The sequence below is a fragment of the Rattus norvegicus genome, chromosome 12 (genome assembly GCF_036323735.1).
Source record: "Rattus norvegicus strain BN/NHsdMcwi chromosome 12, GRCr8, whole genome shotgun sequence".
Taxonomy (NCBI): domain Eukaryota; kingdom Metazoa; phylum Chordata; class Mammalia; order Rodentia; family Muridae; genus Rattus; species Rattus norvegicus.
Genome location: NC_086030.1, coordinates 13,077,745 through 13,215,737, shown reverse-complemented (window position 1 = coordinate 13,215,737; position 137,993 = coordinate 13,077,745). Strand labels below are relative to the sequence as shown.

At 47.2% G+C, this 137,993-nt stretch overlaps 2 protein-coding genes across 5 annotated transcripts; one reads left to right on the top strand and one right to left on the bottom strand.

The window, feature by feature from the left end:
- Nucleotides 1–31,336: 31,336 nt before the first annotated feature.
- Nucleotides 31,337–96,599, bottom strand: Lnx2 (ligand of numb-protein X 2). 4 transcript variants are annotated; one of them, NM_001108329.1, is made up of 10 exons: nt 96,461–96,599; nt 60,436–60,903; nt 51,661–51,902; nt 50,576–50,775; nt 44,914–45,282; nt 43,367–43,501; nt 42,413–42,590; nt 38,531–38,762; nt 34,645–34,803; nt 31,337–33,710 (listed from the first exon to the last, which is right to left on the bottom strand). In NM_001108329.1, exons 2-10 carry the CDS (start codon nt 60,843–60,845, stop codon nt 33,575–33,577), a joined length of 2,061 nt encoding a protein of 686 aa, NP_001101799.1. In that variant the 5' UTR covers nt 60,846–60,903; nt 96,461–96,599; the 3' UTR covers nt 31,337–33,574. The 4 variants fall into 4 exon arrangements, with proteins under 4 accessions (NP_001101799.1, XP_038945475.1, XP_006248897.1 ...); XM_039089547.2 differs by having other exon boundaries at nt 31,964–33,710; nt 60,436–60,899; nt 96,461–96,593; XM_006248835.5 differs by having other exon boundaries at nt 31,964–33,710; nt 96,442–96,579.
- A 1,069-nt stretch (nt 96,600–97,668) lies between these two features.
- Polr1d (RNA polymerase I and III subunit D) lies at nt 97,669–131,233 on the top strand. Its single transcript, NM_001037787.1, has 3 exons — nt 97,669–97,729; nt 120,776–120,850; nt 130,542–131,233. The coding sequence occupies exons 1-3, from the start codon at nt 97,704–97,706 to the stop codon at nt 130,810–130,812; spliced, it is 372 nt and encodes a 123-aa protein (NP_001032876.1). The 5' UTR covers nt 97,669–97,703; the 3' UTR covers nt 130,813–131,233.
- The last annotated feature ends 6,760 nt before the right edge of the window (nt 131,234–137,993 follow it).

The following is a 137,993-nucleotide window of genomic DNA, read 5'->3' as shown; positions in this document are numbered from 1 at the left end:
GAGTGGAGAGGTAGCTAAGCTAAGCCCCAAACAGCAAGAACCGCTCCCGTGATCCACACCTCCCACATTCCACAAGTTTTGATGAGGACAAACCACAGTGAAACCTCTGGCCTTTGGGGTGACTAGTAGGCTAAATGTAGATGATGGGCCAGACATCGATCGCCATGTTAGGACCTGGGCAGCTCTCCCGGCTGCCACCGGCATGTCTTCCAGAGAAGCTCTTCCAACTCATGGTTCTCAACTCATGGCAAGGCAGGAAAATGCCAATCTACACATTCTTTAACTTTGTAGATTTGTTCGTTTTTATTTTATGTCTATATTGTTAACTGTGTGGGTGTAGGTGCACCATGCATGTGCCATGCCCACTGAGGGTAGAATAGGGCATCGGCTCCCCTGGAACTGGAGTTATAGGTGGTTATAAGCCGGCACGTGGGTGATGCTACCTCTGCAAGGACACCCAGTGCTCTTAACCTCTGAGTCGTCCTTCCAGCCCCAAACTGGACACTATTTAATAAATGAGCTAAGAAATGTGTGCTTCATCTCATTCCAAGAGTTGGTTGGGTGTAACCAGGGTTGGGAAAGGCTCTCTCAGAGGCCCATGAGCTAAAGGCTAGGACCAACCCATGGTGACTTGGGGCTGGGGATGGACCTCTAAGAGTAGATTGTAGTTTGGGAAAGTTAGGTTTCTGTTTGCATGTCCATGAAGGGTATATCTGGATATAACCATTCTTGTGTGCAACGTCCCAGAAATCAGAAGAGGTAGTGAATCCCCTGGAACTGAAATTACTAATGGCTGAGAGCCACCATGTGGGTGCTGGAAACCAAACTCGGATCCCCTGTAAGAGCAACAAGTGCTCTTAACCATTGAGCCATCTCTCCAGTCCTTCTGTCTTCCTCTCTTTTCCACTTCCTGGTTCTTTTATGACTATTTTTCCTTCTCCGGGTTCTACCCTGCAATGTGCCTCTTTCCAAAGGCCCCAAACAAAAGGACCTACCAACCACGAATTGTTCACCTTTGAAACTGTGAACCAGAATACAAATTCCCTCCTTATAATACTCGGGCCTTTGTTACAATAGCAGAAACCCCACGAACACAGGAGTTGGACAATCTCAGAAGCACGTATTTAGAAACTTCTGGCTAAGATTTAGAGGAGGCCTTTGAAAAGCCAGGGCTCCATTTGGAGTCTGTCCAGAGGCGTCCACAGGAACTAAATGTGCTCCTTTTACCCTGATAGGAGACAGTAAATCTCGTAGAGAACTGGTCTCAAATGCAGCAAGACCTATTCTGGAAGTTCTGCCGACCACAGGAGATCTGGGAGATCATCTGTGGACCCATCATCAGGACCACACTCAAGAATACCAGGGAAGGGGAGGGATGGCTCTGGTCAAGGCAATGGTTCTCAACTTTCCTGATGCCATGATCCTTTAATGACGGTTCCTCGTGTCATGGGGACCCCCCCAACCATAAAATGATTTTTTTTCTATTCTTTCTTTCGGAGCTGGGGACCGAACCCAGGGCCTTGCGCTTCCTAGTCAAGCACTCTACCACTGAGCTAAATCCCCAACCCCATAAAATGATTTTTATTGCTACTTCGTAACTGTAATTTTGCTACTGTTATGAATCATAATGTAAATATCTATGTTTTCTTTTCTTTTTTTTTTTTCTTCTATTCTTTCTTTCGGAGCTGGGGACCGAACCCAGGGCCTTGAGCTTGCTAGGCAAGCGCTCTACCACTAAGCTAAATCCCCAACCCCAATATCTATGTTTTCTGATGGTCTTAGGAACCCCCTGTGGAAGGATCAGTAATCTCTAAAGGAGCTGTGAGTCATAGGACCACCGTGTTAAGGAAACTTGCTGCTCTTGCAGACGACCTGGGTTCAATTCCTATTACCTGCATAAGCAACTGGCAATTATCTGTGACTCCAGTTCCAGGGGACCTGACCCCCTCTTCTGACTATGCACACATGTGCAGACAAAACATTCATACATAAAAACTTAACCTTTTTAAAAAATACCAGGGAAGAGCCAGGCAGTGGTGACACGCCCTTAATCCCAGCACTCAGGAGGCAGAGGCAAGTGGATCTCTGAGTTCGAGGCCAGCCTGGTCTACACAGTGAGTTCCAGGACAGCCAAGGCTACACAGAGAAAACACGTCTAGAAAAAATAAACAAACAAAAAATCAGGAAAGTTGTCCAAACCCCATTGGTGGCTCTAGGTGAGGTCTGTCAGGGATTTTTACCTGCTCAGCAATCCATTAATCGGTAATCCATTAATCTATTTTGTACACCTATAACTGAATACTCTTTTGTACCAGGAACTCACATTGTAAAGAAAACAATAAAGAAAGTTGATGTTTTTCCTGTCCCCTTGGAGCAGACTACAGTTCAGTGTCAGAAGCCATCTTCCCATTACTTGAATGAGACACCTGCAACAACCAACTTACAAAGAGGAAAGTTTGGGGGCTGGAGAGATAGCTCATCAATTAAGAGAGCTTGCCGCTCAGTCATGAGGACTAGAGTTGGGATCCCAGCACCCACACTGGGCAGCTCGCAACCTAGCATAAAGAGGTTCCCATGACGACGCGCGTGCGCGCGCGCGCGCGCGCACACACACACACACACACACACACACACGCTGAAATAATTGTTTTTAAGAGCAAAGTCTTATTTTAGCCTGTCAAGGACCTTTATCTCCATGGTGAATGTCTTATTCAGTTACAGGATCACTCTTGCTGGGTCTACCAGCATAACAGTGCTCTGTCATGGCGGATCCTGGGCACTCACAGAGCAGCGCAGGGCAGGACAGGGCAGGGCAGGGCAGTCTAGCTAAAGGAAGGATCAGAAGTGATCTAGCTACTGTCTTGTCCTGTCAGCCAAGTATGCGGGTGTGGCAAGCAGGTGACTAAACCCAGGTCTAGTCCCCTCAGTTCCAGTCTGAAACCATGTCTGTTCTACAGGACTCTACATGTCCCCAGGGAATCGATGCCCATGCACAGTGCCCAGCCATGCATGGTGTGTTAATTGCTAGCTTACCAGTTTGTGACTGGAAAGTATTTATTAAAGGCAAAATTGATTCACAAGACTCTAAGCCACAGAGGGCCCGGGTGGAAAGAGGGTAGCAGCATTCCAAAGGGATGAAGGTGATGCAGGTCAGTGGCTTGCGGCCACCAGAGTTGTGGCTCTTGAGCCATGGCCCTGACGGCCGGGTAGACTCGGGTAGACTCTAAGGCCCTGTCTTGCCCTTCTCAAGGCAGGAAGATTACAGAGGGCCAGCATCACAAAGAGATCAATCCCTGCTTGAAGCTATAACCCATTCTTCACCTTTAGGAGGAGCTGGGTGGAGGTCATCATCAACCTGACAGCCCCACTTTAAAGCCTGCTATTCAGAGGCAGGGGAAGGCCAGGACACTCTCTCTCTCTCTCTCTCTCTCTCTCTCTCTCTCTCTCTCTCTCTTTCTCTCTCTCTCAGCTTTCATTTCTCTGGAAACATAAGAAGTGAGGACATCGTCCCTGCGCATGCCCGTGGGAAGGTTTAAGTTCATGGTTAGGTTTTAAAACTGCAATTTGAGCCCATTAGAGAAAGACCGGGCGCCGGCACACTCAGGGAAAACAGTGCATTAGCCTGTTTCCTTCCCGTAAAGATCTGTAAAAGCCTGTGTGATTTTTGCAGAATGAGGTTGTCACAGTCAGTAATCGGCTAGCGAGGCCCTAGAAGCTTCGAAATCAACCAGAGAGGGTCAAAGAGTCTCTGGGAGTGGAAATATTTTGTTTTGACGGTCTTAATGATCGGATGGGGATAACGCTCAACCCCATTTCATGGATGGGGAAGCTGAGGCTCGAGATTTGTAAAACTGGGTCAAGGCGAAGGGCAGGAGGTGATGGGGTCAGGATTCTGCCATCTTCAACTTGCTGGTGGAAAAGCCTCAGTGGGGGAAATGTCCCCGGGGGAGCACAACACTGAGCCTTTCAGGCAGGTGCCCTGAATTCTAACACATCTCTGTGCCTGTTAGCGCCAGTGCCAGGCATGGGCTTGGTTATGGACTTAGGCTTCATTTTCTCTTGTAAGGAAACCTGCCTCACAGGGGAAGCATGAAACACAAAATCCCCTTGTCCCAGTGCCTGCTGTCTGGTCTAACTCAAGACAGCCAAGAGTCTCTCAGCACAGCACACAGCTAGGCAACCATAAGGTTTGCAGAATAGCCTGGGAGACCCAGGCAGGCCTCTGACTCTGAAGGACACAATGGCAGCCGAATGACTGTGGGATGTTTTTGCACAGTGTGGTGAGCTGAATCTTCCACACTGTTCCCTGCACTTTTCACCTCTGGGTCACTTGGCTTCCTTGTGGGGAGGCTGAGACAATAAAGTGGTCCACTCCTTGGGGAAGCTGAGGATAATCGGTTTCATCACTGGGAGAGCTTTGAGCTTTGAGACTAATGATGATCATGAGTGTCTTCATTCAGCTGGTGGGCGCGTCATCACTGTCCTGTCTCGTTGGCTCAGAAACCATGTGTTCAGGAACCACCAGCAACGAGTACAGTTACTAACTGGATGACACCCATTGAAAAGGCACATGGCCAAGAAACTTAGAAACAGGATGGAACCTGGGTTCCGAGTCCCCAAGTTCCCAAGCATCCTACTTGGGGAAGCAAAAGCATTATGTCTTCTGTGGGGACTTCGGCTCTAAGCAGGAAGGAACACAGTGGCTGAGACCTCAGAGTCAAACAGGATCCCTTTGCAAATAGCTCAGGAGCCCTCGCCTTGGCTTCCCTCTCCTAAGCCCTGGCCCCTGACTGTGTGTCACTTACTCTTCAAATCAGAAAGTTAGCACCCTAAACCAGTATGGGGGTTCCCCCAGAAAACTAAAACTAGAGCCAGCATATGATCCCAATAGACTACTCTTAGATCTACACCTGAAGAAATCCAAGTCCAACTATCAGAGACACCCGAGTACCCATATTTATTCACACCAGCCAAGATACGGAGCCAGCCTCGGAACCCATCAACAGGTCACTGTACAAAGGAAATGTGCCATACACATGCAGTGAAGTCTTATTTTGACCATAAAGAAGAATGAAATGTCATCTGCAGGAAAATGGCTGAAACTGGGGGTCAGGGGTGTTAAGCCAGTTAAACTAACAGAAAGACAAAGATGGTTTCTCATGTATGTAAAACATAGATCAAATACAATAAAGACATTCCCCTAGTTAGCTTCAGCTGTCACCTGGACTGGACACAGACCATAGTTATCTGGGGGAGTTCAACTGGGGGACTCCCTCAGTCAGATTGCCCTGTGGGCATACCTGTGGGGGCATTTTCTTAATTGCTAATTGATTTAGGAGGGTCCAGTCCACTGTGGGTGGTGCCATCCCTAGGCAGGAGGGTCTGGGATAGGTAAGAAAGCAGGCTGAGAAAGTCAATAAGCAGAGTTCCTCCCTGGTTTCTGTTTCAGTTCCTGCTTGAGTTCCCGGCCTGCCTTCCCTCGAGGATGGACTGTGACCTGAGAGTGGAATATTTATTTATTTATTTATTTATTTATTTATTTATTTATTTATTTATTTTTGTCAGAGTCACAGAAAGCAAAGTAGGACAGTCATGAAAGTATCCTTGGGAAGAAGAAAGAGATCAGCTAGCGGGAACAATGGCAAGAGTCCTGGGAGTTGGAATATCATCAAAGAATAATGAAAAAAAACCATCGTTTTGTACAGTAAGCTTATGTTAATAGAAGACAAGGAAGAGAAAAACCATATCCCTGACTCCTGAAAGCTACTTAGTTACCCTGCCCCAGTAGGAATGGCTGGAGTTATTCAGGGGCTAGTGTTTAGTGGCTGGCCCTTTAGGGCAGGGGAAAGATCCTGGGGACTGTGATGTGGGCATAAGCAACTGCCTCTTCAGGGTGCCTGTGAGGCAGGGGCATGCTTCTTCTTAGAAGAGCTCTGGTCTTGTAATTCCCGTTGTGAATGGGCCTATTTTTTTTTTTTTTTTTGGTTCTTTTTTTTCAGAGCTGGGGACCGAACCCAGGGCCTTGCGCTTCCTAGGTAAGCGCTCTACCACTGAGCTAAATCCCCAGCCCCAAATGGGCCTATTCTTAATGAGAATCAGCAGGTGTTTGAGCTGGAGTGGTACGTGTAACACCCGTAACACCCACGCAGGCACGCAGGCATGCACGCATGCACGTAGGCACGCACGCATGCACGTATGCCGCACACGCATGCGCCCCTCTACCTCTGTGGAGGAGTCTGGTAAAGGGATTCCTTGGTTCTTGGTTTCTCAGCTATCTACAGATGTGACTTTAGAGCTCATCTCTAAGGTCACCTCTGCTGATGTATTTTAAGCCCCGGGAGATGACATGATACAGTGGCTGCCACTCCAGGGTCTCACCTGATTTGGCTTTCTTTCTTTCTTTCTTTTTTTTTTTCGGAGCTGGGGACCGAACCCAGGGCCTTGCGCTTGCTAGGCAAGCGCTCTACCACTGAGCTAAATCCCCAACCCCTTGATTTGGCTTTCAAGAGTCTCCCATGCATGCTGTGCCCGTTTTTGTTCGCTTGTTTTTCCTCTTATTGGTAGTTCTGTCACGCTAACTCCTTGATCCTCTGGGATCTTTGGGGTTCTTATCTGTATGTTTCCTATGTCCTGAGAGTCACAGACTGAGAGCAAAGGTAGGTGAGATGAGCTCACATAGCCCAGACTGGACGGCACTGTAGCCCTGGCAGCTGCACACCCCTGTGAGAGCGCTGGTGAGTCCCATCCCTTATATCAGAATGGCATCCGCAGCTCCAGGGTGGACTGTGTCGCGACACACATCGGCCACGCATGCCAAAGAACTGTGATCCTGTGACCATCTTTGCCCGACCAACCTCTCACCGGATAGCCAGGGACAATTCTTTCCCACTAAATCTCTGATTTAGTGAAAGTCGACCTGTGCTGCTGACAGTCCCTGAATGACCTCACAGTAATTTGGCCCCAAGGCAATGATTAGAGACTACAGACTGGCACAGCCCTGCTGCAGACCTGGGCTCTCCCTTAGCCAAACCCTAAGTGACTCAGCCTTGTCCCAGCTGGTCCCAGTCAGTCCTACCAGGTCTAACTTTCTTGGTAGGAATTCTTGGCATCTCTGGATGGCCCTGTTCCAGCCCACACTGTGGTGCTGGGTCATCCTGACGTGACAGCTCCCTCCCCGGACTAGGTAGAGCAGGAGAGCTCACTGTGGAGTTTGTGAGCATCCCCAGATCTCGGGGAGAGGGGAGCGGGGGAGGGGGGATGCTGTGCAGGGCCCTTCACCTGTCTGGCTGATTATTCTGTTTGTATCTTTTTAAATGAAGACGACCCCCACCATTGTTCCCCCGCTCTGTTTATTCCCAGCCCCCTTTAGGAGAAGAAAGGTTGGAAACTACATCCTAATGGCCCAATTAGTCCTAATGCTTCTTGGTGTTGACTGTTTAGTCACCGCCATATTGTGTACAGAACTAATTGTGGGGAAAGCAAATGAACGGGCAGGAAACAAACAGACTACTAGAATATAATTATGTGGAGTGTCTGTCTTTAGTACCTGTGCGGTGGGTTTCATTATCGTCAACAGTCCCTAAGTTGCTCCAGAGAGTGGCATTTGTCATTTTCATAGAAACTTGATAATGACATTAATTTATCTTAATGGCCTGTTCTATTGTTATAAATAGTAAAATTAGCTTAAATTGTCTTGCTTTTGCTGGTTTTGGATGGTTGTAGAGGGCCCCACAGCAGCCGACGAGTAGATAATTTGGTGTGCTTGACAGATTTCCAATAATCCGCTATGTGGGAACACGAGTAATGCCAGGACCATTAATGTTCATTTTCCTCTAAATTCATTACTGCCCTTTTCGCTTTTATCTTTTTTAATGTCTGGGCCATTTTTCTATATTTCAAGTGGAGCCACAGAGCTATTCATTTTCAGCCAGCCTATTAACATTCTGCACATAGCGAGCGTCCCGGAGAAAAACAGGTCTTTATGGGGTGAGGAGCCTGCCGCTTCCATCCTCTGGGGAAAAGCAGGCAAAATGGGGGCCTCGGAGTATCGGGGCCCGGGTGTAATTAAGTCAAATGTAATTTTAAAGAAATTTAAATGTTTTCATTTGCGGCAAAGGTAAAACACTCATGGGAGAGCCTAAGACCGTGCAGACATGCTGCTGACAGTCTCCCCTCACGGCAGACTCCTGTCTCCTCGTCCATGGTGTTTGGTCGGGTTATTTAGTGTTCTCCATGAATCCAGGTCTAGTTATTTCTGTAAGTGAACATGCTAGCATAGCGTCTCCAGCTGGCAGGGTTAGTTCTCATTTAAAACAACAACAGCCCTTAGAAAATTAATATTTTCGCTTGGGGCTGCAAGCCTTTAGTTTTGCCACAGGTTCTGTTAGTCCACAAAAACCTTCAGCCTTCCAATGTTGTGTAAGGACATCTGCTCCAGATAAAAAGGCTACCAAGTAATAACGGGGGTGACAAGAGGTTTTTGCTTGGATAATGCACACACCCTTTGGCTTACGACTGTGAAAAAGCACAATATCCGTCACGTGTGGACCGATGCCACACACAGCGAGTTTTTCTTGGCAGCTAGAGCAGGGTGACGTTGGAAGTTCAGGGGCTCAAACGTGCTGGATGCTCCCATCTTCCCCACGCCCACCCCTCCCACTCCCATCCCTGCCGACTCCCACCTCCGGTCTCCCCACCACCCCATTCCCACCCACCCGCACCCGAGTTAAAACATCCATAGGATGAAGGGGAATCGAGACACAAATATTTGGTTTTTAAAAAATAAGGCTTGCATAGCACAAGCTACATCCTATTTAAAAAAAAAAAGGAACTCAGAAAGAAAGATAGAGCTGTGTCTGGTACATGCCTAGGATCTCAACACTGGAGAGGCTGAGGCAGGAGGATTATAAACTCGAGGCCACCCTTGGCTACATAGAGACCCTGTCAGGGGAGATAGAGAATCTTTTAGAAAAATAATGCTCGTTTCTGACAGCGAGCAAGATTCTCCCTCATGGTTTGCAAGCCTCTACTGTGCGCCTTGCTGGGTGGCCCTGTGTGCCAGAAGGAAACACTCAGCGAGCCGATGTCTTTTTCAAAAAAGTAGACTGTAAACGCTGGCCAGACAAAAAAGTCTCTGAAGACCGATTCCACAGTGAAATAACCAAACAGCGTTTAAAGAACTTTTCCTTTGGATGAAACGAAATTATTTTCCCCTAGATTTTAAAAGCAGCGTGTTCAGTAATATCACCCAAATGTCCTCCCGAGTGTGTGCGCGCCGCTCTTCACGGCTCAGGAGGAAAGGATAATGTACTGATAATGTAATGTATCGGAGGGGCAATTCATAAAATATTTATCTTAAAGCAGAAAATGTGTCTGCCTCGTTCATTTATAAAATTATAGTGGAGGAGAATTAGGTGCCAGCCAAGTCCCTCTGTCTATGTGGCTGTTGTCACCCAGAGTGCATTAGTGTAGGCTGTGTACCTGCCGAGGAAGACGCAGCCTGTTGGGGGCACATAATGGACCGCAAAAGATAAATGGAATCAGGCCATGGAATAATTAGAGTGGTGCCCACCGGAGAGGCTCTAAGTAAAAGGCTCAGGGTCTCCATTAGAAACCTCCGCTTCTGTGGCTGGGGCTGGAAAGTTAGTACCAGCTGGGCAGCGGCGCAGGGGAAATCTCTTTGAGGTACCTTGGGAAGCAAGGTGGGCCGCGAAACAGAGGGACTTGAGCCCACCCGAGTCTCCACCCGTCAGGACAGACTCTGAGCACCTCCGGGTATGAGAGATGCCATCAGACTGGAGTTCGGTCTTCAGGGTTGGGGAATTCGGAGATGTCTTGGGAGAGGCTGTGCTGTGTCCCGGAGGCCCAGGGCGCCATTTATGAAACCGCTCTCAGCTACCGTTCGAGTGTCACACCCTCAATATTCAGATGCCAGTCTCCTCTAAAAACATCCTCAAAGACTCTCAGCTCTACCAATTCTTTAGCATTCCTTAATGTAGACAATCTAACTAAAAAAAAAAATCAGTGTTGTCACGTGTCTGGTGATTCCACAGCTCCCATCACTAGACCTCACTCTCTTTACCCTCCATGGATGACTGTGTGTGAGTACACTATCACTTCAGACACACCAGAAGAGGGCATCAGATCCCATTACAGATGGTTGTGGGCCACCATGTGGCTGCTGGGAATTGAACTCAGGACCTCTGGGAGAGCAGTCAGTGGCTCTTAACCACTGAGCCATCTCTCCAGCCCAGATGCTTGTTCTTATTGCCTCCCCTGTTGTACTAAACTTACTTCTGACTAGCCTGCCATGGATATTATGTCTTTCTGTTAGCTTCAGGATACACTAAGTTGGAGGCTGTGGCAATGGGAAGACGGGAGAGATGGCTTAGCTCTTAAGAGCACTTCTCGTTCCTGCAGAGAACAGGGACCAGTTCCCAGTACCCACACTGAGCTGCACAACCGCCTGTTACTCCAGCTTCAGAGGTTCTGGCGCTCTCTTCTGGCCTCTATGGGTACTGCATGCATGTACTGCACATACATACCTGCCGGCAAAACACTCATACGCATAAGAATGAAAATAAATATTGTTTTTTTTTTTTTAAAGTACATGCGGGCTGGAGAGATGGCTCAGCCATTAAAGGCTAGGCTCACAAACAAAAATAAAAAAAATACATGCTTAGTTGGACTGTGTGATGGTTCAGCATATAAAATACTTGCCACTGAGTCTGGCGGGTTCAATCCCCAGCCCGTGTGGCTGGGAGGAGAGAACAGATTCCCACAGTTTGTCCGGTAGCAACATTTCCTCAATTAAATAAATGCAAAACAATATTCTGCCCACATTCACTAGGGCAGGGATGCACTGTGGCTAGACTGTCATGGCCTCCCAGCCTGTCCCCTGCCTGTCTCCAGGGCCTGAGCTGTTCCTCTTCCTCCTTGCTTCCCACTCAGTGTTCCCACAGCATCTCTGTCTACCTCCCTTTTACCCGTTCCTCCTCTCTCCCCAGCCTGTAGAATACATCTGCATCCCAGATACTCTCTGTGGCTTCACGCACAGCGCCACGCCTGCCACCACAGCCTACATACTGACTCTGAAGTTGACGGCGTTGGGCACACAGCTGTACCCTCACTGAGACCCTGCAAGTCTCTCACAGTCCTTGTCCCACGGTCACCTAGGTTGTTGCTAGTTTCTGTTGTTGTTTGGCTACTGTGAATAAAGATGACAGAAATTCTTCTTCTGCGAAGGATATGCACTTACTGTCTTGGGTATATACCTCAGATATACCTGGATCATACCACATGTCTACAGCTTTACCTATCGCCATGTCTAAGTCGCTACATGCGCTCGGTGCAATGTTGGTTTCTTTATTTTATTTATTTTTTTTTATGTCTGTCCTTGTGCTGCTGGGACTAGCCTTTTATTTTTTAAATAATATTTTAAATTTATTTTTTGACAATTTCACATATGTGTACAATGTGTCCTGGTCATACCCACCCTCAAATCTCCCTGCCACTCCCTCCCCCAGAACCCTCAAACACCTCCTCTTGCTTTCATGACCTCTTTTTAAATAACCCGCTGAGTTAGTGCTGCCAAGTGCGCATGCGCATGGGGAGCCACTCTCCGGAGCAGGAGAAGCACCCCCCAGCAGCCACACCCCTCCAGAAAACTTACTCCCCGGCCCTGCCCCGGTATCCATCAGTTGCCAATGGCTCCTCAGCTCTGGAGCTCCTCCCCCATCCATGCAACAGTGTTGATTGGCTCGATCTGGTGTAGGTCTTGTGCACCATAGGTGCAGTGAGCTCACGGGTGTCACAGTCATGTCATGTCCAGGAGACTTCATTCTTTCCGGTCTTCAAGCCCTTGTATTCCTTCTGCCTCCTGATCCTCAGTGTTCCTGGGGCCTTGAGGGGGGTTGAAATACGTGCATCATTTATGGCTCAGTGCAAAATTTTCAACACTTTGAGCACTTGTAAGTCTCCGCATTAACTTCTCTGATCAAAGCTGAGAGCAGCAGGAATCTGTAAATATTTAGAAGGCAGTTTGACAACTCCATTTAGCAAACCGACAGTGGTAAATTTCTCCTCTAGAACCTTTGACCTCTCCAGCTCTGGGCCTTTGATCACATTACAGTACCTGGGATGAATTCCTTCCTGTGGGGCAGACCTCAAATCCAAACAGAGTGTCTGGTTACTCCACCATCCATCATCTTACCATTGCCCCCAGGAAGTAGGCAGAGCTTGCCTGCTAAGCCGGTACTGTAGCACACGGGGCTCACCACTGGGTAAATCCACTGGTGTCTCTCCACGGTCTGCACAGCCTCTTCCAGCACCGTGGAAACGAGCCAGAAGGGAGGGAAATTTCGGGTCACTTCTGGCTTGATTTCTTTAAGTCCTTCAACCGAAGTGTGTCTGACCATCTACCTACAGTGGCAGTCAAAGAACCCAGAGCTTTCATTACCTCCTATTTGTTCCTGAATTATTATTTCTAGCAAAATTTAAAACTGTTAACAGCTTTTCAAATATCCTTTGTAATGCTGGATGTGGCGGTACACACCCCATAGTTCTAGTCACTCAGGAGGCTGAAGGCAGGAAAATCACCTGAGCTCAGGAGTTTGAGCATGGAGACTGTTCCCGAAAATTAGTTTTAATGAATCGTTTGTCACTGATAATTTCTTACTATTATAAAAGCATTTGTATTTAAACAACTAAGCCAGATTCTCTTTTTTTTGTAATTTTAGAAAGTTGTTATTTTATGTATATGATGTTTTGCCTGCGTGCGCGCGAGCGCACACACACGCACGCACGCAGTGCCTCTAGCGGTCAGTAGAGGGCGCTGGATCCCCTGGAACTGAGTTGCCCTGTGGATGTTAGGAATGGAACCCAGGTCCTTCCCGGGAGCAGCATGTGCTCTCAACCACTGAGCCATCACCCAAGCCCACAAATTCTCTTTGTATAGATTAAGAGGATTTTAATCCTTTTAAAGCAGAGGTATGGCCTGGGGATGGTTACCCTGCCTTGTGTGGCTTCTGGCAGGTTCGAACAGGCTTCTGGTGCCTCCTTTTTTTCATGTATAAAACTGGGATGGCAATAGAACAGGCCTCAAAGAGTTGTTATTAGGATGAGATCATTGCTCATAAATAACTCTGTACAGAGTCAACGCTCACTAACACCAGCATCACTGTCATCCAGGCTCTTCAAAGATATCTCAGGGGATGTTAATTCTCCCTGGTGTCTTTTGTTACTGTCACTAGCAGCACTCATACAATTTAGGCATCCATGTGTTTTATCCCATTGGTTATTTTTTGCTGTTCTTGAGCCATTAGCATACATTTTACTTTACTGTGTGTATGGGTGTTTTGCCTTCCTTTGTCTGTGCACCATGGTGTGCAGTGGCCACAGAGGCCATAATAGGGCATCAGATCCCCTGGAGCTGGAGTTGCAGGTGGTTGTGAGCCGATGTAGGTGCTGGGAATTGAACCCAGGTCCTCGGCAAGAGCAGCTGGTTCTCTCGCTGCTGAGCCGTCTCTCCAGTCTGTTGTTCTATAATTGACTGGGAAGTTGAAGTCTTTGGTTCTGTTTTTCCTTTTCTTGACAGAATGATCTCATCCCAGCTTTGTCGTTGCTGTCTTTAGATGGATTTTAAATATACTTCCTGTGGAGATTTTGGGTCTCGATGTCTATGTTACCATTTCAAATCTTCCTGCTCCCCCAAAGAGAGCCTCAAGCTCAGCTTTGAAATAACTCATTTCTCTCATTCCCAGTGGTGATGGTACACGCCTTTAATCCCAACACTTGGAAGGAAGAGGCAGGCAGATCTCTGTGAATTTGAGGCCAGCCTGGTCGACAGAGTGAGTTACAGGACAGCCAGGGCCACATAGACAAACCCTGTCTAGGAAAACCAAAAAATAAATAAAACCAAAAAAAAAAAAGAGGTAACTCATTTCTCTTATTATAACTTTGTTATTTTCCGTGAGCAGATCTCGAAGTTAATATACCACGTTAATTTCTAAATACCTTCCTTTGTGTCCTTGTGAGCAAAAATTTTCTCATTTGCTGAAAGTGATGGCGTTCAGGTGTGTATGTCATAGCATGGAGATTGAGAACCCACAGATTGTCTCCAGTGACTTTCTGTTTGTAACCTGGCGGGATGGCTCAGTGGGTTGGGGCAGACACTCGTGCCAAGCCCCACTGACCTGCGTGTGACCTCCTGGTCTCACGGGACGAACAGGAAGAACTGATACCTGCATGTGGTACTCTGACTTCACATGTGCTGTGCCGTTGTGCTGCACATGCCCGCATACACACACCCCGAAACAAAATACCTCAAAATGAGAGAGAGAGAAAGAGAGAGAGAGAGAGAGAGAGAGAGAGAGAGAGAGAGAGAGAGGTTAATTCTGTTTCACATTTATGAAATCGTTTCTGGTACTTACGGAAAAGGCATTTATCTTGTGTCAGAAAGAGAAGACAAGACTAGAGTCTTACGTCCTCTTTGAAGATACAACCACCATTGTCTGAAGACACCCTGCAAAGGTCCTACCATCTCCCAATAATGCCATGTTGGGAATCAAGCTTCAGATCATCTATGGGACATCCAGAGCCAGACTGGAGCAGTGGGAGACATGGACTCACCCAGCGCAGAGAGGGAAAGGAAGCAGTGTGGAGGTCACAGGAGGAAGGGAGATGAAGACTCATTCTTAGCAAGTATAGAGTGTCTTTTAGGAGAAATACGGTAACAGTGGTTGCACAGCTTGAGACCGGGGCCAGTATTCCTGAACTGTACCTTCCAAATGGTCAAGGAAGTAATTTAATGTTTTATATTTTTATCAGAATTAAACAGAACTGCAATTAAAAAAAAAAAACAAAACCATAAGCTGGAATCAGTGTTCTGGAAACAGGTCCTTAGCTGGCAGAAGTCATTAATACAATAACCAGAAACTGTAAAACAGAAATTGTCACGCTCACTGCTAGAGAGGTGGTTCAGGGGTAAGGGCACTGGCTACCCTTATGGAGGACCCGGGTTCGAGTCCCAGCTCCCACAGCATGGCTTACAGGCTTACAATCACCAGCAACTGCAGTTCCAGGAGGATCTGACTCCCCCCTTCCTGTCTCTTTGCATAGCGCACACATGTTACGTTTATACATACATGCAGGCAAACACATGAAGGGTTGGGGGGAGTGTGTTTCATTTACATGTCCTACAAGATGGGGCCCAGTCCAGTCAGTGATCAAGAGACACATATACGTTGTATTCAGAATGGGCCTCTGGATGTGTGTATGCCAGGGGAAGCAAGCGGATTCCACCCATGAGGACCTCCCTCCTCCACACCCTCACCACAGTACCACATGCCACCGGCAAACTGGCTCCATCCATGAGTTCAAAATAGACAAGGAGGATGACGTGGTGGTGAGCCATCCGCTGCAGCCACGAGGCCACACCTGGGTTTATTGTTTGACAGGCTGTGATCATGGCCGGTTCCCTGGTGTGTCTTCCGTGAGAAGACAGGAGACACAGTGTCACAGGAACAGTTTGGCCAATGGAGCCTGCATAAACTGCTCCCTCCCAACCCCCCAGAGCCAAAGGCTAAGGAAGAAGACTACTTTTTTTTTTTTTTTTTTTTTTTTTTTTTAAGAGAGAGACAGACAGCCAGGGCAGACACAGCCAGCTCCCTGAGGTGACCTGGCAACCCTGGTAGCCTGGAGGTGTCTAGAGCTAAGCAGCTAGCCCCATCCACCTACTCACAGGGACTCCTGTATGCCTTGTAATGGCTTTGGTGTCTGTTCCTTACAGAATTCATATGGTATTTAATCACCATTGTAACAATTTGCAAGGTGGGATGTTTAGCAATGAGATGGCATGGGCAGATGTTACTCCTGAAAGTCAAGTTTGACCCCTTTTGTTCTCTGGCCATTCTGCTCCATTCGGAAGGGGATGGAGTACCCCGCCCTTTTGGAGACAGCATATTCAGTGAGCCACCTTGAATGGAGAATGTCAGGCCTGAGGGTCCTTGGTTTTGGACTCTCCAGCTTTCAGAACTGTTAGCTGATGCTTTGACCTCTGCATTACAGCTTGTAGCACTTTATCACAGGACCACAGAGCAAATGGACACACCCTTGTTCTCTCTTGACTCATGGAGACTTGACAAAAGATACCATTTGTGGCCAGGGAAACTGAGGCCCAGAGTGTAGGGCTGGATCTGGACCCAACTATCTTTCTCGGCTCTGCCTGGTCCCTCTGGACAGTCTCCTCCCGCCTACCCTCAGAGGAGGTGTGACTATTTCCAGGACAAGACAGGGGCAGAGAGAAGGTGTCTGAGAAAGGGGTGGCCACTCTCAGCGAGCATACAACAGTGCGGTATGGACACACACACACACACACACACACACACACACACACACCACACACACATACCACACACATACGACACACACACACCACACATACACACACACATACCACACACACACCACACACACACACCACACACACACCACACACACACACCACACATACACACACACACCACACACACCACACACACACCACACATACACACACCACACACACACACACCACACACACACACACATACCACACACACACCACACACACATACCACACACACACCACACATACACACCACACATATACACACACACCACACACACACCACACACACCACACATACACACACACCACACACACACACACCACACACACACATATACCACACATACACACCACACATACACACACATCACACACACCACACACACACACACACCACACACACACACCACACATACACACACACCACACACACCACACACACACCACACATACACACACCACACACACACACACGCACCACACACACACACACGCACACACATATACCACACACACCACACATACACACACACACCACACACACACACACCACACATACACACACACCACACACACCACACACACACCACACACACACCACACACACACATATACCACACACACACACACCACACATACACACACACATATACCACACACACCACACACACACCACACACACACGCACACACACACACATATACCACACACACACACCACACATACACACACACATATACCACACACACACCACACACACACATATACCACACACACACCACACATACACACACACCACACACACACATCACACACACCACACACACGCCACACACACACCACACACACACATATACCACACACACACAGACCACACATACACACACACATATACCATACACACACCACACACACACCACACACACACCACACACACACGCACACACACATACCACACACACACACCACACATACACACACACATATACCACACACACACCACACACACACCACACACACACCACACACACACATACCACACACACACACCACACATACACACACACATATACCACACACACACCACACACACACCACACATACACACACACCACACACACCCATCACACACACCACACATACACACACACATATACCACACACACACCACACACACACCACACATACACACACACCACACACACCCATCACACACACCACACACACCACACACACGCCACACACACACCACACACACACGCACACACACATATACCACACACACACCACACATACACACACATATACCACACACACCACACACACACATACACACATACCACACACACACACCACACATACACACACACATATACCACACACACACCACACACACACCACACATACACACACACCACACACACCCATCACACACACCACACACATCACACACACACGCACACACACACATATACCACACACACACCACACATACACACACACATATACCACACACACCACACACACACATACACACATACAACACACACAGATATACACACGCATACACACCACACACACATACACACACACACCACACACACATACACACATACAACACACACAGATATACACACACATACACACCACACACACATACACACACACACACCACACACACATACAAACACACACCACACACACACACACACACACACACACACACACACACACACACACCTAGGAAAGAGCTAGTTAGTGACTCTCAAGCTGAGAGAAACGGCCTCCCTAACCTCATAAAGTATGTTATCTGGTCTTTCAGCTTTTCCACCCAACTTTGAGCCGGTTTGAAATCAGAATTCACTCAGGATAACCCAAGAACACAGCTCTGCCCCAGGCCATCAAGGTCAGCTGACTGTTCTGTGAATCTAATAATTCCATTCCATACTTTACAAAGTAATTTTTTGAGACAGGTTTTCACTGTGTATCCCTGGCTGTCCCAAAACATGCTATTCAGACCGGGCTGGCCTTGATCTCAGAGATCTGCCTGCTTCTGCCTGCTGAGCGCTGGGATTAAAGGTGTGTGACACCACAATCACTTCCCCCTCCAACCCCGTTTTACTTTATGTGCTTGTATATAAGCAAGTCACATGCATGCAGTGCCCACAGAGACCAGAAGAGGGCATCAGACTCCCTGGAACTGAAGTGACAGGTGGTTGTAAGCCGCCCCATAGGCACTGAGAACAGAACCCAGGCCCTCTGCAAGAGCAGCCAGTGCTCTTGACCACCGAGCTGTCTCTCTAGTCCCCAATTCATCCTTTTCAATCCCTGAAGGATGAGTTTTCAGGTAATTACATGTCCAGCTCAGACAAGCCAAGGTCATCTGTGCTGACAGGTCTGCATTGTATCAAAGGCCACCTGCCCTGTGTTTACCACCTGTCACGAGTTCCTTCGGCCTTTATTATTGTCTGTGGGACGTACCCCTACCCCTCTCAGCTCCTTCCTTCCTTTTATTTTGTCTTTCTTTAGAGATGGTGTCTTAGTTTGGGTTTTCATTGCTGTGAAGAGACACCATGACCAAAGAAACTCTTATAAAGGACCCCATTCAACTGGGGCTGGCTTACAGGTTCAGAGGTTCAGCCTATTATCATCAAGGCGGGAGCATGGCAGCATCCAGGCAGACGTGGGGTTAAAAGTTCTCCATCTTGACCCAAGGGCAGCCAAGAGAAGACTGTCTTCCAGGCAGCCAGGAAGAGGCTCTCTTCCTCAATAGGTGGAGTCTAAGCCTAGGAGGAGACCTCTAAAGCCCACCCCCCAACAGTGACACATTTCCTCCAACAAGGCCACGCCTCCTTTTTTTTTTTCTTTTCTTTTTTTCTTTTTTTCGGAGCTGGGGACGGAACCCAAGGCCTTGCGCTTGCTAGGCAAGCGCCCTACCACTGAGCTAAATCCCCAACCCCAAGGCCACACCTCCTAACAGGACCCCTTCCTATGGGCCAAGCATGTTCAAACCACCATAGACAGCTTCTCACTCTGTAGCTCAGGATGGCAGTACCCGCAGAAGCCAGAAGAGTGTATCAGATCCCCCCGGGGACTGGAGTTACAGAGGTTGCCATGTGGATGTTGGGAACCCACTGTGAGTCTTTGGAAGAGCAGCGAATTCCCTTAACCTGTAAGCCATCTCTCTAGACGCCCCCTCCCTGTCTAGTTTTGCAGGTAAGAGAGCTTGGGGGTTTTGATGTGGAACACACTGATGCTGTAGATCGATTTTGGTGGGGGCACTTAGCCTCGTGGTAGAAGTAGGTTTCCAATCGATGGACACAGCTCTGTTTGTTGATGTCTTTTCCTCGGCCAACAGTGCCCTTTGTAAGTTTCCGTCGTCCACCTTTTGCTTCCTTGGCCTCCGTGGTATTAGACAGCTGTGTTCGTCGTTTATGGTACGCACTGACTGAGGTGTGGTTACTCCTCTGTTAACTAGCTCCTTGTCTGCAGTGGAGGGACACACAGTCCACACGGACACGTGGTGCAGGTTTGCACGAATTATTTTCCCATTCGAAACCCAGACTTTCACTCAGGTGGCTTTTCCAACCCATATTGTGCTGAAGTATCCCATTTGTCCCATTAGCTATTCACAGAGTCAACCGGGGAGACGTTTTATTCATTTCCACGGAGGGCTAAAACGTAATTCTTTCTCTGTAATTGCAGGCCCGTGGTCTAAAGAGCCCGTGAAAGCTTTTAATCTGGGGCTTTATTTAGAGGAGAATGATCAGAATTACATTGGGCATCTTTTGAAGGTGCATAATTATCAGAACCTCAATGACAAAGGCCTTCAGGGAGGCCTCTACCATGGATGCTAAACTCACACACAAGCATCAGGCAAATTGCAGCCGAGATGGAGAAACGGCAGGAGGAAAGGCCAGCGGTGTCTGCGCACCTTGATTCTCTGTTTGATTGCAGATCGGAGGTTCCTTGTACCACACGGGACACAGCCCATGTCTTGGGGTTTGTATCGCTGTGCTAAAGATCACAACCAAAAGCAACTGGGAGAGGAAAGGGTTTATTTGTCTTACTTGTCTCAGACACAGTCATTGCTGGGGGAAGTCAGGGCAGGAACTCAAGCAGGAAGCTGGAGGCAGGAACGGACGCAGAGGCCACAGAGGAGTGCTGCTTACTGACTTGTTCCTCATGCTTTGCTTGCTCAGTCTGCTTTCTTATACCACTTATACTCCTGCCCAGGGGTGGTACCACCCCCAGTAGGGTGGCCCATCCCACACCAGTCAAGAATCAAGCAAACATCCTATAGACTTGCCTGCAGCTCATTCCAATGGGGTCATTTTCTCAGCTGAGATGTTTTTCTTCCCAGGTGACTCCAGCTGTGTCAGGTTGACAAAACAAACAACCGGGACAGCCCATTCCCCTCTACATGAATGCCTTTGTGGCCCCAGAGCTCTCACCCCTGACTCTTCACCTGGATCCTAGAGTTAGGGGTGGTCGTTTGCTCTCCCAGAGGGTACTGGAATGTGGTGGCAGTTAGTGAAGGTGTCCCCAGGTTTGATCTTAGCCACTGGCAATCCCCAGTGAACTCCTGGCTTCTGATCTCAGGGGAGAGGTGTGGGAGGGGAGAAACCAAGCAGCTGCCCTTCTTGCTGTCAGCTCACAGGCTTGAAGCAGACGGCCAAGGCTGTTCCCTTAACTGTCAATTGGGGCCATAGGGGGCATGGGACGTGAATGCTCTGAGACCTGGAACTGGAGGTCCAGGGTCTGTCTTCTCTGTCAGACAGCAGAGGGCCAGAGGTGTTCAGACAGCAAAGCCAGTGCCCGTCTGAAGGAATATAGTCCTTCACTTATCAGAAGGGGCACGGCAATTATGAGCCATGCAGCCGGTGTCCCCAGATTCTCTTATACTCTGTGACAGATGGGGGCTAGTGTCAGGACTCAGAGTCCACCAGCTTGGGTGATGGAGGTCTGGGGGACAGACAGGGCCTGGACAAGTATCCTGGTTTAGGTTTCCCTGGGGAGAGCCTTCTCTGAGGCACTGGAAATCCAGGTTGAAGCAACGTGAAAACCTCACCAATTCTAGAGAAGCTGTGGCAAAGAGACAATTCTGGAAGGTGGTGTTTAAAAACATGTTTCCTAGTCTGAGAGTAAAATACAGACCAAGCAGAAGGAAAGGGGCAGGTGAAGGGGATGGAGGACAGACAGAAGGAGACAGAGAGGAATCTGTGCTGCAGGTCGGTGAGGCAGCCTGGGCGAGCCTTGCTGTGGCCTTGTCATGGCTGTTTCTTGCATACACTGAGGTGGCATGTGTGTGTGTGTGTATATGTATATCTGTGTGTATGTGTGTGTGTGTGTGTGTATGTGTGTGTGTACACCCCGCACAGAACGAAGCCTCCATAGACTAGGTGTGTGTGTGTGTGGTGTGTGTATATGTGTGTGTATGTATGTGTGTGGTGTGTGTGTATGTGTGTGTTGTGTGTGTGTACACCCCGCACAGAACGAAGCCTCCATAGACTATGTGTGTGTGTGTGTGTGTGGTGTGTGTATGTGTGTGTGTATGTATGTGTGTGTTGTGTGTGTATGTGTGTGTTGTGTGTGTATGTGTCTGGTATGTGTGTGTATTGTGTGTGTGTTGTGTGTGTACGTGTATGTGTATGTATGTATGTACGTGGTGTGTGTGTATGTATGTATGTGTGTGTTGTGTGTGTGTGTATGTGTGTGGTGTGTGTATATGTATATCTGTGTGTGTGTGGTGTGTGTGTATGTGTGTGGTGTGTGTGTATGTGTGTGATGTGTGTGTATATCTGTGTGTATGTTGTGTGTGTATGTGTGTGTGCATATATGTGTGTGTTGTGTGTGTGTGTTGTGTGTGTATGTATATGTGTATATGTGTATGTGTTTATGTGTGTATGTATATGTGTGTATGTGTGTATATGTATGTATGTGTGTGGTGTGTGTATGTATGTGTGTGTTGTGTGTGTATGTGTGTGTGTTGTGTGTGTATGTATATGTGTATATGTGTATGTGTTTATGTGTGTATGTATATGTGTGTATATGTGTGTATGTGTGTGGTGTGTGTATGTGTGTATGTATGTGTGTGTTGTGTGTGTATGTGTGTGTTGTGTGTGTATGTATATGTGTATATGTATATGTGTTTATGTGTGTATGTATATGTGTGTATATGTGTGTATGTGTGTGGTGTGTGTATGTGTGTATGTATGTGTGTGTTGTGTGTGTATGTGTGTGTTGTGTGTGTATGTATATGTGTATATGTGTATGTGTTTATGTGTGTATGTATATGTGTGTATATGTGTGTATGTGTTTATGTGTGTATGTATATGTGTGTATATGTGTGTATGTGTGTGGTGTGTGTATGTGTGTATGTATGTGTGTGTTGTGTGTGTATGTGTGTGTTGTGTGTGTATGTGTCTGGTATGTGTGTGTATTGTGTGTGTTGTGTATGTACGTGTATGTGTATGTATGTATGTGCGTGGTGTGTATGTGTATGTATGTATGTGCGTGGTGTGTATGTGTATGTATGTGTGTGTTGTGTGTGTATGTATATGTGTATATGTGTATGTGTTTATGTGTGTATGTATATGTGTGTATATGTGTGTATGTGTTTATGTGTGTATGTATATGTGTGTATATGTGTGTATGTGTGTGGTGTGTGTATGTGTGTATGTATGTGTGTGTTGTGTGTGTATGTGTGTGTTGTGTGTGTATGTGTCTGGTATGTGTGTGTATTGTGTGTGTTGTGTATGTACGTGTATGTGTATGTATGTATGTGCGTGGTGTGTATGTGTATGTATGTATGTGCGTGGTGTGTATGTGTATGTATGTGTGTGTTGTGTGTGTGTGTGTGTGTGTGTGTGTGTGTGTGTGTGTGTATAATCAGATGGCTCAGCAGTTAATCAGTTAAGGCTGCTCTTCCAGAGGACCTGGGTTCAATTCCCAGCACCCACATGGCAGCTCACAACTGTCTGTAACTCCAGTTCCAGGGCATCTGCCATCTTCAAACATACATGCAGGCAACATACCAATACAAATAACATAGAAAAGGAAGAAACAGGAAGGAGCTCCATCTGTAGATCAGGTGGAGAGGAAGGGACATCGAGCCTGTCATTGAGAAGCAGATTACAGCCTGGCACACCAGTTATTCTTTCCAGGGAGGGGCTGCTTCAGCTGCAGGGCCCTCTCTCCAGGGCACCATTTCAACCCTCCCGTAGCTGCCTAGGCAAGTCTAACGGTGACAGATCGTGACAGATAGGGAGGCTGATTGGCAATCGGAAGGTTGGCACTGTGGCAGAATGTGACCAACCGGTTGACGACAGACTCTCTGGCTGGGCCTCCCACAAAGTTGAATAAACGAGGATGCCCTGGAGTGGGGGCCGCAGTAAACCTTGGGTTGGATGTAGCAAAGGGCACAGGGTTTCACAGCGCTGGATGTTACTGGAGCCCAAGCTCTGTAGCACTGCGCTAACTGCCCACTGGCACTTTGGGAGAGCGCAGTGAGGGGCGAGGGGCACCGGCCTGCATGTGATAGTGCTTGATACACACTCAGCTCTCATGCTAAAGAAGCCAAAGGAACCTTGCCCACATCGAACTTAAGCACTCAGAGCAAGCTGATGTATACTCAGGGAGTGCCCATGGATTTGACTACAGCGCTAAGAGCAGCAAGCCAGAGGATGCCTCCAGTGAAGTTCCTATTTAGATTTTTAAAAAATTTTTATATATATATATATATATATATATATATATATATATATACATACATACACACACACATTGTCTTCAAACAAGGACATCAGATCCCATTACAGATGGTTGTGAGTCACCGCGTGCATGGTTGCTGGGAATTGAACTCAGGACCTCTGGAAGAACAGTCAGTGCTCTTAACCACTGAGCCACCTCTTTAGTCCCCATTTAGATTTTAAAATGGGTGCTGGGGAGGTGGCTCAGTGGTTAGGCACATCGGCTGCTCTTGCAGAGGACCACAGTTCAGTTTCCCAGCACACACATGGGAGCTCACAGCTCCCTGTAACTCCAGTTCCAAGGGACTTGGACACCCTTCCTCAGACCTACTCAGGCAACATGCATGCGTGAGCAGACATGCATGGTGGTAAAACACTCATATATAAAAAACAAAATACATCTTTAGAATTAGATAGTAAAATGGAAAAGTTTAAATTAAATAACCTGGGTAAAACGAATGGGTGAGGGTAGAGAGTGGTGATCAAGTCTCTAATCTCAGTACTTGAGAGGCAGGTGAAGTTCTATGAGTTCAAGGGTAACCTGGTCTACATAAGTGAGTCACAGGCCTAGGCTAGGCAGGACACAGTGAAACACTGAAGAAAAGAATAACAGGGGGTTGGGGATTTAGCTCAGTGGTAGAGCGCTCGCCTAGCAAGCGCAAGGCCCTGGGTTCGGTCCCCAGCTCCGGAAAAAAAGAACCAAAAAAAAAAAAAAAAAAAAAAAGAATAACAGCAAAAGGGGTTGGTTTAACACTATGAATCAAGAATGCTAAATTGTTCAACGAAAGAGATGGAATATAGCAAAAAGAGCCACGCATAAACGCTATGTTGTATTCAAAACATTCAGTAGGAAAACTGAGTAGCTCAGGGCCAGCCTGGGCTACACATGTGGCATAGTCTCAAAAAAACAACAACAGCCACAACAACAACAACCACCCCCCCACCCCCCAAGCCCCAAGCCCACACATTAGAACACAGATTAGATTCAGCAAAGCTTACCAACTAGGGACGTTTACTCGACGGAACTCCCACCGAGATCAATAACACGACTTCCTGTGTCTAGGAGTACCACATCCCAGGATTCAACCAACCACGGACAGATAATAGTACAAAGAAAGTGTTTGGAACACACACAGACTCGTTCTTGGCCATGATTTCCTAAACCGTCCAGCACAGCGACTGTCCCCACAGCGCCTGTACCGTGTTGGTTGGTTCTAAGCGGCATGTAGACAGTCCGAGTCTTGTGAGGATGTGTGTAGGTCTAAGGCACATGTTCTGTCACCTCCTGTAAGGGACGTGTGCATCGTGGGTTTCTGTATGCAGGAACGGGGGATTGAAGACACCAACTGACAATGATAAGCACTTTGCTCTCACTTCCCTTAGGGTATGTGGATCAGCAGGGCTCGTCTCCCACCATCTCTCTTGAAGGAAGTTGAAGGCAGCAATGTCCTCCTCACCTCCTCACGGGGAGGGGGATGGAAGAGATGAGGGTAATTACTGCCCCTATTTAGGGTGTGCCCTGTGGTCAGGAGGTGAATGAAAGCAGCGGGAAGGGCAGAGTGGGAGTTCCCCTTGGTAGGCTGGTTTTGTGCAAGCGAGTCACGTGACTGAAATCCCCACGTTCCTTATAGATCAGATGACAACAATCTCTATATGTACCTTTGCCAGGCTACTCTGAGATCAGGTGAGGCATCTGTGGAGAATATCATGCTCCTGGGCATGAAAGTCTTTAGGGTAGTGGCTATCGGTAGCCAAAATCTTGGCATCTCCGGGTTGGTCACGGGCTAACTGCACAAACTTATTTTGAGACAAGGCCTCAGCATGAAGCCTTGGCTGGTCTGAAATTCGCCATCTAGGGTGGTCTTGAATTCAGAGATCTGCCTCTGCCTCCCTCCCCAGGGCTGAAAATAAAGTCACTACTCACTAGGACACCAGCTGCATTTCCAGAATGCGGTAGAAACTTCCTATTTGCCTGGGGATTAGGTGGGGGAATCAGAACTAAGAGCAGTCCTGTGTCTCCCGAGGAATGAAAGGTGTCTCTCTCTGTGCATGCGACACCACCCCCTTTTTTCCCTTATCCGCAAATACTTCTGTTACGATGCCACTGTTGTTTGTCACAGGAAAACGGCAAACCTGTCCCGACCTGTTCCTTTCCTCTCACTTTTCATTCTTTGCTGGAGAGTTTGAAGGCAGGTTCCACACATCACAAGGCTTTTCCCATTAAGGATTACCCCGGTCTGAGTGAGTGGCCTAAACATTTACCCTTTTAACACTTTGTCTCCTTGAGTGGCCCTGCTGTGGATTGTTCCTCAATTCTCACCCCGACTTCCCAGTTCCTGGTACTCTTAAAGTGGGCATCAGGAGTCTCTCTCTCTCTCTCTCTCTCTCTCTCTCTGTGTGTGTGTGTGTGTGTGTGTGTGTGTGTGTGTTTTCCAACACCCAGGCCCTGGACAGCTCTCAGTAGTGCTGCTGACTGTTCAGGGACAAGTTTATACTTCTAGTGTCTCAGCTACTTGGGAGGCTGAGGCAGGAGAGCTTCAAGTTTGAGGTCTGCCTTGGTGTAGCCAGCACCTGAACTGCTTTTAGGCTCAACAGGATTGGACAGGTTAGGGTCAGATGAAGGAATCGGGACAAGGTGCCCCTGGAAGCCTGAGACAGTGTAAGTAGGAGCCTGGTGATGGGAAAGTCCAGGGCGGGGCCCGGGGAATGTGAATCACTGGTGTGATTAAGGCTCACGAGAATCCTGACAATCAGGGTTCTGCTTAGGAACACAGACACACACTATTGAGAGTGAACAAAACATCAAGGCCAGAGGGATCCTGAAAGTGGTTTGAAGATGGGTGTGGTGGCTCAGACCCATAATCCCAGTTTGGAAGTGCTGAAATTGGAAGACTGTTCTGTGTTTGAAGCCAGCATGGGGTTCACACATAGACAAAAAAAGACCGGGTACGATGGCGTGCACCTTTAATACCAGCACTGTAGAGGGAGAGGCAGGCAGAGGTCTGAGTTCAAGACCAGCATGTTCTGGGCCAGTCAGAAACAAAACTATTTCTTTCTTTTCTGATCAGATAGTTCAACAATTATACCTGGAAACTGATGGATTTAAAGGTCCCAGGACAGTGCCTAGTATATAAAGTAGATGGTATTAAGTTATTGAGGGGCTGGAGAGATGGCTCACATATTCTGGTAGAGGATCTAGGTTCAGTTCTCAGTACCACCTCAGGCAATTCAGTTTGTAGCTCCAGGCCCAGGAGATCCAGGCTCTGTGGGCACTTGTATTCATATGCATATATATATGTATATGTATATATATATACACACACATATATATACATAATTTTAACAAAAAGAAAATAGTTTAAAAAAAGATGTTTTGTATCTTATCTTTGCCTAAATGAGACAGTGATCTCCCTACAATTTTATACTCTACCCAGAAAGAGGGGGATGGGGCAGATCATTATGGTAAAGCAATTACTTACAATTAGATATGTCCACCAGTGGGAAAGCCTGGGATAAAAGAGCGAGGTCACAGTCATGAAACACATTCGCTCGGAAGTTAATGAGATTCATGAAGCTCGGTGACCTGAGATTTTGACTAAATAGAGGATTGGATGTCACATCCTTCAGTATGACTTACCCAGTTTTCCTCAAGTCCCACCCACAGGGTCAGTGTGGCTGCTGTGAGCATGCCCACCGGCCACGGTGCCTACTTACCTCCAGGTGGACGTCGTTTAGCTCGCAGCCACCACAAAGTCAGTACAGGACCCTGAGCTCTTGGACTGAAGGTCCCGAAGCCACTCAGGGCTGCCTATCGGGGGCACAAGCCTATTGGGGGCATAAGCCTATCCAGCAACTCTGGTGTCATTTCTCTGGGAAATTAGCTCACAGCAAGCACACATTTTCATGGCCTTACAGCACAATAACAATTTGATGCGATGAGAACTTTTTATTTTAGCCAGGCATGGAGGCATAAGCTCATAAGCTCAGGTAGTCAGGAGTCTGAGAAGTTTAAAGCCTGCCTGGACTATCGAAGTTCAAGACCAGCTTGGACAATTTGAGAAATGAAGAGTAAGCCTCCTTCCAGGGCCCAGGGGTCACGACACAGGAGTGGTCAGTGAGCATGGAGAGGCTGGTGTGGACTGCTGTGAAATCCGTCTTCCAAATAGGACGGGCGGGTTGAATCCATGAACTCACAGTGTTGGGGGCTATCTGTACGACATGGCGCCCACTAATATTCCATCACAAATAGGGGATGGGGAAGCCCCACACCTCCCTGAGAAGTGACACTTGGGTGGCTAGGGTGGAAGTGAGGAGTCATTACTGCTCAGTGTATGGCTGGCTGCAGGTAAGGTGAGCCTGCTCATGTAGACAATTTGCATACCGTCAACTCTAATTAAACGCAATAGGGGACATTCACCCCTAAAAACACGAAAGAGGGGGAAGATAGTTAAGGAATAATGGGGGCGGGATATATAAAGACTAAGAATCGAGTTGGCAGTGTAGTTCGGTAGTAGGGCACTTGTCTAACATGTGGGGTCCCAGTTTAATATTTACAGTAATGTAAAAAAAAAAAAAAAGAACTATTCATAGCCACACCCATTCTCCCAATTTTGCCTTTGGACAATTGTCATTTCTGGTGGCCGGAGCCGAAGCCATCGATGCTTCTAACTTAAGCACTCTTGGTCAGTCTGAGTAGCAGAAAAGAAATGGGTTGTGGTTTGATTCTCTGAGTTAAGTGGCAATGTCTTGACCCAAGTCTGCAAAAAAAAAAAAAAAAACCAAAAAAAAAAAAACAAACAAAAAAACAAAACAACAACCAACCAACCAAACAAACAAACAAAAAAACAGCCTGTGGGAAACCTTGAGGAGGAGCTTTGAGCCGCAGCAGCTTCAGGCTGGAGGGAGCTAGGCTCTGCCACCAGTGTTAGGTCTCCTGGGGCGGACCCTCCCTGCACGTGACTGACAGTTTTGCTTCTCTTTCTCCGGCACTTTGCAGCTATTAGGCAGTGCACAGAGACACACAACTTTACTTCTAAAGAGCTTCTCTGTTGCCATAGAAATTAATTGGTGATGTAGTTAAATGGAACAGATTTAGCTACAAAGTGACAGAAGAGCTTTTAGGTAAGAACTCCCAAGGGCTGAAACCTTTCCTGCAGGCGGGCGGGGGTGGGGTGTAGGGGAGGGAAATGTTCCCCGCGCTGCTGTGGTCTGTACTGCCTGATCACCAAATCTGATCAAATGTGGAAAAAAAGCTGATGTATAAAAATCACTCCCTGGGGGTTGGGGACTTAGCTCAGTGGTAGAGCACTTGCCTAGCAAGCGCAAGGCCCTGGGTTCGGTTCCCAGCTCCGAAAAAAAGAAAAGGGGAAAAAAAAAATTACTCCCTGTGCAGGTCATACAGGGCAGGCCGAGGTAGGAGCTAAATATGCTGTTCGATGACACAAGGCATTGACTGTAGGGAAAGGTAACACGTAAATATTCCACCTTTCTTTTTTTTTTTTTTTTTTTGAGACAGGGTTTCCCTGTCTATCCCTGGCTGTCCTAGAACTTGCCATGTAGACCAGTTTGGCATCAAACTCATAGAGAGCCTCCTGCATCTGCCTCCCATGTGCTGGGATTAAACACGTGTGCCACCACACATGGCCACCTGCAATGTTTTAATATGGATATTGTGGGCTGGAGAGGTGGTTCTATGGTTAAGAGCATTTGTTGATCTTGCAGAGGAGTGAGTTCAATTCCCAGCACCCACGCTGGGCAGTTCGCAGGTGCCTGGGACTCTAACAAGGGGTGAGCTGGGGCGGCGGGTGTCAGACAGCCTCTTCTTGACCCTTTGGGCGTCAGCATGCATTGCATATACACATATAGATACATACACAAAAACAGGGGAAAAAAAAACCCTTAAAAAACAAAATATCCGGGCTGGAGAGATGGCTCAGCGGCTAGGAGCACTGACTGCTCTTCCAGAGGTCCCGAGTTCAAATCCCAGCAACCACATGGTGGCTCACAACCATCTGTAATGAGATCTGATGCCCTCTTCTGGTGTGTCTGAAGACAGCTACAGTGTACTTATTATATAATAAATAAATCTTTAAAAAAAATCCATATTGCTTCAACTCTGAGATTTTCAAACCACAACCCAGATAAATCTAAACGGGACATTACTGACTGTAATGTAGGTACATGGCTTGAGGAAAGGGGACACTCTTGGAGGCTGAGATCCAGGGGTGCGAGCTTTCAAGTTTAACCACCCGTTTATCTGAGGAATTGTAGGGCAGCCTGCTGTAAAATACAAAGGACTAGAAATCAGGTTCTGGTTTCCAGAAGTGGAAAGTAAAGGGTTAACAGCTGGAGCAGAGGGAGGGTTTGGTCATTCATAAGCCAAGTCACACTGCACAGTACTCTAAGAAAATTAAACCCTCTAAATCAACTACTGTAGCTTGGGTAAGTGTCCTCCGAGGCTCATGTGCCCCTAGCTGCTTGGGGCTCCGCTTCTCCTGCTACTGTGAGGTAGCACATCGAGGAGTGGGGCATTGGGGGACCCTGATGCTGGGACTTTGGTCCTGTCCTTTTCCTGCTATCATCCTGATGTGAGGCAAGCAGCACCATGCCAGCATAATACATGCCACCTTAACACAGGTGGCAAAGTGGCAGCCCAACCTACCACAGCCTGAAATCTGGGACTATGGGCCTGGATCACCCATTCCTCTTTGAAGGTGGGTGTCTTGTTTTATGATAACGAAAGGAAGCTGACGGACACCTGCCAATCCCTCCATCCGGTTCCCGGGGTAGCTAACGAATGTGCGTAGCCTGTCAAACTACTTGTTCCTCTGCTGGAGAAGGAAAACTTCTCATCAGTGACCCTCTACTCTCAGAACCTGGGCAACGTGGACAGTCACATTGTGGATCTGTCACTGCAGGAGCTGTAAGAGTCCAGTGGCTTCCAGTGTGACTGAACATTTCAGAGTGTGCATGGCTTCACCAGAAATGGGGAAAGCACAGAATGAAGATGCAGCACAGTTCACTGTGACAGAACAAATGGAGGACAGACAGCACAACACCGTCAGTGTGAGGATGCCTGGCAGTCAGTCACCCTCCCCAGAGCACATGGCTAGCCAGGAGAGGAAACAGAAGCCACGGGTCAGGACTGTCTGACACGGAGAAGGCAGTGCCAAGGAAACACGAGGCGGGCTCCTGATGTAATTACAATTCAATTCTCTAGAACGGTTCTAGGAAGCCACATTGGAAAAGGTAAGAGGGAAATGTCACAATGCATCCTATGGAACCCAGTATAACCCAGTGTATCCCAGACACTGTCAGCTCAGTACACCGCGTGGCCGAGCTTCAAGGATTCAACAGCCGCACACTAGACAGCAAAGGGCCAGAGGCCCTGTGGATGGGGAACACATAGGACAGCGTAGGCTCTATGGTGTACTCTGTCTGCAGGAGCAAGAGCATCACAGGGGCGTGTGGGCGGGGCTCGGGCACAGCAGGCAGTGGCTGTCAGTGTCTCTGGGAATAGGAGCATAGCTCTCAGATGAACGCCTGCATGGCTTCGCATAGGATAGCATTGCCCTCCCTCCCCAAAGGCCATCACAACACTAGTTAAACATATCCGAAAAATTCCGGAACAACGTAAACTGAGGGCTCAGAACAAATCAAAATATTCAACTGCAAGCCCTTCACTGAGTAGGGTGCAAATATCAGATGCAGGGAGAAATTCTATTACGGAGACCCTGAGATGGCTTGCCTGTCCTCTCAGAGATTTTCATGAGAAAATTAATATTGAAAGGAACCCTTTTTTCCCCCCAAAATATTCAGCAGACCACCAGGTTGGACATATTTTTATGTATAACAAAGTGGCAGTTAAGATATCCATTGGATGGCCACTCCCCAAAGAAAAGACAGGTTTTACAAAGTCTTTAAAAAAAGTAGCAAGGTTGGTTACAAAATTGTATCTGGGGGACAAGAGACACTGTTTCACATCAATTGCACTTCAGGATCAAATTGCTTCATAGGCGATTGTCCCCTAGCAGCACTACAGCTGGGGGCGTCCCTCCCTTGGTGGGCTGGCTGCATGGTGACTGTGGGGACTCTGGGGCTGAACAAGCCGGCAGTAACCACCGTTGCCATCTCTCACCTACCACACAGAGCTGTCTTAATATGAGTTTAACTGCAACAACCAGTGATGTGGACACAAAGCCCAGCCACACTGGCTAAGGAAGTGGGCTTGCCCAGCGCCAGTGCGGCGTATGATTATCAATGCGGTTCGTCTCCGAGCTCTGATTCTGAACGAGGTTTCTAACTGAAACTTTTCAAGTATAAATATTAACCAGGTAAAGATTCTCTCCCTCTTATTAACTCTCACTTTATGCCGTCTAAGGGTCGACTGTGTTGAATAAAGGACAAACATAGCTTTCAAAACATTAAAAAAGAAAAAGAAAGAAAAACAAAGTTTAGTGGGCAACAGCTAAAATGACTAACATTTAATATCTACCATTTCAGATTAAAAACAAAACAAAAAAACCCCAAACAAACAGCTGTTTGGTCTCTTGTGGGAAACTAAGGGTTTCTAAAATACACAGGAACAAGAATCAAAGACTCCCTTTCAACTTAGCTGTGGTGCGCGCGCGCGCGCGCGCGTGTGTGTGTGTGTGTGTGTGTGTGTTGTTTTTTATGAAGTAATGCTTTTTAAATCACCTAGTTCAATTGCATAAATCACAAAAACATCTCCAGGCAAGATGGCTGATAGCTATAAACTCCAGAAATGACTTTTAGAAAAAAATCTTGGAACTTGCCCTAAGTAACAGAACTGTCCTTTTGAACAGAATCTTCGTGCTTCTGGGCTGTCCAAGGCAACGCTGCTTTGCCACTTCCAGAATTTACCTCCCAGGCCGCTCTGCTCCATGAAAAGCATTATCCTTGACTCTCTATTTCAACCACAGTACATTATTTAAAAAGAAGTCTCATTAGTGGTGTCAGACTTGTGTCTTCATTTGAGTAGTGAAGATTGCAGTAGAAACAAACCGAAAAGTCACTTTATAAACGGTATAAAAAATCTTGAAATGTTGGCACCAGTGGGAAATGAGGAAAACCTAAGATGCCCCTTCGCAGCCCCTGTTGCCAGGGCAGGAAGCGCTGCGGACACTGCAGGGAGCCGCTGCTGACAGAGGAGCTGCAAATGTAACTCAGTTCATGACGGAGCCTCTGCAGGCGCAGGAGCCACTTTCATCCGGGGGACAGCCTTGCCAGTCACCGAGAGCATCTGAACTGAGTCCCTGGAGCTGGCGGGAGCTGATTTCCAGGCCAAGAGGAAACACAGGGTGATGTCGGTGCTTTGGCCCCGTGGCTGCAGCCCAGCAGAAGCGCCACACCGGAGGGGCTTCCTTCTAGAGCCTGCAGGAGGGATGGAGACTGGAGACCGACCAGTGTCTAGGTTCTATACTAGGCTGCCGGGCCAGCAGACGACCGTCAGAGTGACCTTGTTCCTCTGTTCTTTCAACATGGGGACCAGAGCAGAGTGACTCATGCCCACAGTCGACAGGCCATTTACAGCTACGATCATGTCTCCACACCTGAACGAAACACACACGCAGGAGCAGAATTAGCGCCATTATCACGACGGCGTCACAAACAGTCCTGGGCATCAAGCTCAGCCTGCTCTGGCTTACTGTCACTGGGCAGGGGTATTATCAACTGACAAATGTCTGGAGTCCCTTCTTTACCAATCAAAACTCACCTGAGTCAACCTTACCATAACTGGTGGGGACTTAAGGCCATGAAGAATAAGTTTGCTTGTGGGTACCAAGTCAAGGTTGGGGAGATGGCGCCACCACATGAGCGCTCACTCTTTCAAGGGACCTGGGCCTGGTTCCCCCCAGTTCACAACTGTCTATAATTCCAGCTCCAGGGGCACCTGCGCTCGTGTGCACCCCTCTCCCCCCTTAAATAAACGCATACACAGCTCCCAGTGTGGTGCCTCTCAGCTCCAGGGTGAGGCACATCCTCACCACACATGGGGCACTGCTATGGTTGCCCATTCATGGATCTCACATGAACACAAAGTGGGGCAGACATTGAGCTTTGGGAAAAACAAACTGGGTTCGTCTAGTGGCAGGGTCAGACCCGCACAAGCTGTACGGGGAATACTCAGAGGTCACTGTCATTCTGCAGCACACTCCATTAGATGACTCAGGTTCAGAGCTGGTCTAGACAAACGCAATATAGCTCTAAGGGGTGGCAATGGTAAAAGAAATCGCTTCAGGGTCACTCAGGGATTATCGGTTTTTCCCGTGATTAGGCTCTGTGGTCCACCCCATACACTTTCCAGTGCAGAAGAACTTAGCTTTGGAGTGTAGGTGGACACGTACAGTGAGCGCGGGAATGAGCATGGCCGTGTCGGCATAACACTGTCTACACATCAGATAGTAGGCACGAGAGCTGAACCCGCAGCAGGTCACGCCTAGTATGACACACACGATCTCCATCGTCAGTGAGAGCGAGACTTACTTTAATCTTCCGTCGTAGTAAGCAGGGGTTCCTAAGACGATGGTTTTGATGAAGAAAGGCTGATTGCTGTGGTTCTCTTCATATCCGCCCACGATACTGAAGCCCCAGCTTCCCAAGTAGCTTCTTCGTAAGACTATATCATGACAGCTATGAAGGGCACTGTAGAAACAGCAGAGAGACCCAACATGGAGGAGGCTTCCCGCTCCGTTCATCTTTGTCACGCACTCATGAAAAACAGGTTAGCTTACCTCCCTCTGACCACACGATTAGTGTGTGTGTGTGTGTGTGTGTGTGTGTGTGTGTCTATATGTGTATAGTGTGTGTGTGTGTGTGTGTGTGTCTATATGTGTATATGTATAGGGATCGGACCCAGGGTCCCACATGTGCTAGGCAGGCTGCCCTGTCTGTATTAGTCTGACAAGAAGTCTGCAGCACGGATGTACCCTGAGACAGGCCAGCTTTCTTCAGCTTCCCTTAGGCTTCTCTTGCCAAGTGAAAATGAGAAGGAAAAGGGAGAGGGGACAGAAAGAGACCTGGATGGCAGCCCTTTCTGGAAGCATGCTATAGGGCGGTGCTTTAATTTATAAAAGGGGCTGGTGTTGTCCCTCCCCCCTGCACTCACAAGGACACGCCTTTACGGGAGACTCTAACAGAAGCTCGTCCTGGAGACACCAACAAAGGCATTGTTGTTCTCCAAGAGCACAGAGATGCTACAGGTAAAGCAATGTTTATGGTTTGGAGGATGCTAACCAGGGGGGTGGGGAACAAAATACACTTATATGTGCAGAGGTCTATGAATCTGGGAGTAGGCAGCAAGTAAGAGCTTAAAAATAAACAATAATAAGGACTTTATTGCGAAGTGGAATCACAGATATGCAGTGATTTTTCATCATCAGCTTGGGGGACAGGCCTTGGGGAAGACCCACCCCGAGTGTGGATACCATCATCCCAGGGTCCCACACTGAATAGAAAGGGACAAAGAGAAGGTGTGCTCAGTACCTGCAGACATCTCTGTGGCCTCGGGACGCCAGTGAGCAGCGGCCTAGAGCTCCTCCATCAGAGCCCAGCGCTCCCCTCTCTGTCACAATGGCCACAGCTTCAACGTGAAACAAACCTTCCTACCCCCCTCCTCCTCCCCACCTCCTCTTCTTCCTCATGTTGCTTTGGTCAGATGCTTGTCACAACTGGGACTAATACAAAGGAGGCAAGGCTTTGTGGCTTCTAATCGGCTCCACATGCCCTCCTGACGGAGCTGGGCTTGTAAGGCAGCACGGTGCCAGAGCTCTTAGCTCATGGGCAGGAGCCTCAGGTAAGCACTGAAGCCTCACCACTGGCCCAGGTTCTTAGGAACAGTATGGTCACCACCCTCATAGCTCTGTCCACTTTAGAGCAAGCAGGCCAGCATCTGCTGGAGCAGGGCAGTGTGGGGGAACTCACAACCCACACAACAGCCTTGGGTAAGCTACGACCCGAGTTTAGTTCTTAGAACCCACATTATAAAAGGTGGACGTGAGGCAACCTCCATCTGTAATCGCAGTGCTGGAGCATGGGGGAGGGGCAGCGGAGCCAGGCAGACCCCAAAAGGCCACTGGCTACCAGCCTAGCCAGATGGTGACACACACGCCCACACCCAAACACACAGATACATAATCGCACGCGCGCGCACACACACACACACACACACACACACACACACGCACACACACACAGATACATACACACATACACAGAGATACATACAGACACACACACAGATACACACAGAGACACACACACAGACACACACACAGATACACACACACAGACACACACACAGATACACACACACACACACACGCACACACACACAGATACATACACACATACACAGAGATACATACAGACACACACACAGATACACACAGAGACACACACACACAGATACACACACAGATACACACACACAGACACACACACAGATACACACACACACACACACACACGCACAGATACATACACACATACACAGAGATACATACAGACACACACACAGATACACACAGAGACACACACACACAGATACACACAGAGACACACACACACAGATACACACACAGATACACACACACAGACACACACACAGATACACACACACACACACACACACAAAGATACACACACACACACACACGCACATACGACACACATCCTTTCTTGCGATGCCTGCTGTACCATACAATGCTATGAACAACAGTGAGAACGTGCAGCCCCCAAACCAGGCTGGCACAAGGACAGCTGATGGCAGCAGCAGGGCCTGGGATTTTCCCAGCTCACTCCTCTGACTGATCCGCTGTCAGAGGCAGTGCACCGAGCCCCCATAGTTCAAGCAAATAGCTTCTACCCTCTTTTCTGTTGTTTGTTTTCTGAGACAGGGTCTCACTGTGTAGCCCTGGCCGTCCTGGAACTCATTATGTGGAGCAGGCTGGCCTCAAATTAACAGAGATCCGTCTGCCTCTGCCTCCGGCTTCCATCCTCTACCAACCACCCTGGAATGAATCTGAGTACCCAGTGTCAGCTGAACAAGAGCCCAGACAGTAGCTCTGCAGCAGACAGTGACCATTTACATCTGTTTAAAAGAACCCACGTTTATTCTATGTGCATGGCTGTTTCCTACATGTGTGTGTATGTGCACCATCTATGTACAGTGCCAGTGCAGACTACAAGAGAGTGTTGGATCCTCTGAAACTGCAGACCGTTGTGAGCGGCCACTGGGGTGCTGGGAACCACACCAGGGGCCCTTGCAAGAGCGGCAAGCGCTCTGAACCACCGAGCCGGCTCTCCAGCCTGAGTTCCAGGTCTGATGCACACTGATAAACATGTCCCACAGGATAAGATCACCTTGCTGCCCTCAATCCCAGTCCACAAGGTCCTGCCATGTCTGTGAGGCATCACTGCTAGGCCTTTGGATTGAAAACCAAGAGCTGAAACCAACAACAGCTCATGGGAGGAAGGCAGAGAGCCGGGCTAGGCGCAAACAGACACGGTTCCCATGACCTTTGCTGTTCTTCATTGGTAGCTCCTCAGGCAGCGTACAGTATGCGAATGCTGCCCGAGAATGCTGCCCTACACGGGCAGATGACTCAGAAACTGCTGTGTTTTTCTGGTTTATTTTTATTTAAGAACCAGCAGCTTCATACTTAGCTAATAGTCAAACATGGTTCACAAAGCTTTTTATAGATAATGAGAATCTAAATTACTTTAGACACAAATAAACACAGTGACACACTCTCCCTAGCTCAGCACCAGCACCAACCATCTGGAGAAAGGCAAGCACCCTGGGGTGCCAAGGGAGGTTCCTATGTTTTCCTGGTCCCCAGCAGCCAGCCAGAGAGCACCTTGCTGGTCACTTCTCCTTTGTTCAATACACACTGAGTTCTAATGGCCTTTTTACAAAATGATCCTAAGTTCTTGGCTAGTCTGGACTACAGAATCAGACCCTGCCCCAGAAACCCCAAATCCTGCCTTTCTGAGGAAAGTTGGCTCAGTGGGTAAATGCCTCCTGCACAAGGGTCTGGGTCTGGATCCCCAGAGCTCAAACAGAAAAGCCAGGTGTGGTGTTGTGTGTCTACAATCTCAGCCCGTTCAGTGTACTCTCTGCCCCCCTCAAAAAACAAAACAAAAACAACGAACAAAAACCCCCCTCCTTGATAGGAACTGTTCTTTTTACAAGATAACAAATGTTTTTAGTTTAGTTTTATCAAATCTACCTAAAACTATTTTTTGCTTTTATAATTTGCTGCAGTTAATCTAATTAACACCCTTTCTACGCACTGGGTGAGTTAACTGTGTAACTGATAAAGGTTCAAACAGGATCACTCTGTGAGACAACAAACGGAGCTCTCGGTACCTTGGCAGCCCGAGCCACATGACCCAGGACGGGGACCAGCTGGCGTCGTACTCATTCTCACTGAAAGCACCTGGCTGCTCCTCGGTGGCCTGGGCTGCTTCCTCAGCGATCTGGACTTCCAGGGCTTTGAGGATGACGGCCGGAGACGCAGCGCTGGCTTTGAGCATGGCCACAGCCTCGCTGTGACTTAGATTGGTCAGGTCAATGCCGTTGATGTTCAGCAACACGTCACCTGTGCCGTTGGAAAGGCCAAAGAGTGAGTGACCGAGGTCCACGCACCACGCACTCCCCGAAGCTCTTGCTTACTGATCGACGGGGCAGCTCAAGGGCTTGGATGGGATGGAAATGGGTTATTTGTTTGTATTTTTCTGTATTACCAAGAACAGTTTATGGAAAACATTCTAAAACAGCTCAAAACTCACACAATGTCACACTACAGAGGAACAAACTGGCTTAAAGCACCTTGGGGGGTCCCTAAGCCTAAATCAGTACCCGTGTATAGGGTGAGGATGACCGCGTCTCTCTTGAGCTTCAGAGAGCTCTACAGTTCTTTCTGAACACTGTTTGATCCTTTGCTCTTAAAAATCACTTTTTAACAGATTCTATCTAATACTACACAATTTTATACATAGAAGCAGCCTGACTCAGGGCACACATGCCAGAACATGAGAGTAGTCGCCCTCAGGCCACTTAGTGAAATGAAACACGACTTGGACATCTTCCCATGGTGGAAGGGGAACATGTTTGTTGGTCTCTCAAGTTAAATGAAATGAGATAAAATAAAACAATAAAAGAGACACATGCATTATTAAAGATAAAGAACAGTGGGTTGGTCTGACACTGTTACACATTCAGACATTAATAAATACTGGTTCCCAGGACATGGTGGCCCCAGTGGGCAGATCCTCACGTACACCAAGTGACACTATGCGAACCTCGCTCCCCAATTTGACTGGTCAATAAAAGGCTGTGATTGGGCAGTGGAGCGACGAGAAAGGTGAGACTTGAGGATGAGTGAGGGGTCTGAGGAGAGACCAAAGGGAGGAGGAGAAAGAGCACAAAGGTAGAAGAGGCCACCATGAGAGGAGACAGACGTGAGCACGTGGTCAGGAAAAACAGCAAGTAATGAGGGACATTATGGCTGGGAAACAGGTTAGAACACTCCAAACCTGCCCAGTCTACGCTTATGGCTTCTAAGTGAACTGCCCAGACTGTGTGCCTTTGGTGCAGGCTGGCTGCCATGTTTCTGCCTCTTCCTTAAAGGGGCTAAGACAGGCTAGAGACCTTCTGGCAGTGGCACTTGTGCTCCAATGGCTACGGAAAGCCTCCCCTTTATTCATCATTTAGCTTCCAGACTTCGTTTTGTTTTAGTTTTTCAAGACAGGGTTTCTCTGTGTAACCTTAGATGTCCTAGAACTCACTCTGCAGACCAGGCTAGCCTTGAACTCAAGGATCTGCCTACCTCTGCCTCCTGAGTGCTGAGACTAAAGGCTGAGCACACCATCCCCTGGCTGACCTTTCAAATGGTGAAAGCAACAGATTTTCATTTCTGAAAACTTGGGAGAGGCTACTCTAGCTGCTAAACTCCAGATGGGTGCCTCGCCCAGTTGTCATCACAGAGGCCTCCTCCAGCAGACGAAGGAACAGGGATAGAGACCCACAGCCAAACATTAGGTAGAGAGATAGCCCAAATTGGAGATATCCATCAAGTCTCTGTCTCTTGGAGCCCAGGGAACCGCGAGGGAGAGGAAGAGTTGTACGAGCCAGAGGGGTCGAGGACACCAGGAGAGCAAGGCTCACAGAATCAAGTAAGCGGGGCCCATATGGGCTCACAGAGCCTGCCTGGGTCTGCACCAGGTCCTCTGCACATATGTTATGGTTGTGAAGCTTGGTGGTGTTGTGGGGCTCCTGACAGTGGGAGATGGGGTGTCTCTACTCTTTTACCTGCTCTTGGGACCCTTTTCCTCTGACTGGGTTGCCTCGCCCAGCCCTGATTTGGGGGTTTGTGCCTAGTATTATTGTATCTTCTTATGCTGTGTTTAATTGATTTCCCTGGGAGGCCTGCTCTTTTCTGAAGGGAAACGGAGGAGTGGATCTGAGTGAAGTGGGGAGAGGGACTGGGAAGGATGGAGGAAGGGTTGGGATGCGCTGTATGAGAGAAGAGTAAAAAAATAAATAAATAAATAAATAAATACCTCACGTGTCATTTAAGTTACACATACATTACTATGTCAAGGGGGAAATAGTTACTTTTTTTTTATAGGCTCAGCAAAAAACAAATTCATCATTTTTATGATGTTCAGACAGCTGGACTTCTTCATGGATACAGAGAACACAGAACTTGGAGCTTGTCAAGCCGTGAATCTGGGTTTTTTGCGTCCTTGCACTTGTGACGTGAGTTAGGGATCAGGCATTTGGCTTACTTTTGCTGTTCTGTAGAAGGTTTTGCTCAGTGCCCACTGCAGTTTTGGGCATCGATGTGGGTCCCTGTTAGGCTTCATGGTTTACTCCAGCAGGAAGTTGGGGCAGGGCGCCCGGGTGGGGGGAAGGGGGAGGGAGGAGGAGGCAGAGCTCACAGCTTGACGGTAGAGCCCAGCCAGAGAGAATGTATTGACCACATTAGCCTGACATATGATCCACTGTTTATGAAGGAGTGGCTGTCACAAAAACAACCCTTTTGTGTGTAATCCTTGAGGAAAGGTGGGGTTTGGATTTTTTTGTGTAGGTCAATTTTTGAGAGCATTGCAAAAATAAACAAATGGCTGTGTATTAAAAAAAAAAAAACCACAAAAAAACACTTGGAAGGCACCTCCCACATGCATGCACAACAACAAAACCCACGAAGGAACTAAACTGTCACCAAAGTCTATTACTGGTGAAGTAACTTAAGAAAAAATAGTAGCCTTGTTGAAATACATGCCCAGCTCTGTGGGCTTTAGTCTGCTGGCCACAGAGCCTCACCACTGTGCCCTAGAACGTTTTAGAGAAGTCTGAGGGCATCCGAGCCCTGCCTCTGGCAACCAGTCGCAGCGAGCCCTTTTCCATGCAACTTCCTTCTTGGGAGAAATGACTATTTCTGTCCCTAAATTGAGGAACTTATGATTTTAACTGATTTGGAAAAGTCCTTTACAGTTCCTTGGTAAGTCGTGTACATGTACATAACTGAATGATTTATAAACTTCTCCCTACTCTGTGGGTTCCCTAAGACATTGCTGTCTAATTACAGCTCCCGAGACTGCATGTGGGCTTAACTCATAGTGAGTTAGCTTTTGTGAGGCTCCTGGGAAAACAACTTTTCGGCTTCAACATTCCTCCATTTGACCTCATCAGCAGAGACTGCTGGCAACAGTGCTCAGTTACTTCCTTTGCGCACATTAACAGACGTGAGAGGGAATGGGAAATGTGAAGGAGTTAAGTCTCTGAAACCAGCTCTTCCTCTGACCTCCTCTCGAGTCCTCACACACTCTCCATGATATCTGCATGAGGTCCGAGGATAACTTTCAGACTCCTTGTCTTCGTCATCGAGTTCTGGGGACAGAACTCAGGTCCGGCTCGGACGCTTTTACCTGCACAGCTGTCACACAGGCCTGGGACACTTTATAACCAATGCTGAACTTTAGTGACGCGGCCTTCAGCAGTACCTGCATGGCTGCAGGCACAAGAACCTCAGAGGTTCTACTCCAAGATAAGAATAAGCCATCAGTCTGAGTAACTGCAGTCAGGGTTAATTCCTAACCTTACAGAAAAACACTGTTTTCTGTACAAGGATATGTTAAAAGATTTTTAAAAGTCATGTTTAACATGAAACACGGTAATTACTCCTTAAAATTGTGACTGCACATCTGAGATGGGACCTGGCAGAACTTCCAGACCCCATCTTACCTCTCTTGATCCTGCCGTCTCGAGCCAGGCAGCCGTGGGGTGGCACGCTGGTCACAAAGATGGGCAGCTCACCACTCTTGCTCCCTCTGCCTCCAGCAACAGTCATCCCAAGGGACTCATGCGGCTCCTTCTTTACAGTGATATGCTTCTCCTGACATGTGACACACCGGGTGAGGTCCTAGGTGAGAGGGAAGGGCTGGGGTAATTAATAACACGCAGCTGAGGAAGACAGGCAAACAAGGCGACAGTTCTGGGTGGTTATAAAGGGACTTCACACCTTACCCCTAAGTGAGGACTGAAGCTCTTTGTTTTTGAGATAGAGTCTCACTGTGTAGTCCTGATTTACCTGGAACTCACTCTGGCTGGCCTTGAACTCATAGAGCTCCGCCTACCTCTGTCTCTTGAGTGCTGGGATTGAAGGCGGGTGCCACCACTGCCCAGCCAATAGATGGGGATTTTAATACCATAAAAACACACACCATCCACGTGCCTGTCAGTGTTCACATAGCTAATTGTGTCACTGTGGGCACCATGCCTAACTATTAACCACAGACTTCATCCTGTTTTCATGGCGCATTTTAATCGTAAAACTCATGGTCACATTTGAACAGGCAACCCAGGAGAACTTGCTTACAAATAGCTCTAAGCACATGGATTACCCTGGAGGGTCACTTCTTGTCGATTACGGGACAGATGAAGCCTCCTTGACAAGAAACTACAGTGGCTGATGAGGACCCCCAACACCCATGCTCAGCTTTCCAACAGAAGGATAGCGTGCATTTCAGGCTTAAAACAAAAAAACAGATGAAACCCAAACAAACAAACAAAGCCAAAAGCCCAACTTTATACTGCGTTATGATTGGCAGGCATACAAAAAGGCCCACGCTTACACCCTGTCCGTGTAACAGTGGTCCTTGGAGGGCAGTAGGGATTAGAGGAGAGAACCCCCCTCACCTTGTGTGAGCTTGGTCGGCTGTGAGAGGGCGGCTGAGCATGGTTGCTGCTGTGTGCTCCGGCCTCACGGCTGCCATTGCTGGGCTGGGGCTTCCCTGGTCTGGCAATTGTTAAGTTCACCCTCTCTCCGCTGGCCTGGAGAAGACAATTCATTACTACGGGTCACAGTGATGCTTGTGGCTTACGGATCACTAGTGGAACCTATTTCCTTCCCTCTCATCAAGGCGGTTCTCTCTGAGGAACCCAAGGCTTGAGGCTCCTGCCTCAGGCCTGTGAATGCTGTCATTGGGCAATGCCTGAGGACACTGATTTTCTGTATACTTGTTACCTCCTATGGCAGGAGGGCCACAGACTAGTATTTTCAAACCTTTTACACTGAAACACACGTATCTTTAAGTGTTAAATTCTTTTGTATCAGTTTATAGCAGCAGTCAGACTTAAATTATTTGAAGGCTGGTGGCTATCGTAGAAGCCTGGTGTCTGAGTGAAGGTTCATACATGTATTACATCTATGGTCACACTGTCCTTGCTTTTTAAAGTACACGTGACCTATTCAATGCTTCTTTTCAGTCATCACCATAACCCCCAACTTTACTATTATTCCTATGGAAGATTTGACAGCCTGCTTTAAGGAGCTGTGAGAGGAAGTAGAACCCTTGCCTATGACTAAAATTAACAACATCAAGAAATTCTTTTAAGAGCTGGAAAGGGGGCTCAGCAGGTCAGAGTACTTGCGGCAATGCCTCATGACCTGAGTTCAATCTCTGGGGCCTCCATGGTGGAAGAAGAAAAGCAGCTGTCCTCTGATCTCCATGTGCACACACAGAAGGCACACACAGGCACAGGCGCGCGTGCGCACACACACACAGACACACACATACATACACACACACATACGTGTGCACGCACACCCACACATGCATGCACATACATGCAAAATTAAATTTAATATAAAAATTGTTTAATTTTCTGTTCTTCAATTGGAAAATAAAAGTGATAAGCAGCTTTGATACTGTACCATAAGTCACTCGCCACGTCAGCAGCATCGCCAGGGTCTAAGAGGCAAATGCTGAGGTGACAGAACCCTGCTGTTTACAACCCAGAGCTCCGATTACTAGTCACGCTGTGGGGAGTGTCGAGTGGGTTCTGTCTGGGCTTCCTCACAATACACACTCATCGTGTTAATACCCAGAGCATCGAACCAGCACGCCAACTCCCCTTGGAAACTGCTTTGACGAGCTCATTGGCTGAAGTAAACCCTGGCTCTCTTGAAATGAGGTAAACCTGAGGTATGTACACTGCACAAACTGATGCTCTGACGTACACGGGAGCACAGGTTCCAGGAAAACAGTCAACAGCACCTTAAACAAACAGGAACGAACACCCACAGCTCTGTTCAGGGGCGATATATATGACAGTGTGGGGTTTGCAGACTACTTTTTTAGGTAACCACGTCTGACTTTTCCAGAGACACGGCTGGCCCTGGGTATGCACCACTGAGGCAGACGTGGCTGTGTGGCAACCCTGGCTCTGTACTGGGCACTTACCTGAATAATGTGGGCAGCGAGCTCTGGGGTCCCCTGCTTCAAGTCATGTCCGTTGATGGCTAGCACCCGGTCATTGCTGCTGAGCCTGCCGTCCTGTGCGGCCAACCCCCCTTCCAGGAGGTCAAGAATGAAAACGCCCGGCTCATCTGTCCGTCGGACCAGTTTAATGCCGAGCTGCTCTGCGGAGTCACGTTTGTGGAGCAGCACTTGGAAGACCTCGTCCCGTGGCGCACTGCCGTCGGCGTGGTTGTTTGCACGACTGCCGAAGCGCCGCTCCCGAAGCACTGTCAGGTGCAGGGTGCTGCAGGGCTGGGAAAGGACAGCCCGGGCGTAGTTATGGGACACGTTGCTGATATCACAGTTGTTGACCTGCAGTAAAAGGACCAACAAAACTCCTGTGACCGACGCATTGCAAAATTTTCTTTTCTTAACTTGCAGAAATGTCTAGATGGCATCTCCAAAGGAAACCGATATGGACGAAATGCTACAGAACCTGCAAGGAAAAGGCCTCTAAAGACTTTTACAGTAGAGAATATTAAATGAACTACAGCAGTTAGGGACACAGACGTAGATGACCTTGGGGTGGGGTGTATGGACCGAGGCTCCTCAGGGTCCACTCTCCTTCCCAGGAGCAGCATGAGAGGGAGCAGGTGACAGCCCGGTGGCAGGGCAAGCCCATGTGGAGCACAGCTCTAGTGGCTCGAAGGCTCAAGGTCCTGGATTTCAAAGCTGCTTTGCCTAATGAAACACACTTACTTTAGACAAAATAAATCGTTTTATTTCTTTAAAAGTTGCACATTCGGAGTGACATTTAAAGTATCTAATTACAATTCCACTCTAATTACCAGCATACACATATAACACATATTTAATATGCTGGCTGAGATTCAGTATTCATGCACTCATTAGAATGTAAACCTTGATACAATCCCAGTGACTGATCTTTGAACGTATAACATATCACTTAGGAAAATAGTCCTGCTTCAATTATCCACCTAGGAGAGGAGGATAATTTTCCTATTCATCACAATTAGAGTTCTCTGAATCCATCAGAGGTAAAAACCAATGTTGTCAGAACACCGCTAATGGGAGAGCTCTGGCTTAGGAGTGTGATCAACAGGAAGGCTCCACGCAAAAGGCCTCCCCCTTCTTACCTATCTCGGAGGGACGGTGAGAGAGAGCTCTTTGAATCTGGGCTGTTTGCTTATTTTCTGAGTTTGACAGTTTTGAACAGTACTGCCTTGAATTTTGTTGATTTTGGTGTACAGATACCTTTTAAAATCCAGTCATCAAATCTGCAGGCATCGTACACGAGCTCACTACTCTCCCATGTTTATAATGTGTGTGCAAGCAGCAGCCCAGACTCCGTAACACTGGACTGAGACCGGGACTCAAAGCCATGTTCTGGAAACCCGGGCCGACAGGACTCGTGGGCCCATCGTCAGCTTAGTGGTCGGCTGCGGTATGACACTGCTGTGATCACATGGTCCATCTTCTGACAGTCACAAGGGATCGAATTGCTGGGCTGAAACCCCACTCTGCTCTGTAGCCATGTGCAAGCGGGCCGCCTGCTTTCCCTGTGGAGCAGGCCGGGGATACCCAACTATAAAAGACTCCTCCTCCAAGGATGCACGCATGGCTGTCAGTGAGATTCAGGGAAGACAGGATGAAACAGACGGTTTCTTGATTTAGCACAAAGAGCAGAAACAGTGAGCACTATTGTGCATTCTGACTAAATATGGTCTTTCTTTGTTTTTTGTTTTTGTTTTTTTTTTTCCTTTTTCTTTTTTTCGGAGCTGGGGACCGAACCCAGGGCCTTGCGCTTGCTAGGCAAGCGCTCTACCACTGAGCTAAATCCCCAACCCCTGGTCTTTCTTTGTTAACCAACATGATGTAAGTCACCAATGTTTTCAAACCAAAAATACTTACCTTTAATGTTCTAAAGGCTGTATCTCTTTCAAGAATGTTGACATGATTTATAAAGAGTAGCATTTTCCCTCTAAATTGCTCAAAAGGCCGCATATGAATCTCTGGAGAGGGGCATTAAGCTGTGAGAGCACAGGTTCCCTTTGTAAAGATGCTACTGCATGGGGTTGGGGATTTAGCTCAGTGGTAGAGCACTTGCCTAGGAAGCGCAAGGCCCTGGGTTCGGTCCCCAGCTCCGAAAAAAAAAAAAGATGCTACTGCACTGCATGTGTGTGCATGCATGTGCACATGCCATGTGCACATGCGTGTGCATGAGTGTGCGTATGCCGTGTGTGCTTGCGTGTGGGCACTTAATATGGAATCTCTAGTTACTCCCATTAACCGCATGCTTGCTAAGATAGAACTGCAGTGCAGCCACTAGTCTGTATTGAACCACCTTACTGCACAGAGATTTGCAAATTGGCATACTTTAAGAGACAAAAGTATACACTTAAAAGTATTGCTAAAAAAAAAAAAGTATTGCTAGAAAGGCCAGATTTTGGGGGAGGGGGCTGCAGTAAAGACCAAGGTGTCACGCTGTGTGGGAGGAGTGTACCTGGGAAACAAGGTTTAAGACTGTCTGTAAATATAGGGCAGGAGTTAGGGACCAGGAACACAGGCCAAGTGTCCTCAATGTGGGGCCAGCCTTGTGCAGCCAGAGAACACATTTAACATGACAGAAAAGATACAGGATGTGGAAACGGTAGATCAGAAGCTGAACTCCAAAAGTAATCAGAAGTTCGGTCTGTGTCAGCCACACTAGTGGCTCTGGAAGGGCGTGGGGCTTGAAGACTAAAGAGAAAACAACATGTGGTCCAGTGGACAGACACCCCAGTGCTGCGGATCCCCAGTGAAAACCCCATCCCTGCTGCTCTAGCCTGGCCCTATCTGTTCCAGGTCTACAAATCCCCCCAGAGACAGCCAAATTCCTAGAGGCTGTGGATTTGTTTTGCTACAGGAGACGACTACTCTGAACAGGATGTCACAGCCAAGTTCACACTTCTGTTGCTCTCTGGACCAACAGGATCTCTTCTCTGTCATACTGTGACAAATCTGAGCCACAATCCAGACCACTGGGCACTGCTGCAGCCACTGGAGAAAGACTGCACACAGCTAAACTTCAGGAGAACTTCAGGTTGGTGGATGATGCACAGGAGTGCGGTCGAGAAACCAAGGGAATGGGATCAGGTGGGAAGATCGGCTGTGCAATGTGCAGAGGAGAACATACCTATTGAAGCACAGCGTGAGAGCGTGCAGATGAGAGCACACAGATGAAAGCATACAGATGTGAGCGTACAGATGTGAGCACACAGCGAGAGAGTGTACAGATGTGAGCACACAGCGTGAGAGTGTACAGATGAGAGCACACAGCGTGAGTGTACAGATGTGAGCACACAGCGTGAGAGCGTACAGATGTGAGCACACAGCGTGAGAGCGTGCAGATGAGAGCACACAGATGAAAGCATACAGATGTGAGCGTACAGATGTGAGCACACAGCGTGAGAGCGTACAGATGTGAGCACACAGCGAGAGAGTGTACAGATGAGAGCACACAGCGTGAGAGCGTGCAGATGAGAGCACACAGATGAAAGCATACAGATGTGAGCACACAGCGTGAGAGCGTACAGATGTGAGCACACAGCGTGAGAGCGTACAGATGTGAGCACACAGCGTGAGAGCGTACAGATGTGAGCACACAGCGTGAGAGTGTACAGATGAGAGCACACAGCGTGAGAGCGTACAGATGAGAGTGTACAGATGAGAGCACACAGCGTGAGAGTGTACAGATGAGAGCACACAGCGTGAGAGTGTACAGATGAGAGCACACAGCGTGAGAGTGTACAGATGAGAGCACACAGATGAAAGCATACAGATGTGAGCGTACAGATGTGAGCACACAGCGTGAGAGTGTACAGATGTGAGCACACAGCGTGAGAGCGTACAGATGTGAGCACACAGCGTGAGAGTGTACAGATGAGAGCACACAGATGAAAGCATACAGATGTGAGCGTACAGATGTGAGCACACAGCGTGAGAGTGTACAGATGAGAGCACACAGCGTGAGAGTGTACAGATGAGAGCACACAGCGTGAGAGTGTACAGATGAGAGCACACAGATGAAAGCATACAGATGTGAGCGTACAGATGTGAGCACACAGCGTGAGAGTGTACAGATGTGAGCACACAGCGTGAGAGCGTACAGATGTGAGCACACAGCGTGAGAGTGTACAGATGTGAGCACACAGCGTGAGAGTGTACAGATGTGAGCACACAGCGTGAGAGTGTACAGATGTGAGCACACAGCGTGAGAGCGTACAGATGAGAGTGTACAGATGAGAGCACACAGCGTGAGAGTGTACAGATGAGAGCACACAGATGAGATCACACAGACCAGAGCACAGCCTGAGAGCAGGCTGAGGAGAGAGAGTTGGTTTCCCACAAGAAGGCAGGAAGGCTGGTATGCTCAGCCTTCCATGGGAAGAGAAGTTCTGTGAGGGCAGGACAGACTTTCACTTTTAAAATGTATCCCTAGCAGCTGGGATGGTGCCTGGAGCACTTTAGGGAAGAACTCTGATTAGGAAGCGAGGCTGCAGTCGGGAGGTGGCGCATGCCTTTAATCCCAGCACTATGGAGGCGGAGGCAGGCTAATCTCTGAGCTTGAGTCCAGCCTGGTCTATGAGTGAGTTCCAGGACAGCCAGGGCTACAGGGTTGTCATGAAAACCAGGGTGAGGCTGCATGAGGTGCTTGAACTGTGGCTGCCATTGGCAATGAGGGTCACAGCAGCACCCCCTGGAAGTGAACGACCTGGAGTCCAGGGAGGAGTGCGCACTGAGTCAGGAAGGCAGTGGCAAAGGCCTAGACTGGAGAGGTAGCAGGGAAAGGGAAAGGGGGAGGCGGGAGGGAGGCCTCGGAGGATCCCAGCAAAGGACAGAATGGGGTCAAGGGAGACGGTTCTTGTGCTTGAGCTTTGAGAAGTCAGTCTTCCTTTTGTTCGTGAATATTTTTCTCTTAGAAATTATCCCCCCCCTTTTTTTTATAAATCACAGGGACTCAAATGGCCTGGGCAGTTTCCTATGAAACAGGACACTCGCTGTCCCCGTCCTTTCAATAATGTCTTCTAATAATAGGAAAATATCTGGTCTTACGCTAGTGCTTTGGGGGACAGCTGTGTCTTCCTAAGGGAAGTAAGTGCTCTGGGGACCACGGAGAGCAGCGACTGAACACCCAGAGCTGGATGCTGGCAGGGCATCAGAGAATGAATTTATCCTCCGAGCTTGTTTATCTAGTCATCAAGGAACAGAGGGACCAGTTGGACGTGCAGGGAGGAGATGGACAAAACACTGGGTATGAAATAAAACCAATGGGAAAGAAGAGTCTGGCCTGGTCAACGGTGGCCCTGGACTAAGCCAGAAGTATGGAGGCAGAGTATTGGAGGATCCCCCTTCCAAGTGCCCAGTCACACATAAGACTGGGATTAAAGTGAGAGAAGAAAATAACTGGGTATGGTGGCTCTCACCACTAACCCAGCCTTAGGAGGCAGAGGCAGGTTAACTGAGTTTCAGGATCACACACACACACACACACACACACACACACACACACACACACACACTTAAAAACAGTAAAACCAACTTTTCTATAATTCAGTTTCTACACCACCACAATTGTCTGTCTAAGGTATAGTGGAGCTCTTACCTGAAGAATCTGGTCTCCGGCAAGGAGCCTTCCATCTCTGGCGATGGCCCCGTCCCGGTAGACTTCCTGAATGACGATGTTGATCAGTGGCGTCTCATTGCCGCCAACGATGCTGATTCCTAACTGGATGTACGGGTTAGTGCGGTGGATCTCGATGGTGGTGATCTCTCCTTCTGGTAAACTAAGTGGCTGTTGTACGGCTGCCAAGTCAAGCAAGAGAGCAGTGTTTACCTCAGATTCCCCACACAGGGTCTCAGAGGTTAACAATGACTGTGCTAATAAAACAGGGTGAAAATTAGCCAAGGTTTCTTCTTCCACAGGCGATCAGGAACCATCAGTAGATAACTGCTATGTACTAAGCCAGTAGGGACCACACACTAACAGACGGCCACCATGCTCAAGCACAGATTGCGCAAGACTGTAGGAAAAAAACCAAACCAAAACGCCGTGGTCTGGTGGATAACCCCAGACGGCAGAGAAAAGGCCATAGCTGCACCGACTGGTAAGGGGTGAAAAGTGTCACAGATGTGTCAAGAAACATGAACACAGAGGGCGACTTACGGTCTCTTAGAGAAAATGAGTTCTAGAAGGAAGAGCAGCTCAGGCTCTGTGTGCTCCTAGTGGGTGTGCAGGTAGCAGGGGTGTGGGGTCGGATGCTGTACCCCCAGGCACACAGTAGCCAGCTGTCTGAGCCTTCACCTTTCAGGCTCAGGGCTTTTAACCTGGCTTCGTTTGCTTATTTACTTCTCAATGCTACACGATTTACTGAACTAGCATAGTGTTTAGTGTAGTGACTTTTGAGTTGTTCGTGTTGCATCTGTGGTTTTGCAACCACTGTTCTGATCACGCACTGAGAGTAGCGGGTCTCAGTGGGTAAGGATGGGAGGACCGGCTTCCTCCAGTAAAACTCCTGCTTTATTTCTGGACTGCAGCCAGCTAGAGCTGCAGGGTGCAGCGGGAGTGGTGTGGTATGCAAACTGTACTCCAGTGTAACTGTCTTGGCAGGACACCAGTGCATGCTGGACGGGCAGGGGAGGAAAGGCCAGGGAGACCAGATAAACCAGGAAGAGGTGTGCGGCACGTACAGTCAGCTGCAGCGCTCTCCTCAAAGGCGGGGTTGTCCAGGCCGGGATCCTCGGTCCACACAGGAAGAGGTGCAGGTGTCGAGTTTCTCTCTCCAGGCACAGTACCCAAGCAGTCCGTTTCTGGGGGTGAGGGGCCTGGAGGATCTATTACAGTGGATCCAGTTTCACCCTCAATCTGTGTATGAGCTTGACTAGTTTTCCTTCTCTCTAGATCAACTCTCCGGTGAGAGGCTCCAAGACACCTAGAAAGAGCGGCAGGTGGATTTCAGATGAAGAGGAAAAGTTGGGTAGGGATGAGAGGGTGGGGGGTTAATCAGCAGTGTGTACCTGAACAAACACGTAGCAACCGCTTATGCACAAGGGAGCCTAAAGTACCCACAGTTCAGCACATGGTTCTGATCCTAATCTCTGTCCAAGCCAAGTTCTCCCTACCCTACCTGGCAGGCAATTCAGGAAAGACATGAAGACAACGACAGCCAAAAGCCACTACTCAGGTAGACACTAGTTGCCTGGAAGCATCCCAAGAGCCCTGTCTGCCGGTACTGAGAGAATGGGTGTGAAATCCGGACCAAACAGTGCTTTTCCCAGGCCAGGTGTCTCAGCCAGGGGGCAATCTGCAGGCTTCTTCATGGAATGTGCCACTGGCCTCGCCACACTTGTGGGCAAGTACACGCTGGGAGCTTTACAACTCCCTGCAAGGCTCAGCCAGTCTGCCTTACGCTCAACACATGAGGCAAAATGTGCTTCCTTAGTCTGTCAAACGTGAATCTCGAGATGGGCTACTGAGCTGAGTTGGAACTGCTGCCTCGCTGGTTAAGCAAATGGCAGGTAGAGGTTCGCTTACCTCAATGGCACGCTCAGACCAAAGCTCCCCTTGCCAGAGTGATAGGTCAAAAATCTGACCTATCACTGGCTGGACACAGCAACCAGGAACGTGCAGTGTGAAGGAAGGGCCAGAGCCTCGGCAGGCCACACGCTCAAGGTCACAGACTTGCATTCAACGACAGTATTTTTCTTTTTTTTTTTTTTTTTCTTTTTTTCTTTTTCTTTTTTTTGAAGCTGGGGACCGAACCCAGGGCCTTGCGCTTGCTAGGCAAGCGCTCTACCACTGAGCTAAATCCCCAACCTCAATGACAGTATTAAAAACTTCCAAAATTCTCACCGTCGCAAAGTACAGGACAGATCCAGTCTAGCTTGGGCCATAAAGCAGCACAGCTCCCCACAGAAACCAAGCATACACACGCACACACACACCCCCTCTGCTCCCCAGTTCTGAGAAGGATGACCAAGGAAGTGCCTGCCCCTCCTCTTCTCTCATCATTGCTTCCTGTGAGCTGCGATGGAGGGACAGAGCTGAGTCTCCATTTTGCACTGCTGTGCGATACTTCAGGAACTGTTCCCATGAGTGTCTGGCAAATATTTTTGAAAATGTGATCAAGGAACACAAGGCCTTTAGGAGGAACATTTGAAAGTCACCTTGCGAAAAGGGAAGGAAGTGGAGGCCATGGAGTGATGCGACTGAACACGGTTCAGATGCGAGTTCCACAAACCCAGCAACCTCCAGGGGACGGAATGTCAAGTCTACAGAATGGGGAATTCGCCAAGAACACATCAGCCATCATATTTAGCATACATGAGTAACCACCATAGCTAAAGCACCAAGCTCTCAAATGAAAAGGAAAGACAGTTCTCATAGAGTGAACAGGCGGCCTCTAGTACTCAAAAGTGTTGAGCAGCGTCCTTAGCCGTCTGGGACTCCTCCTCGCCCCAGCAGGCATGGCTGTCTTCCACCGAGAAAGCACACAAGTGGCAACAGGCATTGTAAGGGCGTAGGGAAAGAGGGGACTTGGACTTGCTGCTTCTGACAGTGTAAATGTGTGCAGCCTCAGTTGGGGTCAGTGTTGGGGCTCCTCAAAAATCCAAAACAAGCCTGCAGAAACAAGTGACAGTCAGAGCCCGGCCACGCCTCTCTCGGAACATACCTCTGGCAGACGGGACCGTGTTCACTGCTGCATTATTTACAGTGGCTCTGAGAGAACCGCCCAGACATCCATCAACCACGAATAAAGAAAATGTTTGTATACGCAATGAGACTTTCTTTGGCCAAGAAAACCGAAAACCATGGCACGTGCAGGAGAACAAATGGGTGGAACTGAGATCACACTGCAGAAAGACGACTACTGCACACTCTCTCATCCAATCCCGCCTGAGGACCAGGTCAGGAGAGGAAACAGAGGTACGAGTGGGCGGCCATCTTACGGGAGGGCAGGGAGGAAGGGCATGTATGGAATACGTGTGGTATGAAAGTATGGCTATTGGGTGGGAAGGGGTCCAACAAGATCAGGGTAGGGCAGGGGAGGACAGTCCTACAGGAACATAAATGAGAACAAAATATAATAACACGCCAGTATACTTTGTTGTTTATGTATGCACATGTATGAAAATGCCATGAGAAACCCCTCACTATGCTCACTTAAAACATTTTTCTATTCTATAAGCCAGGTGTGGCGGTGTGTACCGCCACATACCATTAATCACAGCACACAGAGGCAGAGGCAGGAGAACTCTGTCAGTTCAAGGCCAGCCCAGTTTACACAATGAGAAAAACATTTTTTTAAAGGTTTAATTTCCGGAATACACATCCATATTACACATAAGCATCCATGGAACATGGGTAACAGCTAGTTTCAATGCAGTACACACCTTAAATCCCAGTTCTCAGGAGGCAAAGGCCAGCCTGAGCTACAAGAATAGAGTTAGCTGAACTAAGAGCCCTACAACGTATACGACACCTATCCTTCTGCTACCGAATACATACAAGAATGAATTTAAAAATGGAAACTCTAAGCTTGCTAGAAAGGAAGAAGCAAGCTTGCTCACATTCTGGATGGGACATGCAAATCCTTAACAACAGGAAACCACCCACAGAACAGGAAAAGACTAAAATGGCGTCTCGGAAAAAACATGGGGGAAACAGCTTCAGGGGAGGAAGTCTATAGATAGAATGTTTGGGAACACCCGCACTTCAACAGGATGGCCATAGCGCAGTACACCCGGCAGGGCCACTGTGCATGTGAGTGGGAGACAGCAAAGTAATCAAGGCAGAGCAGAGCCCACACAGAAACAGCCAAGAGAGGCAACTGCTACAAGGGACAACAGTGAGACCCAGGGCTGCGGGTGTGGCCTGAGGGCGCCTAGCATGCTGAGGTCCTACTTCACTCCCAGGGACACAATCTTGCAAGGACCACAAAGTGTCAGTCTACATTGAGTGATACCTGGTGTGCTCGCCTATGCTCCAAGTACTCAGAGGACAGGGTTAAGGTAGAGAGATGGGGGCTGAGGCCCAGGCCAGGGCACTGGCATTTCTGTCAACACTTGTGTCCCAGTGGGCTTTCTACTCCTGTGATAAACACTACAGCCAAAGCAGCCCGGGGAGGAGAGGTTTGTCTTAATTTTACACTCACAGTCCACCACTAAGGAAGTCAGGGCAAGTACTTGAGGTAGGCAGGAAACTAGATGCAGGAACTGAAACACAGGCTGCAGAAGACGTCCTCTTCATGGCCTGCTCAGCCTGCCTTTTATACAATCCAGGACCCACCCACCCAGGGGTAACAATGCCCACATCAATCGCTGATCAAGAAAAGGCCCCCAAAGATTGCCTCCAGGGCAACCTGATCGGGTGGTTCCTCAGCTGAGGATCCCTCTTGACACAGAACCTTAGCTTGTGTCAAGCTGATGAAAAGCCAACCAAATACAGAGTTTAAGTGGAAAACCTGGGTGTGTGAGGAGGAGGAGGAGCTGCTAACGGGTTTCAGGCTCCATCCGGTTGTTGGAATGTTCTAGAATCTAGATGATACACAGCACTGGGACCCTGACTTTAAATAGGTGAATTTCACAGGTGAAATGCAGAGCAAAGCTGATGAAAGGCCAAGGATGGAGTAGCTCAGAGTGGGCTCGAACAGGGAAAACTCATGACCACGGCCTATCCAGAGCCATCTCCTTTGCTTGGTACTCTGCTAGTCCCCGTGTGACAACCTTGGTGTGCACAAAGCTCCTGCATCCCCACAACTGTTCTATTAATACACGCAGGACACTTGAAACCGAGCTAAGCCAACATCACAAAGCAATGGAATTGCAGGGGAAGAGTCCAAACATTCTCTGATCAGATTTCAAAGGCTCTTGGCGTTTTCCTCAACAGCAGGACTGAGTTTATTTGTGTGGAATTCTTTTTAAGTCCTAAAAAAACAAATTGAATTGGTTCTATCAACAAGTACTTCAAAACACCACTATGGAGTATCAGGGCTCACCAGACCTAGGTGAGCATTAAAACAAAGGCTGAGGTGGGTGCGGTGCCTGTAGTCCCAGCTTAAGAGGTCCAGGCAGGAGCGTCAGTTCAACGCTAACCTAGCTAACAGAGCTCAAGGCCAGCATGGTTATGGGAGACCTTCTTAACACACACACACACACACACACACACACACACACTCATGCAACAACAAAACCAAACTGGGCATGGTGACACCTTTAGGAAGACGAAAGTGAGTCTCTGAGTCTGGGGCCAGCCTGGCCTATGAAGGGAATTGCAGGCCAGTCAGGGCCATCCGTGTTCTCTGGAGACTGTCTACAAACAAGCAAGCAAGCAAATAAACAAACAAACAAACAAACAAACAAACAAACAAGCCAAACCAATGCTGGAGGAGCTAGCTTTAGAAGATGCTTGCCTTACAAGCAGGAAGCCCTGAGTTAAATCCTAGAACCCATGCTAAAAAACAAAGCCAGGCAGATCCCGGACCCTTGCTGGCCAGTGAGAAGCCCTGCCTCAGACAAAGCAAAGAAAACAAAGACCAGGTGGACAGAGCTTCAGCAACACCACACATGTCCTCTGGCTTTACATGCATGTGTGTACACAGACCAAAACACAGGAACCCCCAACCCTCCAAGATCCAGGCGTGGGAGAGGGTCATCCCAGAGAACAACACACAGCCCAGCTACTCAGAAGTGGAGGCAAGAGGATCGTTTAAGTTAGGGGTCTGAATCTGGCTCAGGTAACACAAACAACAGCAGACCCCCACGGACCTTTGGAAATGAAGCAATCAACAGTAACACAGACTCCAGCTTGTACTGCAGGGGCGTCCTGGTGCGCACAGGAAGCCAGCACAGAGGATTCAGAGCAGCAAGTAAAGCCGACAGACTACAAGTGCACACATGGCCGAGACCACACTGGTCCAAGTGAAGCTCCGAGGCAGCAGAGGTCGGGACAATGCAGCCAGCCACAGGCTGGGAGCTGCAGGGGTCCACACCAACCCCTGATTACAAAGAAATTGAAGGGCTCGAGTAGCAGCAAAGAGCAAAAACACAAAGTTTTCCTTTCCTGCTGGCTTGATCCTGCTCCATGATCCCGGCTCTCTGAAGGAAATCACATGTAAAGTAACCTGTTTTATGCTTCAGGGACATCATTCCCTGCTGCTGGGCGCACAGGAGCCCTAGGAGACATGGTGCAGCAGAAGGCACTGTGCATTAGCAGCAGTACTGGTCGTGCTGGTGGGAGGGCAAAGGGATGCTTGCTAAGCCCCGTGCTAGGAGACTGGAGCAGTAGGAGTGGCTTAGGAGCAAGGAAAATGATAAGGACATATAGCACAAACAGAAATGGATCTGACAGACAGCAAGGCTACCTGACGTCTCCCCTCCATAAAAGCGCCGAGAAGACTGGAGAAATCATCAGAACCAACTGAATCCTGGAAACCAGCAAAAGGTGCCAGCAGTCTAGAAAGAGTGATTCAGCTGGCTCCATGAGTAAAGCACTTAAGTCCTGCAAACCTGAGCTCGGACCCCAGAACCCGCTTAGAAGCCTAACACTGATGTTGACGGAGTACCTGTAATCCTAGACTGGGGGGGCGGGGTTCACCGGAAGTGTGCAAGGCCAGCCAGCCTGGCCTCCACAGCAGGGGCAAAGAGACAGACATGGACGAATAATCACTCTTGTTCTCAAAATTAAAACCAAACCAAACCAAACCCAGCCGGGGATATATAGCTCACTGGTAAGAGTGCTAGCGTAGCAGATCAGGCCCTGGGTTTAATTCACGGGATTTATAAACATAAAATAAAGCTAGACTGGGTAGTCCATGCTTGTAATTCCTGCACTGAGGCAGGACTGGGGGTTCCACACCAGGCTGAGGCATACATACAGGAACCTGCCTCAGAAAGACTGACGTGATGCTCTAATAGACGGAAGGCACCGTATATATGAGTGTTGCTCTCAAGCAACATTTGCAAAACATGCAAACTTCTGTATCTGGAAAAATAAAACCAGGTTCTTGTTTAAAAAAAAAAAAAAAGACTGATGCTCAATGAGCTGACATAGTGCAGCTCATAAACTGCCCAGGGCTGGACATGGGGGAGTGAGGCCCAGGCGCAGGACAAGAAGCTGCAACAGAAACTGACAGAAGGAAGCCCGATACTCGACAATCAGACAGTGGCAAACTTGTAAATTCAAGAACTATGGAAAACCACTTCTCCGTGACTGAAGGCCAATCAGAGAGCACAGCTCACTGGAAACTATAAAGAAGTGCAGTCACAGGGAACCCCAGGAGCACGGTGAGATGGGAAACTCACTGAGCGCCATAGCACAGAGAGGAGTCGGCAGGCTTAAGACGCAGGCTGCTCGAGATTATGGAGGCTGGGAGCTTCTTAGCTTAGCATTCGTGTTATCGCTTGGCTTGAATGTTAGCTGAGGACACAGGCTGGAGAGACGAGCAAGGAGAAGGGCTGTCCACGTGACGTTGTTCGGCAAATACCCAGCACAACTGCTTGCTCAGACATGTTTGGTAAGACACAAAAGAATCCTAACCTAATAATGGTTTTGAGGCACACAAGAAGCCTGGTATGAAGATGTCATGGTAGCACTTTGTGTGCTAATTCAAAAAGAAAATAAAAGATGCATTACAGAGAAAAAAGACAGGAAGGGAGGGAAGGAGGGAGGGAGGGAGGGAGGGAGGGAAGGAGGGAGGGAGGGAGGGATGAGAAAGACAGGCAGGAAGGCAGGGAGGGAGGAAGGAAGGGCCCAAACTATTACTCACACACAATTAGGCCTGACTAAGACTAGTACACTCAAGTCTCTGGAGGGTCCTTGGACTCTCCCCGCAGGTGACAGAGACACTGAATGTAAAGCCACAATCCCTGCTTTTGCAAAGGCACACACCCTACTTTCTCTTAGTCTCTGCTTTAGGCAACATAGCTTGGGCTCAAGCAGTTTCTCTGTGAATCTCCACATTTCAAGTCTTTTCCCCTTCCATGTAGGAAACCAAACCCATGACCTTGTACATGCTAAGCAAGGGCCTTACCCTCAGCTCTGTGTCAACAGAGGATGAGGTTCTCTCTCGGTCCCCAGCTGGGAGCCTCAGTTTCTCAGTTCTCAATTATTTCTAATGAATAAAGTGAGATCCTTTTATAACACTGTGACCTTAGCACTGAACACCCCCACACAGTCACTTGCATATGAGAGGCTGACTGCTCCCTACAGCAGAGCATGCACAGACTCCATAGCGGAGTAACCTGACTGAGGTACACGACAAAGTGTACGGTGTACGGTGACTCGCTCTAAATCCTCATGCACTGTGAGATGACAGGATTAGATTAGTCTGCGTTAGCTCTGGGAGTTTATGTGCTGGTCTACGTTAGACCTATGCTGTATCTGAATCCAGTATGATGTGCAATGTTCTGTTGGCCAGAGGCATCACACAAGTTGCTTCAACTGATGCTTGGAAACAAATACATGTATTTCTGTCACTTTCTGTGAGTCTAAAGATATGAGTTGTTCTGTGAGTGAGTGTTCTGTGAGTGAGTGTATCTGTGTGGGCAAACGCATGAGGGTGCCCATGAGGAGGTCGGAAGACAAGCTCCAGGAGTCAGTTCTCTCCTTCCACCCTGTGGTTTCTAGGGATCGAACTCAGGTTGTCTGACTCAGTGGTAAGTGTCTTTAATCAATGAGCCCTGGGGCCGGTAAAAATACCCCTAAACATTTATGCCTCTAATTCCTAGTTCTTATTCAGTCAGAATCTACAAGAGCCGAGAGTAACTGAAATGAGCCAAGTCATTTCCACCCCTCCTGGCTAACAGAACTGCTGGTCTCAAGACTGTGAATTAGAGTTCTGGGGTATGTTTAACCCTTCACCACTCTTTGTGTTGTTTGTTTTGTTTGAAACCGGTTTTCACTATGAAGACCAGGGTGGCCTGGAACTCACAGATGTCTGCCTCCTAAAGGCCAGTGCAACCCTGAGTGGTTTTCACCATCCTTAGATAATTGGACTGACTCCAGTGTAATTGGACTTCCTCATGAAAATAAACTAGACAAAAGAATATTTGCATTTAGTTTCCTCCTTCCTTCCTTCCTTCCTTCCTTCCTTCCTTCCTTCCTTCCTTCCTCCCTTCCTTCCTTCCTTCCTCTTTCCTTTGACACCAAGCCCCCTTGCAGAAGGAATCTAATGTTATCACCTGTCACCCACCCGAGTTTAGGCTGCATGGTGAAGAGAATATTACTGAGTGGTCCTTGCTTATCGGGGCTCCCGTATTCATGCCTTGGAGGTATACCATTATATATGAGCCAATCCGCCTTATTTATCGCACTCCTTAATTGATAGGTTCATGTATTTACTGTGCTCATCCCCTGCCTTAGCATATCTGTGCTGGGATTACAGGCCCGAGGCACCATTCCTGGCCCATGTGTCACAGTTGCTCTGTGATACGCTTCCTTGGTGCCTCTGTCACCCTTGTGCTTACCTGTTTTTAAGATGCGCCTCCAGGTCACAGCGCTGCATTACATCTTGGCACACGGAAGAAAATGGACACAGAACCAGTAATTTGTCCAGAAGCTTATGGACCAAGATGCTAGATTTCTTACACAACTTGAAATGAAGCCTCTTGCGGTCCAGCGGACAGAAGTCTTTCTCCTGCAGGAAGTTTCTGAGGCACTTGTGGCAGAACGTGTGTCCACAGGGCGTGTCGAGCGGCTGAAGCAGGGGCTGGAGGCAAATGTGGCAGACGAGGTCGTCGTCCACCTCCCCCTGGTAGTTGTACAAGTGGTTCTCTCTCGCCCAGTGCTGCTGGCCACACTCGAAGCACAGGGGATCTAGGGAGGAGGCCGAGGAGGCCTGCTGCACGGGCACCATCTCATCACTGGTTGTTCCCATGGTCAATCGGCTGTTCCCAGAGGCTCATGGGTCCAACACTTGCAGGGTGTGTGTCTGCCTAAGGCCAAGTGCAAACAAAAGTAATCAAGATAGATAAAAAGCCAGACAAGTTTTCAATACGAAAGTATATTAGAAACAAAATAGTAATAAAAATAATAAAAGAAACTTCCCGGTTGAGTGAGAAAGGTTCACTCTGCCGAGGTCCAGACAAAGACTTTGCGAGCCAAAGCAAAGGCACGGTTATGACCAGAGGAACCGCCACACCAGGAAGGGCAGCCCACCTGCTCCACCGACTGGTGTCCCTCTGCACATCCATGTCCACTGGGACTCTCAAGGCTAATCAATCCCCCAGGGCACAGACAGTGTGGCGTTCCTTATCGGCTCGCTTACAGCTCCTCACTCTGCTTGAGCTGAGCCCTCAATAAAGGCGGTGTCTCTTAATGCCGTCAAGGATAATTCTGTTTGTCAATTAAAAGAAGACTTTGCTCCACATTATGGGGTAAATACATTTCAAAACATGTATGGTTTGAAGTCTTTCCCTATACAAAATAAATGGAAAGACATATTCTACTGCACCTTAAAATAACGTCTCTGTAAACTCTGGAAACACTTCTTATGCCGAAGGAAAAAAATGCTACAATTCAATTAAACATATGAAAGAGGTTATAAATTAGTTTGGCCCGTTAGACCCACTTCCACTTACTACTTAGAGCAGCTAGCCATGCATGCCTTCACTAACATGACCTGCAGCTGAGGCCCAGGGGATGCTCGCCTCCTGAAGGCCTTTGTCCTTGCTGCTAAGGCACTAAGGGTTAAGAACTGAACTCCAAAGGCAACAGCTCTCTGCCTCCCTTCCACAGATACTGGCAGAGCCTCCGACGTTTGCTGGAGAGTGACACGGGGCAGGAGAGGCAGAGAGGCCAATTAGAGAGCCCATCATAAAAACTGCATGTGCTGGGCACTCTAAGACGTGAAGCCAAGGGCAGGATATGATAGGAATGCAGGAGAGTGAGAGAGCGAGAAACTGGCATGTGGCTGTGTTTGGCTTTGTGGTTGGGAATATTTTTTAAAAGGGGGAGGGGGGAGCAACGCAAAACAAAAACTATAAAAACTGTACTGCTGAGTTGTGACAGGAAGCATCGGCCAGAGCAGGGATGTGGGTGTGGGATAAGGGCATCTCAGGAGAGAAGCACACCACACAGTCACACAGGCAGAGTGGCCACAGGGCAGAGCCAGGACACGGCAAACAGGCAAAACATCTCAGGTATGAAATGCACTTGGGAAATCTAAAACCGAAAGCCCCTTCCCCAGAACAGAAAGGGCAGTGCCACATGGAGTCCCTGCTTCAACAGTAGGGGTTTCTCCAAACCACGTGCCAGCATTTGCTATTAATTTATCTAGTGTGTGCATGAGTGTGTGTCTGTGTGTCTGTGTGTACATAAAAATCACAGGAGCTTGTGAGAGACTGTTTTCGTTAAGCAAGTAGACTCTGGGGATTGAAGTCGGATTTCCATGCTCAAAGACAGGCACCCTCACCTGCTGAACTATCTTGTTTGCCCCGTGACTGATATTTTATGTCGAGTATTCATTTTAAAAACATAAGAATTGGTCAGAGTGGCGCACGCTCATAATCTCACCACTTGGGAGACTGACTGAGGCAAGTTCAAGCCCAGCCTGGACTACAGAGGAAGACCATGTCTCAAATACACCTACTTAAGCAAATACAAACAGATATCACTCCTAAGGGATTTAGCGAGAATGGCCATGATTGGGTGCAGGATTCCGGCAGGCCAGCTTGACCCAATGTCAGATAAACTGACAACTAGTAAAACAGTAGCACCCGTGACTGCCTCCCCTTAGTATGGACAGCAAATCCTCCCTGTGGTAGCTCCTGGGTCCTGGTCTTCTTCCTTTGAACATGGCAGTTGTTCTGTCAGTGTAGGATGCCCGAGACGAAGCAAAGCGCTAATTCAGAATTCATGCAGCCTCTTGTTTCCCGCCTCGTTTGCAAGAACTCTCATATCCTTTGCTCTCCTTTGATGTGACAGTGTTTATTCTAATTTTTCTTCTCCTCAGGAAAATATCTGGTAATGCTGGCCTCCCACATAATGACTAAGAAAACACTTATCTTAAGGCTATTATGTTTTAGCTGTTCCCCAAGTCTCTATCTTTAGTTCTTTATTTTCATTTTATGACAAAATCTTTTCATAAGGAAAATTAGCATAATAACAACTACATTATCTCCACCCACAAACATGTCTTTGCTGCCATAAAATAAATGCTCATTTGAACTTGCAGCACTAAACTAGGAGCACAGACCCAGAGTGGGCCTGGGGTGGTCAAGTCCTTGCTGGCCACTGACCAGACACAAGCTCTTCTGTGTCTGTCGGCTGGTGACAGTGGGACTGTAGAAAGAACGGTGAGCATCCTACATGCTCCAAAAGCATTAGCTATTAATACAACCAAACTACAGAGCCAGCCTGCCATTGGCTCAACGCTAACAACTTACAATTAGTAAGAGAAGAAAACCGAGTTCTTCCCCACTTCCAAACGGTGAATGGTGAACTAAGTGGTTTCAGCAGGAGAAGGATTTCGTGGTGAGTTCCGTGCAGGAAGGCAGGCCAGGCCCCACTTCCCAACCCCCATTGCTTTCCCGTCGGCCAGGTCTTTCCCTCCTCTTCTGCCAGAGTCCTCTAGGAGCTTTACACACATCTCAGGGTTAAGCCATGTGTCTGAGTGGCCCCTAGTGGCCCTAGCACCAGGAGCTTGGTCCCAGCATGATGGTGCTGGGGAGGTGCCTAACAGAAGTTTTTAAGTCACTGAGGATATACCTGGCAAGAACTGAATGCAAGCAGCTAAGAGCCTTTCTGCTCTTGTCGAGGACCCAGGTTCCATTCCCACCACCCACATGGCTCACAACCATCTGGAACCCCAAGGGCTCAGGTTGCCTCTTTTGGCCTCCGCAGGTACACATGGTGAACGTACTGAGCACTGGCAATGCCTGGTGCTACCAATTATGCCAAGAGGGAAACATCTGCCGTCCCTTTGACTCAACAAGGCCAGATCTGGGCGTGCCCTCCCCTCTCATCTTCCTCAGCACACCATCCTCTGTGGAGTCCCGTCTCTAGAACCCTGCTAACTCTCCTTCCCCATCAGCTCTTAAACCTCTTTACACACCCTCACTTTAACTACTTCTATATGGTGTGTTTGCTTATGTATCTCCCACCCTTTTTGTCTCCCTCTCACCTTGTCCCCATTTCTAATAGTCCCCTTCCCACATTCCTGTCTTTTGGCTTCATTTTGTGACCCACTGAGTTTAACCGGGGTCACCTGTGTTTGGATCTATTCACTGGAGTCCGGGTGGTTCATCAGTGGGCACCAAAGACACTGGCTCCCCCAGAATCACTCAGTAGCCAACAGGCAGTATGACCGACTGCGGACAGGCCCAGTCCTGTGCAGGCTCACTGCAGGAAGTCATGGCTGTCCTGGCTGTGTCCTGCAGGAGACAGCGTTTCACAGCCTCCTCCCCGCTCTTCTGTAATGTCCCTTTGGGACTACCACTCAACCATCACTTATTCTTGGCATCTTGAGCAGCCATGTTTTCTGCGTCCACTGGCTGTCCTTGCCAAGAGAAGCTTCTCCGATTAAGGGTGGGAGCAGCAGTTGTCTATGGCAGTAAACAGAACCATCTAGAAGGAGCCTGGTTTTGCTAAACAACAGCAGTGAGCTCCCCCATTTCCACTTCTTGGCACACACTATGCGCTAATAGCAATTTTCCAAGAGCTTCAAGTATGCGGCAATGTGTAAGCACACGGGAGGAAACTATGCTTGTGCCTCCACAGAGTAATGAGCGCTGGAGCTGACCCTGCAATTTACAAACAAAGAACAAATGCTGTTCCTTTATCTCAAAGGCTAGAAAAAGGCTCTTCGTGATGCCAACACCCAGCTCTCCTTACAGTTCACATGGCCGTCAGCTGGTTGTGAAACTGACCTCAAAATCCCTTCACCCACTCTAGAAGTTCAGCAGTATATGAGAAAACAATGAAAGAAAAAAACTTCCCAACTACCATAGGACACAACGCCTACAGCCTGTGCGTCATCGCGGAGAGGCCAAACATTCTCGCTTTCCACAAATATCTACATGAGAATGTTGAAATGGCTCCGTGCGTGAGGATGGCAGCTGAAGGGACAGACCCCCAGACCCTGCAACAGCTAACCAGCCACACAAGCTGACGCAGTCGCACCATGGAATACTGCTCGGCCATCGAAAGGAGTAGACACGGCCCACTGACTCTCAGAAGGGCCCATCTCTTTTGGAAAGAATAAAAATGGAACAGAGCACCATGTTGGGATGAGCCCTGGCTGCTACAGGTCAGATCTTAGGTGTCTGGACTGGCCCATGTGGTGAAGCTCTGGCCTTCAGCGAGGAACTTATGGAAGATGGCAGGCAGGTCCTTCACAGCGTATGACCCGGAGGTGCCCTGCCCGCCTTCACCACAGAGGGAGCATTCTGTTCAATCTGCCCTGGAGCTTCCACACCTCGCCCAGAGTAACAGGCGGATAGAAGTGGAGCTCCAAAACTGAGTCAAAGTCATGAAGTCATGAAGCAACTGTCTCCGGGATCGGGCAGCAATGATGAATTAAGCAATGACGGGGAGGCCTTGCTGGAACACGGTGCTACCCAGGGCCTCCTCCTGCCTGAAGAAGCACATGGATCCTTGGCTGTGTAAAGGCAGTTAACATGTCATATGGGAGCCTCACATAAATTCTACTCTTAATCAACCATACAATACCAAGAGCTAGGAAAGCATCAAGGCTAAGACTCCGCGGTCCCACGTTTACGGTTTCTCACCTCTGTACTATTTCACTGCATCCAGCTCATCTCCTGTCCCCTCTCAACAATAGCACTTCAAGTACCTGAAAAGTCACTTTAGACTTATTTTTAAGTGGCTTCTTGTCATTAGATGTATCCCTATTTAATAATCTACAAAATCAGTAAGATAGACAAACAAAATGCTAGACACTGTGAAATTACAACCCAGAACTGTATGGCAGCTGGGCCACAAGGTCACTCCATAATGCACTCCTTCATTCGCAACACTCAAACATCCACTGTGTGATACTCTAGATAGCCTACCCTGGTGCCTTGGCTTCCTGTCTTTAACCAGCAGCTGTGCTTTAACTAGTATTGGTCATACATACATACGTACGTACATACATACATACATACACACACACACACTCACTCACTCTACAGCAACTCAAACAATTTTAATTTTATTTACCACCATCATTACTGTGTGTGTGCACAAGCACGTGTGGAAACACACACGCATGCACGCACTGTTCCACAGCACACGTGTGGAGGTCAGGAGCGTTCTGTTCTGGAACCAGTCTTTCCTTCCAGCTTTCGATAGGCACTGAACTCAAGTCATCAGGTTGACATCTGGGAGCCCCTGAGCCATCTTACCTGTCCACTCCACAGCAATTTCATTCAGAAGGGCTTATCGTATTATTTCTTTTAATAAAAGGATTGCATTTACTATTTTATGAATCTGAGTTTTTTGCCTGCATGTATACATGTGGAGCACACATATGCCTGGTGCTCAGAGGCTTTGGATCCCCCTGGAACTGGAGTTATGGATGGCTGTCAGCCACCATGAGTGTGCTGGGAACTGGATCTGCAGAAGTAGCAAGCGCTCTTAGTCACGGGACTATCTTTCCAGCTCAAATTTGAGATCGAAGTTCAAACTCTATAGTCTTCTGTACATTAAAGCCTGTCTTTAAAAAGCAGAAAACACACACACACACACACACACACACACACACACACAGAGATACGCAGATACACACACATACACACACAGACATACACAAATACAGATACACACATACACACAGACATACACACACACGGATACACAGATACACACAGAAATACACAGATACACACATAGACACACAGACATACACATACACAGATACACAACACAGATACACACACAGACACACACACACAGACATACAGATACACACACAGACATATACACACACACAGACATACACAGATACACACACAGACATATACACACACAGATACACACATACACAGATACACACACACAGATACACACACAGACATACACAGATATACACACAGACATATACACCCACAGATACACACACACAAATATACACATACACACAGACATATATAGATACACACACATATACACACAGACATACACACAGATTACATACATACACACACACAGACACACACACAGGCACACACACACACACACACACATACACACGCACGCACACACACAGTCTCTGTGGTGGAAAGAATGCTACTGAGGAGAAGCCCACAGTACATGGCTCCTTCCCAGGGCATGCCTCGCAGCCTGCTGAACAGTGGCATTCCTAACGTCTCAGACAAAGCCGCAGCCTCCCTAGTATCCCGTTATATACAGTGGGGTGGGGGAAGGAACAGTGGTGTCCACTGCCTTGGTTTTACTGCTGTTGTCTGCTGAGGTGATATACAGGTATTTAAATGCCGCTTTATGAGACACTCAAAGGTAAGGGCGCAGATAAAAGCCTCCAAACGCTTAACTCCTAAAAGAAATCCTTTAAAAATTATCTTCAGATAACTGACAAATTATTTAAGGTTTTTCTCAATTTTTACTTCATATAATTTTGACTCAAAATCCCACAAGGTAGGAAAGGTCATCAAAAAAGTGCTGAGTTGAGTTAGGGCCCTAGGTTTCAAAGCTCAGCCCTGCCACACACCAGTCATCGATCCAAAGAGCCACTCAAACACCGGCAAATCTCGGCCCCTGCCTGTGACGCAGACATGGCGGCGTGGCGTGAGATCACCGTGGAGTGATGTTTTACTGCCATAGAGCCTCTCAGGGCTAAGGCAGCACTGATGGCAGAGGGTGACCGAGTTCTGGGCAGCCGTGCTGTCCCACCAGACTGGTGACCAGGAGGCTCACACAGGCCTCTCCAGCCCCATCACACGTCACCTGTAAAGGAGCTGCCAATCTAGAGCTCTGAGTCACTCAGACACAACTCCATGTGTCTAGAAACATGCTTTCGGCACACACTCCTTTCGTTTTGGCCCAAAAAAGAGCACACATTTTTCTTTCCTGTCATCCACTGTCATGTCACTATATAAGTCCCGTCAGTATGACGGATTTGCTTTCTCTCTTGTGCCTTTTCTATGGTCACTAAACATCTGACCTCAAAATTCCCATTTCACAGCTAAGAGCCACATACTAAGGAGTGGCGGGGTACACAACTGAACACTTCAGTATTTCCATCAGGCAGTAAGATGCTACGATGTAAACAAAAATAATTTTCTTGGCCATGCAGGAAAGCCAAGTGGTCTGTGCCTTTACACCAGTACTCGGGAGGTGGAGGCTGGTGGATCTCTTCCTTCTTTTTTTTTTTTTTTTTTTTTTTTTTTTTTTTTTTTTTTTTTTTTGGTTCTTTTTTTCGGAGCTGGGGACCGAACCCAGGGCCTTGCGCTTCCTAGGCAAGCGCTCTACCACTGAGCTAAATCCCCAACCCCGGTGGATCTCTTTTGAGGTCAAGGCCAGCCTGGTCCACAAAATGAGTTCCAGGGCAGCCAAATCTGTATAGTTAAACTCTATCTTGAAGAAAAATTATCACTTAAAAACAGTATTTTTATTTCTCCCTACTTCCCACTTCGGGTGCTTTGTAGGAACCGCAGGCGGCTGCAACTATTTCAAAGGTGTCACAGGTGATCAGTAGCATAAACAGATGGGCTTCCGTGACAGAATTCACCAGCGTCAACCTCCCATTTTCCACATTTTCTGTACCAAAGCTACAGAAGAGCCCACTCGCCCCCAGCACACACACAGTGGGATCGCAGGATGCTGCCTCTCTGCAAGCAGAGCCACACGAGGCAACACGTGAGGTGGAAGCAGCCTGTCAGGATGGGCTCACGGGGTGAGGGGGGGTGGGGGAGGCAGTATCTGTTATTAGAGTTGGGTTAAGACTTCATTACCCCCACTATAGACAGCACAGCGACTCGATGACACTGATACTAAAAGGACAGACATATGCTATTCAGTTTGTCCCCATTACAGCTTACTGTAGATGAGACTCGTCTGACCAAACAGCTTTGGGCCAGACTTCAAAGGCGTGATCGCCATGATCCTCGGGTCAGGACCCTGCAGGCCTAGTGCTTACTCTGAATGACTTGCTTGTGTCACCAGAGGGCCTTCCGGTGAGTAAATGGAGCAGTTAGAGTTGCAGCTCTACAGCTGGGGAAGAGAATTCTCACTCTGTCACAGTTCAGCATCCATGCAGACATGCCACAGACACAACATCCTTTTAAAATACACGACTGATGCTCCATGATTGGAAATAGAATGTTTGCTGTCGGACCAGAAATACAAAGTGGCTGGAAGAAACCCAATCACATTAATTTCCCAATTTTCAGAACCCATTCAAATCTCCAGGTTTTATGCTAGCATTTCACAAATCACCACACCAATTTACTTTTTTGACAGCTCTACTAGGTAACTTTCATAAACAAAATATCTTCAAAGCAAAATATTTGTCTCCACTCCTTCTCTCCTCTCTTCTTCCCACTCAGTTATGATTCCCACAGATTTATGAGGTCTGTTTGTTGTGGCGGTGCACACCAGCTGTGCCAGCATGGAAAGGCGCAGGGGAAGGATTATAAGTTCAAGGCCAGTTAAAGCTGGAAAAGTAAGACCTGCTTCAAATGCCCCCTCTCCCAACAAACCAGCCCAGCCTCTCCCGAGGCTTCTGGCTTAGTAGTGACAAAGGTTTAAGAAGGCATTTACATTTGGGTGAAGCACTGGTGCCGACAATAAACATGTGGTGTCACTTTCTCAATGCCTCATGGCGCTCGCTTCGCAAGGGAGTCGGAATCCTAAAGGGCAAGCAGCTGTGGACACGATAGTCAGAAAGGCACTGGGTTAAAATTCTTTTGACTTTAAAAACAAAACAAAATAAACAAACAAAAAAACAAACAAACAAGAAAACCAAACACCTAGACAGTCGCCCGGGATTATTTTATGTGTGTGTGTGTTTTCCTCATGTGTCTATGGACTACATGCATTTGCTGTGTTGGCTCAGGCCAGAACATGGTAGTGGGTTCCCTGTCACGGAAGTTGGAATGTCTGTGAGTTGCCATGGGAGTGCTGGCATGAACCTGGGTCCTTTGCAAAGGCAGCCAGTGCTTTGAGCTGTCTTTCCAGCTCAAATATTTTTTTTAAAGGTAAAATTCACAGATATCAGTGCAAAAGTAACAGGAATTGGAACATTTTGGAAAAAACGTATTGCTCACAGGAACTGGAATTGTGCTTACTGTCTAGAGCAGTGGCTCTCAACTTTCTCCATGCTGGGATCCTTTAATATAGTGTTTCATGTGGTGGCGGCTCTCAACCGTAAATGTCCGCTGTTGCTTCATAACTGTAATTTTGTTACTGCTGTGAACAGTAATGTAAATATCCCAAAGGAGTTACAAGCACAGGCTGAGAGCTGCTGCTCTAGAGGGTATTTGTGTCACAGAAATTCTGGTTATTTGAGGTGGTTTGTCGTTTGGTTGGTTTTAGTTTTGCCTGTTTTGTTTTTAGTTTGTCCACAGGAAGTAACTGCACGGTGCTCACGAAAGAGTAGTAGGTAACTCAAGAACCAAAACAGTATGGTCTAAGTCAGCGGAGCTGAGGAGGAAAAGCAGGGGAAGGCAGATGTGGGAGACTCTTACATGCAGGCCTAACAGAATAGTGGGGGTGAAATGAAGGTGGGGAGGGTAACCCTTAAGGAAGAATACTTTCACTTTCAAACTTGTCGAGACATAAACTTTCTTTACGTGACCAGTAGAAGAAGCTGAAGAAAGTTGGCTGGGGGATGGGGCATTAACCAGGAGCTGTGCTAGGAGGCCCCTAAGACTATACAGAGACATATGCAATGAGGCTTTGTATGAGGGGACAAGTACAGTTAGCTGCTGTGGTGGTGAGGGCGGCAAAGGAGGTTAGAGGTTGTCACCTCTTATCTCTCATTTCCTCCCAGAGTCTGTGATTTCTACCTACCCCATACGGTGCAGTTTCTCACAGAACTGGCTCCTCTCCTGAGCCTCTCTTGAACTTACTCCAGGAGCTGCTGCTTTCACCATTAAAACTCTGTGTCAAGGTCACTAGTGAGTTCCACGTTGCTAAATCCATTGCTTAATTCCCAGTCCGAATCTTATTTGACTGGCCTCCTCTGCAAGATTTGACACAACTGATTACCTCCTTCTGCATGAAACCCTTGCGTGTGGTCTCTCCAAGGCTCCCACTTTCTCTCCAGTCGCTCTTCCTCGTCACCTCTAAGGACTGCTCACTGGGAAACATCCCAACATGGGACGAAATGTCCTTACCTACTCTCCTGTCAGGAACGTTGCCAGTCTGAACCAGATCCACTTGTTGATAAGCTGTCTGGCCAGCGTCTCACGGTGGTTGTGGGAACTTTAGCTTCCAACCCTGAGCACTGCCCATAAACCTGCTCTTTCAAACTTCTCTGTCTCTGCACTCTACCTTTCCAGCTGTGTAGGCCAAAAATCCTGGAGTCGCCCTCGACTCTTCTCCTGCCGTTGGCAACCCCATCATTCTCATCAGCAAACCGTGATGAAGTTGCCTTCGACGTGTGTTTGAAATCGAGTCGTTTCTCGTTGGTGCAGCTCTGTCCAGCATGGCTCACTGGCCTCATCGCATGCTTCAGGAGCTCTCTCCATTTCTACCTTTACCCTTCACTTTCTATTCCACACAGAGATCTGTTAGCAGTGAAAGCTCAACCCCTTCAAGGTCGCAGTGAGGACTTTCTAGTTCCTGGTTTTTTTTTTTTTTTTGTTTTTTTCGGAGCTGGGGACCGAACCCAGGGCCTTGCGCTTGCTAGGCAAGCGCTCTACCACTGAGCTAAATCCCCAACCCCCTGGTTCTTGTTTTTATCGCATATGAAGAAGATCTGCGGGCTGGAGAGATGGCTCAGTGGTTAAGAGCACTGACTGCTCTTCCAGAGGTCCTGAGTTCAATTCCCAGCAACCACATGGTGGCTCACGACCATCTGTAATGGGATCCGATGCCCTCTTCTGGTGTGTCTGACAGCTACAGTGTACTTATATATAATAAATAAATAAATTTTTAAAAAGAAAAAGATCTGCTTTTCCAACAAAGAGTCATCAAGTGAGGGGAGAAAAGCAGCAGAAAGACCCTGCACGCCTGTCCACAGAAGAAAATGAGGACAGGTCATGAAAACTATTCCTCTGACAACAGCTTAAAAATCCTTTAGCCTCCCTGTGACACAGCAGACATCCACTACCTTAGCTCACTATACAGCAACTCTGGGATGTCCCCTTGAGTGCAGTGTCCCCTTGATGCAAGCTGGTGTAGGCCTCCTGGGGTGCACTACAGTGACCTTTGCCTTACACAATAGTGAAGAACACATCCCATGCAGAGGACGATGAGGAGTGTGACACACAAAGCAGCCTGACCAGGGAGAACGCAGCGCCACCTCTACCTGTGCAGCCACCATGGGACTAGGTCCCTACCCTCCTGGGGAAGTTCTCAAAGGAGCGGACTTGGGGAGGTAACGGTTACTGACTGCTCACTGAGTGGCAGGCCTGATGAGATGAGGTTACGGGTTTAACCCACATGATGACACCAAGTTGGGATCACTGTTGCCTTCTTCCTTACTGTTCAGATGAAGAAACGAAGAAACAGTAGGCAGCTTGCTAAGATCCCAAAGTTGTAGCTGATGAAAATGGGACTCAAATCAGGGAGTCTGATTTCACTGATTGCGAGACTCACGTGTGTGCGCGCAAGCACACACACGTTATACAAATAACACACAGAGATTGCACATGGTATGTTTTATACACACATACGCACCATTGCATATACATACAAGAGTATATATTTTACATAAATAACTGGATGGCAGACCCACAGACAAATTATTTCTTTTATACTGTTAGCATCTGGGTGACAAGTTTTCAGAAGAAATCACATACTCCTATTTATACAAAAGTCACAATGCTAGAAGAAGATTGACATCACGTATTTAAATAATGCACTTTTAAGATGTGCATGCATGCTTTGCCTGCATGTATTTCTGTGTATCATGAGTACACATGGTATTCATTGAAGAGCAGAAAAAGAACACTATACAACACTGAAGTTACAAATTGCTGCGTGCCACCATGTGGGTGCTGGAAATTAAATCTGAGTCTTCCACAAGAGGACAGTGCTCTTAGCCAGTGAGCTATCTCTCTAGCTCCTTTTACAACCACAAAATCCAACAGCTGTTTCTGCATTCAGATAGCAAAATCAAGCTGGATGAACATAAAGTTCGAATTTTGAGCATTTGATCAACTTCTCCAAAATCTTCTTAAAAGCATTCACTTGTATTTGCCTCAAGGTGAGAAGTTTTTCAGATACAAAGGGGTCTGCAAAGCAAGGTTTTAACCAGGCTTAGGGCTTTCTTCCTAGGCTTTGCACAAACAGACCTCAGTGAAGACCATGTTTCCTTATGTAAGACAGAACCATCCTCTTCGGCCACTGAGTTTTAATCACCCAGCATCTGGACTCTCGCCTGGCCTTTTCAGGTTAGTGGCCCCAGGTTATACACATAAATGGTTACAAACCACTACCTGGTCTCTCTTAGCACTCTCAAAGCAATTTGAATTTGCGTTTCTAACAAATGTTCAATTACATAAAGGTCAACTGACAACGTGTTTTTACAGAGTGTTCACTAACAAACAGTGGTAACCAGAGCCCCTTGGATACTGAGAATCGAATGTAAAGAAACTCTCCTCTGTGTCAGTCAGAAACTTTCTTTTTGGGGGGTTACAAAAGGCAATTGACAGGAAAAGAGATCTGCTCACTGCTCAACAGAGATGAATTTACAAACTAGATTGACTGATATCTGCTAGGAACTTTTTATTTATTTATTTTCTAATTGTGAAACCTACCTGGATAAAGATGATAGGACTTCATGGGAAGATAGAAACCTTTAGATGTCACTGTCAAAGTCAAATGGATCAATCAAGCAACTGGTTTTAAAATAAAGCTGGATTTTGGTAAAAAAAAAAAAAAAAAAAAAAAAAAAACAGTGGTAAAAGGAAAAAAGAGAAGCCATAAAGTCATCAAACAGAAGCAGCCAGTGTGCTTGGTTTTGGTGAGCCCGGTGCTTTCCAGCGAGCTATTTAATAGGTGGGTGTCCTCTGCCTCCTGGTCAGCCATGACATGAACAGTCCCAGTCACAGTCTGGGCCTGCCATAGTCTAAACTGCTGTTTCCTGACCATGAAACTGGAGGTTCTACCATAAGCCAAAATGGTTCCTCTCGTAAGCTGTTTCTGTCAAAGCCTCACACCAGGTTGCAGCAGGGCTGGGAGAGTGTCCACCAGCCATGTGGACCCGAAAGGTGAGACGCTGCAGAGCCAAGAAGCAACCTGACCAGCGCGACTTGCAGTTTGGGTCAGAGAAGCTCCAGTGGGTGGCTGTTACTGCAGGGATGGCTAACTGAGCGGTGAACCCACTGACTGGAGACTGAACTCACTGATTGGACAAAGCGTGGTTCTAAACAGGACTTCCGCCCAAGCCTCCATGGCTCGGGGACACTACAGAAAGCAGTAAGAGCTGAGGAAGGGCTGAGTGAAGTGGAACACTATCCAGGCCCGCTACGAGTGCCGCCCTCTTACTTGACAAGCCTCACATAGTTGGGGCTCCCTCGATATTCCAGGAATATCACAAGTCCCTCTCCTCCCCTTTGAGGGCACATGGGCAGTTAGTGGTTGATAGGAGACAGTAAGATACTTTCAGGGCCCCAGATATCAGTGCGGTGTTCATGTCCCTGTAAGTAATCCTGCAGTAGGCTTAGGGACGCACGCAGCCTTCATGAGCCCATTGGTGGCAAATAAGCAGAAGATATGCAAGTAGGAGGAAAACTGACTAGGAAAAGGACCAATCAGTGTGGGTGGGCGGGGACAAAGAAAGGGGCGTGAAGAGTATCAAAATATGTTAAATATACACACAAAACATCATAGCAAAACCAATTACATACAATTAACATAAGCCAATAAATGTAAAACAATGAAAATTATTTTAACAGAAAGTTTTCTCCACAAATTTAAGGGAGAAAGTGAGTATTAACACCTTTTTTTTTTCAAACTAAAGTGCTATAATTTGGACTTCAAACCTAAGAAATATCTATCCAAACATTTTAAACTTTCATGCATTTGGTTAATGGAAGGAAATATCATCTGAAGACTACTACAGAAATCCTGGCAATCTTTTGGGTACTGTTTCCATGGAAACATGAGGATAAAGAACACACAGCACGGAATGTGTTCTTAAACCTGCTTTATCTTGTTTCTCCCTATCAGTTAGCTAGCGCGGTATGTGGCAGGTACAGGAACTAACAACGCCAGAACTTTCACAGCTCACTCAACCAATATTCGTTGATTATATGCTGCAGGCCAGGCACCAGGGAAGAGATAGGGTTACTCTGGCTAAACAATCAGTCCCTGCCCTCACAGCCACTAGTCTGGTACAGAAACTTTAATTAGTCAGTGACACAACAGAGAGATAATGTGAGGCACGTACAATTTAAATTTTTCAGTAGCCACATTAAAGAGAAACAGATGGTAACCACTACAGTATGTAACGATACTTTAATCTAATATATCCAAAAGTATCAGTTACAGTGTAATCACCATGTAAAAAGAATACTGAACTATCTTAATAATTTCTTCATGATAGGATTCTGAAATCCAATATTTATTTTAAATTTTTATGGATTTGTTTATTTGTTTGTTTAAGACAGGGTTTCACTGTGTAGTCCTGGCTGTCCTGGAACTCACTCCGTAGACCAGGCTGGCCTCAAACTCACAGAGATCTGCCTGCCTCTGTCTCATATGGGATTAAAGGTGTGTGCCACCAGCACCTGGCTAGATTTATTAATTTTTTTCTTATGCGTATTAATGTTTTCCCTGCATGTATGTATGTGCATCATGTGAGTACCTGTTGGATACCCTGAAATCGGGGTTATGGATGGTTGTGAGCTACCATATGGGTGCCTGGATGAACCTAGGTCCTCTCTAAGAGCAGCACATGCTCTTACCTGCTGAGCCCTCTCTCCAGCACCGCAGTATTCTGTTTATGTCACATTCCAATTGGTACTAGCTATAGTTCAAACACTGGATGATCTATGGCTCTGCTACTGTCCTGGACAGAACAGAGAGACAGAGACAGAGACAGAGGCAGAGACAGAGACAGAGGCAGAGGCAGAAAAAGAGACAGACAGACTATGCATAGTAGAGAAACGTTCCTTCTTTCAGTAAATTCAAAACTGACCACCAGACTAACCATTTAGAGGAGCTAAGCACACGGGCACAGAAGCAGAGGCATACTGTAGAGTTTTAGCAGTGAGGGAGTCTTGAGCAATGCAGTGGATGGCAGACTGCCTGATGATTAAGTGTGTGATTCTCCCTCAGTCTCATATGCCAGAAGACTGAGTAAAACTGGCCAATGGGACAGGTGTGGCTGACTCAGACATCCCTGCCCTCCTCTGAGGCGGGTGTGTGTGGTCAGACTGTGTGGGGTGGCTGCTGCAGTAGTTCTGGGAGTACAGAGCCCCTTCCACAACACTGCTAATACCCGGAGTCGTGGCTTCCTGACTGCAGGTGAAGACAACTTGAACCATTCTCAGTAGCAAGGAGCATGTGAACCTTTAGTGGGCTAGACCCTGGTTACTTCCAAAACAGGGCACCATGTTAACTCTCCCAGAGGCCCAGAGGAGAGAAGGCTATAAAAATGGAAACTGAGGGCTGTGGCTGGAGGTGAGGGGATGGACAACGGGCACCAAAGCAAGCTCTATTTTCTCACTCCCAAGCACCACTCTAAATACCAGGCTTCACCATACTGGACCATTCTGGGCTTTTCTGTGGTGGTCCACTGCTCAAAATCATCAGAGAAGAATACAGACGTCCCAAGTGCTGTTACACACAAACACACACACACACACACACACACACACACACACACACACACACACACACGACTTATTTTCATTTAAATATTCTATCTTTCTTCTCCAACAACCCAGAACAGATGAAGAAAGGGCTAGAAGGTTAAAGGTTACGCTAAAAGTGACTCAAATCCTGGCCAATCTGATCCCTCAGTCCATGTTCGTGGTACCTGAAATTGGGAAACTTCCCACAGTTCTCTTCCTTTTCCCTGTCAGTGAAGAAAGCCACCCTACAGCAGAAGGTGGTACAGCAGAAGGTGGTACAGCTGAGGAGAAGCCACACGATGTAGGCTATAGCAGAAGATCTTGTGATGGAAACTATGATCAGCTCAAGGAAAGGCACATGCTGAGAAGCGGAGCAACGCTGCCCCGTAATGCACCTTCTCAGGTAGGTTATAATTGAATAAAATTAGCAGGAGAGAGAAATTCTCAACAATTCTCAGACAGGCATAAGTTCACATGCTCAGGATAAACATCGGCAAGGCAAAGAGACACAAAACGTAGAAAAAACAAACCCTTCATGAGCAAATGGGCCCATTAATAGTCCCAAACAGCCTATCCTGAGGAATTTCAACACATGGCAAGCTACCTTGATTTGAACCTTCAGAGAAGGTGACACAGGTTACCCAGGTGCCAGCTAAGGAGTCAGTGTCTAGTGTCTTGATGGGAGCTCTGAGACAGGCTACCCCAGGTTTTCCATGTGTCTACCCAGGGAGTTACCCACAACCATGCTGTCATTTAAGCTCCCTGCTATTCACAGCTTCCAAACCTTCTCCAGCAACCTAGAAGTCTCTGATGTCTTCTCCATAGTTGAATGTGGCCATTCTAAGGTACTGTCTAAGCACGAACACAGAATATTCTTTCTTTTGGGTAGTTCTTTTATTCAGCAAAGTTTTTTGCGTTATTTTTTCTTTTGGTCAGGATCTCACTATGTAGCCTTGGTTGGCCTAGAACTCATGACACAGACCAGGTTGAACCTGAACTCAAAGAGGCCTGGGACAAGCCACACACCCACCATGCCCACTCAGCAAATGTTTGAGATCCACCTATTCCTGACATGTATTAATCAGCGTTCCCTCCAGCTGCTTGCGAGTTCCCCATGACAATACACTCCTTATAGATACATGACCAGATTGTTTCCATTTTTGGTGATTAAGAACAAGAACTTCCATGAACCTATATTTTCCTTTCTTTTGGGTGAATACGTCAGAGTGGAAGGGCTGAGTCCCAGGGCTTCATCTCCTAAGCAGCTGTAAGACCTGTCCTCAGAGACTTTTACATTTCCAAGGTTACGCTCATATTCTTAGCCAACATTCGATGCTGTCAGTCTTTTAAACTTTAGCCACTGTGTAAGCTGGCAGCAGACATTTTGATTACTTTTGAGTTGATAATTTCATTAAGGTGGAACAGAATACAGTTATAAAGGACAAAGATAAGGCCTGCTAGAATATACAACAAGAAGAGAAATCATAATGTTAAAACTTTTAAAAACTCCGTAAGAAGTTTAAAAATTGTGCCTGTTTGTTTTACGTTTGTCGATGTCTGCCTGTGTGTGTCTCTGCACCTGCTGAGTGCCTGGTGTCTGTACAGTCCGGAAGTGGGTGTCAGATACCCTGGAACTGGAGTTACAGATGGTTGTGAGCTGCCAGGTGAATTCTGGGAAATGAACCTAGGTCCCCTAGAAAAGAGCCAGTGCTCTTAACCACCTTTCCAGCCCTATCAGAACTTTTAAGTACTTATATATAAACTTTGTGGTATTTTTTTTTTTAACTCAGGTGACTTCCAGTTAGCACCCCACTAAAAAATTACATTGTCAGATGTTAGTACTGTCACTCGGGAGCTAGCACCAGAACAACTTTCCTCTCTGCTTATCTCTCACTACTTACACCACCAAAAATTTATGGCTTTCATTCATAACTCAAAGACCTGTGACCGAAACTGAAAACCACCCATTGAGCAGGACGTTGTTGTCAGTCTAAGAAATTTCATTCCAGGGGCTGGGGATTTAGCTCAGTGGTAGAGCGCTTACCTAGGAAGCGCAAGGCCCTGGGTTCGGTCCCCAGCTCCGAAAAAAAGAACCAAAAAAAAAAAAAAAGAAAAGAAATTTCATTCCTCTTCTCTACACTGTAAGAACTGACACCTTCTCTGACATAGCCCTCTTAGAATTGAGGGTAATAATTTTAAATACACTCTGGGGAGATAGGGTTAGGACTTGATGTCAACCTGAAAATTGTGGCACCTTGGTAGGACCACATACTCTGTGCAAGGCAGGAGAGTGTCCTAAAACTAAGAGTGAATCACTGCTGAAAGGCCGTGCTCAATATGGCCTTACCTAACCAATGTCATTACAGAACCCAGTGGGTGACCGTCCAAATTAATAAAGTGCCATCTGTCCCATGACAAAGAAATAGAGACAGCAGCGGGTTATACAGACCAGGCCTCTCTTCATGAAGCTACCCATATCACACGCCAGGGGCAGCTCTCCCCTCAGGGAGTGCATTTTACTTTTCTTCTACACAGAGACTAATACTGAGCAGTTGTAAGGAATGCCTGATGACTAGCCTGCTAGCATCACACCGCAGAATGACAAACTTTAATTTAGCAAGGAAAAAAAAAGGCTACTGCAATCATTGTACTCCCTCCACTTGAAAGCAGATGCCCGACTAAACTTTAAAAGAAACACTTTATTAGTGCCACTTCACAAGCAGCCGATTTGCCTTAGTGTTCTTTAAAAACAAACAGAACAACAACGACAGCCTCCGACACAGTTACTGCGAACTTCTGAGCCACTTGCTGGTGAGCTGCACGTGCAGGGCTCCCGGCTGAGGGCCACACAGTCCGACTGCACACACCACACAGTCAGCAAGGCCAACTGCTTCCTTGTGTTGGGTCTCCCTTCCTCCACACAACAGCTGAGTAGCAGTTTGACCACAGGCCACAGGCGAAGGCTATGACAGGAAAGTTCCCAGCACGAGCTTAGGCAGCTTCTGGGAAGTGGCACACAGAAGGAAGCAGGCTGGCAAGGGCTCAGTGGAAGCCCTGACCTTATAAACAGCACACGAGTCTCACTCATCGTAACGTCACGGTACACGGTAAGAATGTTCCATAATTAAGAACGGGAACAAGAACAGTCTATGAGCAGAGATAGGCTCTTCCTCCCCACTGCCTGTCTACAGTGGATTTACAACACACAAGCCCACCAAGCTTCTTTTGAAAAATCACCTATGAAGAGTCATTACCCAGTGTTCTATCGCTGGATTACTTCATGACAAAACAGTGAGAATTTCTATTGCTTCACAAACTAACTGAGAAGAAGGGAAGAAGTGGAGGGAGAGGGAAGGAGGGAAGAGGGAGGGACGGAGGCCCTGAGAGAAATGCTCATCTACGATGCTAGTGGGCAACCTCTCCTGGCACCAGCTCCCGTGCTGCCGTTTTCTACCAAACCAGTGAGGGAAAGTCTAAAAACTCCACAGAAAACACAGTTCCACGCAGGTGTGCACCGCACTGAAGTGCTCAGGGAAGTCAGCCCTGGCTGACAGCCTGGGCCACAACCAATCAGCTTCTTCCCCACTCACCCTCCCAGCACCACCTCAGGGTCAGGTGGTGAGCTGAAGCAGAGCACTAGGAAGGCTCCTAGTGCTCCCCTGACACAGATGAGGAGAGAACCCCCACTCTCTTGCTGTTTTTGTAAAACTTTTACTTCCTCCTCTTCCCTCTCTAAAAGAACATTATATATAAAATACATTTTAATACTATCAACTCAATATTATTAAATTACATTAATATGATCAATGCATATTAGCACCAATATGATTCATAATAAAATATATTAATAATTTAATGTATTAACACACATATAAAATATAAAACACACACACACACACAGAGTGAGGTCCCAGGACAGCCAGAGTCCCTGCTGCCCTTCAACTTACTATGTAGCCAAGACTGGACTGAACACTGATCCTCCTGTCACCACTTTCTCAATGATGGCACTCCGGGCATGTGCCACCATGTCTAGTCCAGTCAGGCTACTGGATTTGAACTAACTAACCACTCTGAGTTTCTTTTGGGAAATTCTTGTTTTGCTTAATCTGAAGCACCACTTTTTTTTTTTTTTTGGTTCTTTTTTTCGGAGCTGGGGACCGAACCCAGGGCCTTGCGCTTCCTAGGTAAGCACTCTACCACTGAGCTAAATCCCCAGCCCTGAAGCACCACTTTTCTTCCTCCTCCTCCTCCTCTTCTTCCTCCTCCTCCTCCTTCTCCTTCTCCTCCTTCTCCTTCTTCTTCTTCCTCCTCTTCATCCTCTTCGTCTTCTTCATCTTCTTCATCTTCTCCTCTTCTTCCTCTTCCTCCTCTCCTTCTTCTTCTCTCCCTCCTCCTCCTTCACTTCCCCCTCCTCCTCCTCCCCCCTTCTTCCTCCTCTTCTCTTCTCCTTCCTCTTTTCTTCTTCTTTTCTTCTTCCTCTTTCTTTTTTCTTTTTTGGTTTTCACTGTCTAGGCCTCGTTGTACTGCACTCAGAGTGCTGGAATTAAAAGTGTGTACCACCACTGCCCGGGTGAAATCACCTTGTTCTGAGTTCAAGCAAACAAATGCAGACGCTCCACTTAGAGCCTACCTCTTCACCAGCTAGCAATGCCCTTTCCAGCCAGAAGGAAAGACAGTGAAGAGTCTATCAAAACCTTTCCTTCTCACGTAGCCCAGTGCCGCACAGAGGAAGATGGCTTGTGGTAAAGCAGCTCCAGTTTCTAAACATAGGCAGTCACTGTACCCTGTGCAAACAACCACAGACTGTCTCCCCTGCTTTCTCGGTCCCAATCCTCTGGTGCAAAGTACTGCCTGCCCTCATGGGGTACCTCTGACAGCTGACCCAGGGAAATGTCAAGCTTCCAGCTGACCAACAGCAATGGAGAAATCATGGAAATGGTGACTATTATTATGATTAAGACCGGCAGTTAGAAAACATCCATCCATCCATCCATCCATCCATCCATCCATCCATCCATGTCTGTAGAACACTAGAGAGGCCCAAACCCTTTAGTGCAACACTTGTATATTTCTGAGATAATTCACTTCCCTCTAGGTCTAACGCTATATTCTGACTGAGTTTGGTGGAAAGACCAAACTTCTAACATGAACAAAACAGACACAGTCAACAGTGCCACAACTCAAAGGTATCCCTCGTCCCCTTGACAGGCACCAATGCTCAGGAGAAATGTGCAGAGTTGGTGAGCCCTGCAAATCACGCCAAGACATTCTTCACTTAGTAAGCAGTAGTGCCAAACACGCACATTTTAAATTAGGCAGTTTGTACTATCCTATTCTCTAATAGTTTGGCTTTTTAGAAGAATTGAAAACATGGCCGAAGTAGGTATTTTCTCCGGTGACTGAATGCACTGTGTATATATAACGCCCCAATTTCTTCTGAGCTATATAGATGATTAAAATTCACTTTTGTGCTCCGCACTCCTCAGCCTCTTTCTGAGAGTCTCGCTGCACAGTTCAGGCTGGCCTTAGCTTTGACCTCGATGATCACTGTCGTACCTCAGCTCCCTGAGTTCTCAATGCTACAGTGCTGAGATTACAGGTGTGGACAACTGCCCTTGGCATCGGCGCTGCCTTTACATAGAAGAAAGCATCTGTGTGCAGTGAGTGGCGTGCACCTGTAATCCCAGCGCCTGGGAGGCTAAGGTAGAAGGATCTTAAGTGTGAGACTAGCCTGGGCTACATTGAGTCAAGTCAATACAGGTTATATGTATAGGAAGACCTTGCCTCAAAAGACCAAAAGAGAGCTGTGGATGTAACCCATGGTGCAACATGCCTAGATGCCCAAGACCACTCACTGGTCCTCCCCACGAGAAAAATTTCAAGTAGTCATTGTTGTCTGTATCCATCTCTACATGGTTAACACCTATATGTAATAAAGAGATAAATGCTGTGTGTGTGTGTGTGTGTGTGTGTGTGTGTGTGTGTGTTTTAAAGTAATGTAATTTAGTTGCGATCTGGAAATTAAAAGGTTTCCAAGTGAAATTTCAATTGAATAAGCAATTTGAAACAAATGTTGAGCTAATTTAAATCAAGGTATAAGATAAAACGTTTAAAATATCTACGCATGGGCTGGAGGGATGGCTCAGCGGTTAACAGCACTGGTTGCTCTTCCAGAGGTCCTGAGTTCAATTCCCAGCAGCCACACGGTGGCTCACAACCAATCTGTAATGGGATCTGATGCCTTCTTCTGGTGTGTTTGAAGTCAGAACAGTATATTCACATGCATAAAATAAATAAATCTTTTTAAAAAATTCACACATATAGAGATGTATATACAAGATGCCACATAGCAAACAAACCTGCTAGGATATCAAAGAGCCCGAACCCATGTGCACACAGCGCCTTCTCATGTAATACAATGTAGCAGGAACAAAGGAGTGTGCACTAAAAGAAACAAAACATAAATGGGCTGAACTAGGCCCTTACAAACATGGGTAAAATTAAAGATAAAGCAGATAAAGAAAATGTCCACATCAAAAAGAAAATTAAATGAGGCAATTCCACGGAGCCCTCATGATGTGCTGAGCCCCAGATCAGACAACTTTACCATTGCCTCATCTGCCTGCTTTAAAATGAGTATGCTAAACAAATCCAAATACGTAAAATAAACCTAAGTAAGCAAATATGTAAACAAACGTCACATTCACTGGAAAAGTTACTTCATACTTCAAACTGGGGCAAAATGCAGCCAGTTTGCTGCTAATGTAGGATTTTTACAGGAGACATATTTTTACTAGGTCTACTCGGAATCCTGTAAGCTTCTGGAATCAGTGCATTTCTAACAGTCATTCAACACACAGCTCTAACCACATCAACACCGAACGATGAAGCCTTGTTTTTCTCGTGTTTACTTCTGCCCCTGAGGAAATCTACTATCACCCCCTTTGTTTCTAAAACTGCACCAGGACGTCAGCTGATGAGTCATGGATCACACTCTAAATCCTTAGTACCAAAGAGGGCAGTGCACCAAAGTTTAACACATCAATCTTAAGACCATCCAAGTTACATTGCAGCTTTATGAAGTGACATAGATGGGCTTTAAGAAGGGAGAACCTTCGACGCAAACCGCAAATTCAAGGGCTGACAACATCACTTCCCTTGTTTCCCCAGTAACCGGTAGGGTTTTGTTTTTCTTAATTCAGAAGAGAACAGAAAGTGAGTTGGAGATGCTGACAGACACAACTAAACAAACACCTATCTTCATGAGAAAGCTGAAGCTCTTCCAGAGTCGCCTTCCCAGATGCCTGGCTTCTCTTCATCCCTTCCTACGCTTGCTCTTCAACCACTTCTCCTGCGTGGGGAAACCTCCAGGACAGGGTGTGCAAAGGGGAGATACTGTGGCTGGGGCTGGACGTGTGGCTCAGTGACAGAATGCACAAGGCCTGCGCTGGCCTCCAGGGACTACTTTCTGTAGCAGAACTGTTTACAGGGTTCCCTGGTGAAAAGGACAAACAGCCAAAAGGAAACTCTGGCCACTAGAAATAGATGTGTGGAATGCCATCACAGTAGCAGGGAAAATACAATCCAATAGCTACCACAGGACTTGCACAATTATGAAATGTATTTCTACTTTACCCACAGTGTCTAAGCTTCATCTCAGCCCCCGCAAGGCTGCCTGCGCTGGTGTCATCATCTACATTTGGAGTAGAAGAACTACCTACGGTCTGTTTGCCTCCTCCAGTAAGAGCTTCAGTCAGGCTCAAACCCCAGGGATGCGACTTGAGGCATGCCAAGTGTGGGAGGCCAAAGTCACACTGAGGACCTTGATCGCAGGCACACTGTGGAAGGGAAGCAGTTCACCTATGAGAATCACTTGACAGGTGGGCATGATGTTTAAAACTCCTCTGGTTTTGGAACTGAAGGGCTTTCTTCACTGTGAGGCTCTCACCCATCAACAAAGGGACGTCTTTTTGCTGCAAATGGGTTATCACAAAGAACCACAGGTGGTCAAAATGCAGAATCTGTGGCTGTGGAGTGGACATCTCCAGCACTGCCCTTACACCCAAGGCTCAGGGGACATCGCAGAAAAGGGAGGCAGAAAGGGTCTAAGGACCAGAGGACCAGGAGGGCTGCTGTGAAGTCCTCTGGCCATAAGAAGAAATCCAAAAACTCTCACCGGCCGTGGCTACCTGCACAAGACCTGCCAAGACCTCACCAATCGACTTGCAGATGGATGATGGGTAAAAGAGTCACAAGGGCCACACCTCAGCCTGAATAGCCGCAGGCAGTTGCAGCTGCTGAGGAAGGAAGTCAGATGTTCTGTAGAGAGGAGCTCCTTGGTAGGTTGTCCATGTTTCAGAGGCCAACCTTATACCTGTGAACAGCACTAACTAGACTCAAATAGGTTACCACCGCTACCACCACCATCACCATCACCATCACTACCACCACCATCACCATCATCACCACCACCACCACCAAGATGTAGGCAATGAGCATACTGGAGGAGGGAAGGGTTCATCTAATGAAATTCTCAAAAAAAAAAATTTTTTTTTCTGAGCTCAATCCCAAGAACCCACATGGCAGAACAAACAAACAAACAAAAAAAGAATCAACTCCTACAGGCTGTCCTGTGACTTTCACATGCATTCATTGCACAGTCACACGTTTAAAAAAAAAAAAAAAAAAAAAAAGAGTGCCCTCATCTGACTATCTGCATTCTTCATCATTTGTCAGAGGTATAACAAAATGCTTGAACCAGTCTGTCTTTATGAAGAAAAGAAGCTTGCCTAGTTCACAGTCACAGTTCTGGAGAGTCAAGACCATGACAATAGTGAGATTGCTGGTGTTCTGGGGGCACTCCCCTCCCCCCTCTGTGTCCCTCCCTCCCTTCTTTCCTCCCTCCCTCTCTTACTCCAGAAGACCAGAATTTCCCTCACAGAAAATGACAGGAACAGTCATGAGAGGCAAGACCAGCAGAGATGCTACTCAAGGGACAAGGCTTACGCTTTTATGACAACTTGATGTCTTAAAAATAATGCCCAGGGTTGGGGATTTAGCTCAGTGGTAGAGCGCTTGCCTAGGAAGCGCAAGGCCCTGGGTTCGATCCCCAGCTCCGAAAAAAAGAACCAAAAAAAAAAAAAGCCCACTCCAGAGCAGAGGGGACAGCTAGTCTGCAAAGCCCTTGTCTTTCTAAGGACCTGAGTTTGACCCCCAGAACATCCACAACAGTGCTGGGAATGGTGGTATGCTCTTGGAATCCTGGTACTTCCGGATAGACACAGGACTCCTGGGGGTAGCTGGCCAGCTAGTCTAACCTGCTGAACCTCAGGCCCACAAATACCTTGACTCAAAGGAGGTCATTTCCAGAGAGCGACAACTGAGGTTGCCCTCTAGCCTCCATGCCTGGGTTCCCACACAAGTACGTACTCGTGGATATGTAAGAATACATGCATGTACACACATATACTCACACACTGGGGGGGGGGGTGGGAGGGGAGAAAGAGGAAGGGGAGGGGAGAGAAGGGTGTTACTCCAGAAGACCACCAATCCCTTCGAAAACTTTTCTCCAGTGTACCTCAAGCCTGCCCATTAGGCCTCATCTCTCTTTTTTTTTTTTTTTTTTTTTTTTTCTTTTTTTCAGAGCTGGGGACCGAACCCAGGGCCTTGTGCTTGCTAGGCAAGCGCTCTACCACTGAGCTAAATCGCCAACCCCTAGGCCTCATCTCTTAACACACACATAACACCATCCTCTGTATTCTTCGAAATGCCACTCATAAGCTGTAGCCAGTAATTCCTACCTCATCAATTTTCCTTATTCCATCTTTCTAACCACTGAACTCTAGATAAGAGAGGAAAAAGGCTAGACAGGAAAAGAAAGAGATCCCTGAAGAAGGTCAGGGGTTAGAGAGGAGGCAACGCTACTGTTAGACTATTTCCTGCTGATTGGGGGCATCCAGTTCCTTGGGGCAAGTTTGATTTTCGCCTTCAGGATATCTGATTTCTTCTTCTTTGCACACGACTACTTAACCAACACCAACCCACCAACAACTCTTAGGGGTCTAGCATTTATAGATTCTCTGAGAAGTCCCCAGAATTCCAAATGTCACACAATCACAGAAACTACCTGCAGCTGGCAAAATCACACCTTACTAGAGCACAGGGCAAATCACAGTCAGCTGCTGTGCACAGTCTGCGGCAGCCCCATGTCCCACCCCTGCGATTAAAATGAAAACATATTCTTATAACACTCCTGTGTTAAAGAAACAAAAATTCTAGGGGCTGGAGAGATGGCTCAGTGGTTAGAGCACTGACTGCTCTTCCAGAAGTCCTGAGTTCAATTCCCAGCAACCACATGGAGGCTTAAAACCATCTGTAATGGGATCTGATGCCTTCTTCTGGTGTGTCTGAAGAGAGCGACAGTGTGCTCATATACATAAAGTTAACCAAAAAATTCTTTAAAAAATAAAAAACTCCAAAATTGTCACTATAATCAGCGAAAAATAAATAAAATAATTTTTCTATAAATAGTTTCTATACTGTGGTGATGAATAATTATCAATGTGATAGGTTTAGAATAAGCTAGAAAAAGAACTTCTGGCATAGTAACAGATGGATTAGCTAGTGTCTTACGTTTCTATTGCTGCAAGGTGACCATGACTGAGGAATTTATAAAAGAGAGCATTTAATTGGAAATGTGCTTACAGTTTCAGAGGGCAAGTCCATGATCATCATGGCAGGAAACACAGGAAGACAGGCATGGCGCTGGAGCAGTACCCAACAGTTCACATCTGATTCAACAGGTGGGGCGTTGGGGGTGGCAGGGCAAGATTGGGCCTGGAATGGAGTTTTGAAACCTAAGCCCGTCCCCAGTGGCACACCTCCCAGTCTGTCCCAAACAATTCCGCCAACTAGAAATGGAGCATTAGAACCTATGAGCCTATGTGGGCCATACTTAGTCAAACCACCAACCACATCTAGTTTAGCCTCTAGGCATGTCTGGGAGGCATGTCTAGGTTCATTGAGATGAGAAGACACACCCTAAATACAGGAGGCGCTGCATCCTGGGCCGAGACTGAAGGAAAAGACAGGGAAAAGGGATACACAGCAGCATTCAAGTCACTCTGCTTCCTGACTATGGATGAAGTACGATCGCCACCTCATGCTCTTGCTGCTCTGACTCCCTTGTCCTGATGGCATGTAGCCTAGAACTGTGAGCCAAAGCACCTACACCTGTTCTCCATTAAGTTGACACCTATTGTTTTCTGTAACAATATATATTTGCAAGATAAACCCTGAAAGGTTTCTCATTATATTTCCTCAAAGGTAGAAAAGTCATTCAAGCGTGATATAATACCTGGAAAAAGGGTAAGCCAGTGTTTCAGAAAAATTATCTCTATCTTTAATAAAAACTGAGATCAGTCTGTTTAAGCCTATTAACTATCTCATCTGCAACGGAAGCGCAAAGTCTACAGTTAGAGGAGTGACTGGAGTTGATGCATGCTTCACAGGAGACCTGCTCGGCATGCTTCGAAATGTCCTAGACGGTGCTCATGGATGCAGAGGCTGACCAATCACATTACACACCCATAACAGGGACACGGGCACAGCACTGGCTCTCCCATAACTAGCTGTTTTATTCCAGCTTCTGTTAAAGCTAGACAACTGTTTCCATATAAGGAACGAAAAGGACACATGATCTATAAGACAGTACACAGGGATGCATGGTTCTGGAGCCATGTCCTAGCCCTGTCCCTGCCACCAAGTAGCTCCATCCTGAGTTAAAACCAGTCTACATATTTCAGAACTAACCCTACAGCTACAGTCTGAGAGATCTGGGACAATATTTTATTTGGACCTTAATTTTACATCATATATAAAAATAGACTCCAAATCAAAAGACTTCACTGTAAGACCTGACACAATATAACAGCTGGGGTTGGGGACGGGGGAGTGGGGGAAGCAGGGGAAAAGCCTCATGAAAAATACGATCTCAAAGGTACACATAAGGGCTGGCCAGTGGGGCACACCAAGCTTCAAACCTTCTGCACATCCAGGCAGAAGTGAAAAAGGCAACTGTAGAATGAGAGCCAGTATTCGCAAACCAGCTCTGCCAAGGAGTTAATATCCCAAATGCATATAGAACTCCAAGTACTCAAAAGTGGATAAAGAACTGGAAAGCATTTTCCACAATGATATACAGTGTATGGCAAGATGTGCAGAGTCACTAATTGTCGCAGGAATGAGATCAGACAGAAAGGTGCTGCCGCATATCCATTAGGATGGCTATGACCCAACGATGCCGACGGCTGTGAGTGCTGCTGAGGGAGGCTGCAGAGAGGGGACAGTGTGCTACTGGTAGGGCTGTCGAATGGCACAGCCACTGTGGAAAGCAGGAGGACCTTCGAAATGTTACAACTAGAACTGGCACTACATCCATCAATTCCGTTTCTGGTGGAGGGCATTTGCATGCTTATGGTCACAGGAGCATCACGCAGAAACACCGAAGAGGTGGAGGAAGCCAGCATTCCGTTGGCCCATCACACAGATGGCTGAACAAAATGTGGTATATTCCATATGGGAAATTTTTCTGTCATTAAAAAAAGGAAGGAATTTTTGTCACATGCTACGACACAAATGAACCCTGGGGTCGTGATGCTGGCAAACTCTGTTTGCGACATTTCCCATCTCCCAAATGAGATACCTAAAGTTGTCAGAGGCACTGAAACAGAAAGGAGATGTGTCTGGGGGCTGGGTGGGTGGGGATAGAAAGTTGTTCATGGAAACAGTTTCTACCGGCAACGCAAAAAACTCTCAGTGGCGATCTGCCTCACAATATATTAAGCACGATGTACTTAAACACGCTTAGGAAAAACTGAAGCGCCATGGGAGTGTTCCATTTGCACTATTTGGCGGGATTCCTTTCAGTTAACCACTGCAAATGAAGCATCTGGATTGACACATGTTGTAAGTGCTAAATATTTCACCGGATTTCAAATGAGGGGCATAAAGTGACGTGAACTCTCAGGGGTGGTTTGTGCTGGCGCATTAATGCATTTTGTGAGGCGCTGATGCAAACTTCAACGTACGGAAATCTTTAAGACAACAGTAAAGGGGCCGGTGGAGCTGGCCGGTCTGCTGCATGATTAATATTAGACCATTTTTTACTGACTGCTGTGGGAGAGGAAGGAAGGAGCAGAATTAAATCATGAGGCTCTCCTGAGAGAGATTGAAAAGGATGGAGCTGAGGACCAGATCAGGCCTTCAGTAAACCTGAGGCTTCAGCAGGAAAGCAGGGAAGGGGGAGTCACAGAGGTCACTTCAGGGTCCTACCGGCGAGCCTGTGCATGACCTAGGGGCTGGGTTAAAGTCTGTCGACGGTGAAGGTTTGGAATAATGTATGAGTAACCAGACTAAAACCCTCACTAAGATTAGCCGGTCACATAAGGGCAGGCCCATCCACCTCCCTGGCCTGGCACTACCTCCAATTCCTCTAAGGAGGGTTTCTCTTTCTAAGGCCAAATCATCCACATAGCCTTCCAACTAAATTTACAAAAGGGAGATGTCAGGGTAGGGGCTAGTTTTCCTCTTCTATCGACAGATGCCGCCCTAGATGAGAAATATGTAAGCCTATTCTATCATTTCAAGTGCTTGTTTAAACTCACGTTTAAAAAGGAATATAAGAGGAAATGCATAATTTTAGTGTTTTTACCTCATCCGGTGTTACCGAAATGTTGCCAATTCAAGATATAATCAACATAAAAATTACTGAGGTTTTCATGGGTTTCGTATTTGACACTGTTGTATTTCTCCGCACAGAGCGTTCACATTTCAAAGCCCCACAGCCAAATATGGCTAGTCAGTACAGTACCCAGAACACAGGCCTGCACCCTTTCACAGTGCTTACTGGCTTGAACTGTGTGGTGGTGTGTCAGTGCTTAGAGGAAGTCTGTCTCAGGGCCGTGTCAGAACACTCGGTAGACACAGAACAGACTAAGGGGAAAGAAGAGGCAGGAGGGTAAGCCGAGAGAATTCCCAGGACTGAGAAAAGGCGTGCATGGGCAAAGATGAGCTGGAGAGAGGCTCGCTGACAGGATGTGTGTGTGTGTGTGTGTGTGTGTGTGTGTGTGTGTGTGTGTGTGAGACAGATGCTTAAGCCAGGGTTCCAGATCAGGTCTAGCAGACATTTTTACTGCCACAGGGAGGGGTGATGGGAAAGGAGCAGACACACTGGCCTAACATTCTCTCCGAGGAGGATGGGAGCTGCACTGGGAAGTGTGGGCCTTAGAAAGGCTGGTGGGTGATTATAGGAGTTCCTAATGTGGACAACCCCATGATACCAAATGAATGTCAAACCACAGTGGGGTTGGGGGTGGGGTGTGTGTGAAGAGCTGAGGAGCTGGAAGCAGGTGTGTGTGTGTGTGTGTGTGTGTGTGTGTGTGTGTGTGTGTGTTAGTCATCCTGCCATCAATGATGGCCATCTCTCCACTGAAGGTCTGCTAAGATCTGAATTTCTCCACAGTTAGAAACCCTGCTGCTTGTGTTTTTCAGCTCAGGACCAATCATGGGGCATGTGCTTAGAGATCTGGCAGGCAGGATGGAGCTGAAATCTGAAGTTTAAATACTGAAGTCACACAGAGGAAAACAGGGCAGCGCTCACGACACTTAAGGATGACTTCATCGAAAGGATCCCACATGATCGGATCCATGGTAACTTACACGGTTTAACTGCTAAGGATTCTGATGAAGAATTAAATTTTAAATTTAATTGAAGCTTTGTGGCTAAGATCTGATGGATAAGTGTTTCTCAGATTTACTAATAGCCAACACAAAAATCTTTATTATAATGAAGTACAACAGTAACCTGAGATTATGACCCTCAACCTTTGGTTGTAAACTTTTCACCACTTTAGGGTACCATCCCCCTTTGATAGGGTCTGTCTCTAGGATGCCCTGGCTGGCCTAGAACTCGGCATTCTAGAACTCCGTTTCTACTTCTCATTTCTATCCAGACTGAAAAACTCCAAATTTCCACTCACAAGTTTTCTCCTGAGGAAATGGCCTGTTGAGGTAGCACTCTAAAGTGCCTAGGCTAGGGCAATAAAACTATCTAATACCTAGCCTTCTCTGGAAACATTTCTGTCTAGATTCCCAGTCATCCCCACAGAGATAGCAGAGGCTCTCCCTGGGAGCTTTCCCAGGAACCAGGAAGCTGTGGTCAGTAACCTATGACCAAGGTTATACCCCGTGTGTCATGCACTTACTACTGAACCATGACCCAGAGGTCGTCTCTACCTTTGGAGAACTTACCACACCCCACAGCCATGGCAGTGAACTGTGAAAAGAGAAGAATGACAGCATCTATCTCACATGGAAACAGCTGGCTCTTAACAACCATGGGTTCACCCAGGTATCTTCTTAAAGGCTTGCAAACACTGTAGGGCCTCTTGTCACAACACATTCTCTTTTGTTTTCCCTCTGACCAAACATATGCAGAAAGGCAGACCAAAGCTTGCGGATTCATTCCTTCATGTATACACACACACACACACACACACACACACACACACACACACACACACACACTGGGGAATTTACAGTGAACAAAACAGATGGGACCTTTGCTCTAGCAAGCATACAATCTAAAAGATAGAAACTCTTAGGTTTTTTTCCAAGTCACACAAACCGGTCTTGGAGGGAGGTGTCATCCTGCAGTAGAGAACTAAAAGTCCTCTGAAAAACACATTAAGCTAATAGCTCTCATCTTCTGGATCCAACCAGTCCAAAAATTTACCTGAAATTACCAAAACTTTACTGTTTCTGCTGCTAAGGGAAGTTTAAAGGAGATTTGTTTTGTGAAACTTCCTAGGCTCTTTAACAGTCAAGCTGGAGAACTCTACATTTTACAATCCTATGTGTGAGGGGTGTGTGGGGGTGTGTGTGTGTGTGTGTGTGTGTGTGTGTGTGTGTGTGAATTTTTTAGCTGGCACCACTTTTTAAGTTAACCTATCTTCTGCTATCCTTCCTGCCTGTAGGAAGGCAGCTATGGAAAGAGCTGTAGTTCAGGAAGCAAGGGGGAAATGTTACACCGTTCTGCAGAGTAAGAAGGATTTGAGTTGGGGTGGGGGTTAGGAGGGGAGAGTGGAAAGCAGAAGAAGAGAAAAAAATCAGAGCCAACTGGTGTAGGAACCACAGGTCTTTACAGCAAAATCAATGTGGCAGGGTGTGGGTGGGCAGGCCAGGGTTTTGCTACATAGCTCTGACTGTCCTGAAACTTGAAATACAGACCAGGCTAGCCTTAAACTCTCAAAAGATCAGCCTGCCCCTGCTTCCCAAGCTGAGAAAAAGTGTATGTGCCACACCGAGGCCGGGTTTTGTTGTTTTGTTTTTGTCATGGGGGGGGGGGGGTTGTTTGTTTGTTTAGACAAGGTTTCCTGTGTATCCCTGCCTGTCATGGCTCTCACTCTGTAAACCATGATGGGCTCAAATTCAGGAGCTCTGACTGCCCCTGCCTCCCAAATGCTGGGACCGAATGCATGCCATTGCCACCTGGGCTGTTTTTGTCATTTTGTCATAGGATTTCACTATGCACCCACAGGCTGGCCTCAAACTCACGGCAGTCTTCTTTCGCCACAGTCTCCTGAATGAATGAGATGACAGTTGTGTGTCTCCACACCCAGCTCTGAAACGCACTTCCCACACCTGCTGTCCCACATGAACACCCCACCAGCACTGCTCTCCAGACTCCACCTTCCCCTGTCCCCCAATCTCACAGTTTACCACGAATCCAAAAAGACTGACTATGCAAAAGTCCTTTCTTTCTCTCTTCTTCACAGGCTTCTCTTGCGATGTGTAGCCAACATGCTGGGTTGACATGTCAATCACCCATGTGGCAGCTCACAGGACAGAGCCTGAGCCTGAGCCGGACTCCCTGTACGCTACCATCCCAGTTTTAAACTGCTCCTTCTCAAGCCACCATCATTCATTGCACTACCTCACTAATACTGTTGCCATTAAAGGAACAACTAATATTTATTCAGCGCTTGGAATTCAGCGCCACAGACTGTGTCGAGGGTATGACATGCGTAATTTCACTTGATCCTTACACCTTACTAAACAGTACTATGACTATTTCCTGCCTGTTAGGGAATCAAAACCAGATGGAATAGTAATTTGAAAGGCAAGTGGAGGGGGTTGGGGATTTAGCTCAGCGGTAGAGCGCTTGCCCTGGGCTAGCAAGCGCAAGGCCCTGGGTTCGGTCCCCGGCTCCGAAAAAAAGAAAAAAAAAAAAAAAAAAAAAAAGAAAGGCAAGTGGAAGAACCCGACTCCTCTTTTGCCTCCATAACCAGCTTAACCAGTCCATACTCACCCCCCCCCAAAAAAAAAAAAAAAAAAAAAAAAAAAAAAACCAGGAATCACAGGGCATAGTGGCATAGGCCTTTAATCCCAGCACTCTTGGAGGCAGAGGCAGGTGCATCTCTGAGTTCAAGGCCAGCCTGGTCTACAGAGTGAGTTCCAGGACAGCCAGGGCTACACAGAGAAACCCTGTCTCTAAAACAAAAACAGAAAGCAGACAGGCAAATCAAGAAACCAAGGATCAACGTCTTTCACTGCTCCTACCTAGTCACTCTCTGAGGAGTCCATACCGCCCGAACGCCACACCAGCTTTCTTCACCCGCTGATGACAAGCTTTGGCTGAGCTTTTCCTGAGCCATAGCCATGACTGTTTTTATTTTTTCAGGTTTTCAAACCCACCAGGCTAAAATGCTAAAGAGCTAAGAGCGGGTAATAAAGCCCGGCAAACACAGATAATATGCACAGAGACTTCACGGTAGCCCCATTCTGTTTCTCACTCTTGGGACCCCCACTGTCCCCCAGCTATCCCTATGGAATGCAAACCTCACCACAGCATCTTCCTGCTTGAAATGAACACCCCACGATCACTGACTGGATGAAGTGTCCAAACGTCTTCATGTGCTACACAAAATCCTTTCTTTTTAGTATTTCAACAGATATCTGAGGGTCCAGTTGTAGAACATACCATGAACCCTACCTAAGATGAACAAAAAAACCAGCCCCTGACCCCTATTACTTTAACCCCAAACATTGTGTTCTTCAGATTAACCATACGCACAGCAGATAATGTCACATTCTACAGCCATAAGCATTTAGGATGCTCCCAGAGAGAGCCTGTGCCAATTCCTCTGACACATTCTAGGCAGAAATGATTTTAAGTTCCCACATTACTTTGTTCAAATTACTTTCCGGTAGTGGACTAAGAAGTATACAGCCACTGAGCAACTTTGGGCAAGAAATGATCCCTTTCCTCAAAGTTGCCAAAGCGGTAGACACTGAGTAGCTAAATGTTTATACAATGAAAAGGCTCAAACTTGAAGATTAGAGGAAAAGAACACAGACTTAGTGGATGGACTAAATTAAAAGCAATGTGACTCTAGAGCTGTTCTGAGTTGGCCTACATTTGACCCCTTTGGGAAAACTCACATGGAATTTGGACAGGCTAAAATGGCAAAACCTTCTTAGCTCTGGCTCAACAATGATCTGCAGGCCAAATAGGACACTAGATTCCCCCAGGTTCCTTCTTTACCTGCCAAAGTCCTTTTTTCCGAAGGTGTGGGGGAGGGAGGGTGTTCAAATCTATCAAAGCAAACAGGATTGACCTACTGAGATCCAACTTCGTCTGTGCTGTGTCACTGTACAGGCTAGAGAAAAAGCAAATTGTGTCCTGGGAAGGAGGCCAATTTCTAAGTACTGTGACTACAAAGAATGTGACATTCTTAAAGTGAAGGCAGTTTGGATAAACTGGAGCTCACAGAATCCTCCAACTATCCTTGCCATTGGTTTCTGTGATTTTATTTTTAAAGAAAAATTGGCGGGGTGTGGGGCGCACGCCTCTCTAACCCAACAGCACTCAGGAAAGAGGTGGATCCCTCTGAGTTCCAGGCTGGCCAAGGCTACAGAGAAAAGAAAAATTGATTCGAAAAAGCCACGCGGAAGCGTCCTTAGGCTCCTGGCAAACACACAATCTTAAATGCAAACGGAAATACTAGAACACTCCATTTAAAAAAAAAAAAAAAAAAGCCCTTGTGTGAAACGTGGCAGAAAGCTTTCAAAAGCCAGCGATGTTTTTCCCCAAGAGGTGTTTTGTGCGCAAATGCTTCCAAATCGGGATTCATATTTTGGAAATTATACCCCCACGCTCCCAAACATGTCAAATCTGAAGAGAAAGGTGAGACTTCCCCCGCAACAGGCTGGGGCGGGGAGGAGGGTCTCTCTGCTCATCCCTTCCAGGGAACAAAACCAAAGGGCAGCTGGCTAGCGCCACTCTAGCTCCCGACAACGTGCAGACGCGAAGTGCAACAACTCGTCCTCAAACGTCCATGTCTTGAGAAGCGAGAGGCGCGCAGAACCGCACCGGGTCTCCTGGAACCTGCACCCGCACCGGGCCGGGCCAGACACCACGCGGCCCCCAGCGGTTCCCCAGATGGTCCCCCCTACCCTGACGCCACACCCCGTCACCGCCCGCACCTGAGGCGAAGTAACTCACTGACGGAAAGCGGCGGGCTCCCCGCGGGCGCGCTAACGAGGACGCTACCCGGCTCCGCTCTGCCGGGACTCACCGCCGCCGATTTCCTGGCGAGAAGCAAAGTCCGGCCAAGACTTTACTTCTCAACCGCCCCTGCTGCCTTTCCCCTCGGGGGCGAGCGCAGAGGCCCAACCCGACACGCACCTGAGCCAATCAACGGCGGGCGAAGGCGGGACTAAGAGCGGGCTTGGAGCCGCTCGACCAATCAAGGAATTCTAGGGGCCGGGTCGGCCCTGCTCATCACTCCCGAGTTAGAGTGAGCGCGTTCCGCCCTCCGCCATCGCTCCCGGCCGGATTCTCCCCTCAGACACACAGAGAAGACGCTCGGGAAGTGTCTGCGTGCACCCCTGGAGCGCCGCGCCTGGCGTGGGACAGCTGAAGGGAGGGGAGGGCTGCGGGACCAGGCTGAGGGAGAACAGGTGGCGCGGGGCGGCTGACGTGTAGGTGTGCAGGGCAAGAGGACAGCTGGGTGGGGCGGGGATCCAGCCTGGCCAGGGTCAGGTGGGAGAAGAGAGGATGCACCTGAGAAGGGCGGTTCCTTGGGTTCAAAGGGAAAAGGAGCTGCAAGTCCACCGCGTGAGCTCCGGAGGAAGGAGGGCGGTGCTCCAAACTCTCACTTCTCTCCCAAAAGAAAGACAAACGCTGCCCTTGCACCTATTGGAGATGTACATTTGCACCCCTGGGAGAAAATAAAAAGCCCACAGTATCGTCAGGAAAGTCACCTCTGCACACTAGTCTCTCTGCTTTTTCAAGGTTGCAATATGCTGGGTGCCCCAGGAAAGGCCCCTGAGGACTCCGGTCCCGGGAATAGCCAGCCATGGGGCAGTCCCGTTCCTCGAGACTCTAGCAAGTCAGAGATCCGACCCCGACGCTAAATAGCAGATGTCTCGGGGCAACAGGCGAGAAGCCTGTGATCTACGGTAGCACTCGGGGACAGAATGTGCACCGCAGCCGCCTGGCTTCCGCAGTTCCAGGTGAGCGGTCCAGCCCGAGCCTGGGCGTGGTCGGGGGCGGGTTCTGTTTTAGCCCCGCCCTTCAGAGGGGGCCCTGCCGCGCCGCTGCGGCTCCGCCTCCCTCCTTCCGTCATCCGCTCCTTCCGTCGGTGGTTTCTTCCTTCCTGCCTTGTCCCGCACCTTTCGCGACATGGGGAAGATCTTCCTTTTCGCCAGCGCCACCTGAGGATTTCCCGGAGCCGCCCCCCGCGATGGAGGACGATCAGGAGCTGGAGAGGTAAGGTTGGAGGCAAAGAGTGGAGTGGGGCGGCGGGTCGGGCCAGAGAAGCGGGTAGCGAAGGGGCACGCGGCCGACTGAGCCCGGCGTGGCGGCTAGGCCTGACCCCAGGCGCTGGGGAAGGGAGGAGAGAGAATAGAGCGGGCCGGGTTGGGAAGAGGGAGGAGCCGTGGGTTCATTTATAACAGAAAAGCCCAGAGGGACGCTAGCCATCCGGGATGGGAGAGAGGTAGGGAATCCAGCTGTAAGTCCCAAACTGCCACCACCCTCATTAGAACTGCCTCGTGTAAGGTCACGCACCGGGCCAGCCGTCCCGAGTGGCGGTCCTGGCGTGTTAAGTTAGCTAAAGTTACTGCAACTCCGCTCTGTGCAGACTGCTCGTAAATTCTCTCTGTCCGCCAAATTCTCCCTCCTATTAAACTTTTCACTTCCTTTCACTTAGTTTCCTTACCTCTTTCAAACGGAAGCTGTAACTGAGCCTGCCACCCTGATACCTTGTGGTTGCCATTTTTATGCTAAAGTAATCGTGTTTTTTATGCCTGTCAACTCCCTTTTCATCTAAAGCAGGGCCTACCCTATTATAACTCTGCCCCTTTCTTTGCTCTATCCGAAGATTTTTGCAAACAATTAACTTCGTGGGTTGTTTTTCTTTTGTTTTGTTTTTTTTCTGAGGTGGTACCCACCCCCTTGCTGGAGTCAAATGAAGTAGGGAGAAACGAGTTAAATATTTATGGCTAGAAGTGTGGAGGCAGGAAAATGAGGCAGTGAATCTTTAAGAGTTAATCAGAAAACGATATTCCGTATGATCTCATTCTTACACAAAAAAATATGTGTGTAGAAAAATATCAGGATTGAAGACCTCAATGGCTGAAGGCGAGAGGAAGACAGCCCTGGAAATGGTCCAGGCAGCTGGAACAGATAGACAGTGTGTGACATTTGTACTACACGAGGAGGACCATACACTAGGAAATTGTCTGCGGTACATAATCATGAAGAACCCGGAAGTGGAATTTTGTGGTTACACTACGACCCATCCTTCAGAGAGCAAAATTAATTTGCGAATTCAGACACGGGGTGCACTTCCAGCTGTTGAGCCGTTTCAGAAAGGCCTGAATGAGCTCTTGAATGTCTGCCAGCATGTGCTTGTCAAGTTTGAGGCCAGCGTAAAGGACTATAAAGATAAAAAGGCAAGCAAAAACGAACCCACGCTCTAGTCCCTCGTGCAGGGTACAAGCAGGACCACCCTCAGGATGGTACAGAGCCCAGAACTAGAATTGGTGACTACAGCATGTTCTGTCCTATAGGAAAATGTGGCTCTAGCTATTGACCCATTACAGCTTTTGGAATCTCTGCAAGTCTGTTTGCCTAATAAATTCTCGCTTTTGTTTAAACTAGTTTGAGTGGTTTCTCTTCCTTGAACCTAGATGAACCCCCAAGGATGGTGTCACCCCTTAATTGAACCAACACTATAAGTGAACAGATGTAATTGGGCCGAGTCAGAGGTTGTGATCACAGATCTTAAAAAGACTATTTCTATATGATCGAGATGCTGTGGGAAGGAGAGGTAAAGTAGAATGAGGTCCAGGACACTATGATTTAAAAGGCTGGAAAGAAGATTGGAAGAGGGACTTGAGGTGGTGTTTGTTTTTACATTTTCCTTGTATGTGCACACAAACATGCCGTGGTACATGCATGGCAGTCTGTTCTCTCCTAACGCCATATTGGAGCCATTTGATGATTGTTGGGCTTCACAGCAAGCACCTGTACCCACTAAGGCATCTCCGGGCTGTTTTTTTTTTTTTTATTAATGCAAATGCTTCTTTGATATGATTAGTAGACTACCTTAAGGATGAAGATAATGTGAAGTACTCCTCGGAGTTTTAATTTCGCAAGAGAATTTGAATTGGTATCAAGCTCCATCTTCGTAGCTTTTGTAGGATGTCAATTTATTGCTTGAATTCCAGAACACTAATGAAATATGTAGTCACGACATGAGTAAACCAGTTTTTACTAGGTTTCGTGCAGGCCTGTTTGTGTGGATATGTATGCATGCACATGGAAGCCAGAAGTTAACCTTTAGTTTGGTTGGTTTTAGGGCACGTTCACCAGCTAGCCCCGGCTGACTTGGAATGCACTTGGTAAACTTGCCCTTGCCCTAGTTTCTCACATATTGGGGTTAAAGGGGTTTGTCAGTTAGGCTAGGCTACCCCAGGAACCTATTTGTTATCTGTCTCCCGAGCATTGGTGTTGGAAGCTTAGCCACCCTGCCCAATTTCTTTTACGTAAGCTCTGGAAATTAAAATCAGATCCTTAAAGTTTGTGGCAAGTGCTTCAGCAACCGAGTTGTCTCTCCAGCTCCAACTTTAATTATTGGAAAGACTGGAATTACCAGGTAACATTTTTAGTCTTTAGGTAGGAGCCCAGGGTTACATAGAAGAGATAACATTTGTTAGAAAGTCAGGATTTGGAGGAAGAGAATTCTGTACAGAAGAAATGACATTTTGCAGAAGAAATGACATTTTGGGAAACTAACAATATTAACAAAACTTTTCACATCCCAAGAGTCATCTGGTTTATCTCTTTAATCGTTTGTGTCTTGTAAGTATTCTACCCAGGCGTGACTTAATTCACTCTAAGTATCTGTCACTCCTGAGCCGAGTCACCTCTTGCTCTTGAGCTTTGGGATCTTTGGTGATGCTTGTCTTCAGTCAGAACTCCACTTTCTGCCAGGGATGATGGTGCATGCCTGTAATCTCAGCATTAAAAAGATGCAAGCAGGAGAATTACAAGTTAAAGATCCAACTGACTTGAATAACAAGAGTTTGCCTCAGAAAAACAGCACCAACATACATACATGCTTTTAATCCCAGCACTCTGGAGGCAGAGGCAGAGGCAGAGGCAGGCAGCTCTCTTAAGTTTGAGGCCAGCCTAGTCTTCAAAGTGAGATAGGAAGTCCAAGGCTACATAGAGAAACTCTGTCTCAAAAAGTCAAAAAAAAAAAAAAAAAGGAACCTTTAGGTTATATTTGACCTCTTGTACCCTGCCAAGTGCCTATATTTCCTAGACTTGACCCACTTTTTAAAAAGATACTTTTGTACTCACTGAATGCCTGCATTGTACCAGGCCTTGAAAACAGATAACAGTGGAAACTTGTTTTTGTTTTTGGAAGAAGGGTTTCTCTGTAGTCCTGACTGTCCAGGAACTCACTTCAGACCAGGCTGCCTCCCACATGGTGGGATTAAAGGCATGAACTACCGCTGCCTGGCTTGGCAGTAGGAATTTTTTTAAATGGAGTTAAAAAAACAAAGTTTTAAACAAATACAAGGCCAGATAGAGAACTTGAGAAGTGTCTGCTTTGAACACAGAAACCAGGGAAGGAGTTCCAGAGATCGTAGGAAAAGAAGAGGCTATGCGGAGTGGAGAGCAAATGCACACTTGGGGGGAAATGTGAGCTCCTGAAGCAGAAACTAAAGGTTGGAGAACTTAAAGATTTCTATGGTTTAGCATAGCAGATAAGGAGAAGGGCCCATCTTCTTGATTCAGTGAGGAAAAGAGCTGGAGTGCTGTGTTATTTCCATTACAGAGTGGGATGATGGGGCAAATTGTAGCAAAACCAGACCAGAAGTGGCCCAAAATGCTGATAACACGGACAATAGGGAGAAGGGTGAAGTCCTAGGAACAGGATGTCAGATAGAGAACCAGATGTTTCCATCTCCTGTCTAGGTTCGAGGCCAATTACTAGGACAAGGAGCTTAGAAGTAACTTGTGTTGTGAGGGTTGCGGGCCCTGGGAGAGATACAAGCTGAAGGTAACCATGTGAGTCCTGATCATAAAGATGTAAGTCAACAGAGGCTGGAAAGTGATAAGGAAGGGGCCGGGAAGCAAGCCTCAGGCAACCTCAGTGTTAGGTAGAGTATATACCTGATGAGACAGTAAATTCTGCTGTGGAAGATGCTGAGTAAGTCAGCCCTATGACTGGGGAAGAAAAGGTCCTTTGAAATTAGCCCAGAGGCCACTAGGCTGTGGGTCGAATTCATCTGGGGTCTAAGGAGAGGACTCTGCTGAGGAATGACTTGGTTTGAGTTTTCCAAAGATAAAATAGACACGGCCCTTAGAGTGGTATGCTTAGTTGGCAGCAAGGATGATGACAGTTCAGTTAGGGCGGAGAAGAGTGAAGAAAACCAATGGAAGGTGTAAGAAAGTCCAGTTAGAGGAAACAGTGTATCAACTGGTGACCACCACCGGATCTCACAGTTGGATCGCAATAAAGGGTTGTCACTCATCCTGTGGCATGCAGTGTAAATCCATCTAGGGTGGCCATAAACAGGCTCAGATAAAAGTTCATATAGATGGCAGATGGGCTCAGGGAGAAAATAGGCTCATCAGGAGTGCCACATGTGTGGAAGGAACGGTGTGCAGTCTGTGGGAACTAGAGGGCTGAGAGAGCTCGGGGTGTTGGTGTGCCCTCTTAATACCTGCAGACAGAGGCAGGTAGAACTCTGAATCTGAGGACAGCCTAATGTATATAGTGAGTTCTGGCCCAAGGCTATGAAAGAAAGGGCAGAAGAATGGGGGTGACAGACTTGTACTTGAATCATACTTGCTTATATAAACTGAAAAATACCCCCACTACCTCACTGGTGAGCTAATGACGTTGCACTCAAACCACTGCAGTGTTAAGGATTCAAGATCAGAAGTTCTGTTTGGCTGTAAAATCCTGTGTCCTCTAAAGAACCAATCATTAAACGAGATGCCCATACACCAAAGGCTTTTAATATCTAATAATTCTGCATATCTGGCCTAGCACTTGCCACTTTCAAAGCACTTTACAGACTAGTTCTAAATTACATATAGCAGTAGCATCTAAGTGCCCTGATTAATTAGCATAATACAGGTTCGTGTGGTATCTCTGTAGAGAATAAAAAGTCTACATAAAAACTTATCCATTGGGGTTGGGATTTAGCTCAGTGGTAGAGCGCTTGCCTAGGAAGCGCAAGGCCCTGGGTTCGGTCCCCAGCTCCGAAAAAAAGAACCGGAAAAAAAACTTATCCATTTAGTTGTGACCCAGAGCATCTTGCATTCCAAGAGATAGGAAAGAATATTGGATTCTTCGGCCCATGATTGATTACCTTCTTCTCAGTTCATTTATTAAGGTTATTGTCTCCAGCAGGGGAGGAAAAGAGTAAAATCAAGATATATTTAAAAAAATTTTTAGTTGAAAAGAAATATTTTGAGGATGAGGTTTGAGGCCGGGACTTTATATAGCCCTAGCTGTGCTAGAACTCACTTTGTAGACCAGGCTGGCCTCAAACTCACAGAGATCCACCTGCCTCTGCCGCCTGAGTGCTGGGATTAAAGGTGTGTGCCACCACACTCAGCTAATAAAATTTTATATTTTTAAAAGATTATAGTCCTCCAAGTCTTTAGACAAAAGTGATTATTTTTGGTTTACTTCATTTCTAGATTCCAATGATCTTTGGAACATCCTTCAAATAGAGCCCCCAAGAGATGCTTCTGGATCCATAGTTTACTTTCAAAGACCTATAACTCCAGATCTAGCCCTTTTTGATCAAATTCTTAATACTGTATCTTTTTGCTGCTTTAGATTTTATAAGATATTGTGATACAGTTGCTGTTTGGGTCCATTTATTTCAAGGATGGAATGCTTCTCACACCTAGCCGACACTGGACCTCACACTGTCTACACAGCAAGTAAGGCCTGATAGCACTGCCCTGAGAAATAGGGAGAAGGAGTCTAACAAGCCTTCTGTAGTTTGGGCAGGGCAAGTGAGTTGTACATAGGAGAAAGAAGACTGTTTTAATGTGTGGTGTTGCATAGGTAAGTATGGAACCTAAAATGTAACAGATAACGACTGGAAAGGTGGCTCAACTATCAAGAGCACTGACTGCTCTTCCAGAGGCCCTGAGTTCAAATCCCAGCAACCACCACCATCTGTAATGGCATCTTATGCCCTCTTCAGTCACTCTGATATACAGTATGTGCAGATAGAGGGCTCACACACATAAAAATACATAAGCAAATCCTGAAAAAGAATACAAATGTATCAGGTAAGACAGGATTGAGGCGGTCGCTGTTTTGTGCACTCCCACCTGCTCTTGGGATGTGAACCTAGGCACTGAGGCCAGCCAGCGAGGCCAGTGCTTTCTAGGAACTCAGGGATTTAGTGGATTGTGAAAGAAGTATCAGTGTTCAGAGATGTATGGCTTCCTTCTTCCCAGTATAAAGGAGGCATAGCTGGGCCTGGGCGCTCATGCCTAGTAGTACTAAGGAAGGAGAGTCTCAACTTCTTAGATAGCTGGGACTACGGCAAAAGATCAAAGCGCAGCCTGAACACCTCGGTGAGACCATGCTCAAACCATAGGGGTGGCTTCACATGTAGCTTGTGGTACAGTCCTTGTCCTCGCCCTAGTGTGTATAGGTCGAGCTTGATCCCCACCAGGAGGTATGGGGAGGGGGCAACAGTGAGCCTCCCGTCAGTACATTCCCATATCTGGAGGGAAGAGTGGGGCCAGCAGTGAATTCAGACCATTTGATAGAGCGAGTGTGGTAGACTAGCAACATAGATGTAGAACTGGAGGCTTGAGCATGGGATACGAGAAACCTCTAGAAAAGAAAGCTAGATTCTGTATCATGGTAAAGATACAGAGAGAACACAAGCTTCTCTGGGGCCTATATCCATGTTCACTTACTCTGAGGCTTTTCAGGCACTCCCTCACAACCAAAAACCAGTAAGGCAAGATTTACCTCTCCCAGGGCCTGTCCTACTAATAAGAGTTAAATGAGTCAACTGCTCTAAATCCATCTCCCTGCCAAACATGTCAGAATAGTCGGCATCTTTTAAAGAGGATGCAAATCCAGGGCTTCCAGGTGTAAAAAGCAGGGGTAGAAAGAGAGGGTGGGGGAACAGGCTAGCAGGCGGGGTGGGATACAAAGCTATCCCAGTCCTTGAGAAGCTGAGGCAGGAAGATGGAGAGTTTGAGGCCAGCCTGGGTCACAAAGCAAGACCTTGCCTTCAAAATATAAGAGAATATTTTACTCATTTGTTAAATAACTTTTGGGCATAGGGATATAGCAGGAGACAAGTTGGCCTGCATGCAGTTTAGTTCAAATGGCACGGGAAGGCAATAAATGCATGTTACAAATCAACATTAGCGATTAAAGTGATTATGATAATATCGTTAGGTATGTCGAACAAGCTGGTTGGTTTGTATATCTTCCTGAATGAAAATCATAGAACAAACCCAAGCTCAGTAGCTCTGTGACTCCTTTAGTTCCAGGGAGCACTGTAAAGAGGTATGGTGGGCTCCCAGTCTGTTAAAGCCTTTAAGAAAGCCACTCTGGAATAGCATCCCTACTACTAGGGTACGCATCAAAAATAAGTGGATTGGGTTTCTTCCCTCTTTAAGAAATTAGCCTACGGGAACGTTCACAGCCTTCCCTGCACTTGGAAATGAGAAGAGAATGACAAGGTCTGCAGCAGATGGGCACCTGGTACAATGCCAGGTGTCTGGAATGTTGGCTGGAAGCCAGCGCTCAATCTAGGCCAGTGAGCATAAAACAGCATAAAATGGACCATATGTATTGCCTTTGTCAATAATTCCTGCTTCTTGTAAAGAATCTTTTCTACCTGCATCAAAAAAAAAAGTTCCAGTTTTAACAACCAGGTTGCCTAACCATGTGAGCTTGGATTTCTTTCCCTTTTCAAGGGCAGAGAGTCTTCTCTGTGAGTCCTTTTTCAGTATTCTGTGAGGGCCAAGAGTGAGAGCTGAGGTGAGATGGCCTTGTGGCCCAAACACTTCCCCACCTGTGAATTTGGGTGAGTGACTAGGCTTTTCTGAACCTCTGGTTTCCTCCTCTATAAACTGGGTGAATAATAACACTCATTTGGTAGGATTATTATAAAGAATAAGTGAATTAAAACAGCACAGTTCTCAGAGGACAAGTACTCTGAGATGTCATCTATTGGCCAAGGGTCAAGCCAGTTAATGAAGGTTAAACTAATGGCGTTTGCTCACAGGCTGTGTCTTATTGTTTATGGGCATATCAGGGCTGGTTTCCATACTGTCGACTGTAACTGTCTACCATCGGTCACTGGCCTGGTTAGTTTTGTGTCAACTTGATTCCAGCTATAGTCATCTTGCAGAAGAGACCCACAATTGAGAAAATATCTCCATTAGATCAGGCTATAGAGCATTTTCTTAATTAGTGATGTGGGAGGGCCCATCTGTGGGTGGTGCTACTCCTGGCCTAGTGGTTCTGGGTGCTATGAGAAAGCTAGCTAGCTCGTTAATGGTGGCGCACACCTTTGGTCCTAGCACTCAGGAGGCAGAGGCAAGCAGATCGATCTCTGTGATTTTAAGACCAGCCTGGGCTACATAGTTCCAAGACAGAGCTACCTCAGTGAGAAATTGTCTCAAAACAAAACAACAACCAAAAAACAAAAAAAGAAAAAGAAAAGGAAGCCAATGGAGCAAGTCCTGAGGAGCAAGCCAGTCCAGTAAGCAGCACTCCTCCATGGTTTCTGCTTCGGCTCCTGCCTCAGGTTCCTGCTGTGTTCTGTGGAAGTGTGGCTGAAAGAACCCTTTTCTCCCCAAGTTGCTTTTGGCCACGGTGTTTCATCACAGTGACAGAAACCCTAAGTAAGACAGTCATCTTTCATAGACAACTATCTCAGTGCTTTTGTCCCTTGTCCTGTTCTTGCCTAAGATTTTTTTTTTTCCTTTTTCAGAGCTGGGGACCAAACCCAGGGCCTTGCACTTGCTAGGCAAGCGCTCTACCCCTGAGCTAAATCCCCAACCCCAAGATTTTTTTTTTAAGAATTATTTATTTTAGTACCATGTATTTATTTTAGTATTTATATGAGTACCCTGTAGCTATCTTCAGACACACCAGAAGAGGGCATTGGGTCCCCTTACAGATGTGGTTGCTGGGAATTGAACTCAGGACCTCCGGAAGAGCAGTCAGTGCTCTTTACCGCTGAGCCATCTCTCCAGCCCCCTTGCCTAAGATTCTCTTCCCTTACACTTTCCTATGGTCTGCCCACTGCAAGGCAGTTTGCTCAGGAACATCACCCTTGACGGTGGTGTCGATTACTCATTTCCACGTAGCTAGTTACCTCAAAACCTAGGGACTGAAAGCAAAACATTTCTCAGTTTCTGTGGATCCAGGAATGTTGGTGGGGCTTAGCCAAGTGCCTCAGAGTCTGTCTCCAACAAGACTGCGGACTGCAGACTGCAGTTCTTGGGCTTGCATGGAGGAGGACCTGTTCCTGGGCTGACGTCAAGGGCTGCCCAGTAACCTTGGCTGCTTGTTTCCCCCAGAACAACTACCACACTAAAGCCATCCTCTGTATTCCCTAATCTCAGAAGTGACACCTCACCAGTCCCTATGGTAAAGGTGACTCAGTGCATCCAGGCCGCTTCCAGGATTACTCGAAACCCTGGCAAGTGGAAACCACAGGACCACTTGGGAGGCCGCCTACTGCAGTCACCACGAAAAATAGCATCTTAAGTCCTTGCACTTTGACGGCCTTTCCTTATTCTGTTCCTTCATAGCTTCACTCGTTAGGATGGACTCGTTAGTTGTCTGTTTAGCTCTGAGCTGTAGGGGCAAAGAGTTCCTGGTTTGCAGTGAAGGAATGAAAGTGTACGTGTGATGAATGTCAGCTCTACACAGGGAGGAAACCTGCAAGACTGATCGTTCCTAACGGCTTGATTTTGAATACTCATCAGCCAGTGTGAACTCAGGATGTTGATGTATCATCACTGTGTGCAGGACGCGCTCAGAACACTAGGCACCCGTTCTTCTAACTCTTGATTGCAAGCTCCTTCCCCAAACCCTTCACTGCAGGTTCTCCCCACCCCACCCACCCCCACCCCCGTTCTATAGTACTTCCTGCCTTCAAACGTGTGTGTGTGTGTGTGTGTGTGTGTATACATATATGTATATATAGATATGTAACTATGTATACATAATTTACATATTGGCTGCTTTCTCTCACCCAATCTCCCCACCCACACACAATCTAATATACACTATAGAATAAAACTCAGCGTAGAGATTTTTGTCTGAATGTTCACTGATGCCTTAGAACAGTGCCTGGCCCATAGTGAATGCTTGGTAAGATGAACTCTTTTTTTTTTTTCTCCTTATTAAATATCTCAAGAGCTGAACTTGAATTTCAGAGGTTGGAATAACTATTGGGTCAGTTTGTAGCCACATGTCTGTAGCTTCATAGTCTGTCACATGGACAATAAGAGATTGGCCTGTCCAGGAGTTCACTGAGGTAAAGGGCGGCCATGGTTAGACAAAGAAAGCCAGGGAAGTAACTGTGTAATGGGATCCAGGCAGATCTGATGGGCGTGGCCAGGTCGGTGAGTCCAGCCTGAGCAGAGGAGAATTGGTCAGCGTCTCTAGATTTGGGGGCGTCAACCCAAGTGAGTACCCGCACATTAAAGAGAGCTGGCATGAAGGCGCACTTGATTTGTGAACTGCGTTTTCTGCTTTATACACACATGATCTGGTCTCAGAGGTGGAGGCTCACAGACAGTAAATTATAATAAAATAAAAGAAGATGGCAAACTATGTAGGATTACACAAATGTTATTTTGTCCTTGCGTTATACTCTAGAATTTCAGAAATTCCATCCATTAAATAGTCTTGAACATTATGAAAGACAAAACCAAGAACCCACTGGGGCATTTGTAATGGCCGTTTGCCTTACCGTCTGGACACGCTTGCTTTACAACAAGACGACAGACACTTGTATCCCTCCCTTGCGGCCTCATGGACATTTAATCAGTGGATGTCCATTTCCTTCTTAATTAGAAGTTTTCTTTATTATAATCAAGTATATGCCCTCCACCCCCCTTTATGACCCCTAACATGTTCTCCCAACTTCATGTGGGTTTTTTTTTTTTTTTGATAATCCATTAAGTCTATTCAGTCTGTACTGCCCATGCGTGGGTGTGGGGCCGTCCACTGGAACATGAGCGACCCACCAGTTGGAACACCGTCAGAGAATTATCCTCCTTCCTCGTAGCTGTTGAGTGCCAGTGGCTCCACATTGAAGGTGAGGCCTGGGCTGGGGATTTAGCTCAGTGGTAGAGCACTTACCTAGGAAGCGCAAGGCCCTGGGTTCGGTCCCCAGCTCCGAAAAAAAAAAGAACTAAAGGTGAGGCCTGGAGAGCACCCACTCTTAACTCTGCTGAAATCCTGACTGGCTTGATTTTGCATGGATAACCACACCCCTGTGAGTGCATGAACGGAATAGCCTTGTGTCCAGAAGCAGCGTCTCTGCACGCCTCCCTGTCCTCTGGCTCGCACGTTCTCTCCGCCTCCTTTTTCAAGATATTCCCTGGCTCTGGCAGGGAGCCGGGGTGGTTGATGACAAAGACGCAGCATTTCGGGCTGAGCACTCAGTCTCAGCGTTTTGATCAATTAATGTGTCTCTGCATTGACTTCCGCCCGCTACAAAGAAGGAGCTTTTCTGATTAAGGTTGAGTGCATCCCCAATATGTCGATATGAACATAAATATCTAGAAAGCAATTTGACAATGTTAAAATTTAGTGAACTAAAAATAGCAAGTTCTACTCTTGGGCCTCCCCAGGGTATGGGCTTTTGATGAAGATTATAGTACCAGACATGAAATTTCCTCAAATCCAATCAGAAAGTGAGCGTGACCCTCTAACAGGACTACAACGATTGCACCAATAGATACAACCAGCCTAGGCTCACAGCTTATATAGCTAGCACCTTCCACACTGAAAGCTCGGCAGCAGGAAGGAGATCTCTTGCTTGGTTTGAGATTGTTTTCCTAGCCCTGTAGCCAAATAGAGGCTTAGCTGTGGTTATTATGGAGGGTAGCCAAGGGCAATGGTTACAGCCTGTGTTGTCTTAGAGACTTCTGGGGCCTGCCTGCCTCACCAATAACTAGAAGGGGGGTATCCCATGCCTTGCACTGCAATTTTCATTTAATAACCTGTGTCTTCTGGGAGCAGCATTGCATAAGTGTTGGTTTCTGACCAACTGGGATCCCAGAATAAATTATAATTGGAACTCAGAGTTCAAGGATCAGGCATCGCTGAGATTCCTCATTTAAAGACTTTCAGATCCTGGTTTGCCTGCTTGCTCTGGTCTGCATTCTTAAGCATAGATCTTGGAGCTAAGAATACTTAGCAGGATTTTTCTTCAAGAGTGATTAATCTGTGGACTTGGAGACATGTTTCACTTAGTGCTGCATTCCGAAGATGAGGCGTGGAGCGCAGCCATCATTTTCTTTGTCAGAGGAAGGGGGTTGGATTTATGTTCTGTATCAATTCTGTGATCTAAGCTTTCAGGCTTGATGTTACAATTTTATTCCTGTCTTCATGTGAAGATTATACTTTGTCCGTAAATGGATGGTGAAAATGGGGGCTTTAGAGGCTTATGATTAGAAACCTTGATTGAAAACGGCTTGTCTTTAGGATTGCCAGCCTATGGGTGTGTCCCTGTCTGCTGCCCAGCCTTGAGGCAAGCAAGGCAGAAGGTTCCCTTCCGTTGGCTTGTTCCAGTGGGTCGGCCTTGTGTGAGCTGTGTGCTTCCCGGCAAGCCAAGACTTGAGAGAGCCACCTCGGCTTCTTTCTAGCAGAAAGCAGATGGCCTACCACCACGTAGTTCTGACTGCAGAGTGAGACTGACTCAGCGGGAACCAGCGGAACCCTCCTTTCAGAGTTGATGGCTTCCCACCTAGAGGAAAGAAAACCGAGGCCTGTACAAGTTAAACTTAAGTCGTTCGGGCTAGCAAGTCTTAGCCATGCAGAGGTCAGTGGCTTAGAGATGGCTTCAGGACACACGTAGGCTTTAACAGTAAGACTTGGTTTGTGAAAATCATCATCTTTAAATGAATTCATTTTAACTTTTTCACTTACATTTTTCCAAAACACCTCTTGAACAGCCTCAAAAATACGGGAATTATCTTCGTGGATGAGTAAAAATAAGAAAGTTGTGCAGACACAAGGTCAGAGCTTTGCCCCTTACTGTTAACCCAGGACATATCAGCACCACTACCCGAAAGCCTTAGTTACTCATCACTGAGGAAGGGGGAACAGCCAGGTCAAGGGTTCTTCCGGGAGCCCATGAAGTGACATGCTGTAATACTGTGTATGCGATAGGTATTAGAAAATATGTGTGTACTTTTCTTAACAAATGTACAGCCATCAATACTCTATTGAAATCATACCTACAAAATGGTTGTTTTTAAAATCTTAAAATAGCACCTTTTTTATATTCAGGGCCCTATTGTTGCATTACTATATGTATAATTATATTTAATCCCCATAGAAGCTCTCAAGGCTGCGAGGAATGTCTCCACTTAACAGACTCCATAGTTCTGTAGTTGTCAATGCCACAGAAGCTGTCAAGCAGCCCAACTGAGACTCATTGTCTAATCAGTGTTATAGATTCTGTCTCCTCTTTTAGGTACTTTCGGTATATTCTCAGTTAAAACTAATGGAAGCTGTGTGAGCCCTCACCTCGGAGAGCCGAGACGCGTGTTAAGGCCAGTTACTGACTAGTTCTACTCAGTATGGGCTTTTTCAGATAACAAGTTTTGCTGTGCAGCTTGTGTGTTTCAGAGTGTCCCCCGTAGTGGGAGTGAGACAACACTGAGGCAGCATTAATGTGGGGCCTTGTGCTGTCCTCGGGGGTGATGACAATGTGCTGAACTGTCATAAGTTACCTTAGCCTTTTGAGTCTTCTCCCCAGAGGGCCTGGCAGCCCATTCTTGCTTGGTAGGGTCAGGAATACTGTTGGTAATTTGGGATTAAATAGCTCCCCTCCCCCAGTCAGATAATTATTTAGTCTTGGACAAGTTATCCTCTCTAAACCATAATCTCCTTGGCCTCGTATGACACCTAAGCTAACTGACTTCTGATGGTGACATGTGAGTAACTTTCATCTTGCAGTTATAAAAATGTATAATAGTATATTTAATGGGGCTTTACCAAGCAGTTTAATTCATTTGGGGCTTTCTCATTCTAAATGATATTAGTAGAGAGCTGTAAATACTTAGATTTGGGGCCTTGTTGAAACACAGTGTATGTAGGGACGAACACAGACAGGTGACACATGGCCTGGTTCCCGTGAGTCGTATCCCAGGTGAAGTGTAACAGGGTGAGCGGGTCCCAGCACCTGCAGTGAAAAGGAGCTTCCCTGGTCAGTCTGTACAAGGGTGTGTGGTCAGGGGAGCCACGTTGCACTGCTGGAACATCCAATGTGGTCTTTCACATAGAAGAACCCCGTGGTCCCCACTGTGCACCTGTTCTGGTTTTAATTCCACCCTAGACTCTCGGCTAGCACGGCTCCATCCTGTCCCACTGCAGCTGCTTTTCTGTCTCAAGGGCGGTTTGTGTTTCAGTAGTAGAGGAGATGGCTCCAGGATGTACAGCTATTTAAAGCGTGGCATTGATGAAGGGCCAGGGGAAGATCGTGCTGAAGCGTTTTAAACCTTTAAAAACAGCGCCACCTTAGTGTGTGGTGGGTTTTGGTTGTCGTTTCGCTGGCCTCTGATGCCCAAAACACTGAGTGCCTGGCCCTGGTGGTTTCTTCTGGTTAGCAGCTGGTGTGTGATGGGTAGAGCCATGAGGGCTAATGGAATCTCTAACGGACTCTTCTGTCTTGGGCTTCTCCCCCTGAGCCGGTTCCTTCCTTCTATTTATCTCTGAATCCTGTCTGTTGTTTATATTTTTATTAAAAGAAAGGGTCTTACTGAGTAGCCCTGATAGGCCTAGAACTCATTATGTCAACCAGGCTGGCCTCAGACTTGGGGCTAAAGGTGTGAGCCACCATACTAGCCCTGCCATTGAACTAAGTATACAGAGCATGTTTGAATCTGAGCCCCGCAGCAACCCTCAGCTTTGAAGGTAAATGTTTATATCCCTTTACTTTCTAGTCATATAGCTCCGGCCACTTGTACAGTGAGCCACTTAAATTCAGTTCTTTGACCATCATCTTTAGAGGGCCACTGGGCTCCAAGTTAGGCTGTGTGTGGGGTGTGTGTGTGTGCGCGCGTGTGTGTGTGTGTGCGCGCACGTGCACTTGTGTGTAGCTTTTGGATTCTATTAACCTACTATATAGAAACAGAGTTCTCTCTCTAAGCCCTGGTGTGTGTGTTAATTGTGAAAGGGGATTTGGAGCCTCCTTGCCCTACTTAAGTTCATTCTACATGAGTTAATACCTGAATACAACTGGAAACTTGACACAGCAGCGCTTAAGGAGTCAAGAATTCGCTGACTCGTTCAGTAAATTATTTGCAGAGTACATGTTTGGGCTTAGTTCTTGGTGTGAAAACATTCATATATATGCTCTGCTCTGTTGACTGCTGCTGCTTTTGTAGAGGAGATTAACAATCCCTCAAAGCACTGTTTGACACCTGAAGGGTGGAAGATAGACCTGTCCGGTGACCTTGTCAATCCAAGTGACAGATCAGAGCTCCCAGGCTCTGGTGTGGCCTACGTGCCCAGTTCCTGAGGCTCTTCACCAGCTCTGTCTGTCACTCAGATCTCTATAGCATACCTACCGGCTCTTCTTCCTCTTCTCATGGTGTATTTATCGCTAGACTTGTTTTTAAAGATCAGTTTGTTATTGTGTTGTGAGTGTTTGCCAGCAGATGTGTGAGTGTATCACGTGTGCTGGTTCCTGTGGAGCCCATGAGAGGGAGTTAGATCCCCGGTCACTGTAGTCACAGGTGGGTGTGAGCTGGTAACCAAACCCAGGTCCTCTGAAAAGTAGCCAGTGCTCCTAACTGCTGAACCGTCTGTCTCTCCAGCCCCAACTTTTAAATGTTAGATGTACAGACGTTTTATATCTGAGTTAAAAATCACTCAGTTCAGTTAATGATAGGTATACTATTTATCTTAAAAACAGCAGACTCAAAGGACTAGTTTCTACATGCGTTAAGACATGAAAACACTTAAGGAGCCTGTGGTTCTGGAACTTTCTCTTATCTTCCTTGTTTTCCATTCCTGGGCTTTTAGCTCTGGGTATAATTTATAATCATCTGATGAATTGTGGCTGAGATCTGTGGGGAGGACAGCTTGTTTTCCAGCCTGTACCACAGCCTTGACATGCTGAGGAAAACAGCTCCGACGAGCTGACCAGACCTTCTGCTGACTGCCATCCTCAAGGCGAGAGCCAAGAGCTCTGCCTGCAGCAGGTTTAGGGCAGTCTGCAGGCCTCAGTGGAGAACCAAGCTCTTTTAGGAGAGTGATTTACAGACCCAGCTTTCCATGAGAGGGCTTTTCTTGTGTCTGTTATGTTTAGCAAAGGAATATGCCAAACTTCTGCCTGAGTTTAAGGGAGCCGTGGTAGCGAACTCAGAGAGACTCTTCATTGTGGTATACTTTTCTCCCGTTGAAACTGAGTGGCTGCCTGATAAGAGTCTGCCTTTCAGTCATTCTCATTTCCTATCCTCTGCTCAGCTCAGACAGCTGCCACATTAGCTGTTAGCTTTTGAGGGCAGGAGCGCTAGATATTAGCTCCGTTCCACACACACTTTTTTTTGTGGTCTGCACAATTTTGTCTGTCTTTTTTGTGAAATGTAAGCAAATACTTTCAATGAGTAAAAAGGCTTAATTGTTATTTTGACCTTATTTCTCTATTTAGATATATTTCTCCCAATTAATATTTCAATGGGAGAAATATATATGTATATATATTTCAATATATATATCAATATAAATATGTATATATATATTTCATTTTAACAGTTGGCCTATCAGATGGGTTATATAATCAATGGACTTTTCCATTTTGAATTTACTGTTTCCTAAGCAGTCCCATACTACCGCCTCAGTTATTTTCAATAAGAGATATTATATATATAAAATATATATACACATACATACACACACATACATACACACACAGTATACACACACATGTATACACATACATACATATACACACACAGACACACATGGCATGTTTAGTCAGATCTTATAAAACGAAGTAAACACGAATGACTTTCTGTATGGTGATTTAGGAGTAAATACTTGTAAGAATGCTTCTGCTTTGAAAATGAGGTCAGCGTACATATGGCCAAGCAGGTGGCCTATAAACGGAACAGTGCTTCCTTTTAGAGCTGAGGTAGTAAAGAATCGCCCACACAAACTGTTAACCGAAGACATCGAAGTCACTCTGTGGTAATAATCCCCTCTCAGCAGTCGCCTACACACGAGTAACTGCAGTGACTGCGAATACAGGTGTCAGGTCACACACAGACACGCACGCATGCACGCACGCACGCACTCACGCACCCCTTCACGTGGCTCCCTCTGTAGACTAAGCTCTAGAGGCTGTCCACACTTGCGGTAGAGCTGTGATGAAAGGGTCAAGATCCTGGGTCCTAAAGTCAGCCGGCCTGGCTATATCCCAAGCACCATTACCTGTTTGTTATTGTGACTTTAGTGTGTTTGCAGCCTCCTGAGTTTCTTTTGCTTCCTTCTCTATGAGTCGGCACAGAGGAGCTGTAAGGGTTAGGCATAGGTATATGGTACTGTGTATAGGTATATAGGTACCGTGGTCACTATTTTGTATCCCATCCCAAATCATGTATATTATGTCAGTATCCAAAGGAAATTGCCTGGAACAAAGTGGGTAGCCAGCCTCACAGATCCACTGTAGTGTCCCTATCAATGGGGCCCAGTACTTGATGTAGCTCATAACATAGGAAACACCACAACCATGTTTTGACCCGCATCCTTGAATGAGAAGAAGTTTGTATAAAGAAAACATTTCTGGCCCCACGTAGTATCACGCGCCTTTGTTCCCAGTGCTCGGGAGGCAGAGGCAGATGGATCTTCATAAATTCAAGGCCATCCTTGTCTACCTAGTGAGTTCCAGAGTAGCCAGACCCACATAACAAGACCCTATCTCAGAAAAAAGGACAAGAGAAGAGGTGAGGAGAGGACTGGGTTTCCCAGTAGTGTCAGCCTTCCTTCTCTCGTCATTGTAGTTCATGGTTTTGGAGGTACACATGACTTAGTATACACTAAGGTTTGCATTTAGATGGTGCTTTGAGAGGCGGAGAAGCCTTTAGGAGATGGAACTTAGTGCAAATTGGGGTGTGGTACCCCTCACGCTGTGGAGGGACAATGGGACCCAAGTCCCTTCCTTCTCCTTTTCTAGGGATGCTTCATCATCCCTGACCAGCTGTGCTTTACCACATGCTGTCACCATCTGTGCCACTTTCCGTGGCTCTAAGAGCAGCAGGACAGCTGTCACAGCAGATACAGTGTTGTAGTCAGCCAGGGTATCGGAGCTGCGTTAGGCTTCCGCACTGTCCAGTTAGCCTGGATCCATTTCAGTCAGCTTCTCCAGGAAATGGTGTCTGAGGAGTGTCTGCATGGATGAATGAGGCTCCTGCTTGTGTACAGAGAAGCCAAAGCAAAGTGGGAGCTAGTTCTCGCCGCTGGGTCTCTCCCTCCCTAGGGAAAGGGTGTTTTCTAGCTATGCATCTTTGCTGAGTCTTTTGGACAGCCCCAGAGGACCCAAACCCTCCATCATGGAAGGAAGACCTGTACTTGGCCTCATTCTGCATCTGAAGCCATGACTGTAATTCCTACAGTCACTTGTGTTTCCACTGCTTCGTGGCCACCCTGCTCTGACAGGAGCTCAGACATGGCCGTTCCTCACCGCTGGCCCATGTTGTCCTGCAGGATCTGCTCTGCTGCTTTGCTCTCTGTTGGCTTCCTCTTCCCTGTCATCTGTTGTCTACTGTTCTGCTGCAAATACCATATCCTGATTTAATTAAACCAATGTAAAGTAGCAGCTTACTGAGGACATTTATTTCCTATGCCATGCTTTAAAGCAGTGATTCTCAACCTGAGGGTGCAACCCCTTTGGGGTCAAATAACCCTTTCACAGGGGTCACCTAAGACCATCAAGATACAGATACTCACAGTATGGTTCCTAACGGTAGCAAAATTACAGTTAGGAAGTAGCAATGAAAATAATCGTACGGTTGGAGTCACCACAACATGGGGAACTGTATTAAAGGGACACAGCATTAGGAAGGGTGAGAAGCACTGCTTTAAAGTCCGTCGAGGGCTATGGAGTGGTGTAGTCAAGCTACTTAGCTTACACATCGCACTTCACCTGCTTTTTCCTTTCTGTGGTGAGAACTCTTGAGATCTTCAAGGATTCTGTGCCAGCTGTTACAGTCGCCACGCTGCCCTGTAGCTTACTTGACCTCGTCCTCTGGGTGTCATCCCCCAGACTCCCCTCCTTCCTTCCCTCCAACAGACCTGGTTAGCACCACTCTGCTGCCGTTTCTCAACTTAACCTGTTTTAGCTTCCAGGCTAAGTAAGCACTTTAGTGTCCTTCCCATTTCCTAGTCAGTGTCTGTCTGCGTTGTCACAGGTCACAGTATTTCCATTGTCTTCTTTTTTTTTTTTTTTCCTTTTCTTTTCTTTTTTTTTCGGAGCTGGGGACCAAACCCAGGGCCTTGCGATAGCTAGGCAAGCGCTCTACCACTGAGCTAAATCCCCAACCCCCATTGTTGTCTTCTTAAGGCTGAGAAGAATTCCAGTGCACACAGGTTTGTCCCTTTTGTACTGAGCAGCACAGGTTGATTTCATAACTATGCTACTGTGAGAAATGCTGTAGTGAACATTGGGATAAGATACTTTCCAATGTAACCCTTTTTTCTTTGCTGTTGCTGTGACAAACCACTATGACCAAAAGCAACTTAGCCAGAGTTTAGTTTGGCTTATAGCCCCAGAACAGTTTGAGCCAAATTAAATTTCTGCTATTTAACAGCCTCGTGAGGCAGCTAAGATGATCACCATCACTAAAAAAAGCAGCCCTCCATCTGGTTGGCTTTTCTGTCGTCAGTTAAGCAGTACTTTTCTTTCTCTGTGGTCTGCATGGACATGAAATTAAAGGATTTCAGTAGCATTCCTTTCAAATCCATGGCATAAGTATTTTAAAAACCTAACCCTGACATACTGGCATACATGCCTGTTATCCCAACTCCAAGAGGCAGGCAGAGCTCAGGAGTCTGAGGCTAGCCTGCTCTCCATAACAAGTTCAGGCCATCTAGGGCTACAAAGTGAGCTCCTGATCCTCTCAACCTTTTCATGAGTGCACCACACACTGAGCTTTACATGGGTCTGTACATGGGTCTTCCTTTGCAGTGTAACTGTGACAACAGCCTTTGTGGGGAGAGGCCTGGCTCATCTTGGAGGCTGTGGTATTTACCAACCAATGGCTTCATTTAGTACAACCTGTTCCATGCCTCTTCCTGCTGTCATTTTGCACGGTTATGAGTTGGGATCTTATATACGTCCTTATAGCTGAGGTTGACCTTCAACTCCTGGTCCTCCCCTCACCTTCTGAGGTTACAGGTGTGCACAACCACGGTCAGCTCAAAGCTCATTCCCTGAACCCCACCCATCCTTTCTCATGGCTTTAGACAGAGTGTCATTGTGTATCCTAGGCTGGCCTCACACTCCCTGGACTGGACCTTCCTCTGAATGCTGGAGCCTCAGGCACAGGTCACCATACCCAGATACCCATCTTGTATCTATGAATAATTCTTTTCGCTTTGCAAACCACCCCAGTGTTCCAGTTGAGTTTTCCAAGCCTCTGCAGTGTATACTTTCTTCCTTGGATGCTGGCAGGTGCCCCACATAGTTGAATGGTCTTTTTTTTTAATTACGTTCAAATATCCTGAATTTCTTCATGTCTTAGTAAATCATGAAGAACTGGGACTGTGTCTTGTTTACAGATCCACAAGACCTTGTCACTAAACTACTCGTCCCTGCTGGCTCCTTAGAAGCTGTGGGCGGCCTTTGCAGGTGTCCTGTGGAATTCCAGTCATCTACTCCTGGCTCTTTGTTTATTTGAGACAGGACCTCTCTGTAGCCCTTGCAATGCTGAGGATCCTCCTGTCTGAGACTCTGCCGTGGGGATTCCAGGTGTGAGCCACCACACCCGGCTTCCCTCACACTTTCCAGTCAGAATTTTCTCTGGGCTTCCAGCCCTTTCGGGAGATCTAGCCGACTGATTGCTTTCTTCTCCAAGTCCTACCCTGCCCTGTGGGAAGGAGGTCGGGTTGCTCTAGTCAGCTTCTCTTGCATTCTGCCCAGAAGGTTCTCACACGTGCTTGACAGAGTCATGGACTTGAGGAACAGTGATGTCCAGAGCCTGTCAGAGGGCAGCAGTGGATGGTGCAGGACCTGCCAGTTCCCTGAGAAGCCTGTTTTGTCACCAAGCCCTGCTTGTTAGAACACGTCCCTAATCGGAACCTGTTTTTCCATCCACCATGTGACATATCCAGTACCTTATAGTTAGTTGATCAAAGGTGACTTCTTAAGGACTTGGGAAGGCACCGTTTCCTTGTGTCCCTCAGCTCTGGTGTCTGCAGGTCGCCTGACTCAGTTCTGAGCCGCTGTTTTGAGGTATAACTGCTCTGACTTTAGTCCTTGTACATTCCTTTTCCTTCGTTCTTTATTATGTATTTACCTTTCATTCTCTCCTTTGTTTAGTTGCCTTAGATACTCCCTACTGCCCGGATGGACATCATTTTAACTCAGATTGGGGGAGGGGCTGGTGAGAAAGGCTACCGACCTTGATCTGAGTGGGATCCCCGGAACTCATGTGAAGGAGAGAAGTAATTCATACAAGTTACCTCCGGTCTTCCCATGCATGCTGGTGTACACACATGCAAATAAAGATTCATTTTGAAAGAGACACACAGACCCAGTTATCTCGAGCTAATTCTGTTGACTTTGGTGCTAGGTGACTCTGAGAGGCATACAGCCGCTCTGCAGAAAGCTGAGTCACCGTCATAGCAGACGTGGCTAATGAGTGCAGCACTGTGTCTGGGATTGGTTTTAAAATGGTTAATGTAGAACTCCCTTTGTAGACCAGGCTAGCCTTGAACTTACAGATCCATTGGTTTCTGTCTTCTGAGTCCTGAGACTGAAGGTGTGCCCATCATGCCTGGCCAGGAGTAGAGAGGAGAAGATCCCCTCACCAATGACGGGCAGAAACACTTACCATTGTTCGTTTAACTGGCATCCCAGGCGTGTGTACTTTTTTGTTTTGGGTTTTCTGAGACACAGCAGTCTCCCACCACACTTGGTTAGACTGTGGGGGGAGGGGGGGGAGGGGGGGAGAACGAGAGTGCTGGGGTCCAACCTAACCCTGTACCTCATGCATCTTAGGCAGGCGACAGGCGCTCTGGTCTGAGCTGTGGCCTCAGCACTGCCATTTCTGTACTACTGTGAACATTTAAATGCGCACACACAAACATCTGGAAACTCGTGTCTTTTGGTTATTTTTCAGATTAAGATGAAACAGAATTCTTATATTAAAGAAATATGGGGCTGGGGATTTAGCTCAGTGGTAGAGCGCTTACCTAGGAAGCGCAAGGCCCTGGGTTCGGTCCCCAGCTCCGGAAAAAAAAAAAAAGAAATATAACTTAATAATTTATATTGCAATTTCCAGTTTGTAAGACACCCCCATAAAACACTTCTTTTTCTTTTTTAAATTAATTTATTCAGTTAGTTTATATCCCAACCATTGTTCCCTCTCCCTCCTTCCTTCCCTCTCCCTACCCATCCCCCATCACCCTCTCCCTTTCTCCTCAGAGAATGGGAGGCCTCCAGTGGATATCAACCTTCCGCCTATCAAGTTGCAGGAGGATTAGGTACATCTTTTCCTATTGAGGCCAGACAAGGCAGCCAAGTTATGTGAAAGGGATCCAAAGGCTGGCAACAAAGTCGGAGACAGTCCCTGCTCCTGCTGTTAGGGAACCCACAGGAAAACCAAGCTGCACATCTGTTGCACGTGTGCAGAGGGCCTAGAGGACACTTCTTTTTCAGAGATGGGACACAGTTCTGTGGTAGAGTGCTTGCCTAGCATGTGAGGCCCTAGCCATTTAAAGACAATTGTCTAACCAAGGTTCTAGTCATGCAGTAGTGATGTCCAGAAGTCTGTGTGTGTCTGCTTCTCAGAAATCTTGTCTTTTCCCAACAGGAAAGCCATAGAAGAATTGTTAAAGGAGGCAAAGCGTGGGAAAACCCGGGCAGAGACAATGGGGCCGATGGGCTGGTAAGTTCCTGAGTAAGCTCCTTAAAGCTTAATGAACACTCTACAGGAGGGTCACCACGGGAGTGATGCAGCCATAATTGTTGGCTGGAGATGACAGAATGTGAATAGAGGTTATCAAACCTTGGGAGCTGTGAAAATCACCCAGAGGCTGCTGTGAGGTAGGAATGTTGTGGTGCACTGAGTTTTGAGGAGCCCCGGCAAAGCACAGCAGGCAGGGGTATGTGTACACAGTGTGGGATGGAGGTTATCACTTATTTGGTTCACAAGATTTGAGATATGTCTGCCCCAATAGCAGTTATAGCTGCAATCATCGGTTTAGCCCGTAGATCCGACATTTACCGTGGAGTTTCTATACAAGCTAGAGTTTGCTCAAACTTGACAATAAAAGAGTAGGTGAGATGGGTCAGTGGGTGAAGGCTGCCTGACGACCTGACTTCAATCCCACGAACGCTCATGTCCTCTGCCCTCTACATACACACAAAATAAACGTAGCCTAATACTCTGAGCAGAGGAGAATTTAACCTACAACCCGACTGGTCCATCCAGCCTGCTCGTAGTCCCAGCAGGTACTAAGTCAGTAGCTAGACTGGAGCTTTCTCTACAACCAGCCGTTCCCCAGTGGGACCCAGGAGGACCACAAGGGTGACTGACAGTGAGGAAGAGCGGGCACTTGCGGTTCCAGTGTAGCTTGTTTTAAGTTTTGTTTCTTTTCTCTCCTTTATAGAATTTTTTTTCTTTTTGAGGTTTCCATACATGTATACAGTGAAATATGATCAATCTGCCTCCAATTTTCCCCCTCCAGCTCCCCATTGTATCCCACCCACTGCACCCCCTCCATATGTGTGTAGGTGTGGGGCCGTCCACCAGAGCATGGCAACCTAACACCCTCAGAAGAGAACGCCTCTCTCCTCCCAGCAGCTGTCCGCTTCCAGGAGCTGGTCACTAAGGCATGGTGCCCAGAGGTCACCTCCCCCATCTACGTTAGGGTTTGACTGGCTTGCTCCCCTGAGGGTGACAAGCTGCATAGCTGCCTCCTGGTCATGAGTGTGACAGCCATGTCATGTCCAGGAGGCAGCATTTCATGGTACTCCCCTCCACTTCATACTTACTTTTATTTTTTTTGTTTTTTTGTTTTTTTTGTTTTTTTTTTTTTATTTATCATACTTACTTTTAAATACACCTGTTTTTCTTATTGTATTTTACATGTGTGGCTGTTTTGCCTACTTGTATGTCTGTGCACTGGAGTTACAGGTGGTTGTGTGGGAGCTGGGGATAGAACTCTAGTTCTCTGTGGAAGCAGTCGGTGCTCTTAACCACTGAACCCTCTCCAGCCCTTCATTCTATTTGTGAGATGGGGTCTCTAGTATCTTAGGTTGCCGTCAAGCTCCCTGCACAGCCAAGAATGACTAAATTTTTTTAATTTTGTGTGTGTGTGTTTGTGTGTGTGTGTGTGTGCTTGTGTGCTTGTGTGCTTGTGTGCTTGTGTGCGTGCCTGCACCGGTGCCCTCCAAGCAAAAAGGGCATTGCATCCCCTGGAGCTGCAGGCACAGCCTGCTGTAAGCTGCCTGCCTGGTGTGGGTGCTGTGAGTCAGTCATGGTCTCTTTTCCAAGAGCAGTGTTCGCTCTTAACCCCTGAGCTTTCTCTCTACCGCTTTGACCTTAAAATTCTGATCCTCCTGCCTCTGCCCCCCAGGTGCTAACATTACTGGCTCTGACCCTGGCCAGGCAAGCACTCTGTCAACTGAGCTCCATTCCCATCCTTGGTTTGTACATTTGGATTCTAAACCGTGCACACAGTTTTCTTAAATTATAAAGCTAAATTAAATCAAATGAAGAAAAAGTTTCAAACTTCTAAAAATCAAGCAAAATAAAGCAGATAGACCCAAATAAACTATCGCCTGGGGTCTCTTGGCCCAGGGGCATACAGAAAGGACGTATTTCAAGTAATCTAAAATCTGACTCTATTTCTAGGACACCAAAAAAGAAAAAGAAAGAAAGCAAAAAGTGAAGCCCTTGTCTCCCTCATTGTGGTGCTGACGATAGTGCTGAGATTAAACCCACGGCTGCCATGGCTTCTGAGTCTGTCGGAGGAAGGGACGGTACTGCCATGTTCCCGGGCTGATCTTACAGAGTAGGACAGTCCACACTGCGCACCAGGATGTCCAGTATAAGACAACAAAGTCAGAAGGAAAATCCTCATCTGTCATCCTAAATTTGAACTGGGAATGTCCATGGTAGCCGGGCTGCACTTCCTTTTTCCAGATAACACCTTTTCTTTTAAGTTGTAAGACACAGAAAAGCCTGTCAGAAATACTGACTGCCTAGCCTTCAGCAGTAAGGCCTGGGACCAGCCTAAGGCAAAGTACTTTCTCGCTGGGAGGCAGGTCCTTTGAGGGGCCATTGCTTGCACACCTGAAGCAGTCCTCAGAATAAGCCAGACTGCAGGGTTAGAGACCTTACTCCGGCAAGATAGCCTTCATTTCTCATACCAAGATTCCCAGAATGCCTTCAGGCCTTAATGGTTTGCTAGAACTTTCAATGTTGCTAGAATCTGTTACACTCATGGTTATAGGTCATTACAGGAAAGGGATACAGACTAAAATAAGGCAGGATGAGAGCAGGAGACCAGGGAAGGTTCTCTCCCCCTCTCCCCTAAGGAGTCAGAACACGCTGCCTCCCAGACAACAGAGGGCTGATGCCAGCCCAGGAAGGGCCCACGAATCTTCATGTGCAAAGTTTACTGTGGCTCCATTGTGTAGGTGTGGTTGACTGATTCATTACATGGTTGACTGATTGTTTACATGGTTGACTGATTTGATTACATGGTTGATTTTTTTTTTTTAAGTTTCCGGGTTGACCCATATCACATGACCTAAAGCTCTCACCTTACATCAACATAGTTGATCTCTCTTGTGTAGCCAGCCCTCCTCTAGGACTGGAAGGTGTGGCCAGCTCCACCCTCAACAAAGACATTTCTGTCACGTATGATGTAGATTACTTTCCAGAGGCCGAGAGCAAAGATGAGCCCTCCCTTTAGGTCAAGCCAAACTCTTACTCCACAGGAACAAAACTCAGTAAGATCTGGAAAAGCTTGTCATGCCAGAAAGAAAGAAACTTTCTTTCTCTGTCAAAGACTTAACAGCAGGTTGGAAAGTCTCTGGAACCAATCTGAAGTCAAAGATAGAATAATATGATTTAAAAAAAAAGAAAGAAAGAAATTATGATTGAGTCACCTAAAACATACTGAAACCCTTAAGGCTGGCTGGTTGTATGCCAGCCTGACATACACTAGCATTGTCCTGGAGGAGGGCGCCTCAACTAGGAAAATGCCTCTATAAAATTGGAATGTAGGCAGGCCTGCAAGGCATTTTCTTAGTTAGTGATCGATGGGGGAGGGCCCAGCCCTGGGTCCGATAAGAAAGCAAGCCAAGCAAGCCATGGGGAGCAAGCCAGGGAGCAGCACCCCTCCATGGCCTCTGCATCAGCTCCTGCCTCCATGTTCCTGCCCTGTGTGAGTTTCTGACCTGACTTCTTCCAGTGATGGGAGTGTAAGCCAAATAAACCCTTTTCTCTCCAACTTACGTTTGCTCACGGTCTGCAATAGAAACCCAACTAAGACAGGTTGTGAGAAATACCACACTGCAAACCCTAGTGGTCCCTCTGAAGAGTGCCAGACCCAGATCACTGATCACATAATGTGCACGGAGAGGTTCAAATACATCTCAGCACTGCCAAATAACTGACACAATCACGTTCATGAAAGAGCTGCACCAGGCACGGTGCTGGCTCAGATCTGTAAGCTCGGCACATAAGAGACTGAAGCAGGGAGGACGGTAAATTCCAGACCAGCTGAGCAAAATAGCAACTCCCAGGTGGACCCTGGGGACATTAAAAGATGTCTTCAAGACAGCAAACAAGCTGAGTGCGGAGTGCCAGACGGAACTCCCAGCATCTCCTCCCTCAGAAGCGTTAGCCCAGCAATTGTGTGACAGGGTGTGATGAAACAGAGAACCATGTTCAGTGGTTTGGTTTGGTTTGGTTTTCTACGGGACTGGAGGCTGAGCCCAGGGCTCGTGCAGTTCTAAGCAAGCACTTAAGTCATATCCTTAGCCCCGAACTGTGTAAGGCAAACAATCTGGCTTAAGAAGAGTTTACTATCGGTCCCCAGCTCCGAAAAAAAGAACAAAAAAAAAAAGAGTTTACTAATGTAACTAAAGGACTAGCGAGTAAACAGATACTCAGACTAGACTAGAAAATGCTTACTAACAGTACAACCACTTCTGCTGGGAATGCGTGAAAATGTGAAAAGATTGGCTGACTGAGTAAAGCCGTGGAACAACCAGAAATGTAAAGTCATATAAATACTTTGAAAGCACGTGGCAGTTTCTCGTAAATATACACTTACCACACAGGATCTTCAAGCAGATTACCAGAGCGAGTTAGAAATTGAAATCTAAGGAGAGCCTCGCACAGTGGTGTTCGTTGCAGCTTTGTTTATAAAACTCCAAACAGGATGGCTGTGGTAAACTGCCTGGATGAATCCCAGTGGCTTTATGAGAATCCGATACAAACGCGACAGTGTACGGTTCCACTTATTTGGCATTGGGACATAAGAGACATCAGCTGGAACCTAGGGGTTAGAGAAGGACTCTGAGAATGTTCTGTATCTTGACTGTAATAGAATCTGATTCTTGTATTGGTCAAAGCCCAGAAAACCAGTCGTTTTAGTAAACCTGGGAACTAGAGAGATGAATCAGTGGTTAGGAGTCCTGGCTTTTTTTTCCAAAACTGGGTTTGCAGCACCCACATGGTGGCTCACAACCACCTGAAATGCCAGTTGGGGAGTGGGGGGGCTGGCACCCTCTGCTGGTCTCTGGAGGCCTGTACATGGTGGATATACTCTGATGCAAGCAAACACTCATGCCTATGAAATAAATCTTTTCAAAAGAGATAAACTTATGTACATTTTATGCAAATTATGCCATAGTAAAACCTGCATTAAAAGAGGGAGACTGGGGACATAGCTCGGTGCTAAAGCACTTGCCTTTGCCTAGCACATACAAAGTTCTGTTTGATTTCCCAAGGCAATAGAAACATTTATTCGCTCCAGTCTTTGACTGTGGCTGTGTAAAGACCATCAGTGGCTGCTGAGTCTGCTGGGTGGCCCCGCCCACGGTGAGCTGGGCCCTCCCATATCACCAGTCAGTTGAGAAAATATCCTACAGACTTGCCCACAGGCTGGTCCTATGGAGGTATTTCTCAACTGCAGTTCCCTTTGAGATGGCTCTAGCTGTGTCAGGTTGGGGAAAAGACACTTCCTGCTGAATGTTGGTTAGTGACAAACCCAACATGTTAGTGATTGTTGTTTATGGCGCTAGGAATAAAGCCTGTGTGCGGCCTCACTCAACCCTAGTCCTTCAGAGCCACAGACAGACACAGCCTCCTCACTTGGAGAGTCTTCACAAAAAGATGCAGCAATGACAACACACACACACACACACACACACACACACACACAGAGAGAGGGGAGTGGGGAGAAGACATTGTGGTTAAGGCACTGAGCCAGGGTCTGGTCAGTCTCTAATTAGAACTACTCCAGAGGGCAGATGGGCATTTTAAATGACATCGAAGGTTGCAGTCCTAGCATCCAAGGTGTGGATTTTTACAGATCATGAAATGCAGTGCTTTAACAAGTGAATTACAAGGAGAAAAGAAGGCTCCTGTGAATGATGGACTTGAGGCACATCAAGTAAGATGTTCGGTTAGGGTCCTTATCTAATGTAACTGTGAGGGGCAGGAGAGATGGCTCAGCAGTTAAGAGCACTTGCCACTCTTCACAGGACCTGGGTTCAGCTCCCAGCACTGCATGGCAGCTCACCCACAGTCATCCCTGCCCCAGATCAGGGATCTGACGCCCACCTCTGGCCTCTCAGGCACCAGGCACACACATGGTACACAGACATGCATGCAGACAGAGCGCTCATACACAGGAAGATAGAGAAATCTTTAAAACTTTAAAAGTAAAATAACAGGGAAAAGACGTGTAAGAGCTGGGGGCCGGCTCAGGGGCACAGGCACTTGCCTTGCAAGCATGATGACCTGGGTTCGAGTCCCAGAACCCATGCAAAACATACTGGGTTTGACAGAGGGGGCTTGTGATCCTAGGGCTGGGGAGGTAGTAATGGGACTTTGCTGGCCAGCCAGCTTAGCCTAACTATCGAAGGGCAGGCCAGTGAGAGGCCTTGTCTGAAAAATGACAACTAAGGTGGTCCTCTGGCCTCTGTATGCATGGACACACATTTGAACTCTCCAGACAGACAGACAGACGCGCGCGCGCACACACACACACACACACACATACACACACTTTATTTTCAGACCTGAGGGAGTGAGGGAATGCCTTGGTGGCTGAGAGTGTGTACTGCTCTTGCCAAGGAGCCAAGATTGACTCCAGCTCCAAGGAATCTGACCCCTATTCCGGCTTCTACGAGCTCTGTACTCCCTCACACGCACAGATGCGCCTGCACATAATTAAAAACAGAATAAATGTTTTTAAAGTATGTGAAGCAAACTTCAGATATCTAGAGATATTTGAAGACAGTAAGGAAATTCAGGGGTTTTTTCCCTCATGGTAACAGTCTCACTGTTTTATTTTTGTTACTGTGTGGGCACAGGCCACACGTGAGGTCAGAGGTCAGCTCTGGTCAGTTGGTTCTCTGCTTCTGCCTTTACCTGAGTTCGGGATCCAGGTGTCAGTCTTTTGTTTGTTTTGACTTTCAAGACAGGGTTTCTCTGTGTAGCCCTGGCTGTCTTGAAACTCACTCTGTAGACCAGACTGGCCTTGAACTCACAAGAGATCCGCCTGCCTCTGCCTCCCACATGTTGGGACAAAAGGTTTGTCTGCAGCTTCCCAGTGACGTTGTCAGTCTTAAATAACAAGCATTTTACCTGCCAAGCCAAATTCACTTGGTGTGTTTCCAACTTTATCTACACATTGGGACTCCGTCAGAGTTCAGCTTCTGCCATTCAGGAAAGAGCCACTGATGTTATTTCCCACTGTTGTGATTTTGGAGTGGGAGCTGGGCTTTGGTACTCTAAACACACACCCAAGTGATTCTAAAAGTGCACACGTGTTTGAAAAAAACACCAATCCTAGTTCATTGAAAAGAATTGTAACTACTCGCTAGGCAGATTCTAAAGTGGCCTGGCACTAAGTCCAGGGGCAGACACCACACCTGCACTCAGTAGCCTGGGCAGCCATGCAGGCCCCGCCTTGCCTGGAGAATGATCTCTGTGCATAGCCCTTAAAGGAACAGAGAGCTAGTTGCTCACACATAAACCATGGTTTGTTTTCCTAAGTGCATAGAAAGGTTTATTTATAAGTAGTGGTTTTAAGTTTTTAAACTAGAATGTGAGTGGGATTGTGAAATTTAGGGTGGTCTATAAGAAAGATCATAGACCATAGAGCAAGAGGCCGACAGGCTGCTGAACTAGAGGAAGTATGAGTGGGACCATTTTTATTTTCTAAAGAAAGGGATCATTTGGTGCTGGGCACTGCCTTGGGAATGTTTCAGCAAACGCACTTCTGAGGCTTTTGTTAGGGGCCTTGGAAGTGAACTCTTGGCCCAGATGGCCTACGTCAGTGGGCATAAAGGAATTTATAAACATACATTGAGCTTGCCTGGCTTCCTTGTCTGCAAACCATCTTTGCTCTGCCCACATTCCCTGCAGCCCACTTCTCTCTCTGCTGTGATGCCTGAGGGAAAGAAGCAACAGTCGAGGGTCCGTGGAGCAGCAGCTTGTGGGTTCTTGACTGGTTGGTTTACAGTAGGTGTTGGGTGCATTCCGGAGGGGGTCAGGTTGTCTGCAGGCAGAGAGGAGAGGCCTACCTCATCTCGGCTACTCTCTGCCACCAGCTTTTCACTCTCAGAGCCTCCCACCCACACACAGCGACATCCCCAGCGGGTCGAGTATCAGAAAGGAGATCGCTTCTCCAGTCCTGGAGACGGGCGGTTTTCTGCTCCATGCGGACTTGCTGCTTGCCAGTGGGTAGTTCCTGCAGCCAGGCACAAGAAAGAGTTAAAGAGACTTGTTTTTTTGGCCTTTGGCTTTTTTACGCTCTGGTGGATAGACAAACAGGAGGTGATCTCAGTTGAGCGGGGAGGCTGGGAGGATTGTACATTTGTCATAGATAAGCCCTTTGCCATATTTCAGAACCACAGAAATCCAGTCTCTCTCTTGTGCTTTAAAATTATGGGGCCAGAGAAGTTTGCTGAGACCCCACCCCACCTCCAGCCGAGGGACTGAAGCATCGTCGGCCCCTGTGCCAAGCTCTTCTCTTTTTGCCTGATAGCACTCTGCAGCATAGTGAGTGCTTCCTGGTCCTGCTGGCCACCTCCCTCTCCTGTCCGTACTGAAGGTAAATTGGAGTCCTGAGTGGACTGCTGTGCAGTCACAGTCTGTACCAGTGGTCCATGTGCTGCAGCCCTGGGGCTTTCAGTCCGCACAGCAACCCTTTGTATGCCCACCTGCTTCTGTCCCCTCATAGCAGACATCGCCCACTGAGAGCCTGGCTTATCTTTGTTGCACAGGCCTAGTATAATGTCCCGCATACATAAGGTTTTAAGTATAGTAAATGCTTTTACATATGCATTTGACACAGGCATATATTCATCCAGTGTTTCACATTCCTTTTCGGGACAGTGTTGGGGACGTGGTAAACCTTGGGAGTATGTAAATAATGAAGGAGTGTCATTTCTCAGATGGCCACACGCTGAGGCATTTGATTGCCAGATTGTAATGCACTAACTACCACGGGTGATTATAGTAGCTGTGGCGGTATTAAACAACGACATGAGTTGTGGTCAACCATGGCTTCGGGATAAATGTCACCTCACTGCATGGAGGGCCTGCCCCTGCCCCAGACCTTCCATTCATTCTAGACTCGTAGTCTCCATACTTGTAGCCTCTGTATTGCAAAGGGTGTATGTGGAGCAGAAGATGGGGTGCCATTGCTGGTGTGGTGGCTTTGTCTGCAGCACAGGGGCAGCGAGCTGCATTTCGTGCCTCTTGCTCTATGACCAAGCACCCTCTTGTCTGCTCTAAAGATAACTGGGAATCAGCACTCGCCAGGGCCTGTCTGTCATGCTGTACTCACCTGAGTCAGTCAGTGCTTCTTTGCTCCAACATTGTCCATGCCGTGACTGTCCTGTGTCCCTGAGTGGCCAGTCACCCCTCACTGTATGTGCCTCTGCTCATTTGCTGGAAGGAACCTTAGCTGTAAGTGCACTGACACACTTCTGCCTGCAGTTGCTTCCCTGCTTGCTGGTAGCTAGACACTTAGACTGTGGTGAGTTTTCCCTAAATCCACCATTGCCGGGCTGTGGTGTGACTGCTGTGGGGACTGTAGAGTCTGATGAGGTAGCACTGTAACGTTCAGGCACAGGGCCATTGCGCCACCTTTCCAGGGCCTTGGCTGACCTGGTACTTGAATTGACCTGGTACCCCACGCTGGTCTCAAAATCATGGCAGTCCTCCTGCTCCAGCACTGTATGGCAAGGAAAGCCAGACAAACTCAGGAACTGGTTCTGTGGGGCCTGAATTCTTTTGTACTGATCTGGCTCGTGGGCCAGACAGGGAGGGAATTTAACTCTTGCATTTATGATGTCTTCTTCCCTCTTCACATCCACAGGATGAAGTGTCCTCTCGCTGGTACGAATAAAAGATTCCTTATTAACACAATTAAGAACACATTGCCCTCCCATAAAGAGCAAGACCACGAACAAAAAGAGGGCAGTAAGGAGCCTGGCAAAAGTCAAGACCAGAAGGAAACAAGTGGGAAGAAACACAGAAGCCACTCCTACAAGCGCAGCCTTCACTCAGCCCGGGGCTCAGTGGGCTGCTCTCCTCCAAGGAAGCGGGCCTCCCGGGACAAGTGTGACCCAAGGCCCAGCCGGCGATGAGATGGCTGCAGGGCCAGCCCAGCCCGTACTGCACCTGCCACTGGGCGCAGCGAGGCAAGGAGGCCGGGAGGTGGCGGGCTCTGACATCCGAAAGTGACTTCCTCAGTGGGTCCTTTGTTTTACGGTGTCTCTTGGTACTGTGTTGTTGTTCTTGTTGCTCTTGTTAACAGGAAAAGAAAAACTTTACTAAAGCAAATCGTAACTACCTTATCCTGAAGGCGTCGTGGTGAGAGCAAGCTGATTCCGCATTGCCCTGCACATCGATGTTGTCTTTATCTACCTTACCTGAAGTTCGTTTCAAACAAGGAGTTTTAGAATTTGAGATTTTGAGCTTGTTAGAAACTCCTAGTTTTTTGATGTACTGCACTTTTGTGGTCATTTCCCAGAATTTCTCAAAAAATAAATAAAATATTTAAAAACACTATGGTTTCCTCTTTTGGGTACCAGATGCTAAGCTCACAGTCTGAGGGACTCCGCCATGCTGCCAGTCAGCGCTCACTCGGAGAAGCAGGCACAAGGGCAAGTATAGGCTAATACTGTGCCCCATTTCACTGCTCCCCAGACTCTCGGCTATGGATGTGTGCCATAGCTAAAGCTGTGTGGAACTTACTGAGAACAACACTTGCTTCCTCCTGAACCTTCCGGCACCCTCCCCCAAGTTCCGGCCTTCCATATTAGTGAACGTCTACTTCGTGGCTGCAGATTCTTCTCATTTTCATTTAAAGACAACAACAAAACCAAAAACGTTTGCTCCAGGGAGATGACTCAGTGGGTAAGGTTGCTTGCCACAAAGCCAGTCACTTGAGTTCAATCCCTAGAACCTATCCAGAAGGAGACAGCCGACTCCTACAGGGTGACCTCTGACCTCCATGTGCACACGCGCGCGCACACACACACACGCACACACAAATAACACTCTGACTTCTATGTGCATGCACATACACACATATTCCTTTAGGAATAGAAAGGTAATTTTTAAAAAAAATCTTAAAATTCAAAAATGTCAACTTAACAAATTCTAATGTAATGACTCAAATATGTGCATCTCAAAAATATAACCAAAAGATGTAACAATAATATCTGAATCGTGTTAAATGGGGATTAATGGCAGATTAGACCTGTATTGAGATGACAGTAATAGACACTGTTCGGCATAAACAAATAATTAGACTGAAAGACTGAGGACCAATGCACAGTCAAAAGGCCAAGTAGACTCATAGCTGGTATCTATAAAGACAGGAAGAACTCAAGAAGAATATTTGCAGAAATACCGACAAAAGTTTTCCAAATATCATAAAACCTAAGCCAAATTGATGGCACTTTGGAAAGTGAGGCAGGATTGCTGTGAGTTCAAAACCAGCCTAAGCTACACAGTGAGTTCGAGACCCACCCTGGACTGTAAGTGAAGCCCTGTCTCAAAACAAAGCAAATAAAACTCATTAAGTGCACAAACCAGAAATCTCAACAAACTTTAGGAAACCCAAAGACATGAAGAAAACCACAGCAGGACGTGTGATGGGTGACCTCGATTGTCAGCTGGAGAGATTAAAAGGTGCTCCAGACATTAATGAAGCACACCGCTTGTGTATACCTGGGAGGGGGCTCCCAGGGACGATTGATTACTGCGGGCAGCCCACCATCGATGTGGACTGTACCATCCCACAGCTAGGAGGACAAGGCAGGAAAGGAGGAAGCACAGAAGCCACAGAAAGGCATTGTTCTCACATGTTCCGTCTCTCCATGTCCTCCTGAAGTTCTTCTGTTTGAATATCGCATCTAAGAATCCGCCTCAGTCTCCGAGGAGGCTCTGAGCTTGGGCTTCCCAATGCTGTCGGAACTGTGAGACTATGGAGGCTCCTGGAGGTTGCCTATGTGTGTTTTGTGTTTCTGAGCCTTTTGGAGGCCAGAACTGATATCTGATCAAAGGCGGCTGATGTCAAGTGGGTGCATGCATGGTGGATGTATTCATCAGGCTGGCTTGTTAAGGTGATGGCCTGAGAAGCATCTGAGAGGTTATGGGTGCTTACCCCTGGCTATGTATGCAGGCGGGGAGGGGGTATAAAAGAGTTAACTCAGAGGCAAAGACTCTCCCTGAATACCCCCAACCCCCCCGCCCCCAGGCTAGGAACCTGCAGAGAATAAAAGTGAGCAAAGGAGGGAGCTCTGGGTACAGGCTCCCTTGAGGTAAACCCTGACCCCACCTCACCCTCCTTCGCCATAATGGAGTGAACGCTACACCTGAGTCAGACAATCCTTTCCAACCTTACAAGGTCTTGCTCAATTCTCCCACCACAGTGCTTAAAAAAAAGTCTGGTTAACCTGATAGCTAAAACCCAGACCACTTTAAATTATTGGTGAAGAAACATGAAAAACAGCCAGAGGAAAACAACACTACACGCAGGAAGGCAGAATGACGAACGGTGTCATGTCTGAGGGTGGTGGCTCATACAAGAGACCCCGGGACTTGGGAGACTGCAGCAGGAAGATAAACCATGAGATTGAGGTCAGGCAGAGACCCATGGTAAGTTCCAGGCCAGCCTGGCTACAGAGCGAGGCCATGTCTTAAGCAAACACAAAATGTCATCGGTACAAGCGAAACCAAAAGACAGTGAGATGAGACCACCGAAATGCAGGAAGAAAAATGCAGTTTTCAGCACAGAATGCGGCACCCCAGAAGAACTTTTAAAGCAAAATGGCTTTGCTAATACCCTCATGTTCAGTCCTCAGCTTCCTTCCCGGCCAATGCACACAAAAGGTTTCACAGCCCAAGGGTCGGCTCCAAGCTGCAGCTGCCACAAGCCTGAACCCCTCGTGACTTGTGAGGAAAGTACTGAGGAGAACCACAGAGAGGCACTGTAGTCTTGGGATTTTTTTTACTTTTTTATATGCTTTTTTTTTAAGGTTCTTTTTTGTTACAAAAGTTACACATTTTTTTTTATTATTCCTAAAAGACAAATAAAAAGATGAATGTATAAATCATCCTCTTTCTTCATATGATTTTTCAAAAGGCAAATTCTTAGTACTTTTTTTATTTTACACGGGGTCTCATATAGTCCAGACTTGCCTCAAAGTCTAGTTAAAGATGACCTTGGATTTGTAACCCTCCTGCCGCCACTTCCTGGGTGACGGGATTATGGACGCACACCACCACACCTGGTTTATGCAATGCTGAGTCAACCCGGGGCTTTATGCATCTGCATGCCCGAGCGGCTGAGCTACACTGCCCTGCAGAAGATGCTGGAGGTCTGGCCAAGCGCCGCAGTTCAAGAAAACGTAGAGTGATTTAAACTCTTGATATGAAGTACACGTGCTTTTCTACATAGAAGACCCTGTAGCGTCTTCCAGGACTACCGACTAAGAACCAAGTAGCTACCAGAATTTTAAGGAATTTACTGTGAGAGCCAGGTGGGGTGGTACACTCCTTCCATCCCAACACTTGGGAAGCAGGCGGATCTCTGTTAGTTCAAGGCCAGCCCAAGGTGTAAACAGTGAGTTCCTGGACAGCCAGAATTCCAGAGAGAGACCCTGGTGGGTGGAGGAGAGGTTAGGTTACCTGTGGGTCGGGGCAGATGGCTTAGAGGCTGACAGCACTGGCTGCTTTTCTCACCTGGCCTGAATTAATTCTCAGCGCTCAGGCAGCTCGCAACTGCCTGTAACCTGAGCTTCCGGGAGAATTCGATGCCTTCTCGTGGTGTCTAGAGGCACTGCTCACGTGATGCACACGTAGCCCAGAAGGCACACTACAAGCCTTCCCATCACACCCACGGGCACACGCAAACACATGCACATCACACTTGTGTGCACAAACACAAAGTAATAGTAAATTAACATGGAAAGGTAAGGCAGCAATATTCTGCCCCCCCACACACACCAGTTTTACAGTAAATCTCCTCCCCTAAGAAAGTGTGAATTTGGGGTTGGGGATTTGGCTCAGTGGTAGAGCACTTGCCTAGCAAGCACAAGGCCCTGGGTTTGGTCCCCAGCTCCGAAAAAAAAAAAAAAGAAAGAAAGAGAGAAAGAAAGTGTGAATTAGGAGCTGGAGAGATGGCTCTGCAGGTAAGAACACTGGCTGCTCTTCCAGAGAACCTGGGTTCAGTTCCCAACACCCACATGGTGGTTCACAACCATCTGTAACTCCAGTTCCAGGGGATCTGACACCTTCTGTGGGCTCTGCAGGCACCACACATGACACAAACACTCATACAAAGAAAATAATTCTCAAAAATATTTTAAGAGTAAATTATATTAAATTCTGAACAAGGCTTTTCTTTTTTACAGTATTTATTTTCATATATGAGTACACTGTAGCTGTCTTCAGACATCAGAAGAGGGCATCAGATCTCATTACAGATGGCTGTGAGCCACCATGTGGTTGCTGGGAATTGAACTCAGGACCTAGAAGAGCAGTCAGTGTTCTTAACCGCTGAGCCATCTCTCCAGCCCCTCAACAAGGACTTTTAAGGGGAATAGAGCCTAACGATGTCGAAGAAGACATGAGAAAAGTTGTAAATAAATTCAAAGAGGATGCAAATAAATAGCTAAGCTGAAGAAAGCGAGGCACGATAAGAAAAGGAAGTCAGTAAAAGCAAACAGTGAAAACACACAGAATGGGAGACACCATAGAAAGCTTCATCCATAGAACGGACCGAGTGGAAGAGGGGCTAGGAGAGATCCATGAATTAAGAAAACAGGACACACTAAAACCTGAGACACAATGAAAGCAGTCCTGAGAGGGATGTGTTCAGCTGTAAGCACCTTTGTCATTGTGTGTGTGTGTATACACACACACACACACACACACACACACACACACACACACACACACACAGCTGTTAAGCAAGGGAGTTAACTTTGGGGGCAAACATCATTTCTACCTTCCAAATATCCTTTTCCTCTGTTTCAGCTAAAGTCTTAGAAAACTGAACAGAACCAGAAGGGTTTTTGTCTGCCATTTTAACTCTGCAGTATGTGTTCACAGCCTTGAGCTGAGAGCCTGCTGAGGGGTCCCAGTTTTGAGGGATGGAGTGTTGGGAGGGGCCAGGAAACTAAACTTACCCAGGGCCACAGGTAGATATTACGTACTTTATGTGGACCAGCTCTGTAGGAAGATGCCAGCAGGTACCTGGGCACGCACGGGCATAGGCACACTCAGACACGCATGCGTGCCCACAGACACACACACATACAGGTCATAAGGAAGTCACACAGGCCTACAGACAGACAGACACAGGTGGCAAAGGCTTCTGAACTCAAGGCCATACTTAGACAAAAGCCACACGAAAGTGGCATTCTGTCAGAATAATTACATCACTGTTTACCTTGAAGTTTCCCTGGACATCCCCCTTCAGCCATTATTAACTGACTCGTGGTCTCTCGACGTGCAGAGTCAACCACACTTCAGCTGACTCATGCTCTATCTTCGCCATGTTATCTAAACAGTGTGGCCTGTGTGTACCTCTGCTTTTCACACATGTCCACTGATGCGTCTGCCATCTTCCCTTCTCATACTATAATCCCAAGCTGTGCATCCTCAAGAATTTACCTGCTTAGCTAATGGTGCAGGTTACAACATTTGTCATCCAAACTCTACTTACCTTTAGCTGAGACTGTTAGGCAGGTATGTCCAATAAATTGTATGCCCTTACCCCATCCAGTCCCCTCAGGTGGGAGCCAACCTTTACCCGCATGCTGGCACCAGTGAGTGTTCCTCACCACCCTTGCCTGGTTCATAGGAGATGGTCTCACAGCCAGCGGGAGAGGCAAGCTGTTTCATTGCATGGCTAAATGTTCCATTGGGCAAGCACCAGGATGAGACGGCCTTCCTCAGCCAAGGGGATCGGGCCTTTTAAAGTGTGTAGTGTGTTCCTTCCCCAACCCTCAGCCAATTGTCAGGTCTGAGCTCTGAAGCCGGGGAAGGAGAATCAGGAGGGACTGGGAACTTAAAAGATGCAGGCAGCCCCAGGTAGATTCGGGATACATTGTTCTATCTGGGGTGGGTACAGGGAGCCCCAGGTAGATTCAGTATACATTGTTCTGTCTGGGAAGGATACTAGTAGCCCTAGATATATTTAGGATACATTGTTCTGTCTTGGGGGGGGGTACAGGGAGCCCTAGGTAGATTCAGGATACATTGATCTGTCTTGGGGGATGTTCTTTATTGGTCTCAAAGGCATATTTATATGGAATCACACAAAAGTGGCAATTTACTAGAAATAGCTACATAGTGAATCACATTCTAGTCATATTTATGGCTAATCCCCTGGCTCCATGGATATCTGGTGGCTGCCACTTTAGCTGACTTATTGTGGAAATCCACACTGGGTCCACATTGTCCAAGCCTCTCTATGGTCCTTACAGCCTTTCATTCCCATCACCAATCCACACAATCCTGTAGCTACTGCTGCTATTGCAAGCCAGTCAGGCCCTGGTATCAGTCAGCAAAAACATTGCAAGCCTTCACTTTGCAAAGCAGGTTAAATAAAAATCAAGTGGGGTTGGGTAGTGATGGTGCACACCTTTAATCCCAGCACGCAGGAGGCAGAGTTGGGAAGTTCTCTGTGAGTTCGAGGCCAGCCTAATCTACAGAGCTGGTTTCAGAAGAGCCAGGACTGCACAGAGAGCCCCTCCCCCATCATGAAAAGCAAATACAATATAGTCAAATAAAATAAAATATAAAATAAAAGTCAATGGGAGAATGTGTGTTAGTCAGATTGTATTATTTCAACAAACCCCCCAAGGCAGCCAACTTTATAAATATAGCTCACAGTTTGGCTGAGAGCCTCTCCCTCTCCAATCTCCCCCCTCTCCCACAGCCGCCCACCTTCAACCCCTGAAAAAGTGCCAGCCAACTTCCTACCTGTAGGCTTAGACTTTTCAAAACCTACTTTAATATAGGCTCTCAAATGCTTGGACCCAAAGGTAGGGGAGAAAAGACAGTAAATAGGACAAGGGGATATGGACCTTTTTAGAAGTCGTTCTTTCCGGCAATTCTAGTCTCCATTTGTCAGGATATCAGCAGTCCAGTTCAGAAGTGTCACCAAACACAAATCAGCAACAGTGGCATGATCCAGTAGAAACTACCAGGCCTCCTCCAAATGGGCCCAAGTTAGGGGGAGCGACCAGAACCAGCCAGTATCACATGACACAACCAGAAACTTCCACTTCAACTACCCACCCTGCTT

Excerpts from the sequence above, each read along its gene's own strand:
- Polr1d (NM_001037787.1), top strand. The coding sequence starts at position 97,704 with ATGGAGGACGATCAGGAGCTGGAGAG. Across the intron at positions 97,730-120,775 it reads GACGATCAGGAGCTGGAGAG|GAAAGCCATAGAAGAATTGT; the intron begins GTAAGGTTGGAG and ends TTTTCCCAACAG. Across the intron at positions 120,851-130,541 it reads ACAATGGGGCCGATGGGCTG|GATGAAGTGTCCTCTCGCTG; the intron begins GTAAGTTCCTGA and ends TCACATCCACAG.
- Lnx2 (NM_001108329.1), bottom strand. The coding sequence starts at position 60,845 with ATGGGAACAACCAGTGATGAGATGGTGCCCGTGCAGCAGGCCTCCTCG. Across the intron at positions 45,283-50,575 it reads CCGGAGACCAGATTCTTCAG|GTCAACAACTGTGATATCAG; the intron begins GTAAGAGCTCCA and ends CTTTTACTGCAG. Across the intron at positions 33,711-34,644 it reads TACTACGACGGAAGATTAAA|GTGTGGAGACATGATCGTAG; the intron begins GTAAGTCTCGCT and ends TGTTTCGTTCAG.